At 36.2% G+C, this 144179-nt stretch overlaps 1 protein-coding gene, 1 long non-coding RNA gene and 1 pseudogene across 3 annotated transcripts; 2 read left to right on the forward strand and 1 right to left on the reverse strand.

Annotated features, from left to right (window-relative positions):
- The first annotated feature begins 31757 nt into the window (after positions 1 to 31757).
- EMB (embigin) lies at positions 31758 to 80422 on the forward strand. 2 transcript variants are annotated; one of them, XM_032281112.1, is made up of 9 exons: positions 31758 to 32108; positions 43375 to 43464; positions 63820 to 64006; positions 64234 to 64322; positions 70466 to 70593; positions 72848 to 73124; positions 74272 to 74305; positions 76704 to 76758; positions 77334 to 80422. In XM_032281112.1, the coding sequence occupies exons 1-9, from the start codon at positions 31994 to 31996 to the stop codon at positions 77349 to 77351; spliced, it is 993 nt and encodes a 330-aa protein (XP_032137003.1). In that variant the 5' UTR covers positions 31758 to 31993; the 3' UTR covers positions 77352 to 80422. The 2 variants fall into 2 exon arrangements, with proteins under 2 accessions (XP_032137003.1, XP_032137012.1); XM_032281121.1 differs by lacking the exons at positions 31758 to 32108; positions 43375 to 43464 and adding an exon at positions 57939 to 58423.
- LOC116553668 lies at positions 47100 to 51833 on the forward strand. Its single transcript, XR_004269860.1, has 2 exons — positions 47100 to 49392; positions 49886 to 51833. It is a non-coding gene; the product is annotated as an uncharacterized LOC116553668 (long non-coding RNA).
- On the reverse strand, positions 60528 to 61389 carry LOC116553991 (annotated as a pseudogene).
- Positions 80423 to 144179: the final 63757 nt, after the last annotated feature.

The raw sequence follows: 144179 nt of genomic DNA on the forward strand, positions 1-144179 counted from the left end.
TTTACCTTCTCCAGTTTTCTCTGAGGGCGGGAGAGGGGCATTTGCTCAACAGCATTAAATGAAGGTAGGAACCCCACTTTTTCTAATTGGAACTTCACACAATTTTCTTTATTCTAGCACTGAATATCAGTATTCTTTCCTCCCTGCTCCAATAAGGCAGCTGTGCCTAAATCTAACTTTCCATGGATACCAAGCTCACAACCTTGGTAGTTTTTTCTGCCATTCCAAAATGTAGCTGGTGGCTGAAATCCAGGCAGCTGTTGGTAAGCCATCTTTGATTCTCCTGTGAAAAACAGTGCACTCTGTCAACAGTGGGGTGGGGTCCTTGAATGGTGATCCCAAACTGTAGGTCTAACAGAGCACCTGGAGCTTGCATGCCTCTCTGTGTAATAAATGGAGGTAGTGGGAAACCCATGCCTTACTTTTTGGTGAACATATACCTTGTAAGTTTTGTCAGTAAAAATCTCTTCATTAACCCATTAGAGTGACTTGGTAATGTTTTTCCTGAGCTCCACTTTACCATGAGACACACTCCAAATTGATTCATTTTATACATTTTAGTCAAGGAAAAAATATTACTTTCATATAATCTGTAATAGTAACACCACCAATAAAAATCATTACAACAAATATTCACATATTTTATTTTACAGCTTGTAGCACTGCCAAAACATTTCTTTTGAACTGCACAGCACTGGAAGATTGTATTATTTACCTATTCTACAGGAAAGGACACTCCTGTAAAGTAAGTAAATGGTTAAGGGATTATTCTCAGTTTCACAAAAAGAGTAAGTGATAGTGCTGTCTCAAAACTGCTGCCTCCAAACGTCCCCTTACCAGTGTGAATACGCAAAGCTGTCTCATCTCCAGGCAGAAGTTTTTCTTTTTCATGACATCTTTCTTTTTGCTAATTTTCTTCATTCAGGGAAGCTAATCGTTCTGCCTTTTTCTTTTGGTTATCAGTTTCCGTAAATAACAATGCCTAGGTTTATTACTTAAACACTTTGCTTAGCAATCATTAATTTTCCAGAATAAAAACAAAGCTTCTTTGTATCAGAACCTAGAATAATGTTGCTATTTATTTCTTTATTTTGCCACATCTTCAAGAAGACATATGGAGCGCCTACTATGCTGGTCAAACTAAAGTATGTTTTCTCTGCAAAAGTTAATGAAATAGAAATGAGGATATTAGTAATACTATAAATGGATATATATCTAGTGTTAGAGTGTGTTACTCTATTCTCAGTCTACTAATAAAGACAAACCCAAGACTGGATAATTTATGAAGGAAAGAAGTTTAATGGACTCACAATTCCACATGGCTGGAGGCATCACATCATGGTAGAAGATGAAGGAAGAGCAAAGGGAAGTCTTACACGGTGACAGGCAAGAGAGTGAGTGCAGGGGAATTCCCCTTTACAAAACCATCAGGTTTCCCAAGACTTGTTTACTATCAGAAGAACAGCATGGGAAAGACTTGCCCCAACAATGATTCAATTACCTCCTAGAGGTCCCTCCCATGACACATGGAAATTTTAAGAGCTACAATTCAAAATGAGATTTGGGTGGGGACACAGCCAAACCATATTATTCCATCCTCGACCCCTCCCAAATCTCACGTCCTCACATTTCAAAACCAATCGTGCCTTCCCAACAGTCCTCCAAAGTTTTAATTCATTTCAGCATTAACTCAAAAGTCCATGGTCCAAAGTCTCATCTGAGATAAGGCAAGTTCCTTCCACCTAGGAGCCTGTAGAATCAAAAGTGAGTTAGTTACTTCCTAGATACAATGTGGGTATAGGCACTAGGTAAATATACCCATTCCAAATGGAATAAATTGACAAAAATGAGGGGGCTACAGGCCCCATGCAACTCAAAAAACCAGCAGGACAGTCAAATCTTAAAGCTCCAAAATGATCTCCTTTGACTCCATATCTCACATCCAGGTCACACTGATGCAACAGGTGGGTTTCCACGGTCTTGGGCAACTCTGCCCCTGTGGCTTTGCAAGGTATAGCCCCAGTCCCGGCTGCTTTCAACTGGCATTGAGTGTCTATAGCTTTTCCAAGAACATGGTACAAGCTGTCAGTTGATCTACCATTTTGGGGTCAGGAGGATGGTGGCTGTCTTCTCATAGTTCTACCAGACAATGCCCCTTTGGGGACTCTGTTGGGGCTTCAACCCACATTTTCCTTCTACACTGCCCTAGCAGAGGTTCTCCATGAGGGCGCCTACCTGCAGGAAACTTCTGCCTATAAATCCAGGTGTTTACATGCATCCTGGAATCTAGGTGGACGTTCCCAAACCTCAATTCTTAACATCCGTAACCTGCAGGCTCAACACTACATGGAAGCTGCGAAGGCTTGGGACTTGCACCCTCTGACACCATAGCCCAAGCTGTACCTTGGCCAATTTTAGCCATGGCTGGAGCAGCTGGGATGCAGGATGCCAAGTCCCTAGGCTGCATGCTGCAGGGGGGCCCTTGGCCTGGCTCACAAAACCATTTTTTCCTCCTTGGCCTCCAGTCCTGTGATGAGAGGGGCTGCTAGGATGGTCTCTGACATGCTCTAGAGACATTTTCTCCATTGTCTTGGTGATTAACATTTGGCTTCTCATTACTTATGCAAGTTTTTGGAGCTGGCTTGAAATTCTCCTTAAAAAATGGGTTTTTATTTTCTGCTGCATCAGTAGGCTGCAAATTTTCCAAATTTTTATGGTCTGCTTCCCTTTTAAACTTGTTTCAATTTCCAACCATATCTGTGTGAATACATACAAATGAATGCTTTTAATAATACCCAAGTCACATGGTGAATGCTTTGCTGCTTAGAAATTTCTTCTGCTAGATGCCCTAAATCATCTTTTTCAAGTTCAAAGTTCCACAAAATTTTAGGAAGGGGCAAAATGTCACTAGTCTGTTTGCTAAAGTATAACAAGAGTCACCTATACTCCAGTTCCTAACAAGTTCCTCATCTCCATCAGAGACCACCTCAGCCTTGACTTTATTGCTCATGTCATTATTAGCATTTTTGTCAAAGCTATTCAACAGATCTCTAGAAAGTTCCAAACTTTCTCACATCTTTCTGTCTTCTGTGTCTCGCAAGTCTCTAGGAAGTTCCAAACTTTGCCATTTTCCTGTCTTATTATGAGCCCTCCAAGCTGTTCCAACCTTTTCTTGTTACCCAGTTGCAAAGTTGCTTCCAAATTTTTTGGGTATCTGTACTGCAGCATCCCACTCTACCAGTACCAATTTATTGTATTAGTCTGTTTTCATGCTTCTAATAAAGACATAAGTGAAACTGGGTGATTTATAAAGGAAAGAGTTTTAACGGACCCACGGTTCCACACAGCTGGAGAGGCCTCATAATCGTGGCAGAAGATAAAGAAAGAACAAAGGTGTGTCTTACTTGGCAGCAGGCAAGAGCACATGTGTAGGGAAATTCCCCTTTATAAAACCATCAGATTTCATGAGACTTATTCACTATCATAAGAACAGCATGAGAAGGGCCTGCCCCCATGATTCAATTACCTAACACTGGTCCCTCCTATGACATGTGAGAATTATGGGAGCTACGATTCAAGATGAGATTTGGGTGGCGACACAGTCAAACCATATCATAGAGACTAGTTACTTTTATATAACTTTTTTTTTTTTTTTTTGAGCCAGAGTCTTCAGAGTCTTACTCTGTCACCCAGACTGGTGTGTAGTGGCACAATCTAGGCTCACTGAAACTTCTGCCTCCTGGGTTCAAATGATTCTTGTGCCTCAGCCTCCCAAGTAGCTGGGACTACAGGTGTGCAATATCATTCTTAGCTAATTTTCGTATTTTTCATAGAAACAGGATTTCACCATGTTGGCCAGGTTGGTCTCAAACTCCTGACCTCAGGTGATCCATCCTCTTTGGCCTCCCAAAGTGCTGGGATTACAGTAATGAGCCACCATGGCTGGGCAAGCTTTATATAACTTTTTAAATTTATTCTTTTAAATAATTAAACAGAACAGTTAAACTCCATGTAAAATAATATATTGACTCTATTTGGAGATAAAGCAGCATAAATTCAAACATTGAAATAAAAATTAAGACTTTCACATCATTATTATAAAATATATTGTCTTTCTTCATCCCTTCCCCACTCATCTCATTTATACATGAAATGAAATTTCATGTATAAGGACTTTTACATCTGTGATTTTGCCTTCTATAAATTGCTTTATCTCTGAAATGCACACACAAACTGAATCTTGTGAGATTCAGTCCAGCTATGAAATCTTTACTTCCACCAGGCTAAATAATCAGATTATTTAATTTTCCTTTTCTGTTTGTGTGTTTGGTTAGCCACCCTTCCACATACCTTTAATTAGACATTGTTACTTCTTTGAGGCAATTTGAAATAAGATGTACAGTACAGAATATTTAAAAAATAATACATGAGTAATTTATTTAAATGATTGGATTACTTTATTGCCAAAAATGTAGAAGCAATATGAAATTCTGAAATAAAAGATGGTTTAATTTGAAACGAGGGTGAATCATAATTATTGGACCTAAGTTTGAAAATGCATCAAAGATTCAAAGATAAAAAGAGAATGCAAAATATACTAGAAAAAAAAAACAAGATATCTTTATTTTTAACATTTTGGAAACAAACACATAAGACTTTTTTTTTAAAGACTGGTTAATCTAACAAACAAAATAATTTTTGGTTATAAACAACGTCACAAGACAAAAGGCATATTAGGAAATGTTACTATGGAAAACTAAATAGACAATGGAAATAAATGATCTGAACAGTTAGTTCATTAAAAAGAAAATACGCATGCAATTATGTGCATTTGTTTTATTCTTACATTGGGGAAATTATCTATATTATGTGTTGTGTCTTCCCACCCAGGTAGAACACAATCATGTAACCCAGCCTCTGACAGTCACACAAACACCCATTTAACACCTTGATTCATCAGTTAACATCAAGAGAAAATAGGCTCTGTGCAGATTTTGTAGTTTTGCCAATATAAGTGGTAATAAAGGCCTCTGAATTTTGTGAGTTGCAGTGATTTCAAGGTTTACTTCCTGATATGAAAAGGCATTGGTGCTTGCTGAGGATGATTTTTTTTTCTTTGAGAGGCAGAATCTCGCTTTGTTGCCAGGCTGGAGTAGAGTGGCGCAATCTCGGCTCACTGCAACCTCTGCCTCCCAGGTTCAAGCAATTCTCCTGCCTCAGGAGTGCTGGGACTACAGGTGCGCACCACTAAATAGCTGGGACTGCAGATGTGCACAACCATGTCCCACTAATTTTTGTAATTTTAGTAGATGTGGGGCTTCACCATGTTGGCCACGATGGTCTTGATCTCTTGACCTTATGATTTGCCTGCCTTAGCCTCCCAAAGTGCTGGTATTACAGGCATGAGCCACCACGCCTGCCCAATAATGTTAACATTTTTGGATTCCTGCCATCTTATGTTTGGTGGAGGCAGTGGCTACAGTGGCAATGTACTCTTCAGGTCAGCTTTTTGTTTTTAATGTAGTTTTACAATGTTGATCTTGGCTGCATAGATTTGAGTTTTCTTCTCCAGCCCATGTGATGATTTGTTTCCTTGTCTGGTTAAACTTGCCAGAATGGATTCTTTTCTCTGCTATTAACAATCACAAGTGATATGGTAATATGTAGGTAGTCAAATAAAAAGGACATCCAAAAAATGAAAAAGTGGGATTATTCTGGGGGCATAGTGGAATTTCTTCATCAAAGAGAAAGGCTGGGACAATACAGCTAATGACATTTGAAAGCATGTAATGACCAGGCAACTAATTCAAATGTCATTTAGAATCAAGTGCCGTTGATGGGAAGGCCTTAGGTATCGAGTGCTGCTAAGCAAGAAACTTGCTAAGCTTCAGAATTCAAGGACTGTGAGACTGTCTGCTTATTTCCAACTGTGCTGGAGAGCCCAAAGAAAGAGAATGATCAATGTAAAATTCTGAAATCTTGGCTGAACTCACTGTTAAAAAAAAAAGTTTCTATCTAACGTAAAATAATACTTAGTCATTTGCAGCTTCAAAAGTTGAAGTAACTAAAAATCAAACTAAAATGTTTAACCTTGGAGTTTCTGCATTATAGAGTGTTGAATCTGAATATTCTGTAGATATCTTATATGAAAGGAGATGTATTTACTGGGAGAGTTGTCTGTGAAAATTAGAATGGGGATATATGAGAAGATTCAGATGGCTGAGAGTTCCTAAAATCCTCCAATTTAATGAAATATGTTTACCAGCAGAAGCAGCTCCTATTTCTCTCATAAAAAAGCAGATTCTTACTTGCAAAAAGATCTGGTCACAAAGTTATGTGAGGCACTTAACCCTACAAAAAGAACTTAATCCTCCTCAATCTTCACCCATATCGTACCTAAAACCACAGCTGAATCCCTGCATGACCCCTTCCAAATTGCAAGAATGCGATGATTTATATAGTAACTGCCGGGGAATATGTGTAGGGATGGTCTTTGAGGGAGTAACTATTTGGATCACTGTAGTAGGACATTGCACTAGCTTACTGTATTAATTACATTATACTGATAGAATCTGATGAGCTAAAGCAGTAGGTAATCTAAATGCTGTGGTAAAAGTATTCATACCAGAAGATAGGAGATAAATAACCTCTTCCCTAAATAAAAGTGGCTTCACCTCAGTCCAAGTTTAGGAACTTTATGCCAACCATAGTCTGGGGTATGTTGGGCTTTCTTCATCAAAATGAAAAAAATATGCTACACTGCCATTGCTTTTCACTAAGATACAAACATAAAAATCATTGAGCCTCTTTTCACTTGTGTGACAACACATACACATATAGGTATTCAGTAAACACCAAGTTTACTGAATGAGTGAGGCTGAGCCCATCATGAACAGAGTGTCATCTGAACTAACAAGTAATAAAATCATGCGTGTTCAGCAGCATGCTTTCATGAATTGGAGATACAGTAGACTTGATCAAGCATGAGCTCTCAAGCAAGATGCAAGTGTATTGCATCAGCAAATGACTCACATTTCCAGCATATACCTGCAGAAGCACACCTGAGGGTGGATTCTGAGAATCCTTGATTAGGTATGTGAGTGGGAGAATACAAGGTTGCAAAAGGGAGAGTTTAGGTTGGGAAAGCACTCTTTTGGGACAAAGGATTAAAATCATGTCCCGGGCTCAAGAAGATGGTGCAAATTCACACGCAGGATAGTCCCTAGAAATATGAAATATGCCCCATGCATAAATTGCCATATCCGGTAATGGAAAAAATAAGAAAAGGTGCAGAGGTTTAGTTGTGCTAGAGTAAAATATTAGTAACAGCCAGAAAAACCCACAATTTTTCAAAGCTTCCTTGGCAGGACACAGAGGATACCATTGATGGTAGCTATTAAAATGTGCTGGGGAGAGGAGAATCGGCATCACTAAAATGTTCAGTGGCAGCTCTCCTCCATAACAAAGTAAGAGAGGTTGTTACAGAACTAGACTCATTGATAATAACGGTGGTGCTTTGAAATAATAGAGGATAAATGGGTTATGACACTTAACCAAGAGAAGCTAAATAGACACAATTACCATTGGGTACCAGCCCCAGCCCTGTACGTGGGTGCCCTTAGTCCTGGCAGTGACGAGGGATTGAGAGAAGGAAATAAAGACAGAGACACAAGAGTAGAATTTACAGCATGGGTCCAGGGGACCAGTGCAAGAGTGGGAATCATGGTAGCCCTGAGCTCTGGGCCCCAAACACTTTTATTATGTGTATAATCTCATTGATTTTACAGGCATTGAAGGGGAGGGTGAAGGGGTGGGTAACATAGCCAGAGGGAGAGCACTTGTAATCCTAAAACATGCTAAACTAGTGCTCTGAGCATTTAACAGCATTTGAGATCCTTCTAAGATATGCTAAACTAGTACTCTGAGTGGGCTCAGCATTGAGACAATGCTCATTTGAAATGAATAAACATGGTGGCAGAGATGGAAGCTAAGAATGACTTTAACAACATGATTTTCTGCTTGCCAAGTATATTAGTTTCTTTAATTTGCAACAACAAAGTGCCACCCTTTGAGTGGCTCTCACAACAGAAATATATTATCTCACAGTTCTGAAGGCTTCACATCATCGTTCCCTCTGTTTCTCTGTCTTTCTGTTCATATAGCATTCTTTTTTTTTATAAGGACAGTAGTCATATTGGATTAGGGGCCCACCTTACTCCAGTATAACCTCATCTTAGCTACATCTGCAACAATCCTATTTTTAAAGAAGGCCATATTCAGAGTTACTGAGGATATGACTTATTTTGGCAAGACACAATTTGGCCTACAATGCAAGGATCAACTAGTTTTGGCTGATGCTGCAGTTCCAAATTGTCAACAGCAGAGACCCATGCTGCATTTCTGATGGAGCTAACTAGCTTGATCACTTTGACCCTTTCAATCCTTGGGAAGGACAATAATTCATTTTAATAGAAATAGGTATTTTTGATGGTTTGTCTTTCCAGGTTGCAGAATCTCAGCCTGCATGTCTCCCCCATGGCTAACTACATGCTTGATGCATTGACTCAGAGTCCTGCACAACATTGTGGCAGACCAAGGGATTCCTTTTCTGGCAAAAGAAGTATAAAAGTGGGCACATGACTATGGGGTCCAGGGGTCATATCACATTTTTATCACCTGGAAGTTGTCAGTTTGATGGAGGGACAGAGCTGCCTATGACTGAAGTGGCAATTCAGAAACAGGACTTTGAGAGGATAGAAGGCCATCTTGCAAAACAGTGCATACTTTAAATCAACAAATTTGTATGAACCCAGGAACTAAGCAGTGGAAATTAGAGAATTCATATTTCCTAACCTTGCAACTCAGGCTCCTGTGGAATTAAAGTTCCTCGTTCTCAAGGAGAAAATGCTTCCACTAGAGAAAACAGAGTCTCATTAACATTAAGACATCGCTGCAGGTTGAACACTTTGCCCTCATCATCACAAAGAAATGGAAAGCAGGAAGAGGTGTCAGCATCTTGGCAGGGTTGGCACTCAAATGATCCACACACAGTAAAGGGACTGAAAAGGGCACAGTGACCAGGAGCTGTGGCTCCTCTGGAATGAAGTTCTGTGTTATGCATCCAGTTTAGAAACTGGAGCCAGATAGGTGCCAGCAAGTTGGATAGTAATGTAGATGTGAAGGGAGAACTTTCCCTTTGCCTTTCGAAGTTTTGCTAAAAAATTAATTTATAAAAGCCAGATTACTAGGAAAATGGCATATAATTTATCAGTGTGTACAGGGGAGAATTATAGAGTGATTGACTAATATTTCAATGGAGTAAAGAAGTTTCTCTCCATATATTTTAAGAGGATAGTGAGACAGAGAAGTGTGGATGATTTAAAGGGGTGGAAAAAAATTTTTAGGCCAATTTAATGGGCTTAAAGAACATACAATGACCTGGGACAAAGTCTATTGGGCCCACAGAGCAGAAAATGCTCTGTAACAAAAGTCTGTCCAGATGTGTTGGAGGACTTCAGTCTTTCTTTCTGTGATGTGAATTTAGCTAATGAAAACTCAGGGAAGAAACCAAAAGTAATTGCTTTTGTTTGTTGGTTGGTTGGTTTTTTTTGGCAAGTTCAAACTTCAGGAAGATAAGGGATCTTCAGAGAACAACTTTTTCTTGTGCTTTGGGAAGGAGGATTGAGAGACAAGAGGGCAAGGAAGGTCAGAGAGAACTCGAGAGGTTTCTTTTTTAGTTCAGCATGTCAAAGTGCCACATTCTAGGCTACTGGTTTCTGAGCACCAACAGAAGAAAAGGGAGACTGTAACTGTTGAGTCTGCTGCCAAGACCAGCTGCAGTGTGGCAGGTGCCCTGGTTCTTCCCACTAGCCTTCTGTTTCTGATGCATTCTATTTCACACGATTACCATCATAAAAGAAAAAAATAACTTATGGTGCATTTGTAATTGTATATGTTGTGTTATAAAATATATTCCTGATAGGACAAACTTCAGTTCTGTCTAAATGTTGATGAGAATTGAAACTTCCCCTTAAATGTAACTGATCTGATGATTGGAAGAATTTTCCATAGACCAGGTCCTGGCTCCAGCCATTTGTAACTTGGTATCTCCTGCCACACCATACTTACTTCCGGTGCTAGGTAACACCAGGGTATCAGTTCCTGGTTTATGACACTGCATAAATTCACATTGGAATTCTCAGTCCCGGTGCTGAGTGAGTTACACAGCAGAAGTTCTGTACACCTTGAAGTCATTTATACACTGTGGTGGTTAGCAATAACTTGTCTACACCGAAGTGACTGCAAAGCACAAACCATATTATAAAATATCCCTAACAAATGTACCTTTAACTTCGTCTTAGCACACCATTTGACATTGACTAAGTGTAATGAAAAACTTAAAAGTAGAAATAAATAGTAGTATTAAATAATTTCAGTTACAGTAGTTTATTTCAGCAAACTTTACCAAAAAAATGTGAAATAAAAATATTACTCACTTCTCCCCCAGGATCTTAGAATGCACCTATACAAGTTACAGACATAAGCCACATCCTTTTCTGGAAGACACTGGGAATGTTGCACTGGAAATGGGTGGAATGTATACTATGTTGGGGGAACATCTGCTTTTGTTTCAAAGACCAAGTATGAAGAATGGTTGCCTATCAATAGTGGGGAGCTCTGGAGTGGATATTTTATATGTTCAGGGCTTCTTTTCATATTTTGAAAAACATCTGCATATTAGGGGAAATTCTAACATCATGAATCCTGCCTTTCCCTATCAAAACCAGAAGTCAAATATCCAGCTTCTCTCATGGCTAGCACTCAGGTGACCCAGACTTCGATCAATAGACATACCTCTACGACACTGATTTAGAGATGAGCAAAACAGTGTTCCCATTTTGCTAGTGTAGGTGGCAGCAGAAATTGCAAGGGCAAGTACCTGATCACAGGTAGCATCAATGATGGTGCAACAGAGAATGCAGGAGAATGAATGAATGATACCTGGCATTTCCTGTGTGATGAAAGAGGCACCAGTGGTATCCATGTTAGGCATTTGTTGCATGGAATTTTGTGTTCCCGAAAGTTTATCCTTGAGTTTGTTTCTTCCACAGTCTCAAGTAGTATCTAATTACTTTTAAGATATTATATTTCTGGCTGAACTCGCCAGACTGGATTTTGTGGTTTGCAGCAAGATTTATACATTGCATTTTAATATACAAAAGTGCTCACCTTGGCTTCTAACAAAACAAATCCAAAGTAAACTGTAAATGCCTGCCATTTTTCATCTGTCAGATTGACAAAGATTAAAAATTTGATCTGTAGTCATTAGTATAGGAAAACAGACCCTCTCATTGGTGAGAATGCAAATGAATTACAATGTTGAAGGAAAATGATGTGGCAGTATCTATGAAAATGTATAGCACATTGACAAGAAAATATTGCCACAATTATAGTCTACATATACATTCACAGAAACCAGGAAATAAATGTACAATAATAATTAATAATAATTTTTGAATTATTTGTAAGTAGGGAGTGTCAAAATCCATGTAAATGTAGTCAATTTTGAACTGATTAATACATAGTTGAGCATCCACAGAATGGAGTAATATTTAGCTGTCTAACACAGAATGCTCTATAAGGGAATCAGTAGACATACTGTTAAAGTAGAAAAGCTGGGTATCGGGCAGCGACCCACCACAGAATACTGCCATCTGTGGAAAAGGGAAAGACAAACAGAAATGTAAGCATAGAACTGGAAGATCCTCAGAAGGATAGCTGACAACTGTTATCTCTCGGGAGGGAAGCTTGATGAAAGATACTCCAGGAGATGGTTGCTTTTCAAAGTATACCTGTTTGTAGCTTTTGAATTTCATTCTTTCATTCTGTGTAAGAAATACCTATGGAATGACAGCTGTGTGCCGGATACCGTGGCATATAGGGCACAAAGGTAACCCAGATAGCACCTCAGCATTTGGGGGTTAATTAATAGAGATTAAAAATGATTACAGCATATTGAGTTAAGAGCTGGGATAAGGATGTATGCAAGATGCTGGGAATCCAAAGAAGAAGCTCTTGAAGAGGACAATCAGAGGAGCTTTCCAAAGAGAAGGGTTCACAGGAATTGAACTGAGAACTAGTCATCAGAGCTTTAGACAAAGCTATATCAAACATATAGAAAAGAAGAAGAAAAATAAAATAATCAGAGGTAAAATCAATAAGGCACGTAAGACAGCCAACTTTGGAGGAACTTCAAGTATCTCTGGATAAGTTGAGTTTGGGTGTGGGAAGATGTAAAAGGAAAGTTAAGGAGGTATTTAAGGTCCACAAAATGAGAGGCCTTAGATACTGGATATTATCCTCAAAGCAGAGATGAGCAATTAAAGCTAGAAGGTAAAAAGAGAATTCTGTGTGGAGATTTCAAAGGACGATTTGAAATCTAAGGCATAACACAAGGCTTTATATTTATTTAAATTAAGGCAGGCCACAGAAAGTCCTGGAGAAAATAGAAATGCATTCAATTGTCCATTATTAAAAAGTCCAAATAATAGTGCTGTAACAGGTAATGGTATTATTATTATTGTTTTACAGAAGGACTGGCAGTAAGCATCTCAGGGCTGGTACGCAGTTCAATGATGTCAACAAGGAACCCGGTTCCTCCTTTTCCTTTCACACTCATTCTTGACCTCGTTCAAGTATAGAACCATTTTTTTTAAAAAAAACAGTATAAGTAGAATCATACTCTACTAGTTTTCTATTGCTGTGTAACAAATTGTCACTAACTTTGTGGCTTAAGACAACACGAATTTATGATCTGACAGAGTTTATGAGTAAAGAGTTCAGGCACAGTTACTGGGGTCTTGACTGCAATCAAGGTGTTAGCTCAGGCTGTGATCTCATCTGAGATTTTGGGGCTTCTAAATAATAAAAGCAGAGTTCACTAAAAATACTATATATAAGACTATTTGTAGGTACTAAAAAAGAATTGTAATCTCATTGAGACAGAAGATATACTCTATGCTGATGGCTCCTATGCCAAAAATTTTGAAGGAAAATATTAAGCTGGGCATACTGTTACAATCCAACATAAGCTGTAATAAAAAGGAGATCTCTCCGATTTAATTAAGCCTAATCTGCAGAATTATTTGCCCTCACTGGGGATAGTAAAACAGCAAAAGATAAGACTGTAAATATATATACTGATGCCAGGTATAGTTCTGGAGTATCCATGATTTTATTATATTGTAGAAACAGGGGGGATCCTTAACATCAAATGATATCCTTATGAAAATGGGTCTCAGGTTGCTAATTTCTGCATTATTCCTGCCATCATAAGTACCCAGCATAAAAATTAAAACTCCTACTTACAAAAGAGACCCTGAATATCAGGGAAATCACATGGCTGATTTTCATGCTAAAGCTGCCACCAAAAAACCAAACAAAAACAAAAAAAAAACTTCAAAACTGTCTCAGCTAATAAACTATTCACCTTGAGTGAAATTCATCCAAAAGACATTAAAAAAAAATCAGCACTTACAAGAATGGTAAAAGTATGCCTTAGAAACTGAAAAAAAAAAAAAAGATTAATTCAGAATGTAAAATACTCGAGGGATTCTGGGGAAACCCAGACAGCTGATTAGTACTTCCTGAATCCCTAAAGTTGCCATTCTTCTGAGCTTTTCATTCTTTTACTTATCATGGAATTAATAAAATGATTCAAACCCTGGTAAAGTATTGGTAGGCAGACTTTTCAAAAGGAGCTTAGTAATGTCTATAATCAATTCTTGCTTTATCAAACCCAGAATCCTGGAAAGGTCATAAAAATGGCTCTAGGAATAACTCATTCCACCATCACAACCATTTGATCACTTACAGTTGAACTTCACTTAATGATCTACCTTGAAGTTCTATTTCCAAAAAGGTGGTATAGAAGCAAGCTGACTTCACTTCCCCGACACCAAAAACCAAATCTATAGCACTGAGAAATTGAGATGGACAACCACCTTCCCCACCATCATTGGTTCCCTGGCAGGAGACCTGTCCCATGGGAAGCACTGTGAGTGCCTAAAGGAAGGAATATCCCTGTGGACAAGCAAAGACAAAGTGGGGAAGTGGAACACTGGGACTACCACCCCCAGCCCTGGAAACTCTGCTGTGTGACTCAGCCAAAGGAGATGCCAACTCAGAGTGGTTATTCAGTAGCACAACACCGTAGGAAGTTTGTACCATATGTCCCCTGGGCATTATCCCCTAACTAGCCTTCCTGCATCGCTGCCACATCCCCTTTTGGACCTCTCCCATTAGTAAAGGGCAGCATTCTGATTGTTTATTAGAGCTGAGGTGAACCTGGGATTAAGATGCCACCTATAACCAAAAGAGAGGCAATTACCTGGCAATAAAGAACCTCTAAGCAAATATATCCAGTAAAAACCTAAACAAGTCAGATAGGAAGGACTGGAATACATAACCAATCCTTCAGTGGAAAGAAACAGACAAATATCCACAAGAAACAATAGGAAACAGGGAACCATGATCTCCTCAAATGAGCAAAACAAGGAACCAGTAACTTATTCTAATGAGATAGGAACATGCAAGCATTCTGACCAAGAATTTAGAACAACAGTTTTTTAATTTTTAAAATTAAAAAATTTTTATTATACTTTAAGTTCTGGGGTACATGTGCAGAACAGGCAGGTTTGTTACATAGGTATACACGTGCCATGGTGGTTTGCTGCATCCATCACCCTGTCATCTACATTAGGTATTTCTCCTAATGCTATCCTTCCCCTATCCCCCTAATCCCCCGCTATCCCTCCCCTAGCCCTCCACCGCCTAACAGGACCTGGTGTGTGATGTTCCCCTCCCTGTGTCCATGTGTTCTCATTGTTCAACACCCACTTATGAGTGAGAACATGCGGTGTTTGGTTTTCTGAGGAACAGCAGTTTTAGGAAAACTCAGTGATCTTCAAGATAACACAGAAAAGCAATTCAAACATTTGTCAGAGAAATTTAATAAAGACATAAAATAATTTTTAAAAATCAAACAGAAATCTTGGAACTGGGAAACAAATTTGCTAAACTGAAAAATTCGTTAAAGGCTCTAGAAGGCAGAATGAATTGAGCAAAGGAAAGAATCAGTGAGCTCAAAGACGCTGAAAATATATAGTCAGGGCAAAGGTCTAATATCAAGTCAATAAGGAACTTAAAAAATTTTATGAGAACAATTTATGAGCTGAATGATGAGAATACATGGACACATGGGCTGGGGGACAAGAAAAACACACACTGGGGCCTGTTGGCAGGGGGCGAGGAGAGGGAGAGCAACAGGAAGAACAGCAAATGGATGCTGATATTAATACCTAGGTAATGGGTTGATCTTTGCAGCAACCCACCATGGCACACGTTTACCTATGTAACAAACCTGCACATCCTGCACATATACCCTGGAAGTTAAATAAAAGTTGAAGAAAAAACATAATACACATTCAGAGGAGAAAAAAGAATGAAAAACAATGTAGTCCATCTACAAGATGTAGAAAATAATCTCAAAAGACCAAATCTAAAAATTGCTGGTGTTCAAGAGGGAGCTGAGCAAGAACAAGGGATAGAAAGCTTATTAAAATAAGTAAAACTTAAGAAACATGTAAATATCTAAATACAGTAGAGTCGGAGAACACCAGACACATTTGACTCAAATAAGATTCCAAGTCGTCTAATAATCTAATGGTCAAAACTCAAAGATAAAGAGAGAATGCTAAAAGCAGCAAGTGAAAAGAAGAAATATTATAATGGTGTTCCAATTCATCCAGCAAAAGACTGCTAAATGGAAAGCATACAGGCCAGAAGAAGTGGAAGGACATTTTCAATGTGACCAACGAGATGCTAGTGTAGTAGAAGGGGCAAGTAAATGGGGATCAACTGAAACATCCAAGTACACTCATCGGGACTAATCATAAAAACAACGTGACACATAAAGAATGGAGAAAAGCAATGCAGGACAAAAGCCCACCCTGGAGGGACACAGATCCAGGTCAACCTCCCCTGTCCAGAGAAGGCGTACCGCAAAATCCGAGGTGACTAGAAACTGGAGTGGACTCCCAGCATGCTACAGCAGCCCTATGGAAAACCAGCCAGAATTTTACATGGATGTCTATTCCCATATCTCTTCAATGGACAGTTCTTCCAGGTCTGGGCCTCCAGTCACCCCCTGAAGGGGCTATCGAGCCAGTAGCAGCTCTGTAAAGCCCTGGACAGAGCTCACACTGGGGCAGCTGAAAGCCTGTCTGCAGAGGAATTGCCTTTGCTACCCTCCGACTAATGAAGGAACAAAGAATCTAAGAGCCTTATCCATACCTCCAGCAAGCTGCAGTCTACCTAAGGAAAGGAGGCCAGTTCATCTCCCTAGGTCCCACATATTCCTCAGCCCTCTGCTCATTACAACACAGGGAACCCCAAGATTGGGACCACAGCATGGACCCTCCATTCTGGCCTGATTTCACTGAGTGCCTGCTGATCTGCAACTCTCTGGATGCAGCCCTTAAGAGACAAGCAAAAGACCCTTACAACACGAGAACTTTGCGAACTATGCACAAGTTTTAACAGCCGAATTGATCAAGCAGAAGAAAAGATATCAGAGGTCGAAGACCAACTTCATGAAATAAAATGAAAAGACAAGATTAGAGAAAAAAGGATAAAAAAGAACGAGCAAAGTCTCCAAGAAATATGGGACTCTGTGAAAAGACCTAATCTACGTTTGATAGGTGTACCTGAATGTGACGAAGAGAATCAATCCAAGCTGGAAAATACGCTTCAGGATATTATTCAGGAAAACTTTCCCAACCTAGCAAGGCAGGACAATATTCAACTCCAGGTAATACAGAGAACACCACAGGGCAGCCAGGGAGAAAGGTCAGGTTACCCATAAAGGGAAGCCCATCAGACTCACAGCAGATCTCTCAGCAGAAACCCTACAAGACAGAAGAGAGTGGGGACCAATATTCAACATCCTTAAAGAAAAGAACTTTCAACCCAGAATTTTACATCCAGCCAAACTAAGCTTCATAAGCAAAGGAAAAATAAAATCTTTTGTGAACAAGCAAGCACTCAAGAGATTTCATCACCACCAGGCCTGCTTTACAAGAGCTTCTGAAAGAACCACTACAAATAGAAAGGAAAAACCAGTATCAGCCTTTCTAAAAAATGCCAAAAAATAAAGAACATCAACATAATTAAGAAATTACATCAACTAATGGGCAAAACAGCCAGCTAACATTAAATGACAGTATCAAACTCATATATATTGTTATTAATTCTAAATTTAAATCTACTAAATCCCCCAATTCAAAGACAAAGACAGGCAAAAAAAGCCAAGACCCATTGGTATGCTACATCCAGATCCATCTCACATGCAAGGATACACAAAGACTCAAAACAAAGGGATGGAGAAAAATTTACCAACCAAATGGAGAGCAAAAATAAATAAATAGAAAGCAGGAGTTGCAATTTTTGCTGATACAATAGACTTCAAAGCAATAAAGATCAAAAGAAGCAAAGAAGGTTATTACATAAAGATAAAAGGATCAATCTAACAAGAAGAGCTAAAGATGCTAAATATATATGCACCCAATACAGTAATACCCAGATATATAAGACTTATAAAGAGACTTGAACTCCCACACAATAATAGTGGGAGACTTACAGATCAATGAGACAGAAAGTTAACATCGATATTTAGGACTTGAACTCAGATCCGGAACAAGTAGACTTAATTAACATTCATAGAACTCTCCACTTTAAATACACAAAATATACACTCTTATCAGTACTACATCACACGTATTTACAGGTTTAAATGAAATATTGGTTGGCTGCTTGTTAATTATTTTCTTCCCTCATTTTTTTTTATGTCTCTATTATTAAACACAATTACAGGCATACCCATTTTTAGACTGCATTCTAGCCCGGGCAATAAAGCAACACCCCTGTTCTCTCTCCCTCTTCCTCTTTCTTCCTTTCCTTTATTCTTTTTTTTTTATTTCTTTTTTTTTTTATTCTTTATCTTTCATTCTCTTTCTTCCTCTTAAAAAAAAAAAAAAAGAAAAGAAAAGGAAAAGACCCTTAACCACAACCACTACTAAACTTTCTTCCTCTGCTGAGTCCGAGTTGGGGGAGGAACATACATCCTGAGATCACTGCAGAACTATAGTAGGCAGCCCAGGAGTGCCAAGTTGCAATATACACCCAGCACTGAAGGAGGAGAGAAGCCCATACTTTCAAAACATTGAGAGGGAACATGGTTGTGACTATAAGGAGACAGTGGAGCCACACAATGAGCAAGAGTCTACTAACTGACAAACGTGCCTAAGTGCCACCTACTGGATCACACCCCAAAGCTTCAACAACAAAAATACCTTACTAACATTCCTCACTGTGAAATGAAAGGCAAGAAGTCGACTTCAAACAAAGACCCTGTACAAAGCCTTGGTCCTGTACATCCAGAAAAGAAGTCTATTGACTGTACTCAATCTACGATGCATTTAAAGAAACACCCATATGCAGAGATCAGAAAGAAGCAAAGCAAGAACTCTGGTAATATAAACGGCCAGAGTGTTATATGTCCTCCAAATGACCACATCATTTCTCCAATAAGAGTTCTTAACCAGGCCGAGCTGGCTAAAATGACAGAAATAGAATTCAGAATATGGATAGGAATAAAGACCATCAAGATTCAGGAGAATGCTAAAACCCAATCACAAGGAAACTAAGAATCATAATAAAACTATGTAGGAACTGAAAGACAAAATAGCTGGTATAAAAAAGAACCAAACAGATCTGACAGAGCTGAAAAACATAATATAAGAATCCCACAATGCAATCACAAGTATAAACAGCAAAACAGACCAAGCTGAGGAAAGCATCTCAGAACTTGAAGACTGAGATTCTCTGTTTTGTCTGACTGAAATAGGACAGTCAGACAAAAATAAAGAAAAAAAGAATGAAGAGGAATCAACAAAACCTCTGAGAAGCATGAGATTATGTAAAGAGGACAAATCTACAAGTCACTGGCATCCCTGAAAGGGAAGAGGAGAAAGGGAACAACTTGGAAAACATATTTTATAATATCATCCATGAAAACTTCTCCAACCTTGCTAGCCAGGCCAGTCAGATTCAGGAAACACAGAGAACTCCTGCAAGAGTCTACACAAGAATATCATCCTCAAGGCACATAATCATTACATTTTATAAGGTTGAAATGAAATAAAAAATGTTAAAGGCAGCTAGAGAAAAAGAGCAGGTCATTTACAAAGGGAACTCCATCAGGCTAATAGTAGGCCTCTCAGCTGAAAGCGTATAAGCTAGAAGAGAATGAGGGCCTATATTCAACAGTCTGAAAGAAAAAAAAATTCAAAGAAGAATTTTATACCCAGACAAACTATGAAGGAGATCCCTAATTGAAGGAGAAATTAGATCCTTTCTCAGATAAGCAAATGTTAAGGGAGTTCATTACCACTGCATCTGCCTCACAAGAGATCTTGAAAAGAGGTGGGGAGCTGGGGAGAGATAGCAAGGGGAGAAATGCCAGATGTAGGTGATGGGGAGGAAGGCAGCAAATCACACTGCCACGTGTGTACCTATGTAACAATTTTGCATGTTCTTCACATGTACCCCAAAATCTAAAATGCAATAAAATAAATAAATGGGGAGAAAAAAAAAAGACCACTATCAGCTAATACAAAATACACGTAAATACACAAACCAGTGACACTATAAAGCCCCCTACAAACAAGCCAGCATCTTAACCAGCTGACAACACAATAACAAGATCAAATCCACATATATCAATATTAACCTTGAACATAAACAGGCTAAATTCCCAACTTAAAAGGCACAGAGTGGCAACTTGGATAAAAAAGCAAGATCCAATGGTATGGTGTCTTCAAGAGACCCATCTCACATAATGACACCTATAGCCTCAAATTAAAGGGATGCAGGAAAATCTACCGAGCAAATGAAAAACTGAAAAAAGCAGGGATTGCAATTCTAATTTCAGACAAAACAGACTTTCAACCAACAAAGATTTAAAAAAGACAAAGAAGGGCATTATATAATTGTAAAAGATTCAATTCAACAAGAAGACCTAACTACCCTAAATATATATGCACCCAACACAGGAGCAACTAGATTCATAAGGCAAATTCTTAGAGACCTATAAAGAGATATAGATTCACAAAAAATAACAGAGACTTCAACACTCAACTGACAGGATTAGATAGATCATTGAGGCAGAAAATTAACAAAGATATTTAGGATCTGAACTCAACATTGGAACAAATAGACCTGATAGACCTCTACAGAACTTTCCACCCTAAAAGAACAGAATATACATTCTTTTCATTACCAAATGGTTCATACTCTAAAACTGACCACATAATTGGTCATAAAATAATCCTCAGCAGATGATAAGAAACTATAATGATCCCAAACACACCCTTGAACCACAGCATAACAAAAATATAAGTTAAGGCTAAGCTAATTGCTCCAAACCATGCAATTACATGGAAATTAAACAATATGGTCCTGAATGACTTTTCAGTAAATAAATTAAAGCAAAAATCAGAAAGTTCTTTGACACAAATGAGAACAAAGATACAACATACCAGTATCTCTGGGACACAGCTAAGACAGTGTTAAAAGGGAAATTCATTGCACTAAATGTCCACATCAAAAAAGGCAGAAAGATCTTAAATTAATAATCTAACAACACAACTGTAAGAACTAAAGATGCAAAAACAAATCAACCTCAAAGCCAGCAGAAAACAAGAAATAACCAAAATCAGAGCTGGATTTAAGGAAATAGAGACATGATAAACCTTCATGATCAATGAATGTAGGAGTTAGTTTTTTTTGAAAAGTAATAAGACAGACTTGCCCCCAGCTAGATTAATAAAGAAGAAAAGAGAAAAGATCCAATAAACACAATTAGAAATGATAAAGGGGATGTTACCACTGACCCCACAGAAATAAAAATAACCACCAGAAACTCACTACTACAAACACCACTATGTACACAAACTGCTACAAACAAACACAACACCACTATGTACACAAACTAGAAAACCTAGGAAAGTTTTCCTAGTTTGTGTACATAGTGGTGTTTGTAGCATTTTTTAGAAAAACCTATAAATTCCTGGACGTACATCCTCCCAAAACAGAACCAGAAATAGAAAATATTCCTGAACAGACGAATAACAAGGTCCAAAATTGGATCAGAAATAAATAGTCTACCAACCAAAAAAGCCCAACACCAGATGGATTTACAGCTGAGTTCTACTGGATGTACAAAGAAGAGCTGGTACCATTCCTACCGAAACTATTCCAGAAATTGAGGAGGAGGGGCTCTTCCCCAACGCATCCTATGAAGCATCATTTTGACACCCAAACCAGGCAGAGACACAACAAAAAAAGAAAACCTCAGGCCAATAATATCCTTGATGAATATCTATCCAAAAGTCTTCAAGAAAAAAACAAAAACAAAACAAAACAAAAACACTTGCAAACCAAATCCAGCAGCACATCAAAAGGTATTTCATCATGTTCAAATAGGCTTTATCCCTCAGATGCAAGGTTAGTTTACCATATGCCAATCAATAAATGTGATTAATCACATAAACAGAACTAAAGACAAAAGCCACAGGCTTATCTCAATAGAGGCAGAAAAGGCATTCAATAAAACTCAGCACCCCTTCATGTTAAAAACTCAATAAACTAGGTATAGAAGGAACATATCTCAAAATAATAAGGGCCATCTATGACAAATCCACAGCCAACATCATACTGAATGGGCAAAAGCTGGCAGCATTCCTTTTGAATACTGGCACAGACAAGACTGCCTTCTCTTACCACTCTTATTCAACATATCATTGGAAGTCCTGGCCGGATCAAGCAGGCAAGACAAAGAAATAAAGGACATCCAAATGGAAAGAGAGAAAGTCAAACTATCTCTGTTTGTATGTGACACGATTCTAAATCTAGAAAACCCCATAGTCTCAGCCAGAAAGCTCTTCAGCATGACGCCGGTATAGAAACAGGCACATAGATCAATGGAATGGAACACAGAGCCCAGAAAAAAGGCAGCACACCTATGACCATATGATCTTCCACAAAGCCTAAAAAAACAAGCAATGTATTTACTGAAATTATTCCAAGAAATTGAAAAGAGGGGACTCCTCTTTAAGTCATTCTATGAGACCAGCATCATCTTGATACCAACATCTGGCATAGATACAACTAAAAAGAGAACTTGAAGCCAATATTCTTGATAAACATTGATGCAAAAATTCTCAACAAAATACTTGCAAACCAAATCCAGCAGCATATCAAAAATCTTATACGCCAGAATCAAGTAGGCTTCATCCCTGGGATAATAGGTTGGTTCTACATATGCAAATCAATTAATGTGATTCATCACATACATAAACAGAACTAAAGACTAATGACCACATGACTATCTCAATAGATGCAGAAAAGACCTTTGATAAAATTCAACATCCTTTAATGTAAAAAATTCCCAATAAGCTAAGTATTGAAGAAACATAATGAGGAAATAATGAGAGCCATCTATGACAAACCTATAGCCAGGATCATACTGAATTGGCAAAAGCTGGAAGAACTCCGCTTGAAAACTGGTATAAAACAAGGATGCCCTCTCTCACCACTCCTATTCAACATAGCATTGGAATTTCTGGCCAGGGCTATTAGGCAAGAGAAAGAAATAAAAGGCATTCAAATAGGAAGTCAAACTGTCTCTCATTGTGGATGACATGACCCTATATCTACAAAACCCCATTATCTCAGCCCAAAAGCTTCTTTAGCTGATAAACAACTTCAGCAAAGTCACAGGATACAAAATCAATGTGTAAAAATCACTAGCATTACTATATGTCAACAACAGTCAAGCCAAGAGCCAAATCATGAATGAACTTCCATTCACAATTGCCATGAAAATAATAAAATACCTAGGAATACAGCTAATAAAGCAGTTGAAAGATTTCTATAAGGAGAATGACAAACTGCTGTTCAAAGAAATCTGAGATGACGTGAACAAATGGAAAAGCATTCTGTGCTCATGTATACGAAGAAACAATATCTTGAAAATGGCCAAACTGCTTAAAGCAATTTACAGATTCAATACTATTCCCATTAAACTACCTTTGACATTCTTCACAAAATTAGAGAAAACTATTTTAAAATTCATATGGAACAACAACAAAAAAGTCAAGGCAATTATAAGCAAAATAACAAAATAGGAGGTATCACACTACCCGACTTTATGCTACAGGGATATAGTAACCAAATAGAAAGGTACTGGTATAAGAACAGGTACATAGACTAGTGGAACAGAACAGTTAACTCAGAAATAAAACTGCATACCTATAACTATCTGATCTTTGACAAATCTGACAAAAAACCAATGGGGAAAGGATTCCCTATTCAATAATTGGCTAGCCATATGCAGAAAATTAAAACTAGATCCCCTCCTTTATACCATATACAAAAATTAACTCAAGATGGAGTAAAGACTTAAATGTAAAAACCAAAACCATAAAAACCCTGGAAAACAACCTAGGCAATATCATTCAGGACATTGACATAGGCATAGGCAAAGATTTCATGAAGAAGGCACCAAAACGAAAAACAAAAATTGACAAACGAGACCTAATTAAACTAAATAGCTCCTGGATAGCGAAATAAACTATCAACAGAATAAACAGAAAATCTATAGGATGGGAGAAAATTTTTATAAACTATGCATCCGACAAAGTTCTAATATCAAGCATCTATAGAAACATAAATAAATTTACAAGAAAAAAAAACCCATTAAAAAGTGGGCAAAGGACATGAACAGACACTTCAAAAGAAGACATTTATGTGGGAAACAAACATATTCAAAAAAGCTCAGCATCACTGATTATTAGAGAAATGCAAATCAAAACCATAGTGAGATATCATTTCATACCAGTTAAAATGGTCATTATTACCAAGTCAAAAAATAACAGATGCTGGTGAGGTTATGGAGAAGACTTTTGATGGGAGTGTACATTAGTTCAACCATTGTGGAAGACAGTGTGACAATTCCTTAAAGACAGAAATACCATTTGACCCAGCAATCCCATTACCGAGTATATAGCCATAAGAATATAAATCATTCTGTTATAAAGATACATGCATGTGTATGTTCACTGCAGCACTATTCACAATAGCAAAAACATGAACTCAGCCTAAATGACCACCAACGACAGACTGGATAAATCAAATGTGGTACATATACACCATGGAATACTGTGCAGCCATAAAAAATGAGATCATGTCTTTTGTGGGAATATGGACGTAACTGGAGGCCATTATCCTTACCACACTAATGCAGGAACAGAAAACCAAATACAGCATGGTCTCACTTATAAGTATAGCTAAATGATGAGAACACATGAAGACACAGAGGAGAAACGCGCACTGGGGACTATTGGAGGGTAGAGGGTGGCAGAAGAAAGAAGATCAGGGAAAATAACTAACGGATACGAGCCTTAATACCTAAGGTGATCAAATAAACTGTGTAATAAACCCCCATGACACGTTTACCTATGCAGCAAACCTGCATATCCTGCACATGCACCCTTGAACTTAAAATAAAGGTTAGAAAAAAGCAATATGCACCAAGAAAAAAAAATGTTACGTGAGTCTAACAAGTAATTTTAGAAGAAATGTATAAAACAAAGTTCAAATCAATTTGAAAAAAATCAATGGGGAAACGATTCCTTATTCCATAAATGGTGCTGGGATAACTCGCTAGCCATATGAGACGACCCCTTCCTTATACCATATATAAAGATCAACTCAAGATGGATTAGAGACTTAAATGTAAAACCCCAAACTGTAAATATCCTGGAAGAAAACTTAGACAATATCATCCTGGACATAGGAATAGGTAAATATTTCACAATGAAGGCACTGAAAGCAATTACAACAAAAGTAAAAATTGACAAACAGGATCAAATTAAACTGCATAGCCAAAGAAACTATCAACAGACAACCTACAGAATGGGAGAAAAATTTTGAAAACTATGTATCTGACAAAGGTCTAATATCCAGTATCTACAAGAAACAAATTTACAAGAGAAAACCAAACAATCCCATTAAAAAGTGGGCAAAGAGCATGAACAAATGCTTCTCAAAAGAAGGCACATATGTGGCCAAGAAGTGTCTGAAAAAAAGCTCAATATCACTGATCATTAGAGAAATACAAAACAAAATCAAAACGAGATACCATCTCACACCAGTCAGAATGTCTATTATTAAAAAGTCAAAAATAACAGATGCTGGTGAAGCTGCAAAGCAAAGGTAATGCTTGTGCACTGTTGTGGGAGTATAAATTAGTTCAACCATTGTAAAAAATAGTATGGTGATTCCTTAAAGAGCTAAAAGCAGAACTACCATTTGACCTTGAATCACATTACTGGATATATACCCAGACGAATATAAATTGTTCTACCATAAAGGTACATGTATACAAATGTTCACTGCAACACTATTCATGATAGAAAAGACATGAAATCAACCTAAATGCCCATCAATGACAGACTGGATAAAGAAAATGTGTTACATACATACCAGGGAATACTATGCAGCCATAAAAAACGAGATTATGTCTTTTCTGAGAACATGAATGGAGCTGGAGACTATTATCCATAGTAAACTAACACAGGAACAGAAAACCCAATACTGCATGTTCTCGCTTATAAGTAGGAGCTAAATGATGAGAATTCATGAACACAAAGACGGGAACAACAGACACTGGGGCCTATTGGAGTGTGGAGGGTGGAAAGAGGGAGAGGAGCAGAAAAAATAACTGTTGGATAGTAGGCTTAATACTCGGGTGATTAAATAATTTGTACGAAAAACCCCCGTGACAAGAGTTTACCTATATAACAAATTTTCACATGTATCCGCAAACCTAAAATAAAAGTTAAAAAACAAACCAAACTGTCATTCAAGAATACTGTATTCAGCAAAGTTATTATGAAGAAGAAATAAAATGTTTTCCAGGCAAAGGAAAGCTGAGGGAATTCACCACTACTTGACTCATCTTACAAAGGATGCTAAAGGGAGTTTTTCATTCTGAAAGTAAAAATCACTAATGTGCAAAAACAAAATTGAAGGTGTTAGTAAAATTATGTTCATGAATAAACTCAGAATACTCTAATACTGTAATTGTAGTGTACAATCCATTTATAACTCTAATATGAAGCCCCCAAAAGCAAATCTATCAAAAATAATAATAGCTACAGCAATCTGTTAAGAGATAGGTAATATAAAAATATGTAAAGTAAGTCAATTAAAATCCAAAATAAGAAGGAAATGAAGTTAAAATGTGGAAGTTTTGTTTTTTCTTTGTTTCTATTCTCTGTGATCTAAGATAAATTGTCATCTCTTTTAAATAACTTGTTATATCTATAAGATGTTTTTTGTAAACCTCATAGTAACAACAATCAAAAACCAATAATAGATGCACAAAAATTAAAAAGCAGCAAATTAAAAACATACTACCATAGAAAATCACTTAACCACAAAAGAAGAGAGTAATAAAAAAGAAAGAGAGGAGTTTCAAAACACTAGAAAACAGGAAACAAAATGGCAGTAGTAATTCCTTACTTATCAATGATAACACTGGATTTAAATTGACTCAATTCTCCAATTGAAAGGCATAGGGTGGCTGAATGGCTAAAGAAACAATACCTAACTTCATGCTGCCTATAAGAAACCCACTTCACCTCTAAAGATGTAGATAGGCTGAAAGTGAAGGGGTGAAAAAAGATATTTCATGTAACTAGAAACCAAAAAGAGCAAGAGTAACTATATTTATATTAGCAAAAATAAACTAAAAACCAAAGATTGTAAAAAGAGATAAAGAAGTTTACCTAATGATAAAAACGTCAATTCAGCAAGAAAATATAACAATTATATATCTGTGCACCAACACTGATAGATCTATACAAAGATAACTATAAAAAAACTGATTAAAGTAATTGAACAGAACATTTAAACAGGAATATTTCTATGTCAGGATTGGAAAAGTTAATATTGCTAAAATGACAATACTATCCACAGCAACTTATAGATTTAATGCAATCCTTATTAAAATACCAATGCCATTCTTCACAGAAATAGAACAAATGCTAAAATTTATATGAAACCATGAAGACCCTGAAAACCAAAAGCAATTCTGAGCAAAAAAACAAAAAACAAAAACAAACACAGCTGGAGGCATCACATTACTTGACTTCAAAAATTACTGCAAAGATACAGTAACCAAGTATTCACAATAGTAAAGACATGGAATCAATCCAAATGCCCATCAATGATAGACTGGATAAAGAAAATGTTGTACATATACATCATTAAATATTATGCAGCTATAAAAAGGAATGAGATCATGTCCTTTCCAGGGACATAGATGGAGCTGGAAGCTGTTATCCTTAGCAAACCAACACAGGAAAAGAAAACCAAACACTGCATATTCTCACCTATAAGTGGGAGCTGAATGATAAGACCACATGGACACATACTGGGCCTGCTGGGGGTGGAGTGTTGCAGGAGGGAGAGCATCAGGAAGAACAGCTAATGCATGCTAGGCTTAATACATAGGTGATGGGATGATCTGTGAAGCAAACCACTATGGTACACATTTACCTATGCAACAAACCTGCATATCCTGCACATGTACCCTGGAACTTAAAATGAAAGTTAAAGATTAAAAAAAAAAAGCTATAGTAATCAAATTAGCATAGTACTGGCATGAAAATAGACATATAGACCAATAGAACACAATAGAGAGCCCAGATATAAATCCATGCATTTACAGCCAACTCATCTTCAACGACAGCATCAAGCATACAATGGGAAAAGGACAGTGTGCTTAATAATGGTGCTGGGTAAACTGGGTAATTACACACATAGGAGGATGAAACTAGACCCCTATATCTAACTAAACAGAAAAGTAAAATTAAAATGGTCTAAGGGTTTAAATCTAAGACCTGGAACTGTGAAACAATTAGATGAAAACCTTAAGGAAGTGTTCCAAAACATTAGTCTGAGCAATGATACATTGTGTAAGACTTTTAAAGCCCAAGCAACCAAGCAACAGTAGACAAATGGGATTGAATCGGTCTAAAAAGCTTCTGCACAGCAAAGGAAACAATCAACAATGATTTAAGGTCCTGTGGGGGGGATTTGTTAAAGTATAATTACAATGGAGGCCATGGTTTTTCCTTAGGTCAACGACCCATAGCCACTAAACCAAAACTTAAGCTATCCTGAATTCACTGAAATGCAATCTCTAACCATTAACAAAAGCTAAGGTTGATAAAATTGAACCAAGCTGTTACAGACAAATACCCTTATACGGCTCTACTTGTCCAGAAAGGAATAAGATTTTTATAGCCAGTCACGATAGAGGTCAATGCACCTCCTCATTAATGCTTTAGAAGCTGCACTGTAACTCTCCTGTCAAATTTCTTACTACTTTTGATTTCAAGTCTTCCAGTTCGTGAACTATTCTTTTTTATGTACATAAACCTTCATATTCCGTTTTTACTTAACTTGACTTTATTTTTACGGGATCTTCCATGGAGTTTGGGCTTCTCACAGTGCGGCAGTCTCAGGGTAATATAGTAGTACTATTTACCTGGCAGCTGTCTTCTATGAGCAAGGTTTCCAAGAGGAAGGAAGTGGAAGTTCTTGTGGTCTGGAACAGAAAGCTCACGCAATATCTCTTCAGCAATATTCAGTAGGTTACGGGAGTCACAGAGCCCACTCAACTCAAAGGGAGAAAACATAGACCCCTTATTTCCCCTTAACACAGCTCATCATGGTGAGAGTGTCAAAGTGCTTGTGGCAATATTTATTTCACCATAAAGAGAAAGGTCAATTTGGACCCAAAAGGTCAGAAAAAGCTGAATAGGGAAGGTAGTTGATAAGCCGGTTTTAAAGGATATGAAGCATTTGAAAAAGCAGAGCGTGGATAAGGCTGGAAAAATCAAATATCTAAATATAGAACAGGAACAATGATGAAAAGACTTTTCAAAATGCTTAGCAAAATGAGAATTATATTTCTTTCTCAGCTTGTTTTGCTCTAACAGCAAAAGCAACATTGGGGATCAGCATCTACTTGGGCAAGTCAGTTTTTTCTGGTCATAAACAGGCTGATTCAACTGAAAAAATGTTTCTTTAAGTTCAGCTCATTTGAAGGAGGGTGAATTTGTGTCTAAGGATTTTATGAGACTAACGGGGAAAGGTCAGTCAGAGTTTACCTTGATATGAGAAGTGCTTACTGTACACTATCTAATTACAGGGAAATGTATACAGTTAGTCCTGAGTCCGGATGCCGGGTAGCAAAACAGATGCGTGATGAAGCAACCACTGTTCAGACAATTTGGGTTTACCAAGCCCTGAGAGGGTCACAGTGTGTAAGATTTAGTCCTTGAAGGCATCGTTTAAAGTTTCATTCAAAAGGTTTTAATCATTGTAACCATAGTTGTGTAAGCTAATTTCTGTGTGTTGCAAATGTGCATGCGTGCATGCGTGCATGTGTGCCTATTCAGCCTATTTTGAACGCAATGACTGGCACCTGGTAGATGATACTGTTGAATGAATTGTATCATTCATTTTCTGTCGCTACCAATTTGAGGAATCTACATTCTTTCCCCAAAGTTTTGCGCATATAATACTAAACCAGAAACGGGCATGTTTTAATAATATGTACCAATAAAAAATTAACTATCCTGTCTGGAGTAAGCATAGGTTTTGTTAAATAGTTCAGTTTTCAGAATTTGTATTTTACTTTCTTTCTAATCCTTTTCTTTAAACGCTGTTATATTTTGAATTTAAGAATGTGAAAGCTGAACTCCAAAAAATAAAGGGAGAGGAGACAAAGCTCATGAAAATCTTTAAAATATCTTTTAATGTGTTATAACATCCCGGAGAAAAATCAAATCAATGTATTTCAATGTTATAACGTAGATTTCTCCCTCCACCCTCCCAAACCCCCCAATCCCCCGTAAAGCACTAATTAGTTGTTTTATTTAATTTGGTCCAGAGCACTGAAAATGCCAAGCTACAGCCTTGTGGGTAAGAGATAGCATTATCTTTAACAGTGTTCGAATTTAACAAAGGTCAAAGTCTTTGCGCGGTTTGTCTACTCTCTGTCGCTATTGTTTCTTGAGCTCTAGGTGGCTCCTCAGAAGCTGCTAGGCTTAACAAAAACAAAATCAACCGGATATGGGGCCTTGGGACTCTGAAACCTTCAGTCGGAGAAAATCAGTTAAGCCTTCAGAGACTCGAAGAGAGGGTGTGTGCGATTGGGAGGCAAAGCAAAGAAAGATTAGTTGAAGTTGTCTGACAGCTGGATAGAACCTTACACCTGCGCAAAAATAAGCCTCTGTCATAAGAGAAAAGTGTCTTCTATATTCTCATGCGTCCCATCAAAGTAAATTAGTGAACCCTGCCTCAGGTGAAGCGCAAAGGCCAGTCTGCAGGGAGAGTTTCAACCTCTCCCCAGGAGCCAGGATGGGCATTGTGGTTAACCTACCCCAAGTTAGCCTAACTCCATCTTAGGTGTGAGCCTGAGTATCTCCATCTTAGCTCCCCTTCACTCGCACTCCGGAATGCACTTACTGATAAGGTATCGAGTCAAGCTGTACCCTCTCCACTTAGGAATGTGCCTGCTTATAACATAGAGAGCCCTTCGCCCGGCACCACTTGTGATATTGTGCTGGCCTAGAGCCAGAACCGGAGCAAAACTATTTTATAAAATGCAAAACTGTTTTTAGATAAGTTGAAATGGCTGCCCCATTCTCCTTACAATAACTACTGTCCTTGGCCTCTGTAAATAGAACTGCAGTTTGTTCTTCAAAACTATGTAAAGCTGCTTACCTTTTCTTATCAGTAACTGCTCTCTGTGGCCCTAATATGACAGGCAAGCAGTCCTAACCCATGCCATCTTGGCTCCTGTGGCTTGTAATAAGTAACTAAGGTCTGTGATTTCCACCTTAACCAGATAATGTGTAAACAAATGTTTATCTTGACTTCTGTAAACCACTTAAGTAACAAACGGAATGACAAAAGTCCCCTTGGCCCTTGGAATGTCCGGAGACCCCCACCCTCATCTCTGCCCAGGAGGTAATTTACAGAATCCACTAGCCCTCGGAATGTCTGAAGCCTTTTCATTCCCATCCCTGCCCCTCACCCCCACTCCCAAGGTGGTTTTTCGGGTATAAAAAATCGTGGCACCCTCCTGTTGCCACCACAGGTTGGAGAGACGTGAGTCCTCTGTGGTCGCCGGCATAATAAAAATGACCCTGCAAATCTGGCATACTTTTGTCTTGTGATAACTTTCTACATTCGGTCAAATACAACACACTTATCTCTTAACTTTTGCTTGCTCTGCTTCTGTAAAAATTTGCTTCAGCCAAGCTCTCCTTCCCCTCCTTTAACGCAGGTATAAAAAGAAACAAAGCCCATTCTACGGGTCCAAGAGAATTTTGAGCGTTAGACCAGAGGTCGCTGGCAAATAAAGGACTCCTGACTCAGTCTCAAAATGTGGCGCTTTCCTTCAACTAGCTCAGGTACAGCATCACCTGCCCAAGCTCTCTCCCTAGCAGAGAGTGCGGAGGCCGGAGAGGCCGCCGGGAGGTGGAACGCACATCCGGCCCGCCAGCAGCCGGCTGAGGGCTGCATAATTGATGGCGGGCCGGGCGCCGAGAGAGCGTCTCCGGGGAGTGGGCAAGGCGGCCGGGCCCCTCCCATTCCGCCTTTTCTCCAGCGTCCTGTCCGCGGCACTGGCAGCGGGCGCTGGGCCACCGGCGAGTGTGCGCAGGGACTCCGGGCACCTGCGAGCCGTGGGAGCAGCCTCCACCGGGGCCGAGGCGGAACCCCCGGCGCCATGCGCGCCCTCTCCGGCCGGCTGGGGGCCAGGGCGCCTACACCCCGGCTGCTCTTGCTCCTCCAGTGCCTTCTCGCCACCGCGCGCCCAAGCTCGGCCGACGACAGTGCCCCAGGTGTGATGGGTACAGCGGCGGGGTGTAGAGGGCAAAGGGCGCGCAGAAAGGGGCGCCCTCGGCTCGGGTCCTCGCGGGCGGAGGGCATCGCCGGCGCGCGGGGCAAGGGTGGCGGGGAGAGGCGCGGGGATGGTGGCTAGGGCGGGTGGCTACAGGCGGCGGCGGCGGCCTCCCATTGGCTACGCTGTGTCACCTAAGCTGAACCCTGGAACCAGGGCGATTCGCTCTCCTGCGCTCTTTGGGGCGAGTCTTGAACAAACAGCGCCAGGCTAGTGGGGTGTGTAGGTAATAGGGCAGAGTCTGGTTTTTCCTCGGAAGAGGGCGGTGGGGTGTGTGGGTGGATGCGGGAGCCAGCTAGCGACTTGGCTTGTGCAAATGTGCCATGAATTTTGAAAGCCACTTTTCCGCAAGGCCTACTCCCTTCTCTTGAATGAGAGTAAGGCTAGAGTATCACCTCCTTCCCTCCTCTTGGGCCGTGGGTTGGCTTTGAGGATGTTTTCTTTTAGAGCTGAGAGGGGGAAAAAAGCCATCATAATCAACCAACCAGCCAACTAAAGACCCGCAACTTACAGGATAATGTGTGTGTATCTTCATTTTACACTGTGGTCTTTGCAGGCAAAATTGTGTTTGATTGTTACATGTTTTATTGTTTGTTTAAGACAGTTTGACAGAGGGATTAAATGCAAAACATTACCAAAGCCAACACGAAAGTTGCCATTTTCCCTTCACTTGTTTATAATTACTGTTCATGTTGAAAGGATTCCATCCAACCTATTGCAGATTTCTGTGTCATAAATGTTAGCAGCCAGTAAGGAAAATAAAACGCCACCACCTCTCAAGCTGGTAAATACTGGCCATCAGTAACTAAAATTGGGACATTATTCTGCATAAAGTTTTCGAACTTTCATAGGAATTTATTTTCATGGGCTTATAATATATGGAATTTTTGTTACACACCATAGAGAGGGAAGGATAATCAAAAAGTAAGACAATAAATTTATATAAATACCTTTTAAAAGGTCTAGTTGTTAAGAACTTGGACAGAACATCTTGGGTTGCTTCAGTCCTAAATTTCCGTGCACCACATCTCTTTTTCCATTGTACCATTTATAAAGGATTGTCGGGAATCCCAGCACTTTTGGATGGTGAGGTAGGACGGCTGGAGTCCAGGAGTTCAAGACCATCCTGGGCAACATAGCAAAACCCCTTCTCTATAAAAAATTTTAACAAGTGCGGTTGTGGTTGTGGTGATGTACACCTGTAGTCTCAGGTACTTGGGACGCCGAGGTAGAAAGATTGCTTCTGCCCAAAAGTTTGAGGCTGTAGTGAGGTATGATGGTGATGGTGCCACCCTGACATAGCAAAACTGTCAAAATAAATACCTGAAAGAAAAGAGGGAGAGAGAGAAACAGAATTGTGCAGGACATTTTTTCCCCTTCTGGGTATCCTCAACTCTTCTATCCCTGGTTCACCTCAGAGTATTGCAGTTCTGAGAACAAAAGCATTCTGGATTCATTGTAGAACTGATTCTCCACTTGTCTGTATGTCAGAATCACCAGAGAGCTTGAAAAATCCTGATGCCTGGATCTTGCCCTACAATACTCTGGTTCATTTGGCTTGGGATTCAGTGTGGGCGTTAAGAGTTTTAACACCTCCCCATGTAGCTTTACCCATGGGATTCTAAGCCAGTTGAAAACCACAGCTTTAAAATGATATGGCCTAGAGAGCACACTGTTAGGTAGATACTTATTCCATAGGCATCAGGTTTAAGTTGATTGGCAGAGCAGAGCTCTAAAGAGAAAAAAAAGATAGGAACAAATGAAAGTGGAATAAACGAAGGTGTAAATCAATAAGATGAATGGGGAAGGGTATGTTCCTGTATGTGTATGGTATAACTTCTGTCCTTTTAGCTCCACTTAAGCTAAAATTGTGGAATAATGTACAAGACAAAAGTTATGAAGTTAGCATCGAATTTAAGTCAGAATTAAAAATTGTCTTAAATTTTAGGAAACAAGCTGACAGTGTTTTCTAGATTCTGTATTGATCTCTGTGAAATTCAGTTTTCTCTTTGCCAAAGACTATTGTGAGATTTACTGGATAGTTTTTACCTAGATGCATACAACTACATACTTGGACATAGGTTTTCTGTTAACCTAAGACTTTGAGCCAAATGTTAATAATAAGAATAGTTATAAATAGTATAGTATAGCCCCATGAGTTAGCTTTTTTTAGTCTCAGCTAAAAAAAAAAGAATTGTCAGGATATTTTTCTCCCTTCTCGGTATCCCCAATTCTATCCCTGATTCACCTTTCAACATTTACCTCAGAGTATTGCAGTTCTGAGAACCCCTGCACTCCTGGGGGATTCTCACTCTGTCACTCAGGCTGGAGGGCAGAGGCACATTCATGGCTCACTGCAGCCTTGACCTTCTGGGCTCAAGATGAAGAAATTGAGGCTTAGGTTAAGTAATTGCCCAAGTACACATATTTATTTAAGTAGCAGAGCAGGAAATTTGACATTGGTCAATCCAGTGCCTGTTTTCTTAAACACAGTGCTTAGACACAATATCCAGTTGTCTCTCTGAGCTAATTGGAAATGTCTATGAAAATTGAGAACTACTGACAGAAGAGCATGTGTGTCTAAATGTCTGATTTGCACTGAATGATGTGTTGACACTGCTTGGGTCCTGGAATAAAATTAGGTACAGGGATTCCTTTAAAGTTTTTTGATTAAATAAGAAATATTTATCATTTTAAATGATTCTTTTAACTTCCAGAGGATGTGGCTTTTGCAATCCCTTTATGAACCCCCTTCCCTACTGGCCCCTCACCCCAAACAGCAGCTTTCTAGTAATAAATATTTTTGAAACAAATATTCAAGCACCCACATATGTCTGACATTGGTTAGTCCATATCTCAGTAGAACACACTAGCAGTTTTTATCTTTAATTAATTAATTAATTTATTTATTTGAGACGGAATTTCACTCTTGTTGCCCAGGCTAGAGTGCAATGGCGTGATCTTGGCTCACCACAGCCTCCGCCTCCCAGGTTCAAGCAATTCTCTTGCCTCAGCCTCCCAAGTAGCTCGGATTATACGCATGTGCCACCACGCCTGGCTAATTTTGTATTTTTTAGTAGAGATGGGGTTTCTCCGTGTTGGCTAGGCTGGTTTCCAACTCCCGACCTGAGGTGATCCACCTGCCTCGGCCTCCCAAAGTGCTAGGATAACAGGCATGAGCCATTGCGCCTGGCTGTTTTTACCTTTAAAGACATTTAAACTGGTTAAAGGAAACAGATTAACCATAAGCCTACATTTATTTATTTATTTAACTTTTTGAGACAGGCTCTCACTCTGTCACTCAGGCTGGAGTGAAGAGGCACACTCATAGCTCACTGTAGCCTTGACCTCTGGGCTCAAGGGATCCTCCCACTTCAGCCTTCTGCATGGCTGGGACTACACACTCGGCTAATTTTTGTAATTTTTTTTGTAGAGATGGGGTTTCGTCATGTTGTCTAGGCTGGCCCTGAACTCCTAAGCTCAAGCGATCCTCCTGCCTTGACCTCTCAAGATGCTGGAGCTGCTGTGCCCAGCCTAAGTCTACCTTTCTTAGCAATGTTTCTGAGACATCAGAATTTTTACCTGAAATTTATCATCATGATAAAATTATATATTCAAAACATTTGCTAAGAATTAGGGCAACTTACTGTTTCTCATCTTCTGTCACCCTCACTTCCTTTCTTCCTTCCCCCTCTCATCTTTCCCTCAAATGAGGCAGTATCCGTGTGAATACATGACATTAAATCTCTATCTCTTTATTTATGTCTATATCTATAGGTATATAGATTTAAACAAGTATATGTGTCAATATATGTATGATGAATATATACGCATATCATATACATATATTTATGTGATATACATTATAAGTTGTTTGTGTGTATGAATGTGTGCACATGTATTCTTAGCAGTGATTTCCAGTAGTGATGTATATACTTAGCACACAGAGCTTGGATTCTATATACCATTCTTTACTAAGAGTAACCAAAGCTTCTTGGAGAAATGGCTGATTTCAGGGCCAGAGAGGGAAAGTAGCAGGTAAGCGTAGAACATCTTGTGCGAGAAAGCAATGAAGTTCTCAAAGAATAATGAGTTATGTCAAAAAGATACAGGAGCTGACATGAAGGGGTTTCCCACTGGACAAATCTGGGACAAATTTGAGCATCAAAATAAATAATAATATTAGTGGATTATAACACATTTAATAATATGGGGATTCATGAGTACCAGCCGATGTAAATTAAAAAATGAATCAATGAAAAGTTTGATGAGGTACAAAGTATTAAAGATTGAAAGTAACTCTTCAGAATATGCTTATTAATATCAAGGGAAAGAGAGTAACTTCCTGGTGGAGAAGCTTGGCAGATAGCACTTTGATCAAAGACCAAAAAATGGCGTGCCATAGGAGAGGATCTGGTGAGAAGAGCACAGCATCACCTCTGTGATGTTCCTGCCAAAGGTGCCTGCCTCAAATGTAATCATATTACAGCTGAACTGTTTTGGAATTTAAAAAAGTGTTAAGGTTATGAGAGTCAGAAGAGACTGTAACGGTTTCAGAGTGAAGCCACAGTGGAGAGAAGTGGCAGCCAATGATGGCAATATGTGATTCTGAGCTGGAATCTTTTGTTACCAAGTGTAATATAGGGACTTTTTCTTTTTTGAAACAGATTGGGGATGGTGCTGCATATACATTCATTTCCTGATTTTAATGACTGTATTGGGATGAATGGGGAATGTCCTTTGTAGGAAATAGATGGCAGTGTTTTAAAGGGGCATAAAACATGAGATCAGGCGGGTGGATCACGAGGTCAAGAGATCGAGACCATCCTGGTCACATGGTAAAACCCCGTCTCTACTAAAAATACAAAAATTAGCTGGGCATGGTGGCGCACGCCTGTAGTCCCAGCTACTCGGGAGGCTGAGGCAGGAGAATTGCTTGAACCCAGGAGACGGAGGTTGCGGTGAGCCGAGATCGCGCCATTGCACTCCAGCCTGGGTAACAAGAGCGAAACTCCGTCTCAAAAAAAAAAAAAAAACATGAGATCAGAAACTTACTCTTACGTGGTTCAGAGGAAAAAATGTTCTGTTCTTGAAATGTTTCTGCTACTTTGAGATTGCTTGAAAAGAAATGAAAAAAAAAATAGTTTACCTGAGAAAGCTTTGGTTTACATAGGCATTCAACTAAAACAATAGTTGAGAAATCTGTTAATGTTCTTAGGTATCATTTTCCAAAGGCATATGTCCCCACCAACAGAAACAAATCATATGTGTTGAGGCTATTTGTCCTAGAGTGTAATCTTTTGACATTAGCTTTGTACAGCTGGTTTCATACATTGCACAATATAACGTGAACGTTAGAAATTAACAACTTATGACATACATACCAATGTAGGAGAACAAACTTCACAGCACTTTGCTAAAAATAAACTGTACTCTTAGTAAAAATTGCCACTATTTAAACATAGAATATCTCAAATAATATTAGTACAGAAATAATGAATGTTATCTTTAAGGAGTTGTTATTCTTTTCTTTGAAAATACCATTTTCCTGGCATTTTTGAAGTTACTAAGGTTATCGTACTAATGTGTCCCTAATCCCAAACCAGAAGCTTTTAATAGCCTTACACTTATGTACTTCTGAGAACCTGAAGGGGAATTTAGATACCTCATTTGACTGATTTGGAAGCCCAAAGTGCTTCTGTAACTTAGCCAAGAGCAATGAGATAGCTAATGGGCTTCATGTGGTTTTTCATCATAAAAGGTCCTCAAAATAGGCCCCTCGCATGAGGGTGTTCTTGGGAGGGAAGGGTGGCAAAAAATGCTCACACTTTAAAGTGTCTGCACCTAAACTATGCAGATCAGAAATTTAGGGCCACAGGGCCATTAGAAGATTATTAAGAATCATCATCACATTGAAGAATCAGGGTTGCCAATCTATCTGTTCAAAATCAGGGTTTTTCAACTTTGGCACTATTGACATTTTGGGCTGGATAATTCTTTGTCATGTCAAGCTGTTATTCTAAAATGTTTAGCAGCATCCCTGGCCTCTACATATGTGGTGAGTGAATTGCACACCCCAAAAAGATATGTTTAAGGTCTGATCTTTGGTACCTGTGATAGTGACCTTATTTGGGAGTAGGGTCTTTGCAGATGTAATGAACTAAAATAAGGTCATTCTAGATTAGGGTTAGCCCTAAACCTAATGACCGTGGTCTTTATAAAAGAAATGACAGGGCTATTTGGACATAGAGACAGAGACATACACAGAAGGAAGATGATCATGTGAAGACAGAGGCAGGTGTTGGATTGATACTGCTACCACCAGCCAAGGAATGCCAAGGTTGCCAGCCACTCCCAGATTCGAGGAAGAGGCAAGGAAGGATTCTTCACCAGAGAGTTCGGGGGAGGGTGGCCCTGACAGTACCTTGATTTCCTCTTCTGGCCTCTGGAACTGTGAAAAATACACTTCTGTTGTTTTTGCCACCAAATTTGTAGTCATTTGTTATGGCACCTAATTTGTGGTAATTTGTTATGGAAACTAACTTAACCTACCAAATAAGTGTAGTAATCTTTCCCCAGTTGTGACAAAGCAAAATGCTTTCAGACATTGGCAATTGTCCCCTGTGGGGCAAAACTTTCTGCAGTTGAGAGCCACTGAACGAAATAGAACTGTTATTGACTAGCCCAACGATTGAAACATTTAACAAATTTATATTCTTTAGAAAGAACAGAAATCTTAGTTATTAACTTTTGGGTTTTTATTTTTTAATAAGCTTTTATTTGGCATAGGTTTTACTAAAGTATCTTAGTGACCCATGGAGAGGTGATTGGAAACATGAGAATTTCCACGTTGTCTTTTTTGAAATGTGTATTATTGCCAAAATTATATTTTTGAAAAAATATCAATTTATTTCCATTCTTATACCATCTGGTTTTTAAAATAGTTGTACAGGAATGGTAAAACTGTGCATTGTGCTTGTCAGTAGGCCTCTAAAAAAAACTTGACCATAAAGGCTTCTTGTCTAGTAGTTTCCACACTATGCAGAAAATTTCAAGAGTTCGAGTTCTCTATGTGGACTATTATCTGTCCCTGACTTGGAAAGACTGACTTATAAATGTCCCCATCAGGGGAACTAAATTTTTTTGGCAAGCCTTTTTGTTTTTCTTCTTTTTTGGATGAATCTCTGGAGTATGATTTCCAGGACTCAGAGGTGCCTTATTTCCTTTCTCTTCTTTCTGCTGCATTTATGGACAGGGGATAGGGATACTCTGTTCCTAAAACCCAGAATTCTCCGTATGTTGTATATAATCAGTATTTTACTTAGTAATTAGGTACTTTAAAGCTAAGATTTAACCATATCATTGCTTAAGTGGCCTTTACAATTTGGCATGGGATCACATGGTTATTTATAATATTGCTTCCATGAAGAAATACATTCTTATTTCCAAATCTCTATTTTATAAATAATATAGAATATTCATTCCTAATAGTGCTTTTGTAATTGAGTTGCATATTTATAATGCTGTATATCAGAATGTCAAAATTATGATTTATTATTAAGTACTGCATGTTGATAGCAATCAGTATAGAGATAAGAAAGATAAATAATATTTATTTTAATAGTAGTTGCTTCTTACACTTTTTTTGGAATGAAGTTCAGACCTTTTCAATATTTTAACATACAATAAAGGAATTTGGGGAGCTTTAGAGAGAATGTTTATTTTTAATCAGAGATGTAGTTGCATTTATTTCCAGATTTAAAAAAGCTAATCTTAAGATCCATGAAGTTTTCTGGTGTTACTTATTTTTCTTCCCAATTTACTTCAATTAAATGAAGCCCTCACAATGAAATATGTGAAAATGTTACCTTAATATCTTTAAGTAGAATTGTAACATGTTTATTTCACTTGAAAGTGTTAATGGAATAAATTATAAGCCCTTCTAGCAGCATATATTTTAACATATATGAAAAACATTTAAGTAGAGACAATTTTGCTGTTTCACATAACATTATAACAGGTGAAAAATAAGATGTTACTCAATTCTTTGATGCAATAGTCTCATGCCTCATCTGCCCTGCAAAGGGAGAAAAAAAGCCTTTTAATCTCTGAAGCAGCTATTTGATGTTACTCTTTCATGTTGACATTTTTGCCTCTACCTGTAAAAGAATGCTACATGGATATGTTCCAGTAATGATTAAGGAAGGGTGAGTTTGATAACTTGAGAAATGCATGTTATGATCTTGGCATCATCACTCACATTTATACAACTTTTCTTATCTTCATTTTTTTCCTTATCAGATGAGGTTTACAGTGGAGACATATTTTCAAAGCACTGAGCTGGGCATATGGCATTTGGAAACCCTAAGTAACAAGTCAGTGACAGAACTTGGATTAAGACCCGAAATTCCTTCCTCTCCATTTTATACTTCTTTTTGTGGCTCAGCTAATCCTTTTAGGGAAGTATTCAAACCACATCTGCCTCAGTCTCCAGCCAATTTGTTTTAAACCCCAATGTTAGCTGAATGAATCTCCTGCTAGCTGTCCTCCAACGGAAAGTAATAAGGTTTACATTCTCACTTTTTTGGTTAAAAAATATTTTGTGTAAACAAAGAACTTCTTTTACGGTCCTAATATCTATAGGCTGCCCTGCTTTTCCACTCAAGGTGTTTCTGTATATTGCCTCTTTAAGGGACTTTTCCCAAGGCAAAAACCACACAGCAGTTATACATGTTCTTTTGCACTTGGGGCTTATTCAGTGGAAACTAGAGCTGGATCAAAATTAATGCCCTGAAGGGAATATGAAGTTAAGGCAGGGCTGGTGTTTGGTTTATGGATATCTGATTGTATTTTTAGTATGTGAGCCAGCAAGTGGAAATGGCCTCAACAGCTAGTATATTCTGGAAATACGCAGACTTCTCTACCTCTGGAATCTTGTTTTCTTCCTTTCCTCTTCCTTCAACTGCCATCAGCTTAGACTCTGCCAAAGCCAAACTTAGACTCCTTTTCTCTCCTTGTTCTAACACAGGTCCTGGTTGAGCCCATCCGTGACAAGCGCTAGTGATCAGTAAGGGAGAATAGCCCCAGCCTTGGAGCTCAACTTCCTGGAATTATCTTCACTCTTCTTCCACCTCCAGGCCCAGGCTTCACACTTTAGCTCATGTTCCAATTTGTATAAAATATACTGGCTAGTTATAGTCAATACTGTGCATTAGTGGGTGCTGCTCTGAAATTTTAATAATTCTCAATCTCAAGTTGTGGGCCTAAACCCCGACTATTATGATCCATATGGCCCACGTTTGGCCAGCTTCATATTCCCTCTCAGCATCAAGTGTGCATCAGTTACTGTATATACTCACTTAAGTGGCACAGGAATAAGAATAACATAATTTTTTTTTTTTTTGGTTTATGTCACTCCTATACTGATACTGTAAACAATAATAATAAGTGATGCTGGAAATCTCAAAAAGGTTATGGGCTTGTTTCAGGGATAAAGAGTATAGTAAGACCCCTTAAGATTGTATCCTGCTCTGTAGTGGGGTATGCCTGGAGAGGAAATCAAAGATACCAGAGCTTATGTTTTGCAGACTTCACAGAACAGATGATATAGTAGAATAGCTGTTTCCTTCTCATCCACCGCCTCCTGGCTTCCTGTTTATAAGTGAATAGCATCCGCCTTGATCTTCCTGAAATATTTTGTCATTAATGTAACCCCTAAGTATGCTATCCCCAAGAATGGAAACAAGAAATTTTCATCAGGAAAATAACATTTATGGGAGCCTTTTGTTTAAGCTGTATGTGTGTTGGGCCGGGGTGAAGTGGGCACAGTGGTGGTGGTGAGGGAGTTAGGGACGAGGGAGAAAGAGAAGAGGGGGTGATGAGAGGAGAGGAAGAATGTGAGAATATTAGCTAAATAGGAATGAATGAATGAACGAATGAATGAATATTGGATGTGGGTGGAGGAAAGATTTTGTATACTTGATAACCCAGTGAGAAACTCAGGACATATTTTTCCTATATAATCACTGTCAGAGGGTAGTCTGATTCAAAATGTTATTTAAGAATTTTTTTTATGAGAAAGTGCATTGCAACTTCCAAAGCTGTTTTAGAGGTGATTAAACCATAGAAGAGTTAGGTTCTACTAGATACATTATTCTATTAGGCAATATTGTAAAAGCCATGTTCTAAAGCTAAAGTAACAAAAGTGATCACTAATTTTGATAACATTTTCCATACATATAAGAAAATGAAAGAACTAGAAATCTAATCTTGTACTAGAAATAACTTTCTGAGCAGATTATTTAAAAAACATGCAATAAAAACGACTCAGGTTTCATTTAAATTAAATGGGATTTAATTTAAATAATGCAGCCAAGTTTACAGTAACAAGCCTCATCCCCCGCTTCTCTGACTTGTTTGCTAGAGTTGAGTAGTTTCCTGGGAGGTAAGGTCTGGTACTCTAAAGTAAAAGGACAGTAGGCCTTGTAAAAAAAAAATAAAGTAGCTTCGAAGAGAGTGAGAGAGGTGGAAATAGAAACCTTGCTTCTTTAATGCAAGTTTTCAAAAAAGGAGAGAGAAGTGACAGAGGCAGAGGAAACCGGAATTTAGGTGTCAGAGGGCATGCCTCTTGGTAACCATAGCTGCCTCTTGGTAACCATAGCTGGAAAACAAATAGCAGTCCAAACTTGCCCGTAAGCTATTTTCTCTTCTCTGTCCCCTGGTGCCCAGTGCTATCTCTTTTTTTATTTAATACACTATATTAAGGTTTGCCTGTCACTGTTTCTTCTCTCATCTTCTCTCTCTACCTCTTCATCTCTCATCTTTTCTCTCTACCTTTCCATTTTCTGGTTCTCTCATCTAATTCCTCGATATCTCACTGAATTCCTTGGTATCTTCAGTTTATTTATGTTTTGTAAATAAACTATAATTGTAGTATAAAAATGGAAGATTTTATTTTAAAAAAAAGCCATCTAATGTAAGTCTGTAGGGATTTTTAGGTTGAAAAAGAACAAAAAAATCAGAATTTTTTTCACATTTAATAGCCTAATATAGCTCTAAATTTCTTTGAAGTATATAAGACTGAGCTTCCTGAAAACACTATTTTTCATTAATAGTTCACAACAGTGTTTTAGCTGTTGCAAAGTAGTTTTTTAGATAGTCATTTAGCCTTGGTAAGAGTGTGTGATCATTTGTTCTTTCTCTTATAGATTCAACTTTTACAAGTCCACCTGTCAGAGAAGAAATGTTGGAAAGATATTCTAACTTTTCCTTGGAGAGTCATAACATATCACTGACTGGTAAGTTTATCATGTTTCAAATAATGCAATCCCAAAATAAGGGTTTTAACAATTTTTCTTAAACAAAGCTACTACATTTTGCTTTGTGAAGTGGTAATCACTGTTTACCGCCTGGTGGGAGAAACATAACAGTAGTGTGCTGGGAATCAGTGTGGTGAGGACCTTGTGCACAATGGAGGCCAATGTTCCAGACATGCTGCGGCCAAGAATGGCTTCCCAGAAAACGGATACCTGAGAAAAGGGAGAATCAATTTTGATTTGCAGATACTCTTACGTTTTCATTAATTCCTGCTGGCACATCCATTACATCACTCTAGGTCAAGAAGATAATTTGTGTATCTATTGGAAAACCTTTAGCCAGAGACATTAAAAATGATATCAAATGAGTCAATGTGCTAAGGAAAAGCAAGAAAGGGACTCCAAAATTAAACACAGCCCTGCTTTCTCTGCCTTTTCTTTCACAGTTTTGGTTCCAGTGTTTCCAAAGTAATCTTAGTTTTTTAAAGTCCTAAGAATCATTAATCTGTTTTAGTAACAATATTAAAATTGTATATTTAGAATTTAAAATATCACAGTCCTATCTGTTAAATTAATCATTAATCATTAGATTTTTAAATTAATCATTAGATTTTAAATTAATCATTATATTTTTCCAAATACACCTTCAGTTTTTAACTGTCCTCTAGTCTTGTGAACTGTTTATTTCTGTTTAATATGAATAGAAGGTGTGTGTGTGTGTGTGTGCATGAGTGTGCATGCACCTGTGTGTTTCTCAATCTGATAACAATGGAATGTTTGCATTAAGCTTTTTGGCAGAGCATTTTTGTGTCTTTTTGCAGCTTTTTTTTCCCCAGATGTCCCTATTCCAATGCATGGAGTTCATTCTTGTAAAAAAATAATTAAAACATTCCTCCATTCTTTTACTTTTTGCATGTTCTAGTTGTTGGTTGCCTCTGTTAGGATGAAATGTTTCTTTAAGAGACTCATGTGAGAAAGCAATTTGCACATTCTTTAACCAGCCTGGCAATGTTGTCATCAGGGCACCCCTTACTTAACCAGTACAGCTGGGGCCTGGAAACAAAGGGTCAACGCTCAGGGCAGGAGCAAGAAATAGACTTGTAATTGATTCTAGGCTGGTTATTTACTTAACCTGTTTGGAGGGTTTAACTCCTATTCTTTTATTCTAAATAGTGCTACTTAAAGCAGTATTCCCACTGTTAGAAAGAGACTAATGGTTTGCAATTGGACCCATTACTTATCTCTGCCTTGGCTTGATCAAACTTTAGTCTGGCTTTTTTCTTCCTTACAGATCCCGGAAACGTGGCTTGCCCTAAGGCTGAGCAAACATTAAAATGAAGAACATCTTGATAATTGGCTGACTGCAGCCTGATCATGCTGTCTGTGTACACTTTCTCATTTGCCCAATTTCCCTAAAAAGTTCCTGCTTGTCTGCTTATCCTTCTCTATATTGAAAAGTAGCCTTTTTCTGTTTACTTTTGGGATGCTTGCAGATCTTAAGTTTGGAGCTTTGTCCCTATTGCAGTAGTCTTTTTAAAAATAATGTCTTCTGGATGGGCACGGTGGCTCACGCCTGTAATCTCAGCACTTTGGGAGGCCGAGGAGGGTGGATCACTTGATGTCAGGAGTTAAAGACCAGCCTGGCCAACATGGCAAAACCTGTCTCTACTAAAAATACAAAAATTAGCTGGCATGGTGGTAGATGCCTGTAGTCCCAGCTACTCAGGAGGCTGAGGCAGGAGAATCACTTGAACCCAGGAGATGGAGGTTGCAGTGAGCCAAGGTTGAGCCATTGTGCTCCAGCCTAGGGAACAGAGCAAGACTCTGTCAAATAATAATAATAATAAAAATGTCTTCATTTAAGTTTGGATTTGTTTTTGGCAAAAGGAAATATTTGACATTAAGTTGGAAACATTAGATCTCAGAGTTGGGCACTGAATGGTTAAATTTCCATGTAGGTTATTACTCTAGTTGCCTTCCCATCAAAAAGTTTGGTCTTAGAAACTCCTTTACTGAACTATAGAATTTAAATTTGAAGATATATTAATAATTTTGAGTTTCAAGGTAAAATAAAAATATAGAGATGAATCTCTAAACAAAATGTTTTATTTGGTAGAACAGAATTGCAGTTCAGTGCATACACAGAGAAGGGAATGGTCTTTGGTATGACTGAAAAAAACAAAAAGAAGCTTAGGGGTTTTATTAGAGAGAAATGTTATATATTGTTTTGGAAGAAAACTCTTTCTCACTAGCAAAGTTTTTAGAAGCTGACAAGCTCTGAAGTGCTTGTGGTGGGTAAATTAGTCTTAGAGTCATGGCAGTTTGTTTCAGAACCTGTGAAGTATGATCTTCAAGTCATACCAGGTCATTTCAGCAGCTGGTTTGCATTATTAGCCCTGGGCAGGTGCTTTGCGTTCCAAGTGCTTTTTTGTTTTTGTTTTTGCTTTTCCTTTTTTATTGGGTCTCTGAACTCTTAATTTAGTTAGATATGACAAGATAATTCCAATTCCTGTTTATCCATTTTCACCTTATGAATCATAGATTTTCTTCTTATGGCTGATATTAAGATTTTTAACCTACTATGTGTAAATGGAGTGTTTTCATATTTTCGTAACATTGTTTGATATGTATCAACATTGATTTTATCATTATTTATGTTTGTCTTTAAACAATATTTACGACATTTCTATTTGTTACTTACTGTTTTCTCTTTCTCTCGGGCCATTGTAGAAGTTAATCTCTCTATTAGGATAAAATGTTTCTTGTAGAGAGATTCAAATACAGTATGTTAATTGTAAATTTTGGAATTTGGTCAGGCTCCTGACACACGTACTTACCCAAAGGTTCTTGACACTGGAAAACGTATGGATTCTTGTGCCTAGGAGAATGAAGACATGACTTTTTATTCATAAAAGCTTTGTTGTTTACTTATTTAATATTTTTGAAATATTGCTATTTATTTAACAAACTTATGATGTTGACTGTGTATCATATATGAATTTCTAAATAACTTAATTAATTCTTATAACAGCTCTATGAGGTGGGTACTGTTACTATTTGTAATTTGCAGGTGAGGAAAGAGAGGCAAAAGGGATGAAGTGAACTGATGAGGATCGCAGGCCTTGAGTAGGAGCTTACGGTTTTAAATGTAGGCAGCTTGGTGCCTGGTCTGTGCTACTAACCGTTATGTTTTTCAGCCTTTCTTAATGCCCAGTTACTTATTTCTTTTAACAAAATTATTAAATTAATTGTATTTATTTTAAAAATAATGACATCAGTTTTGAAATGATGTAGTAAAAACCTACAGAAATAAGCTATTTTAATTGCTTTATTACTAAATAGGTTAGTTTTAGAAATTCATTTACTACTTGCAATCCCAGCACTTTGGGAGGCCAAGGCGGGTGGATCACCTGAGAGGAGTTTGAGACCAGCCTGACCAACATAGCGAAACCCCATCTCTACAAAAAACACAAAAATCAGACAGGCATGGTGGCAGGCACCTGCATTTCCATCTATCTGGGAGGCTGTGGCAGGAGAATTGCTTGAGCCTGGGAGGTAGAAGTTGCATTGAACCGAGATTACACCATTGTACTCCAGCCTGGGTGACAGAGCAGGAATCCATCTCCCAAAAAAAAAAAAAAAAAAAAGAAAGAAATTGCATTTTGCTTAATCATAAATTTGTGAAAGTAATTGACTTGACTGAAACTAAAAGTATTTTTTCTGCTTTCTGGTGTTTTAAAACCAACCTTTTGATAATGGACTATTTTTATATCACTGTACTTAATTTTCCAGTGTCCATAGAATTTGGAATTCATTGTATTACCACAATATATTTCTATTTTTGGTTTTTTCCTCTCTGTGTATTAGGGTTTAGTTTCTCAATCAGTGTTATAGTTTAACTTAAGAGATCGAAATAAAAAGAAATAGCCGACAGTTTCCTTGACCAGCCTGTTCACGTTGGAATCACCTCTCCTGTGTTGACCCATGGCACATTTTATTTACATGTTGAGATGTGAGCAGCTGTCCTGCAAGGTTCTTGTGAGCCAAGGAGGTAATATATGCAGACATTAGAGGTAAGGCACAAGGTAAGATTTGGGAAGATTAGTCAACATAAGGAAAGACAACCACATTGCCTGAAGCTAGGCCTGCAAGAGATCTAGGTTAGCACCACTTAGATTTTAGGGGCAGGTGACTGAGAAGATTGAGAAGAAAAGAAGAAAATACTTTATTGCAGAGGAGATTATAGCATGACTCCAGTGAGCTGAAAATGTTATGATATTTTTCAGAGGCACTCATCAAATCTGATATGTAGGCTGTTGATGTACAGAGAAAAAATATTGAGACCTACCTAGCATTCATAGAGAGTCAGAGAAAGAAAAGATGGAAGAGGGATCTACTCATAGCAACACAAGTGGCAATGGCTGTGATAGGCTTTTGTTCTATATCAGGTTTCTTTTATTATTATTATTATTATTAGCAGGGATATTGATGGTTGGGGCTGGATGATGCTTGGTTGTAGAAGGTTGTTTGCAGCATTGTAGGTTATGTAACAGCATTCCTAGCCTTTACTAACTAGATCTGAGTAGCACCTGCTAAGTTGGGACAGCTGGATATGTCTCTAGATATTGCCAAACATTCCCTGGGGGAACAAAATTGTCCCCACTTGAAAATTACCCCTGCTGTTCTATATATTAAAAACGAGAGCCCTGCACATGTTTCCCATCCCCTTATCATGAGAAGACACGTGACTTAATAATCTTGTGATTAATATTTAATAAAGAATCTCACCATGAAGTTACATGATGGTGCTGAATCACAGGCACAGGACCTCACACCCTGTAAGTGGGACCTGTCTCTTCCCTCCCTTCTACTGGTATTCAATAAGAATGGAGCCAAAAGCCACATCTTCAATAAAGCACATAACAGAGAAGCATGTATGTTCCTACTTCTCTGATATGTATTTACTGTTTTCTGTTAATTTTTAATTCTGTAATTAATAATGAGTTCAGTATTAAAAATATTAAAACATTATTTTCAGCATTAGAGTAAATTAGAGAATCTGAAAACCCTCCTGCCATACCTACAAATATCTAAAATATAGTAAACATTCTTTTAACTACATAGCTATGTACACAAAAGTAAAGAGTTTCTATTGACCAAAACTGGTGCTCAGGGCCTGAAACCCATGAAGTGATATTGTGTTAGATTTCCCGTGTTTGTTGCCAAGATCCTTGAGTTTTAAGAGCCACAATAATATAAAAAACAAAGCCTTGAATTCATGCAAGCAGGAGAGTTGGAACTGAAAACCTCCAGAAAACTGATCCTTCCTAGGCTATAAATGTAATGAAAGGTTTGATTTAGGGAAGAAAGTCAGCAGACAGCACCAGATGACAAGTTGGCTTCTTTCTTTTAAAATTTTATTAGGCATTAAAACCAAAAGATTCCCAGCATTACCTTCCAATTAAAAATAATGTTAATAAAAATAATTTTAAAACAAAAAACCTCCAAACCCCCAAAGATTTACCTTATTATTGAAAGACATGGGCCTATACTTAACAGTTTAAATTGTAAGTTTACATTAACTCTATTATACTGTACAGGAGCCTCTGAGCTGAGAAATTACACAAAAATGACCCTGGCAGGTAGTACTTCCACAGGAAAGCAATTAAAAGCCCTCTGTAGAAGAACGCATTGTCCATCTTGGCGACATAATCCCAACTGTTACATGTCTCAACGTGTCACAAGACAAAAATATAAAAAACAAACATGCAGTCCCTAACAGAGCTAAGGAGCAGTAAATTAGACATTCCAGAGCTTCAAATTATAGAAATACCAGGAAAGCCATAAAAGAAGAAATATTAAAAACATGAGAAATGAATATTATATTATTTTTAAAAAAAGACAAAGTAGGTTTTGTAAAGTTTATTCTCTGTAGGTTTAAAAATGAGGAAACTGAAGCCAGCACAAGAAAATTAGATGCCAATTTATTCAGCTCCCGGGCGAGGTTCTGTGGTCCCGGGGAGAGGGGCCAGGAAAGTTGTGCCTGACTCCTCTCAGGAGTGGGGTTTTATAGAGGGGGAAGGTGTTCGATTAGATTTGGAGAAACAGGATGTGGACGGGGTGAGGTGCTATTGGTAGGTAGGTGGGATTTCCGGTGAGTGGGCTAAGTGCTGAGTGCAGAGGGGATTTCCAAGGGTGGGGTTAGGTGCCGAGTGCAGAGGGGATTTCCAAGGCTGGCTAGGTGCTGAGTGCAGAGGGGATTTCCAAGGGTGGGGTTAGGTGCTGAGTGCAGAGGGGATTTCCAAGGTGGAGCTAGATGATGGGCATATTCTGATAATGTAATTTTCCAGCGCGGAGGGAGATGGACGTATTTGAACTCCCGGCCAGGCAACCAGCCTTACAGGTTTCAAAAATATCCAAATATAACTCCAGGAGATGAAATAAAAAACCTGACTGATGAGGTTCAAGTCTCATTGAGTTACCCACCATTTCTATCTCTGTTCTCTCTTTTCCAATGCTAAACTCTGTTCAGTGTGTTCATTTCCCATGCTGTGTGTATGTGTGCATCCATAAAAACTATGTAGTATTGTTTGTATTCTTTAGTGTTAGTGGTATTAGTCCATATATATTGTTCTGAAAATTAATTTTTATCATTCAACATTAGTTTTTGGAGATGTAGCCATATTGCATATGGATCTAGCTTGTTTTTTCTTTTTTCACTTGTATGCACAGTATAAATATACCAGCTTACTTATACATTTTTTTCCTTAGTGGACCATAGTTGGCTTATGTATTTTTTGTTATAAACCATGTTGCAAGGGACTCCCTACGTTTATCTCTCAGCGCATAATTGCGAATGTTTCTCTATGATAAATACCACAAAGTAGAATTTCTGAGTTAGAAATTACGCACATCTTTATTTTAATATATACCTCCATATTGCCCTTTAAAATATCACGACAGTTGGCCCCTTCCCCTGATCCACATATTAGGCTTATATTTTACTTTTTGAAGAGGTAAGCATAAATTTTGGATACTGAATTTTTACTTTTTATAGAAGTTGCAAATATTTTTTCCCACTTGCCTTTAAACTTGTATGCGGTGCTTTTTAGTTGTGAAGAAGTTTTATTATATGTTTTCTCCTATTATTTGTATACTTTTCCACCTTTTGCTTTTTAACCCATATGTGATATAGTTTTATATTTTGTATGTGATAAGGAACTAATTTTGTGGTTATTGTTTTGTACTGTTAGCCAGCATCTCAACACTCTCTAAAAGAATAGTTCTCCTTTTTCTGATAGTTTTGAAATATCACTGTAATTATATTTCGGCTCCCATACTCTGTTCTGTTTCTCTACTCTTTCATTGTTTTACAAAGTTATTAAAGTATTTCCCAAAGCAAGAAGTACATTTTACTTTGTAACCTGATGCACCATTCACGCACATGTGAAACAAAACATTCCTCAAATGACACCCACACCTAATATGCTTATTATATTCTGATAATTTCTTTTATTCCAATCCATTAATAAACAAATCTGGTGATAACTATTAAGTTGATTTCCTGATCCACTAATAGATTTTGGCTTGCAGTCTGAAAAGTTTGACCTGTTAATTCATTAATTTTAATTCATTAATTTCTTGGCATTTTGTGATATTAAGATGTTAGTATTATTTTTAAAACATTGTATCTTTTTATCTCTGTTCTTTTTTAAGAAACAGATTTTCTTTCTTGGAGTTTAATTCTTTCACATACACTTTAAAATTGGGTTTCGTAAAAAGTGCTTTTGGAATTTGACTGATTCTTCACTTACTCTTTAGATTTATTTTGGAGAAAATTAATATTTTTATGCTATTACCATCTACGATTTAGATCTCATTTGATTTAGAGTGTCTATTGCACTTAATTAAACTTAATTGTAATTTATTTTTGAGTTATACATCCCCTGCTGGATTAATACTTTTAAAATCACCTCTGTATCACATATAGCATATAAAAATATTAACAAATTTATTTGAGACAATGAATGAGTCAACTGTGTGAGACAAGAACTTCTTATACATTTCTTGCATATCTCCTAAAGTACTTTCTGCCTAGAATTCCTCATATAATTGATGAGGCAGAATTTTAATATGCTTGAACCTTCAGTCTAAGGCAAGGTGCCTTATCTGTCTACAGATGTGATTCTGCATTGTAAACCCTCTATTCCAGGAGCCAGTTGCATTATTACAACCACTTCAACAAAAATTTATTGAAAGCCCGGTTTACAATGATGAACATGGCAGACTTCCCTTTCTGCCACCCCCCCCCGTGTCATACAGTTTATGTTTTAATGGGGAGAGACAATGAATAAATAAGAAAACAAATTAATATAAAAAATTAATACAAAAGGTAATACCAGACGGTGCCAAATGCCAGGAAGTATATAAAGGAAGTGTGATAGAGTCTGTTGCTAACAGTGTGTCCGGTTAGAGGAGCCTTTTTTGCAGAGGAGGTGTGTGACCTGAAACAGTCAGTCTCTTGGGGTATGTACCAAAATGCATGTACTGACTCCCTGAGTGTCTGCATGGTTAGCACCTTAGAAGTTGGTACCATGAGACATAAATCTCAAGGACTGGCATCGTGGATATAAGACTAAATCTCAAGGACTGGCATCAAGGTGTAGGCACCTGCAGTTTGGAGAAGATCATTACCAAGGTAGCAGGCCATGCTCTCAGTTTACATTAGGTATTTATGAGCCCTCATCTTGATCTGATGTGTCCTGAGGCTGGTGTTTACCTCTTCTTTGACGAAATCCAGTTACCCTTATTTTATTTTTTAAGTGCAGGGGTACATGTGCAGGATATGCAGATTTGTTACATAGATAAACGTTTTCCATGGTGGTTTGCTGCACCTATTAATCCATCACCTAGGCATTGAGCCCAGCACACATTAGCCCTTTTCCCTAATGCTCTGCACCCCCCCACCCTCCCTCAGCAGGCCCCAGTGTATGTTGTTCCTCTCCCTGTGTCCATATGTTCTTATTGTTCAGCTCCCACTTTCAAGTAAGAACATGCAGTGTTTTGGTTTTCTGTTACTGTGTTAGTTTGCTGTAGATAATGGCTTCCAGCGTCATCCATGCCCCTGCAAAGGACATGATCTTGTTCCTTTTTATGGCTGTATAGTATTCCATGGTGTATGTGTACCACATTTTCTTTATCCAGTCTATCACTGATGAGCATTTGGGTTAATTCCATGTCTTTGCTATTGTGAATAGTGCTGCAATGAACATATGTGTGCATGTATCACTTTTAAATCCTTTGTTCCCTGGGATGTAACATGATGGGGAAGGAAGTTGGAAGGATGAAGAGGCCAATCTTGAATGCTTTCCACACCCTTTTCAGTCTTCACTAATTGTAACATTTTTTTTTTACCAGTTTTATATAGTATCTGTGTGTGTGTGTGTATGTTTGTGTGTGTGTGTGTGTGTGTGTGTGTGTGTGTGTATTGGTGGGTGGAGGTTCTGTTTAAGTTTTTCTCTGATTTATTTCTAAAACAGTTCTGGTACTAAAATAATTTTGAAATTAGAATTTGAAACTAGAATTTCAAAATTATCATTAGAATAACCCATCTCAAAATTTAAATGATTTTTGTACTGGGGAATCAAATGATGTGACATTTTCATGTGCTGTCCCTTTCTTCCATTATATTGAAGTGGATATGTGCAAAATGGTTCAAAATAAATGAAACTTTTTATCAGGGTAGAGAAGGCAGAAATTAGATATAAAGATCAACGGCAAATTGTTATGGCATGAGATGATGATTTTGATTTGTAAATATAGAAGAGATGTAGAAAAATACTAAATGTGTGATTTATAGCTCCAAGAACAGGAGGGCAGAACTGGCCATGGAGGGGAGCATACAGGGCCAGGGAATGGCTGTTCTGAGTCCTAGACTGCTACCTCAGCCTGGATCTTGCCCCTGACCTCGGGCATTGCCTTTCAGATGTACTGAACAGGTACTATGATTACCACTTTCCAGAATTTATTCTGAGGACCAAATATTATATGTTCTGGATATTTGTGAGCTGCCAAGTGACATAAGTGCTATGTAATTTTAATCAAATGGACGGAGTGCATAAATGAAGTATCTGGTGTAAATCTTGATAGGCGTATATGGATTAGGTTAATGATCTCAAGCCCAGAAACAGTCTATAGCCAGTTAAGCAGGAAATAATTTATTGAATAAAGGACTTTGGCTAGCAGAATTGATGAGAAGATTGGAAATCAAGTTCTGGCAATGCCAAGGACCTCAGGTGACAGATAGCAAGGATTACTGGAATAGTCTGCTTAAGATATATCTGTTGGCACTGGACTCTTGATGTGAGGGCCTGGCATAAAGGCACATAACATATTTTTAGTAAAATTGTTGAATGAATGGATAAATGAAAAACATGTGGTAAGTGTTCAGTAAATAAGTGTTAAATGAGTGAGTGAAGGAATAATGAGGTACAGTCACTGCTAGACACTTGCCATTGCTATTGTGATTAATTTTTCAGTCCTACCTAGGTCCTTAACTCCCTGCCTCTAATTTTAAAGCCTTGACAAGGAGGTAATAATTAAATTGGCCAAATTCTAGCGCTCAGCTGGGCAGAGAGAAGAAATACCTGTTCTTAAGTTTCTGCAGTGAGTGAGTGCTTTGCCTATCACCAAACCGTATACGGATGGGAAGAGTGTTCAGATTCTGATTGTCTAAAAGTGGGATCAATGACCACTGCTATAGTGTTGGATTAACTTTGTGTTAATTATTTGGAAACAGAGGCAACAAATGTATTTTGTTACTAAAACAGTGTAACCATTTGTTTCCTGTAACGGATGCAAACAATAGATGCAATGTTGTTCACTATGTTGTAGAAAAATATATTTAATTATTATATTATTACCCAATATTATTGCCTCAAATTAAATACTACATTATTGCAACAAGAGACATGCAATTCTGGAATGCAAATAGAATTATTTTCATTTTTCTTTGAAATGATGTTAAATCAGTTTAGAAAGAAGAAAAATAACCATTACGTGATTTAATTGCTGGTACTAACTGAAGTGGAGGAAAACAGTGACTAACAGAAGCTTTGTTTAGTAAAATTCCACCAGCATCTCCTGTTAAATAATTTTAACACATTTTCCAAAATATTGCTAAACCTTTGATGAATTATTTTGGAAAACCTAGCTTCATTTGTGTAGAAGCCATTCACATTTTGTGATATTTCTTTTGAGGATGCCTGTGTTAAAAAAAAGATTCTAAAAGTTTGAAAATAGGCTTGGCTCATTTTTCATAGGTCTTGAGGGAGTCTCTAGGAAGTACTTGGAGATTTTATATACATATAAAAAAGTGTATCAAAGTGTATATATACTACTCTTTACTTAAGTTGGGTTTTTATCATTTCAGGTTTCTCTGTGCACATTGGTGATTTCACATTTTAAGTTTATGGGATTCAGGAAGCACATGTGTTTTAGGCTGTATCACACTGGTATTGCACTAATCAGATAGCATGTAAATAACTTGTTGATAGGATCAGTTAATAAACGATCATGATTCTTCATTCAATATGAGACAATTTGGGAAAGAGGTGAAATTACAAGAATCAGGGAATAGTATTGTGTTTTATAAATTTCAGATATAAAATTTGAGAACTTTATTCTTATTCAGAGGGATTATAAGTGAACTCCCTATGTTTAAGACGTGCAGCATTAATGATATAAACAAGATCCATCACATCATTTTTATATAGGGATGTTGGCCTCATGTTAGTGTGGCCTGTTTCTGTAAGGATTCTGGATGTTTCATTGACATTTTAGGTTGCATCGTGAAGTCTCGTTGACTTTTATGGTGAAATTGTTACAGGGCAGGTGAATCCCAGTGTTGGGGTATAGCCTGAGAAGGTTTGCTCAGGAAAGAATTCAAGAGTGAGCTGGTGGTAGAAAAAAGCAGCTTTACTGAGGCAGGGGTATTACAGCTCTGTGACTTCTCCTTTAGAGCAGGGGTACCCTGGGAAGTGAGTCAAGAGTAGCAGTTCTGCAGTCATGATTATACCACTTTTAATTACATGCAAAATAAGGAGCAGACTATTTAGAAATTTCTAGAAAACAGGAGGTAACTTCTGAGCCATTGCCATGGAAAGGGATGTCAACTTCTGAGTATAGCCACGGCAACGGTAAATTGTCATGGTGTTGGTGGGCATGTCTTATGGAGAGAAGTTTTCGTCACCTCTTCCTTGTTTCTGTCAGTCTTCAGTCTGGTCTAGGCCACCTCCTATCTCATTATGAATAATGAAAAATCAGGCTGATGGGGCTCCATATTTTCCATCTTGGCTTCTATCAGTTGTATATGTCACAGTTCACTTAACTGTTTTTAGTAAGAGTTTTTTGTTTTTAAAGCATGTTTGGAAACACTGTCCTATGCAATAAATTTTAATCGGCTTCCTCCATATTTTCTTTTTTTAATAAAGAACAAAGCAGACTTTTATTTCTAGTGATAATGGTTTAAAAGATTGGTTCCTGAATAGACCCAAGAAGATGTAAATGTCATTTCTCTGAAGACTGCAAATTGCTGAAAGCCCATATACTTTAAAAATGTTATCTATGAAAATACGAAAATATTTAGGTATAAATTACTATATGGTTTTAAGAACAGTCTTAAAAAAATATGTTTCAGAAACAACCAATTTTTATCGTTTTAGAAATGTAGATGTCATAGATGTTTTTGCAGCACTCCAAGGTGGCAAAAATGCATTGCAGTATTAAGTTGTGCAGTGTTAAGGAAACAAACATTGCTGGCTGAGCTCACCTTAGTTATGTCAAAATGTGTTTAATTGGAAATGTGCATTTTTAAAATATTTTGATTGCACTTTTCATTTATCATCACATTCACATTGGTATATAGGTACACTATATACCAATGAAATAGAAGATTTTCTTTTATTTAAAATCTTGATTCAACAGTTTAAAGGTGATTAAGTTAATTCCATTGTCATGAGAATGTAATGTATTTTAGTGTTGGCATATTCTGTTGGTTATCACAATCTGGATTCAGGCATACCTAAATCTGAGATTCAGTGTTGCCTTTGTCTTGATGTGTGATCTTAGACAAGATAGTCAACTTCTCTTTGCTTCATCTCTAAAGTCAGAATTATAACAATGATACTTACCTCATAGAGCTATTATGAAAATTAAATGATTTAATCAACATATAACCTTTAGCATCATATATGGTTGTTTTTATAATATTCCCCAGTGAGATAATGGTGAGAAGAAGTGGGCGTTTATTAATTGCTATATTATACTACTATTGCTTTTCTTATGATAGAACTTTCTACAGTCTCATGAAATACATATTGTCCCACCTTACAAAGAAGGAAACTGATGTCCCATACAAAGATACTTTGATTTACTAATGCAAGGCATAGAATCAAGACAGTTAAACAATTTGAGTTTTGCTTTTAGAAGGACAACTTTGGTTAGGGCAAGAGAAGCTGGCCAAGAGAAATTAGGTAATTTGCCTGGTCTTGGTGAAGGATAATGAAGGCCAGTAATAGGAGGGTTGGATAAAACTGGGCATATTTGATGGACATTTTAGTGATAGAATCAAGTGAATACTACAGCATGTGATTCAGTGATATGGGAATACTAATGGATCTCTCTTGGATATTTTGAGTCTGAAGTTCCCATGGGATATCCAGATTTAGATGCTCCATAGACACCTGGCGCTGTAAACTAAAAAAAGACTTCAGTGGAGGTTCTGATTTTGCAAGTAAAGAGCATTAGAAGTAATAGTTGAATCCACCAAAGGAGTGCCAAATTGAGAAGTAAAGAGATCAGAGAGCAAAATCCTGATGGGCACCAACATTTAAAAGGTAATTGGAATAATTTGTTGTGGCTAGCAAAATGTTTAAAATATACTAGGATAGTGAAATAGAGCACAGTAAAGGGAATTGCAAGGAATAGGTAGTCTCTGGCAATATATGATATTCTAGAGACATCAAATGTTATTTTTCGTTTTGAGCATAAAATTCAATTCAGCAATTTTGCAATTACACAAGCAGTTATTTCAAGCATGTGCTCACAAAGCACTTTGCTTGAGCTGTACTTCACTATCTGTAAACCTTGTACCTGGTCCTTGCTTAAGGAAGCATTTCATCAAGTTTCTTATGTAATTAAAAGTAATAGATTTTTTTTTTTTTTTGGAGACAGGGTACTGCTTCATCACCCAGCCTGGAGTGCAGTGGGGTCACCTTAACACACTGCAGCCGCAACTCTTGGGCTCAAGAGATCCTCCCATCTCTGCTTACAACTAGCTGGAACCACAGGCATGCACTACCAAGCCCAGATAATTTTTTCATTTGTTTTATAGAGATGAGTTCTCACCATGTTGCTCAGGCTGATTTCGAATTCCTGTGCTCAAGCAATCTCACCCACCTCAACCTCCCAAATTGTTAGGATTATAGGCATGAACCACTGCACCTTGCCATTTTGAGTTATGTTATTTTTCTTTCTACATTTTGACTCTACATTCTACATTTAATCATACTATACCATTATTGAGAATGAGAAGAGCTTAAGAAAATTGTGTGATGCACTGCCATTTTCCAAACACAGCTCCTTCTCTTCCTCTTAAGAGTAATTATCACTATTCTGATTTTTATTCAGTCACTTTCTTGCTTTTTTATATTGTTTTATCACTCAGGTATGTGTCCCTAAATATTACAGTTCAGTTTTGCTTTTCTTTTAACGGCTTGTTTTCTTTTAAGCATCTTATGATCTTCGGGTGCCCCAAACATAGCGCCTGACGTTCAATACAAAGACATCTCTCTGCCTTTTAAAATTTATCTATTGAAAAAACCAGACCAGGTACGGTGGTGGCTCATGCCCGTGATCTCAGCACTTTCGGAGGTCGAGGCAGGTAGGTCACCTGCGGTCAGGAACTCGAGACCAGGCTGCCAACATGGTGAAAGCCCGTCTCTACTAAAAATACAAAAAAATTATCCGGGCATGGTGGCGGGCACCTGGAATTCCAGCTACTTGGGAGGCTGAGGAAAGAAACTCCCTCTCAAAAAAGGGAAAGAGAAAGAAAGAGAAAGGAGAACAAAGAAAAGAAGGAAGGAAGGAAGAGAGGGAGGGAGGGAAAGGAAGGAATGAATCTTATTTTTGAGTTTGACAAATTAGTGATATTTTAGTAAAGAGAGAAAGGAAGAATAGAAAGTATCCTTTTTTTTTTTTTTTTTTTTAGTTTGACAACTTTATTGGTATGCTAGTAAAGACATTCATCTCAGTCATTTCTCTCTCCCAGCTTGACCTTAGGTTAATATTTCACTTGGGTCAAGAAAAGAATATGTAGTAGAGGTATGTTATTTTAACAAACAAGAAAATGGATAAAAATGGATAGTTTGCCTACATTAAAGTAAGGCAAAATTCATGTATCCTGATATAATTAAATCATGTAAGAACTAAGAGTTCTACATAAATTTCTATTGTTTTACATGGGACTTATTCCAAACTTAAATGCTAATGAACAGAGTGTTAGGAATTTACACAGGCTCCGTCTCTGGAGTTATTACTGTCTAAAAGAGCTCAGCGGGCAGTTACCACCAATAAAACAGTCTGAAGCTGCCTCCAAATATAATACCGTAGGAGTTTTCAAGGAGATTTTTATACTGTATGTTTCTTTTGTCTGTGACTATGCTTTTAAAGGTGTGTTTAACTGTCACATTAAAAAAAAAGTTCATATATAATACAAAAATACAAAAACAAACACCCTACAATACACAAATCTAACAAAGTATATGTGGTGAGATTCCAAAATATGTTTACAGATGCATTTTCTTTCCTTCTATTTTAGTATCTAAAATGTGATTTTTGAGAGGCCATTGGTCAATATGTATACATTTAAAATAAACCATATAATTTTTCTGGTAAGAAAGCTGATAACTAAGTTCAATTCAAATTATGTTTCACAAGTTAGTAATTTACATCCTTAGACAAAGTTACAGAAAGTGCATCTTCTTGTTTTTCACCTTCATACAAAATTAAAAATTTTTTGTGTGTTCATACCTTTTAAAAAATAAAAACAGCCAAATATATAAACAATATATACATTTAAATTTTTGGTGATGGTTTGTATTTTAAAAGAAACAGCTTCCTTATGATTTGCCTCAAGTTCTGGTGGAAATTCTTACAGGAACTAGCTAATAAAAAACAAGAGAAGCACATTCAAAATACTGATTTACTTTGGTAGCAAATGGTTTTTCTTTGAAGAGTAATGAAGATAGACAAGACCCATTAAGGTGAAGTGGGCTATTTCAAATATTCAACAGTCTACATAAAAAAAAATCCTTTTAAGAGCTAAACATATGTATCCGCTGATAGCAATGCAATACCTAGTTTATGATGACTTGAAACAAAACAAATGCCCATAAGGAATTTTAATTTTATCTAAATTTACTTTCAGTCAATAGTTCAGTAGCATCTTCCTCCCAATACAAGACTCCATCTCTCTGTAAGGCTGTTCCTAGGAGCTAGACAAGTTTAGGTAATAAGGGAGTTAAGAGAGTAACTGCTTGCAGTTTTAAATTGATAATAACTTTTTTTGCTGTTTGTTTGTTTGTTTGAGATAGAGTATTGCTCTGTCGCCAGGTTGGATTGCAGTGGCGCAATCTCGGCTCACTGCAACCTATGCCTCCCAAGTCCAAGTAATTCTCCTGCCTCCGCCCCCCAAGTAGCTGGGACTACAGGCACGCACCACCACACCCAGCTAATTTTTTTGTATTTTTAGTAGAGACGGGGTTTCACTTTGCCTGCCTCAGCCTCCCAAAGTGGGAGCTGATGTTGGTTTATCCCTTCCAATATTCTTCATCTTTATCTTTGCTTCCGGGATTACAGGAGCGAGCCACTGCGCCCAGCCTGGCAATACTTTCTGCTTCTCTCTTAATGTGCTAATGGTTGTGTTTAAAAAAACATTCGATTCTCATAATGGTGCCTTTTCTGATTTCTTTATTATCTGTAACCTTTGGAAACTAATCACATGAAACAACAAAATTAGCAAATGTCTTAAAAATCTGGATATAAAACATAAATTACCTCTAATTTGAAACTCTCATTTATTAGTGTACCACTCAATCTTTAAAAAAAAAATGAAAAAGAAAAAAAAAGCAGCTCCAAAGATAGTCTTATACCGTTCTTTAAAAAAGTAAACTGTTCCTTTTAACTTTACACCACCCCACACCCCAATTTCAAAACATCATTTAATTGTCTGGGTCATGGACATTTCCAAGATGAGATTTTATATTTTGCTTCCATAGCTGCTGGTTATCAGAAAACCCATGCTTTCCTTTATTGAAGGAGTTTGGTCTAGCTGATGTTGGTGTATCCCTTCCTGTATTCTTCATCTTCATCTTTGCTTCTGGAGGCATTTCCTCTGGTTCACTGTCTTCATCTTCATTAAAAGCTGCTGCCACTGAAAGTTTTTGGAGCAAGAGTTGGAACAGTTTAAGGCTTACTTGATCCAAGTTTGATGAATATGTCTGATGCTTTCTTTGTTGTCTGACTACCTATGGGAAATCCACACTTGGAGATCTTTGTAGGCTTTGTTGGGAGGTCTGCAGTTTCTTCAGCTGACTGCGTCTCAGTGCTATGACTGGAACTTTCCCCTTCATTACTGGAAGAAACAGTCTTAGTATTCACAGGTTTTTCTGCTTCTTCTTCAGGTCCTCCAGCGGCTCCAGCTCGCTGTGACTTTTCAGTCCTCTCCTTTCCCTCCTTCTTGTCCTCTATTTTCCCCACCACTACTTCCCTCGTTTTTTTTTGTTTGTTTGTTTGTTTTTTTTTTTGTTGTTGTTGTTGTTGTTTGTTTGTTCGTTTGTTTGAGAAGGAGTTTGCTCTTGTTGCCTAGGCTGGAGTGCAATGGTGCCATCTCGGCCCACTGCAGCCTCCGCCTACAGGGTTCAAGTTATTCTCCTGCCTCAGCTTCCCAAGTAGCTGTGATTACAGGCATGCACCACCACGCCTGGCTAATTTTGTATTTTTAGTAGAGACGGGGTTTCTCCATGTTGGTCAGGCTGGTCTTGAACTCAGGACCTCAGGTGATCGGCCTGCCTCGGCCTCTCAAAGTGCTGGGATTACAGGCGTGAGCCACCCTGCCCTGCCCAGATCATTCATTTTGTAGTTTTCCTACAATCTGGATTTTGTTGATTACTTTCATGAAATATAGTTTAATGTGTTCTTCCATAATCCCTATTTCCTGTAAACTGGGAATTGGATCCAGAGACTTAATCCATTTCAGGAACCTCCTCCAACATCTTTTTTGACAAGATTGTAGCCTAGGTAAGGGCGTAGTCTTCATCAAGAGAGACATAATTCTGTTTTTGAAATTACTGCAGCAGTTGATGGAAAATGACTAGATCCATGATTCACTAGGGGTTGCGGCATCATTGTGGTATATTTATATGACTTCTTTTTTATGCATTTGCTAGAATTTTTCTATAAAGAGAGAGTTTATTTTCTCTTCTCTTTGGTTAGCCAGGTACAGTTAGTGTAGGACAAACAAGGTACATGCTTAATATTTTTTCTTTATTTACTACTGTTGAAAAAACTAAAGTTAGCTTTATATGTTTTCCCAGAGAGAGAGAGAGAGGGAGAGAGCGAGACAATTGTTGGAGAGCCAGTGGTTGGGAACCTGAGGTTTAAACTGAAGAAAGAAAAGGCAAGTAGAGCCTTTATTGCTCTTGCTCTAGTGGACCCTCAGCAGAAATCTGGGATACTGGTTTAAAAAAAAAAAAAAAAAAAAAAAAAGCTTGTACTTGCCTACTGGGTCAGAGGTCCTGAAATAGCAGACTTTGGAATTGGGGTTAGAGTGGAAGGGTGGGGAGTCCTAACCATTCCATCTTTTTCTCTACAATTTCAGGCACAGTGAATTAAATTGACAAAAGATGGATTAGCAAAATAAAAAGCATATTTAATTACATATGGACAGAAGTTAGAAAAACGTAGCTCAAAGGGGCAGTTAAATTTGGGAGCTTATATGCCATCTTAGTTGGGTAAGGGGAAGGACTGCTTATGGAAAAATGAATGAGTTTTTGGAAAGATAAATGAGCAATTTAGATAACAGGTGGAAAATGTGATAGTTTTATGACAGTGTCTGTTTAGGTGTGGTGTGAAGACTTATCATTTTCAGTGATAAGAGTCCATCTTCCTTATTACTCCTAGGGAGGGATTTATGGCAGTGGAGATTTTTTGGAGTTCCTTTGCAAGGCTCTGCTTTTGGTCAGAGAAGAGATTTCAAGAGCTCAAATGCCTTCTGCTCAAAAATAATTTGTGTGCTATCCTGGCATATTCTGGACCCTTCAATGTGTGTGTGTGTGTGTGTTGTTTTCCTTTTTTACTTTTAAGATAAACACCCCATGAATTCATACTGATATTCGAAATTTAGTTAAAATTTAGAACTACAGGATGCTTATTTGAATTCTCTGTCCCGTGCTTATGTCTATATCCAGTCCCTACAGGTCCTTTTTTTTTTTTTTTTTTTTTTTTTTGAGACAGAGTCTTGCTCTGTTGGCCAGGCTGGAGTGCAATGGTGTGATCTCGGCTCACTGCAACCTCTGCCTCCCGGGTCCAAGCAATTCTCTGCCTCAGCCTCCCGAGTAGCTGGGATTAGAGGTGCCCACCACCATGCCTGGCTATTTTTTTATTGTTTGTAGTTTTAGTACAGACTGGGTTTCATCATCTTGGCCAGGCTGGTCTTGAACTCCTGACCTTGTGATCCATTCACCTTAATCTTCCAAAGTGCTGGGATTACAGGCATGAGCCACGGAGCCCAGTCAGGTTCTTAAGAAGACTAGGAATGTTTAGAATATAATATATCACTCTAATCCATGTTACACACAAAACATTCTTGTAATAACTACCAACAACATGATTACTCAAAAGTGTTAAAACAGGCACTCCATTGTCACCCATGAGTGTGTGTTTGTGTTTACAGTTGTGGTGTTTTTACACTGTCAGAGCATAGGGCGCATGTTTTAGGGCACTCTGTACCCTATACCCTGCTCAGTATAGAGCTTAAGGAGATAAATATCACAGCCTTAGGATTTTTTTTGACTGTGTTAATGTTGGATCAAAACTTTTCTTTAGGTGTGCATATAAAAGGGAGTACGAAAGGGAACCAACTATGTTGATAGAGGAATAATTCTTCACATGAATGTTACATTAAGAAATTGTGAATAAAGCACTACTGTTAATAAAGATTTTATATATTAGATTCCTTCAAGTGTAACTTTCATATTTTGTCTTCTTTTGTGCTAATAGAACATTCTAGTATGCCAGTAGAAAAAAATATCACTTTAGAAAGGCCTTCTAACGTAAAACTCACATGCCAGTTCACAACATCTGGGGATCTGAATGCAGTAAATGTGACTTGGAAAAAAGAGGATGAGCTACTTGAGAATAATTATCTTGTCAATGCAACAGGAAGCACCTTGTATACCCAGTACAGGTGAGTATACAAATTTTATCCTACCTTGCTTATCAAAAGTAGCTTAATTCTAAATATTTTTGCTGATGCAGCATTCTTTTCTTTGCATCCACTTGAATGTCATGCTAATGTTTGCATATTTACAGAATTATTTCTATTTTTAAATTTTGATTAATGGTTAAGTCTTTTTATTTTCATTAAGAAGGCTTGAGAACTAAGCCTATACTAATAACTTGAATTATCTTTAGGTTCACCATCATTAATAGCAAACAAATGGGAAGTTATTCTTGTTTCTTTCAAGAGGAGAAAGAACAAAAGGGAACATTTAATTTCAAAGGTCAGTATTAATAACTTGAGGAATAGTTAATAACTTCAGCATTATGTTCTTAGATTTTACAATCCTGTAATTTTTAAATTATTTTTACAAGAATAAACATAAAGTAGCTGAAAGAGCACCAGGCACGGTGGCTCACACCTGTAATCCCAGCACTTTGAGAGGCCGAGGCAGGTGGATCATGAGGTCAAGAGATCGAGACCATCCTGGTCAACATGGTGAAACCCCGTCTCTACTAAAAATACAAAAAATTAGCTGGGCATGGTGGCGCGTGCCTGTAATCCCAGCTACTCAGGAGGCTGAGGCAGGAGAACTGCTTGAACCTAGGAGGTGGAGGTTGCGGTGAGCCAAGATCACGCCATTGCACTCCAGCCTGGGTAACAAGAACAAAACTCTGTCTCAAAAACAAAACAAAACAAAACAAAAAAGTAGGTGAAAGAAAATCATATGCTTTCCAGAGTCACAAGAGGCAACCTTGTAAATAGTCTTGTCTCCCTGCCCAGTCCATTTTTGCCTGCTTCTATGCCTCAATTTACAGCACAGGTTTTAATTCAAAAGGCCAGCCTACCAGATTATTGGTGAATTATATCAGTTGCCTAAATTTCTTTATTTATTTATCCCTCTAAATTCATAGCTTTTGTAATAGTCCTCCAGATTTCTAAGTTATTGTCCTCCCAGCCTCTGAGAATGTGGGTTGGTGTTCTATATCCATAGCTCCAGGACATGGGATTTTAGGATCCATAAAACTGAAAAATAATGCACAAAGGGTTGCAGCTTTTTATCTCACCAAGTAAGGAGGTTTAAAGGTACATAAAAGCCCCAGAATATCATCCACATTTCTCCTCCTTGGAAACAAACAAATTAAAATATTTTACTGGTACTGCCATTAAACCAAAACTCAAGAAGTCCTCAATCTCATAATAAAGACTAGTTGTTTGAGTTAAATAATTATCATTATGAAAAACCCAGTATTTTGTGGTAATTAGTGAACCACAGTATCCATGCTGGTATTTGGGAAATGCAATCTATTGCCATATTGACTATGTTAGACTCTGCTTTGCACTAAAAATTTCCCAGGGAACATGAAGAGTGTTCTCTACGTTTCCTAAACATCCTGAAGTCCGACTGTCTTCTGTGACAGAATGTGGATTCTATCCTCAAGGCTCCGTCAATAGCAGAATGGTTTGCTTCACCATTTCTGTGATCTAATGGTTCACTCTTGTATCCCTCACTGCATCCCTTCTGCACTCACAGACTCATTTTCTTCTTACGGTTTTGTAATTGTTCCAATGTGGTAAATATAATAAATTATTGTATTTATACATCTTGGTTTCTCCAAAAGCAGAAACTAGTATCATTCTTTGATTAGTTTAATCATGTATATTCTTTCTTAACCTTTCCCCCTCCATTTGCCTTTAACTTAGTGAAGGACCAGATAATACCATATACATTTCCTTTTCATTTCATTTTCCTTCTGCATTTCGTTTTTCCCTCCCTGCCCCGTCTGCCCTTCCCCTCCTCTTTCCTGAATGTCTCTTTTCCTTTCTCTGTCTTTTCCTGTCCTTTCTTCTGTCCCACCTTTCGAGTTCATTTCCTTCCCTCCCTTCCTTCCTCCTTCCTTTTTTCCCTCTATTTCTGTTTCTTTTTGCTTTCTTCCCAATGATCAAAAATAATATTAAATATATACACAAAATTTTAGTGAACATATTTTATTGAGTTTTTAAAAAATATATAAGGAAGGCCTACAAATCCTGAGGAAATGCTCACAGAATCTTGTGACTTAAAGTGCTCCCAAGATATTCAACTTTAAACACTGTTTTCATTTTGTTTTTGTTTTTTTTTTTTCTAAGACATTGTGCTCTGGAAATATATACTAGTCATACCTGCTTTAAATATTGAAGATACTACATTTTTCTTTTAAGTTTTCATTATTACTTAAATTATTATGTGGAAGTGATCATTCTTGTGTTTAATGCGAAGATTAATAAGCGTTTTACTTTTCAACATACCAATATGTTGAATGCCAGGTATTGATAGGGAAGGCCTCTTGACAGCTGTTTTGAGATAACTAAGCTTATTTTGGCTGGTGTCAGGAGCATTGACCAAAGGCCTAGGATTTAAATCAAGGCTTTAAGGAAAGCAAAGAATCACTGAATATTTACTTTTTTTCTTTTCTAGTTGTCTTGAAGCAATTTAGGTTAGCTACTTTGTTTTTAATGCCCATTTAACATTAATGTAACTTTTAAGTATGTATTATATCTTGAAAATATTTATAAAATTAGTAAGTTGGGTCCTTTCAAATCATCTTTGGTAAAATAATAATTCTCTATAATTCATCTAAATTGAATATTGCTTGAAGAAATAATTTTACTTGAGTAGAATTTAAAGACATCTGCATATTATATTATAGTTGTTTAATAGGTCTGAAAGGCTTATAACATGATGTTTATTTTTATAAATGTCCTATTATATTATTTCTCCATATGGTTTACTTATGGTTTTTCCTAAGAATAATAATTATCTTTTCTTAGAAGCATTACAGCTGCATGTGGATGAAAAGACTGTTTTATTCTCTATTTTAAATTGAACCAAAGATAAATTTTTCTGCCATTGACTACGTGAGCCACCTATATAGTGCATGAGCCCGAGCCTTCAGAACAATTCATCAGCAAAGTCCCTGCCTCTGTCTTTATGGGAACCAGCTGATTTACTACTTTACTACTATAAGATTGTAAAAGTCACTCAAGATTACTGATTAGTTCAATGCACATGTTTAATTGTTGATACCAGGACAGAAGAAACAGCAAAAGTGTACACTGGAAGCTTGTGACTGCTAATATGTTGCTGATTACTTGTCATTCAAGAAAGAGAAAGTTGAGTGATGGTCTGTAGTGTTTCTCAGTAGTGGGTCAAATATTCTGAGTAGTTGCTGAAAGCTTCCATGATATTTATTAATGTTAAAATCTCTTAGTAGAAAGTATGCAGAAATTTAATTTTTCTTCCAAAAAAGACTTTTTGGAAGTCATGATGAGATTTTGATAGTACCAAATGCAATGAAGCCTACATGACTCAGCTATCTGTCTTTCCCTGGGAACATCTAAAAATTCAAAGTATGGAAAGGTAGCATAATAGAATCAGCTGGGACTTCAGCCCTGAATCCCAGTGTTGAAGTATAGTTAGCTGTCTTTGACTATTTGGAATAATCTTTTTTCCTAATTTGGTGACACCTAAAAGTCTTTGAACCAACATGACATTTAGGCCAATTTGTCCTAGTTCATGAATATACAAATATAGTCTCCAATTTTACAACTCCAGAGAGCTGTTACTTTCGCTGGGTAGATCCAAACCCCATCTTCCTAGACACTGGCCTGAATCAGCAATTTCACCACCTTCAAACCTGGTTTATTCCAACCCTAGCACTCTTATGCATCCTACTATATGCAAAATCTGAGAAGGTCAATAGGGCACATTAGAATACTATCTCACTGTCCTTATATTAATAAATATTTCCAAATATAAGCTGTGGCCCCAAACCCCACAATAGTTCAAACAAGTGTCATGTTCCATGAACATGGTACATTTTATAATTTAAATTCACACTGCTGTTGTTAACCATGTATAGCAGAACAAAAGTATGGTTTAATGGTATTTTAGTCATTTAATCAAGAAAACCGAAGAGATGGCAAGAAAACAGAATTTTGGTCTCAACTTTTCCATGTTGTCAGTAGTCATTGTCAGTTACCTGCAATTTACAGCCTGATCTTAATAATCAGTTGGGATGATTTAATAGCATAGTTATGTGTTCTTCATCAAATCTCGTAAAATGCCCCACTTTCTTGAAAAGCACCTTGCAGCTTCCAAGGCATACATTTTGTATGGAACATTTGTATGTTCCACCAGGTTTTTCCCCAAGATTACCTTTCTTCCACATTTTACTCTTAGCCTGTGGGTACATTTCAGCATTTTGAACCTATTTCAACACATATTTTCCGGCTAATGCATGACTCAACTGCCGGAAAGAAAGATGTAGAGATTGAGAAATAGGATCTCTGAGAGATAAACAACCTGGGAAAGCGGAAACTGTGACCTTAACTACTTAGTGTCCAACACAAGCCTGCACTTCAAAGCAGTGTTTAAGGCTAGTCTAACAGGGTTCTAGACATCATTGCACCAATAATGCAATAATGCTTCTTGTGCCTCTCTTGTGCCTCTTCACCTGGAACTCAGAAGTGTGGCTGCCAGAAGTGCTGTGTCCAGATACATCTCATAAGCAAGGACACACAAAGATTCTGAACAAAAGGTTGGAGGAAGACTCACCAAATGGAGAGAAAAAAAACAAAAAACCAGGAGTTGTAACTTTTGTCTCTGACAAAATGGACTTTAATAGTAACAAAGACTAAAAGAAACAAAGGACATTACATAATGGTAAAAGGATCAAAGTAACAACAGGACTCAATTATCCTAAATATATATGCACCTAGTATAAGAGCACCCAGATACATAAGATAAGCTCTTAAAGACTTATAAAGAGACTTAGACTCCCACACAATAATAATGGGAGACTTCAACATTAATATTAGACAGATCAATGAGACAGAAAATTAACAAGGATATCCAGGACTTGAACTCAGATATGGACCAAGTAAACTTAATAAACATTTATAGAACTCTCCACTTTAAATACACAAAATACACACTCTTATCAGTACTACATCACACCTACTCACAGGTTTAAATGAAATATTGGTTGGCTGCTTGTTTGTTATTTTCTTCCCTCATTTTATTTTTTATTTTTTATTTTTTTTCCTGTTTCCATTATTAAGCATAAGAGAGGTTTTCAATACCCATTTTTAGACTGCATTCTACCCTGGGCAATAAAGCAACATTTGTGTTCTCTCTCCCTCTTCCTCTTCCTCTTTCTTCCTCTCCTTCATTTTTTTTAATCTTTTCTTTCTTTCTCTCTTTTTTTTTAAATTGATTATAAGTATTTATAGTCAGCACACTTATACTAAAACAGTACTACAGAAATTTCCCCTTAAAAAAAAAAAGTGTGGCTGCCCTCCCTCTGAGGCTATAGGGAACCTTGTGGCTTTAGAAAATAATCTCTATTTTAGCCAGGCTCCAATTTCTGCTTACCTTCAGGTCCTTAGCTGACATTATGATTTTACCTATTCTTTTTCCCTACTGGCAAACTAAACATATAAATGAAAAAAGTAAACACACAAACACACACGTGTGTACACACACAGACACACAAAACCAAAAAAGCAAAAACCTGTTAAAATTAGAAAAAGTAAAACAAAAAAAAATCAAAATAATGTTTGTTGATGAGTCTACGTTTTCAGTGTAAGTTTACCTTCTATAATACATCCTTCAGGGTCAGTCAGAAGGATCTGATTGCATCATAGGATTTTCATTATGCTGCTTATGCTCTTATATTTTAATATTCTTTACCAAGTTATTTACATCCTTAGACATAATAAAATAAACTTAAAAAAAGTTCACTTTTTTCTAAATTCAGTGCTCATTTGTATTCTGTTTCTAATGCAATCTACTCCAAACTTCCTTGACTAGAAAATTTATCATAATAGATGTTAGTATATATATTTTTTACAAAACCACATGAAAGTGTTTTTAAATCCTATTTTCTTTCTTACACTGTTCTCTTTCTGTTAATTTTCCTTTGTTCCTTGTTCCCACCTTCTCCAACTCTTTGCTGGCTCCTCATAAATTAGTATCAACTAAAGATTTCCTATCCTGGAAATTTTGTCTTCTCACTCAAATGCTACCTAAGGTTGAAATTTTGAAGAACATAATTATTGTAAGATAGCTTAGTAAGTAGGAAGAAAGAACAGGTTTGAAAACATGAAGCCTCTTTCTTATCCAAAACATGTAACTTATCCCAAAAGTAACAATACTTTTGTTGTTAGGCTCAATAATAGAAGACCTTCCATTTCTGTACATTGGAGACAATTATATTGAATCTATCTACTATTATTACTACTACTAGTTTCATTTATATATAACTTAAAGTGTATAAAATAATGTATTAATGAAAAAATGAAAGGAGACAATATCAACAAATTTAATACATTTCATTTGCCTAAACTCTTTCAGTAGCATACATTTCTCTGTTTTATTCTTAGTCCCTGAACTTCATGGGAAAAACAAGCCACTGATCTCTTATGTCGGGGATTCTACTGTCTTGACATGTAAATGTCAAAATTGTGTTCCTTTAAATTGGACCTGGTACCGTAGTAATGGGAGTCTACAGGTAAGATATTTCCTTGATTTTAAGAAAACAAAAAAAAAAAGCCACTATTTATTTAATAAATAACAAGATTGTAACAGACTCAACCTTCCTAAGATGATTTATATTTTTGCTATCTTCTATTTTAGCATGTGTTCTTAAAGAGCAGTGATCAATGGAGTTGTCATTTGATGGTTTTTGGCATGTTTACATTGTACATATGAAGATACTCTTCACGTTTCATTAGCTGGTACTTTGTTTTTTTAGGTTTAACAAGTTACATTATTTGAAAAGAAGTTACATTTCATGTTTAGTTGTCTAGTTTAGAAATAATGCCATCAGAAAAGATTCTTTTTAAAAATCATTCCATGAACGTAACTAGAAAAAATGCCAGCCACCTTTTTGGGCTTCTGCTCCTGAATTATCTGTGATAGAATGCAAAATAATGGTACTATTTGAGAAAGGAATGAAAACTTTTTAACTTAAACTTACATCTTGGGGTTCTATCAGTAAGTGCAATTTTTTTTTATAGCCTTTAACATACCTGACAGAAGCCAAATACTTTTAATTCCTTTTTTACTAAAAGAAATGGCTATTCAAAGAGTTGATACTAAGAAAAACATGAGTATTTTGTAAATAATTTCTGGTTTCCTGTCTTCTTTCCAAATGGCCTCTAATGGCAGGAAAATTTAGGACATTGTCCTTTAACAGACACCCTTCTTTTGCCCTGGTGCTAATAAGCATTACAATCGAAGTTCCATTAAAGGCGAGCTATAATTCTAGAAGGAACATAGGAGAGAGTGTAGATGTTACAATGAAATATTAAATTCCTTTTTAGACAGAATTGGTGTTATTATAGACTATTGTTGGGTGACAGATAAAGGACTCACAAGGGAATGTGACTGATTCTGTGGCAACAGGTTTAGTTTTTCAATGAAATAGCTTCAACCAAATCCCATAGATGTAGACGTAAGCCATACCTACTCCCGCTTGTCTTCTGGTGGATGTTGAGGAAAGGCAATCATTGTGTATATGTAATTTTTTTAAAGTGTAAATTTGTAAAAACAAATGTCAACTGTGGTATTTGAAATACACAGCTTTATTGATATGCATGTGATACAACAATACGTGAAAAATATTAGCATCCATCTAATTATATCAGATGTTGAAAATGTCATTTTAGATGTACCGGTGCTTCTGTCCATTGCTTTTCTAGTAATTATCCTCTTAATTTGATTCTAAGCATGAGTTGTATTAGGGTGTGAGAAAAGTTCAGGGAATAGGGCATAGGTCAAAACTTTAGCACAAATATAGACCAACCATGTGCATCAAAAGCAGCTGGATACTTATTAAAAATACGGTACTTTGATCGATCAGCTATGATCAGTCAGTACCAAACATCCCAGACAGAGCCGTGAACATGGTGCCAGATCGCTGTAATTTTTTTTGCACAAATAATATAGTCATAGACAGTTCTTCCTTGGATAATCTCTGCGAATATATGGATCCAGATTACTGTTTATTGAGCAGTGCAGTTGAATCATGGAGCACGGAAAGCATCCAATGGCTTGGGAATAAAATTTAATTTAAATAGATTAAATAAAACAGACCTAAATAGCTTACTATGGCACCTTGTGAGGCTGTGGAAAACCCAGGAAATCTTAGAAGCCAGCTTATCTGAGAGACAAAGAAATTCATTTATGTAAAGACAGAAGGTGTGCAGTTCACTTCGGACCCTAGGCCCACAGAGGGTTCCCTCTAGTCTATCTATATCAGCTCCAAAGGCCTGAACATTTCATCTTCATTTCCAGCCTGGGGAAATCCCATTGTCCAGATGAGTGATTTTTCTTTATAGGAATGATCAGAAATAGTAGCTTCGAGGGTGGTAGTTGTTTGAATGTGCCTCTGTGCTTGTGAAGAAAAAAGTACTTTGACTAAGGCACTAGGCAGGGATAGGAATGTGAGACTCAGGTGACTGGGATTTTTCTGTTTTTAATTCTTATGTAATATTTAGCCATGATGACCTACTTGCTTCTTTGTAGTTTTAAACATTCAGTGCTAAATCCTTACAGCAATGTATACATCTTTTCTTTGCTCCCTGGGAGATCAGACTCTGATAAGACTTAAGTCTTTTATAAATAACCTCTCACACATTTTAATATGCCTTTCTCTAGTAAAGAATTTTGTTGGCATTATCTTAGAGCTTTCGCTCAAAAACTACATCATGTATCTTTTACATACTGTGATAGGAATGGATTTTAATGTCTCCTTATATTAGGTTCCTGTTGGTGTTCAAATGAATAAGTATGTGATCAATGACACATATGCTAACGAAACAAAGCTGAAGATAAAACAACTGTTGGAGGAAGATGGGGGATCTTACTGGTGCCGTGCACTCTTCCAATTAGGCGAGAGTGAAGGACATATTGAGCTTGTGGTGCTGAGCTATTTGGTGCCCCTCAAACCATTTTTTGCAATAGTGGCTGAGGTGGTTCTTCTAGTGGCCATCATTCTGCTTTGTGAAAAGTACACACAAAAGAACAAGAAGCATTCAGGTGGGATTTCTTTATTTTAGAAAATATTATCAGTTAATTATAAGTGTCATTTACTTATGATTTGGATTATGATTTGATACATTTCAATGACTTTAGGATTTTTGGGGAAAAATATTAATTTTCTTATGTGGAGCAGTATTGGTGACAGTGAGTTAGGAACATATATCAATGATCTTTCTGTTTCAGTTTCTGTAAAAACTTAGTATTAAAAATGCCTTTTTTTCTTTCTCTCCCCCACCCCACCCTCCCCTTTTTTGGTGCTACTGGTACCTAAGCACCAATTAGGTGACATGTATTCTGGCACTGGAATATTAGAAAAATCTGTGATAGCTTAATATCAAAGATCTCAAAGAAATAATTTTTCTTTCACTTAGATAATCATTTCAAAAAATATTTTATTAACCATTCCAAAGTTCCTAATCAAAGAGAGACTGTCCTGGCTGGGTGCAGTGGATCATGCCTATAATCCCAGCACTTTGGGAGGCTGAGGCAGTTGGATCATGAGGTCAGGAGTTCGAGACCAGCCTGGCCAAGATGGGAAAACCCCGTCTCTACACAAAATACAAAGAAAATTAGCTGGATGTGGTAGTAGGCGCCTGTAATCTCAGCTACTTGGGAGGCTGAGGCAGGAGAATCCCTCCAACCCGGGAGGCAGAGGCTGCACTGAGCCAAGATCGTACCACTCCACTCCAGCCCGGGTGACAGAGCGAAATTGCCTCAAAAGAAAAAAAAAAAAACAACAAACAAACAAAAAAAAACACACCACTGTCCTGCCGTTTCCTATTTTTCTATTTTTGCAGTGTGTGCCTGAAGGGTTACAGGTTGAGAAAGCCATAATCCCTCGAGAAAATTGACCTTACATCCTGTATTCTTTCCTGATTTTGTACTAAATTTTAATAATTTAAATAATGACAAACTAATCAGTCATATTTTTGAAAATACCAGGCCAGTAAACTATGTTTGATTAGAAAAGCAGATGAGGTTGGTAGTGCAGATGAAGGAGCTGTAGCTGTCTAAGGTGTCATGTCTCTCCTTCATTTCAAACAGGAGAAAGAGCACAGTACTTTCTTAGGAAGGAGGTTTAATTGAGCACGTGTTCCATAAAAATGACAAATCAACTTCATAGTAAAATTCTTTTTTTACACAGATGAGGGGAGAGAATTTGAGCAGATTGAACAGCTGTGAGTATTATTCTTTACAGATTATTTTTCACTTGAGTAAAATACAGGGAAATATAAAATTGACTGAAATGTTTGCAGTTGGGGGGAGAAAAGCAGAGGAGAATTTTCTATATACATCGATGTGGTGGTGAAAAGTGGCATTCCGAGTCTAACTGCCTGCATGAGAATCCCTCTTCGTCACTTACTGCCTGCACTGCTCTAGACTTCTGCTTTCTCCGCTACAAAATAGGTTTAATAATATTATTTACCACATGAGACTGTTGGATGGAATGAATACTATATATGTATAAATGCATAGCATAGGTTTTGGTGCACAGAAGGTGTACAGTAACCATTAGGAAGTACTTAATATTATTTCTTTAAAGCAATCATTCTCAACCCAGGCTGCTTTGATCACTTAAGAGTCTTTTTAAAAATAAAGTTGCTCAGAGCTTACTGTATCAGAAGCTTATTGAATCTCCTGGATCAGAAGCTCTTGGGTTCGGCCTATGGCATCTATATTTCTTGAAAACATCTAACATGGTTTTGATCCTCCGTCTGTTGAAAATCACTGGCCTAGAATTCTACTAGTTATTGTTATTCAGAGAACATAAATTGTGCCACAGTTTCTCTTACACAGCCTCCTTTGTTTAGAGTTAAGCATGAGGAGGTCTGGGAATAAAATCACCAGGGATGTAATTTAGTTTGGCAAAGATGGGAGTTCCTAGTTCCTCCAAGCCAGAGAACTGAGTGTGGAGGCCAGTAACAGAGGTGCCTAAGACTGTGATAAAGTCTGAGCAACAGAGCCAAGGGCTGGGGACCAGGAAAACGAGGCTAGATTAAAGTTGCTTTAAAAAACCTGAGAAGTGGAAGGCCTGAGCAACTATTCCCAACACAAAATGGCACTTAGAGTTTATCAGCCAACAGGAGCTCTGTTGAGTGAGTGTTATAGACACAGATAACTGGACTGGTGCACACAGTTGTTATTTAGATGTTTGTAGACATTATTGAAATAATCATGTTTACTCTGTTGATGTAGGCTGGTACCATAAACCAATGTGATATGAGCTTCCAAATTAAGGGTACAAAATAACTATATCAGAAATCCTGTAACCCCAGATAGGAAAAAATAGTGTTGTCTTAGAATCATAGACTCCTATAGTTGGAAGGGAATTATATCTCTTCCAAGACAATCCCTTATCTTTCTGGAGAATATAAACATCTTATTTATGTTGATTTGAACTTTAAATCTTTCTGATTTCCATGTATTGGTCTTTTTCTTATTCTTAGCGTCATATAAAAAACATGACAGTCATTGACATATTCAAAGACAGAACTTAGCTCAGATTCCTCTATTCTTCCAGCTCTGCCTCCCACCGTCTCTAACCATTCCTCTAGCTCACATTTGGTGGTTGTATTCTAATTTAAAACACACTCTGAAAGGATGGTGCCAGAACAGTGTAGAATGGACTATCACTTCTAAACAATGTAAAATTGATTCAATCTATAGTGTAAAAAATGAATTTTTTTCCGAAAGTTGGGATAATGTACATCTTGTGCTCATCATGTACAGCACCATAAAGATCACTGAAGGGGTTTAGTTTTTCTTATCTTTAGGGTATTTCACTATCTTTAGATTGTATACAAATATCAAGGGCACTTGAACTCATTCAGAGCAATGAGTGTTTTGATGCCCCTCAAACCATTTCTTGCAATAGCTGCTGAGGTGGTTTTTTTAGTGGCCATTATTTTGCTTTTGAAGAGTACACACAAAAGAAAAAGAAGGACTCGGTGGGATTTCTTTTTCCTTTTCTTTTTTTTTAGAAAATATTATTAGTTAATTATAAGTAACACTGTCTTATGATATGTGTTATGATTTGATCCTTGAAGCCTGCCCCAATACCTTGAAAGACAAGGTATTCATTATGCATACTGGTTATTTAGTTTTAGTTCATCTTTAGAATCTGAGGCCCACATTTGTAGTGCTGCTCTGATGAACTTTGGGTGGAAAAAGCACCGTGTTTAACCACTAATTCAGTGTAATAAGCATACAAGTATATAGCACCCAAATCACACATGTTGGCTGACCTCCTAATTAGCTGTTACCTTGCACGCTTCCAAACCCACACATCAGTTGTGGTCTTTATGCCCAAGTCCTCACTCATGCTTGGGGAGAAGCAATTCTCCCTATGCATAAAATCAATAAGCCTTTGTCACCATTATCTGTGGTAACAGCTCCTCTTCAAACAATGTCATCAAAATATATTCAACATTGTAAGTAAAACACTTTTAGGAAAAAAGAATTCTGTCTGTATTGACATTTTACATTTTAACCTGATAGTCATGATATCAGTGATGTACTGACTTAATTTTATGTAATATAAACATTTAGTAATTTTCTTTTTTGTTTTCTATTCAGGAAATCAGATGATAGCAATGGTATAGAAAATAATGTTCCTAGGCTCAGAAAAAATGTAAGTTACTTCTGAGTGATATTCCAAATAAAAGGTAAAATTCAATATACATAGGCTATCTATTAATCAGTTACTTTTTTTTTTAGTTCCGTAAAAAACCTGGTCATTTATGATTTGCTTGAATATGCTTGCTCACACTATTGTAGGGGAAAATCTACAGAATAGTTATACAAAAATAAATACTATCTTTTTTCACCAGAAGACACTTAGCCACCAATCCAGAAGTAAATCTTTTGTGCTGGCTGTGTATTTTATTTCATCACCATGAGCTAGTTTCTTTTAGTTTTTCATGTAGCTTTATTTGTTTTCCTCTCAAATTTTCTAGATTTTCTATTATTTTATTCTTATATATTGCCATATATTTGGGGGTGTAAACTTATGCACACTAGCTAACTTTTTTTGCAGATTAGGTTAAAAATTTCTTAGCTCATTAACATTAGAATAGGAGCTCTTTGTTTTGGCCGTAGATTGGATCCCTCACTTCCCAGTACTTTTTGCTTTGCTAAAGCGATAGTAAGTTACTATAGAATAACCAGAACATACTAATTATGTTTCATATGCTTTATTTAACTCAGGAATCTGCGGGCCAGTGAATGCAAAACATCATGTCAAGAATCATGAGACTATAAACAGAGTTCACATTTCAGCTTTGTTTATACTTCCTGTTACGAGCCTCTGAGTTTTTAGTTTTAAAAGGATGAAAAGCTTATGCAACATGCTTAGCAGGAGCTTCATCAATAATATATGCTATCTCAGTTCTAAAGGTATATTTTCATTTTGTAATTATGTTACATAAAAGCAATGCAAATCCGAAAAAATATATTCGATCAGAATAAAATTAATTATATTCTGATCTTCAAAGGACACACAGAAAGGTATCAGCAAAATCACTTAATACTTCATAGAACAGAAATCACTCAAAACTTGTTTATTACCAAAGAATTCGCGAAAAAGAAAGCCTTTGACATTTGTCTTAGAAAGTTATTTTTTTAAGAAAAATCACGCTTATTATAGACTTATGTGTAACAATTTTCATGTAAAGACCCTTTTTCTGTGATAGTGAAAAAGTATGTCTTTACTAAGCTGGAATGAATACTTTCTGCATTTGCTAGTGATAGTTATTCTACAATCTCCACAAGAAAAACGTACCTTTTATCTGGAAATATTGACTTAAGGCAAATAAGTAAAACTGTGTGCTTGCCCTAAAGCTCTGTCACTAAAAAAAGCAAAATTCCCAGTCTTTATTCCACTCATAAATACTGCTTTCCCCACCTGGCTAAAGTGCTTCTTAGTCTTTAAGTAGGGTTTTGAACTCCCTAAGGTACACAATTGTTCGTGTTTTAGGGTGCAGGTCCATATAGTGTAATACATACAGCACTGCTACACTGATGCTTTTGTGACTCATAGTTTCCTGGTGTCTTTGATTTAATACCTGGCTTTCTGGTATCTATGGCTGGTTAAATATCTAAACATGTATTATTAGAGCTTTACAATAATAATTCCTTTGACTGAAATCCAGAAGTACTAAAGTACTTCTTTTATATTGCTGTGAATGCCTTAGACTTATCTTCAAAAATAGGATACTTCGTTTCTATTGCATATATAACTGAAATATTTTATAAACTCACTGTAATCAAATCTTATGAAATCTGAATCGATGTGAAAAGTTGTCAGTGCTTGAAATATTAAAATCATGCCACAGGGTACCAGGTAAATAACCATGATGTGTCCTTGGGGCTTGTGGGTCCAGTGTCCCACTGCTCATGGAGCAACAACTTTAAGAACAGAAGCAAAGAGTGATGGTGAGGAACCCATGATTCTTGGTGACTAGGGGATTTAAAGGTTAGGGAGGAAGAATTCAATGATTTGAAAGAAATACTTTATAAAAACTTATTCCATGTATTGGCTAAGAAAAATATAAAATTTTGGTAATGAAAATTATATAACTAATGTTTACCAATATTGCTACTATGAAGAATACACATAAGGTAGTGACTTGGAAGCTGCTCAATACTTTGTTGCTATAGCAAAATGCAGTATTTTGTTTTAAAGCATATTAACTCAACATATAAGTTTGTTGAACTTGAATACATTCCCGGGTAATGGCAAACTGCTTTTTATTATTGGTCTTAGGGCCATGCATTTATTTTAGTTTAATTCATTATTATTTTAACAACATCATCTTGGGTGATATCCATATAATGGCAGATAACCAATCAGGTTAATTAATCTAAACTATTTGAATTCCGAGAACTATTAGTCAAACCTGCTGTTTGACTAAATACAATTCAAAAAAGTGTATTTGTGACGGGGACTATAGAACACAAGAAAACAAATATGTAGCTCATCTGCAGTATGCATTCTTCCATTTTACTACCACTAACCATTGAAGCTGATACAGTTTTCAAGTAAGAATTGCTTCCTGAAGATAAAATAATTGGAAATATTTCTATAATAAATTGAATTTTAAATTGGCAGTACTATTTAGTTTTTTTCTAGCAAAGAATTTATTTCAGTAACCTTAAGTAGAAAAAGTACTCAAAAATTAAAGTTGATTTTTGGCTTTTAATAGTCTCTCTAGAGGTCTTCTAGAAAATCACCACTGTTGGATTAAAAATGGACTGCTTCCATTAACCAATCTCATAAAGATGATAAATGGATTAACAAAAACTGACCAACCATAAATTGACTACAAATGATAAGCAGCATAAAAGCTGAAGTAGGAAAACGACTCCAAGTTTATGTATTAGGCACATTGGGAAATTCTTTTAATCTTTCCAGCTAACAAGGATTTTCAGCATAATAAGTAGATTTAATGATGGCATAAAATTCATTTATGCCAAAGTGCAGATCTTCTTTTGCAGTCTTTTTGTTATTATCCAAGCATCTAGCTGCTCAGGCCCAGATCTAGAACTCATTGTGATATTTTCTTCTTCTGTATGAATTGTAATACTTACGGGTCAGGAATCCCTGCTCCTTTGACCTTTTTAGTAGCTCATGAATCCACCCCATTGCCTCCCCAAGTCTGCTCACACCAGCTACAACAGTTAATGCCTTGATTTTCCTACCTCAGGCTCCTTTTCTATCAATCCCTCTTTTGCATGGCTGCCCTGAGTCCACTTTCTCAAACACAAACCTCACTATGCAACTTAAAGTGACAGGTACCACGTGGAATCTCTGTAGGCTCACCTTCGCCATTTCTTAATATCACATGCTCCAAATTGCTGTTCTCTATCCAGTCTCTTGGGCTAGACTTGGCACATGGAGATTCCACTTAGAAAGTGCTCTTCATACTTCTACCTGCTTGACTAACCCCAGATTATCTTTTAAGACTTTAATCTGATCTTGTGTCTTGTAGAAGTCCCTGTACCCAGTAGAGAATGTATCATCCTACATTTTTAAATAACTCCACATTTATTTGTGTTTATTACTGTGTTATAAATATACATTTGTTGGTCTCTCTTGGATTATTTTATTTCTTTGTCCTGTAGCTACCACAAAGGATGCAATAGAGATGTCTTGAAATGTGTATTGAATGGATAAATGTATAAATAAAAATTAAATTTTCTAAATTTCTACTTATTCCTAGAAAAACAATCTAAATTATGACAAATCGGAATTGAAGAAATATTCTAATAAAGAAAAATAAACTTTTATAATTTCAGTATTTGCTTCTATTTGAAAAACACATAGAATAAAGTTTCAGTCATATTTTCTTTAATAATGAAATAATGTTTTATGAGCAAAAGGAGTTCTAATTCCTAAACTATTACACAGATTATGTTGCTTTCAACTTATTTAAATTCTTCTTGTTCATCATGTTTCATGGACGGTACAAATGCAAACCTTATTTTTATCCTTTATTCTAATAATATAATGCATTGGTTTTAAACGTAAAGAATTTTAGGCCAGGTGTGGTGGCTCACACCTGTAATCTCAGGACTCTGGGAGGCCAAGGAGGATGGATCGCGTGAGGATAGGAGCTTGAGAACAGCCTGGGCAACGTAGTAAGACCCTGTCTCTATAAAAAATAAAAAAGAAGTTAGCCAGGCATGGTGATTGCCTGTAGTTCCAGCTACTTGGGTGGCTGAGGCAGGAGGATTACTTGAGCCAAGGAGTTTGAGGCTGCACTGAGCCATGATTACCACTGCACTCCAGGCCGGGAGACAGAGGAAGACCCTGTTTCTGTTTCCCTATGAAATTTAGTGATTGTATTCCTTTACATTGTACTGTCGAGAGTTGATGTTTGTGTTCACTCCACTAACTTCATTCCACTCTCCCCGCCAGTATACTTCAGAATATCTCAGATCCAATTCAAAATTTAATCTTAAAAGGTATAAGTTTGTTCAAAGTTTCATAGTTTGGTTTTTATGACTGAAAGCATTTTTTTCATTTTGTCTAATTGAACAAATTTATGCAAAGAATTGGGGACTTATTCCTTATTAGCATTGTTCATCTGTAGGTGGAAATAAGTTCAAGTATGTGTTACAGTATTAATTAAAATGACCTGCTTGTACTATACTCTGAATAAATACTAATTTAATAAGTGAAAATAGAAGAATGACTCAATTATTTTAGAATCTTAAGTTACACAGATTTACATAGTCTATTTTTATTTTTATTAATCAATCATGACTTTATCCTACTCTAATATTGAGAAAAAGAAAACTAGAACTAATGGGCCCTTCTTTTATGTGATACTTACGAATGTATCTGCACTGTATCCAGAAGGTCAGTTACATGCCCTGTTTACCAATTGAATTATGCTTCACTAAGGATAATAATAATAACAACTGACACTGAGTGCATGGCATGTGATGGGCACTGTGCAAAATGCTTTGAGACGTTTTGTTCACTTAATGCACACATGATCCTATGCTATAAAAACAATTAATATCTACTTTTTTATAGGTGAGGAAACTCCAGCTTAGAGAGATTAGGTAAGCTGCCTAAAGTCAACCTGTCCATAAGTATTTAGAGCTGAGATTCACATTCAAGGAGTCCTGAAGAACCTAGGCTTAACCACCATGTTGGACAGTTTTGGCCTGCAAGTTACATGCTTCTTAGAAAATGAGGCTATTATCTATCATCTGTATTTTTTAACATAAATTTTATTCCTTTCAGCTCATCAGTTATATCATAAATTCCATGGAATTTTTATGGAATCCATGCTTTGGCATTCTTGTATCCCTATAGGGGTCCTGGGGAATCAAGACACATTTACATGCTTTAGAACTCTTTCTTTCTTTTTTCTTTTTTTCTAATTTTACTTATAAATTGAGAGGGTGACCATAAAATTTATCATCCAACCACTGAAAACGAAAGAATGTGCTATTTATAATTTCATCAAGACAACAGGGAGAAAATACCTTCTGGTCGCATGTTTAGCCTGCAGAGAGAATTTAAGTGCATTATGGATGGTCTGCCCTAGACACAGCAGTAGCATCGGCAGCAAGTAAATGATAAAAGTCAACTTTCAGGGAAATAGCCGTTTTTAGTAAAGACAGGGAAATAGCCATCCATTTTAAGTAAATGTCAGGTGAGTGTCACTATAAAGTGCCTATAATGAGACAGTTTAGTAAGCTTCAAGTTTTATTAATTTTCAAAATCATCTAATATGGTTAAGATTTATTGTAGTTCAAAAGTATGATTGACAAATTGTAAGAGAAGCTGGCAAAGAAAGTCATGTTTTTGCTGGCCTGTGGAATGCACTGGAGAATTCGCTGGACTTGCATATCTTCTGATTCATGTGTCATAATAATAATGTCTATGTGATCCTCAGTGAATCATGAATGCGTGATTATGCTTTTACAATAAAATTTGCTTATGAAGTCAGTGAAAATAATTGATGAATAAAATTGTCAAAATTACTTTTAATCACATGTTAACCTGCAACATTTTTCTTATCTGTTTTTCATTTCCTCGATGGGAAAACACTAGGGACATTGTTCAGGGTGTTGGTTAAAATCTGTATATTATTTTTTTATTTATTATAAAAATGCTTGCAAAGATTTTATGTTTAAAATCTTTGTTTATAAAAACTGATTTTGCTATTTAATTTTTAATTTACTTTAGAAAATAATGTAGCACAAATTCTTATTTTTTCTAAAGTTTTGATAAATAAATGAAAATGTTAAATTTGTTACGTATGTAACTATAATACTATTTAATGCTGCAAAAACATGGCACAAAATGTTTATAACTACAGCATTATATTAACCCTGTACTTTTAAAGATAGAAATACAGTCATAATCTTTACTTTTATTTAAATCAAGGATCATGGATTTATTATGACATACTTTCTAATAATTATAATATTTTCCTTTTTAAGCATATGTGCCTAAATTCTCAAGGCCTTTCTGTACTGTGTAAATAGAACATAAAATGTCTATATAGGAATGTTTAAAAAATATTTTCTGTTGCATGTAACTCAAAAGATATATCTAATATGCAATTAAATTGAATAAAATAGTACTTTGTGCATTAAAAATTTAAGTATTGGAAAACATTGTCATGCTTTTTATTTTTAATAGTTGTTTAAAAGTAAGAATAAAGGGACTAAACAGAAAACACTATTTTTTTAAATTTGTGCACACTCATAAGTAATTTAAATCATGTTGAACAATGTATCCTTCTCAAGCCCAATGAAAAAGTGTACCTAGAGCTGGGACTCTATTTTAACACATCAAACCAGAAGTCTTTCACAAAGGAATTTTCAAAGTGTCCCAAATATATTTGAACAATATAAAAGGCAATTAGGAACTTCATAAAAATAGATATTTTAAGGCTACATGATGCATAGAACACATTTTCTTGTTGTAAGTAATTTTTTTAAAAACTTTGCCACGTTAGTTTAGATTGATTCAGGAAAAAATGCTTGCAAAATATTTCAAAATGTATATTCTATGAAAATCTCTACTACTACAAAAGAGAATCAGTATTCCAAATAGAGCATTTTGATTTAACAGTTAACAGGAAAAAAATACTAGGGAAAATATAGAATATTTCACTATTTTATTTGACTCTAATTTGAAATAAATATATGCTAAAATGATTAATGACTAGTAAATAAGTATTTGTGTTCTAAAGCATGTGAGGCCAATTTAAAGGAAGTGAATAATTGTATTTGTTGGTGACTTGATTAGAAAACAATGATTAGGAGATCAACTTCTGGAAAGATGGAGTAGATGTACTTTCCCCCACTCCTCCTGGTAAGTATAGCTAACAACATTAGGTCTTATAAAACAAACAGTAAAAGATTCTGACTTTAGACAACACAGCTGCTATGGCCCCACCTCCACCTCCAGCAGCAAAGGCTCCACAAGTAGGAGCTGGGAGCTGGGAGCCAAGACTGTCACCTGAACTGGTGATGAGGAATCCCTTTCCATTCCTAGTAAGAAGCGTAAACTCCCACTCTGGATGTTCAGATACACCTCTTCTCCTGGATTTTTTTTTTTTTTTTTGACATGGAATCTCACTCAGGCTGGAGTGCAGTGGTACAATCTCAACTCACTGCAACCTCCACCTCCGGGTTCAGGCGATTCTCCTGCCTCAGCCTCCTGAGTAGCTGGGATTACAGGTACGCACCACCACACCCAGCTAATTCTTTTATTATTAGTAGACAAGAGGTTTCACCATGTTGGTCAGGCTAGTCTTGAGTTCCTGACCTCATGATCCGCCCACCTGGGCCTCCCAAAGTGCTGGAATTACAGGCGTGAGCCACTGCACCCACCCGCCCTGGATTTTTAATAGAGGCAGAATGAGGAACTTAGATTTCTAACTCTGACAGGAATAGGTGAAGTGAGTACTTCTTTCCCCATCAACGTGGTGTCAGAGGAGGTCTACTAAACCAATTTAGATAAGGTCTAGAATTTCATAATACCTAAAATAAGTTTCAGTAAAAAAAAAAATAACAAGAGTCATGAGATTCTCAACTTGTTTAAGAAAAAACAATAGATGCCAACACCAAAGTGAAACAAATGTTAAAATTATCTAGGAATTATTTAAAGCAGCCATCATCAAAATGCTTCATGAGCAATTAGCAACAAATGAAAACCTCAGCAAATAGAATGTGGCAGAAAATAAACATGATATAAAAATAATTAAAGAAAATAAAGATTATCCATTCTGAATAACAGAGCTAATTTAGACTGAAAAGAAATGCATAGAACCTCAGGCTCTGTGAGACTTAAATGATAATAATATTTCTATCATTGGTGTTGCAGAAGGAGAGGAGAAAAGGTTGGGCTGAAAAGGTATTCAAAGTAATAACAATTGAAAATTTCCCCAACTTTAACAAATGCCATTAACCTACACATTCAAGAAACTGAGCAAACCCTAAACAGAATAAACGGAATGAAATCAGGGTCAAAACACATCATAATGAAAATTATGAAAACTAAAGACATAGAATCTTAAAAGCAGAGCTGGAGAAACAACACCTGACCTACTGGGGAAAACCAAATGAATGACAGTGGATTTCACATCGGAAACTACAGAAGACAAAAGAAGTGTCACATTTTCAAATGCTCATAGAATAGTAGTGTAGTCAGTCCAAAGGTCTGTATCTGATGAAAGAATGCCTGAGTAATGAAATAGAAATCAAGACATCCTCAATGAAAAATGAACAGGAAACTGGCTGACCAACCTTAAAAGAATGGTTAAAGACATTTCTTTAATGAGACAGGGAATCATGAAGGAATTTTAGAACATCAGAAAGGGAGAAATAATTTTTTGATAGAGTAGAAGCATCAAATACAATAGACATTCTTCCCTTCTTGATTTTTCTCTATTATTTTTAACTATTAAAAATTACAACATTGATCTGGTTCTCAATGTAATGTAAATGTGAAGGACATATTGGAGATACTTATAAAGGTGTGTGATAAAGGGACATAAAAGTAGGTAAGATTTTTAAACTTAAATTGGTAAAATTTCAATACCAGTGAATTGTAGCAAATCATATTTAAAGTTATGTAATTAGTTATATTATACCTAGAACAACCACTAACAAAGCTATAAAAGAAATATAATGAAATCACTATGGATAAATCAAAATGGAACTCTTAAAAAAAAGCTTTAGTAACAGGAATTCGGGGAAAATACAGGAAGGAAAAACAAAAGAAATGGAAAATAAAAATAATGGTGGACTTAGGTTCTAGTAAATCAAGAATTACCCTAAATCTAAATAGGCTTCTTATACCAATAAGACATTGATTGGGTAGAGTGGATGAAAAAACTATATGCTGCCTACAAGAAACTCAATTCAAATGGAACAATAAAGGTAGGTTGAATGTAAAATGATGGAAATACATTTGCCATATAAGCTTTAATCAAAAGCAAGCAAGAATGACTATATATCTGATAAAATGGATGTTAGAGCAAAGAAAATTACCAGGAACAAAAAGGGACATTAAATAATAATAAAAGAACCCACCAAGAAAATATAGACTAGTAATAGAGTTGCAAAATATGTGGTAGACTATCAGCAAAAACTGATAGAACTGAAAGAATAAATGGGCAAATCTACAATTATGTTCAGACAAATAACAACCCTCTCCCAACAACTGTTAGAACAGCTAAGCAGGAACACAGCAAGTATATGAAATAACACCATCAATGAACAACATCTGATTTATATATATGTTTAGAATACTAACTCAAACAGTGGAATACACACATACCTATAGAACATATAACCAGATAGACTATATCCTGGACTTTTAAAACTAACATCAACAAATATAAAAGAATTGAAATCATAGAGTATGTTTTCTCATAAAAAATGGAATCAAACTAGACATTAGTAATAGAGATAACAGAAATATCTCCACACATGGGTGTTAAAAGATACACCTGGAAATAACTCTTGAGTCGAAGAGGAAGTCTTAGGGGAAATTTTAAAAGTAAATGGGACAGAAAGTAAGTGAAAATATAACACATCAAAAATTTGGGCATGCAGCTAAAGCAGTGCTGACATTTATAGTGTTAAAGTCTTATGTTATAAAAAGAAAGAGCCTCAAATCAACCTAAGCTCCCACACCAAGAAACTAGAAAATGAAGAACAAAAATCCAAAGCAAGCTAAAGGAAGAGGATTATGAATATAAGAGCAGAACTCAATGAAATTAAATACACAAACAGTAGAGAAAATCAATGAAACAAAAAGATGGTTTTTGGAAATAATGATAAAGTTGGCAAAGCTCCAACAAAACTGACAGAGGGAAAAAAAAAAAGAGAGAGAGAGAGAAGAGAAAGAGACAAATTACCAATACCAGAAATGAAACAGGCAATAAAATTCTAGATATCAAAAGGATAATAAAGAAATGGTATGCACAACTCTACACACATAATTTTCACAATTTAGATGAAATGGGCTGTACAACTACCATGTGAATTATCAAGGATTATTCAATATGCAAAACATAATTGCATAGCTCCACAACTATTAAGAAAATTAAATTTATCATTTAAAAACTACCAAAAAAGAAATATCTAAGGCCAGATTGGTTCACAGAATACCATAAACATTTAAAAAAGAAATATGCTGGGCTCACACCTGTAATTCCAGCACTTTGGGCAGAAGAGGTGAGTGGATCACCTGAGGTCAGGAGTTCAAGACCAGCTTGGTCAACATGGTGAAACCCTATCTCTACTAAATATATAAAAATTAGCCAGGCGTGGTGGTGGGCACCTGTAATCCCAGCTACTTGGGAGGCTGAGGCAGGAGAATCACTTGAACCCAGGAGGGGGAAGTTGCAGTGAGCCCAGATGGCACCATTGCCCTCCAGCCTGGGTGACAGAGCAAAGCTCCATTTCAAAAAAAAAAAAAAAAGGAATAACACAAGATCTACATGACTTCTTCCAGAAAATGAAAGAGGGAGGAACATGAAACCAATATTACTTTTATACCCAAATTAAAGATAATACAAAATGAAGAAAACTATAAACCAATATATCTCATGAAGATTGAGCAAAAATCCTTTATGAATTGTTGACAAATAGCATTCAGCAATATATAAAATGAGTTATACATAATGGCAATTTGGAGTTTATCCTAGAGATGTAAAATTGGTCCAATATTTCAAAACAATCATTGAAATTCACCATGTTACCAATGTAAAGGAGATAAATCAAATTATCATATCAATTGAGGCAAATTAAGAAAATGACAGAATTTGACACTCATTTATTTGATAAAAGCTCAGAAAGTAAGGAAAAGAAACACCCCCAACTTGATGAAGAATATTTACAAAAATCTTATAGCTAACATCTTACTTAGTGGTGAAAGTAGAAAGCTTTCCTCATAAGATGAGAACGATGCAATGGTGTCTCTCAATCCCACTGCTAGTCAACATATTACAAGATGTTCTAGGAAGCTCAATAAGGCAAGGAAAGGAAATAAAAGGCATCAATTATGAAGGAAGATACAAAGCTGTTCCTACTTGCAAATGACACAATGGTCTATATAAAAAATAAAAGATCTATAAAAATAGTCCTAGAACTGATGAGTTCAGCAATGCCAAAAGTTCCAAGTAAAACATATAAAAATTAATTGTATTCCTACATGAAAGCAATGGTCCTGTGAAAACAAAAATTAAGAATACAATACCATGTATAAGCTCTTTTAAAAAATTAAGCACTTATGTAGAAATCTAAAAAACATGTACAGGATTCCTATGATGTAAACTACAAAACACTGATGAAAGAAAGATGGTTTAAACAGATATCCAGTGTTCATGGACTGGAATACTCAACAGAGTAAAGATCTCAGTTCTCCCCAAGGTAAAACAAACATGCTACCCTATTATTATAAAAACCTTAGCAAGATTTTTTTAAGACAAAACTGAAGTTATTCAAAAATTTATTTGGAAAGGAAAAGGAAACAGAAGAGCGGAAACAATTTTGAAAAATAGAAATGAACTTGGAGAAATCACTTCATCTTATTTTAAGAGTTGTTATATAACTACCTTCAGCAAGACTGTGTGGTACTAGCTAACGGATAGAAAAACTTATCAATGAAATAGAAAAAGAAACCAGAAATACTTCCACACAAGTATTCCCAAAGAGCCTTTTCAACGAATGTTGCTGGAAAAATTGCATATCCAGAAAGATGACCCACACCTTAAATCTCACACGTTACACAAAAATTATCTCAAACTAGATTATAGATTTAATTATAAAGCAAACTACCAACCTGTCCTACCCATGTTTATAGAAGCACTACTCACAAAGCCAAGAGGTGGAAGCAATGCAAATGTCCAAATGTCATTGACAGATGAGTGGATAAGCAAAATGTGGTATATTCATACAATGGAACATTATTCATTCTTTAAAGTGGAGGAAATCCTATCACATGCTATAATATGAATGAACCTGAAGGGCACTATGCTAAGTGAAATAAGCCAGCCACAGAAAACATCTGTATGATTCCACTTATATGGGGTATCTAAAGTCATCCAATTCATAGAAATACAAAGGAGAATAAAGTTTACCAGGGGAAGGAGAAGGAGGAAGAGGAATTGGTTAATGGGTGTAGAGCTTAAGTTCTACAAGAAAATGTTCTGGAGATCTGTTTCACAACAATGTGAATATGCTTAACACTATTAAACTGTATACTTAAAAATAGTTCATCTTAACCATGGCAACATAGATGGTTTTTAAAATTATAACTCAAAAAGTGATAGGATAAAAAATCGTATAAATTTTTTAGAAGAAAAATAAAAGAAAATATTTAAGACCTAGAGCTTGATAAATAGTACACGACATCAAAAGAACAAGCCATAAAAATAAAACTGGTAAATTACACTTCATCAAAATTTAAAACTTTTACCCTGAAGGACCCTGTTAAGAGGATGAAAAGATAATCTACAGACTGGGGGAAAACATTTGGAAACCATGTATCTTACACAGGATTCATTTAGAATATTTAGAGAACTCTCAAAACGACAATAACAACAAAACAAAAAATCTAGCTAGAAAATGATTAAAAGACATGAACAGGCCAAAGAGGATATATAGATGGCAAATAAGCAGATGGAAAGATGTTCATCACTAGTGATTAAAAATTGCAAATGAAGGCCGCAATGAATATCACTACATACATATGAGAATAGCTTAAATTAAAAATACTGACAATACCAAATGTTGGTAAGCATACACAGAAATTATATCTCTCATATATTGTTTATGGAAATGTACAGACACTTTGAAAAGTAGTGCAGCAGTTTCTTTCTTTTCTTTTTTTGTTTTTTAAATTTATTTTTGAGATGCAGTCTCACTGTGTCACCAAGGCTAGAGTGCAGTGGCATGATCTCTGCTCACTGCAACCTCTGCCTCCTTGGTTAAAGCAATTCTCTTACCTCAACCTCCCGAGTAGCTGGGATCACAGGTGTCCACCACCATGCCCAGCTAATTTTGTATTTGTAGAGATGGGTTTCTCCATGTTGGCCAGGCTAGTCTCGAACTCCTGACCTCAGGTGATCCACCCACCTCAGCCTCCCAAAATGCTGGATTACAGGCTTGAGCCACTCTGCTTGGCTCTAACAGTTTCTTAGAAGAATAAACTTATATTTATATGGCCAATAAATCTCACTCCTGGAAATTTACCTCAGAGGAATGAAAACTTATGTCCACACAAAGAATTGTTCATGATTGTTCATAACAGCTTTAGTTATAAAATCTTAAAACTATAAGTAAACAAAATGTCTTAAAGTAGAAGGATATTTAAACAAACTGTGGTACATCCCTATCATGAAATATGCTCCAGAATAAAGAGGAATGAACTATTGATGCATGCAACAACTTGGATGGACTTCAAGGATGTTATGCTAAGTGGAAAAAAAAAGCCCATATCAAAAGATATGAGTCCATTGATATGACATCCTTGAAAGGATAAAATTACTGAGATGGACAACAAATTAGTGGTTACCATGAGTTAGGAATGCTGAGGGGAGGGGAAGTGGGAGTAGATGGGATTATAAAGAGGTAATAATAAGGAGATCTTCGTGGGAACAGGTTAGTTTTGTATCTTGGTGGTTATGTCAATCTGCATATGTAATAAAAGACATAGAACTATACATATCCATTAAAACCAATGTCAATTTCCTTCTTTTGATATAGTAGTATTATTACTTAAGATATAAGCATGGGGAGAAATTGAATTAGGTGAAAATGGAACTTCTGTAATATCTTTGCAACTTTCTATGAATCTGTAATATATTTCAAAACAAAATATTTAAAAATATTTGAGACAATTCATTAATCTAAGCATTAAATGATTAATATTAGAAAAGAAATTTTTTTAACTTCTTTATTACTGGTTTAGGTAGAAAATCAACCTAAACTATCAGCTCAAACTATTGGCACAAAAGCGAAGTACAGAGCCAGTTACAAGCCCATGTGCTCAAATTATAATCTTACCAGATAGTCCTTGCAAAAAAAAAAAAATCTATTTCTTATTTCTATTTAAATGACAATACAGATTTTAAAATGTTGTTTCATCATTGAATGATTGATAATATTTATGTATAAACTCGATAAAGATCATTTAAGAAGAATCCTTATTTTGTGTTACTGTAGCTACATAAGAGAAGGAAATTATATATATTAAATCTCTCATTGTACCTAGCCATAGCTACAATAGCCACTTTATAGTGAAAAAAATGTTTTATTTTGGAAATAAGTACATTAACAAGTTTGAATCAAAACCTTGCACATGTACTAAAATATATCTGTACACACAAAACACCAGAGTAGATATTCATATTTATGTAATCTCCCTATAATAACTACATTTACTCATATGTTTCTTTCTTTGAATAGGCATTCTGGAGCCATTATAGTAGCTCAAATGTAGTGCAGGAGATAAGAGTGTTTAATAAAGGTACACAATGATTTGCAGTAGCAGAAGACAGTTTATGGCTAGAGATAGCATTCAGCAGCACATGCTTATGAGTGAGATAGATACCTGACTGATAGTATCATGAGCCAGCCTATATGATTTCCTAAGGCAGGTAGTGCTGAAAGCATTAAAATTCTATGCAATGAAAAAATTTTATGCTTTTAAAACTTATGAGATTATGAAAACAATTATCAAATGATACTTCTAATTCTGCTTTAAGTTATGTTCTGAAGTTTCCTGAATTGGCACAAACAAAAACCTTTAGCCTGAATATAAAATATGGTAATTTAAAACAAAAACAAAGTATGCTTATCTAAAGAGAAACCAAAATTTGTTTTAAATGTTTAGTTATTCTTTATTGTGGTAGAAGTGTTAAACTTGAGTTTTACCTTCTTAACAAAGTTGTAAGTGCACAATACAGTGTCAAGTATAGGCACAATGTTGTATGGCAAATCTCTAGGATTCTATTCTTTTTTTTTTTTTTCTTTTTTGAGACAGGGTCTTTCTCTGTTGCCCAGGCTGGAGTGCAGTGGAGTGAACACAACTCACTGCAGGTTCAATCAAGCAATCCTCCCACTTCAGCCTCCTGAGTAGTTTGGACCACAGCTGCATGCCACCACATCTGGCTAATTTTTACATTATTTTGTAGAGACGGAGTCTCACCTTACATAACTGAGACTTTATACTCTTTTGTCAACAACCTCCCATTTCCCCCTCCCCCAGCTCCCGGCGACCACCATTTTACTTTCTATTTCTATGAGATTGACTTACATTAGATGCCTCATATAAATGGCATCATACACAGCATTTGTTCTGGCTATCTCACTTAGCACAATATCCTCAGGGTCATCCAGGTTCTTACACATGGCAGGATTTTTTTAAGAGCTAAATAATATTTCACTGTATGCATATATCATATTTTCTTTATCCATTTGTTTATTGAGGGACCTTCAGATTGTTTTGAAATCTTGGCTGTTGGGAATAATGCTGCAGTAAATATGAGAACGCAGAAATTCCTTTGAGCTCCTGATTTCAATTCTATTGGATATGTACCCAGAAATGGGACTGCTGGATCACATAGATGTTCTATTTTTACTTTTGTGAGCAACCTCCATACTGGTTTTCATAAGGGCTGCATCAAGTATTTCCATCAAGTGTATAAGAGTTCCAACTTTTCCATATCCTCAGGAACACTTATTTTAAGAGTCATCCTAAAGGTGTGAAGTGATTGACATTTCCCTGATGACTAGTGATGTTGAATTTTATTTATTTATTTATTTTTTGAGACAGGGTCTCACTGTGCCACTCAGGCTGGAGTACAGTGGTGCAAACACAGCTTGCTGCAGCCTCGACCTCCTGGACTCAAGCGATCCTCTTGTCTCAGCCTCCTGGGTAGCTGGGACTACAGGCATGTACCACCATGCTTGGCTAATTTTTAAGTGCTTTGTAGAGATAGGTTCTCACTATGTTGCCCAGACTGGTCTCAAACTCCTGGGATCAAGTGATACTCTCACTTCAGCCTCCAGATTGTTGGGATTATAGGCATGAGCCATTGAGCCCAGTTTGAATGCTTTTTAAGTGTATCTGTTGGTCATTTGTATGTTATCTTTGGAGAAATGTCTCTTCAAATCCTTTTCCCATTAAAATCCTTTTCCCATTAACAATATTTTGATAATGAGTTGTAGAAGTTTCTTATATATTTGGAGATTAACCCATTATTGGATATGTGGTTTGCAAATATTTTATCCCATGCTATTGGCTGCCTTTTCATTCTTGACTTGTTCCTTTGCTATACAGAAACTATTTAGTCTAAAGTAGTTTCACTTCTTCATTTTTGTTGTTATTGCCTGTGCTTTGGTCATATATAGGAAGTCATTGTCAAGACCAACATCCAGAAGCTTTCCCCCTATGTGTACTGAGTTTTACAGTTTGAGGTCTTACATTTAAGTATTTCTTTTGATGTGATTTTTATATATGATGTAAGACGAGAGTCCAATTTATTCTTCTACGTGTGAGTATCTAGTTTTCCTAACACTATTTGTGGAAAAGACTATTTTCCCCCATTGTGTATTTTTGGCACCATTGTTGAAGATTGGCTGGCTGCATATGCATGGTTTTATATCTGGGCTCTCCATTCTGTTTCATTGATCTATATTTCTGTTTTTATTCAGTAAAGAAATATAATTAATTCAGTTAGAATTTTGATAGGGATTGCATTGAATCTGTTGAACACTTTGGGTAGTATGGACAAGTTAACACTATTAATTCTTCCAACTCATGAACATTAGATAACTTCATTTTTTGTGTGTGTCCTGTTCATCTTCTTACTGTTTTGTATTTCATAGTTTGATTTCATGGTGCTCAGAAACGATACTTGCTTTAACCTCATCCTTCTTAAGTTTGTTAAAGCTTGTTTTGTGACTTAATATGTGATATATTTTGTAGAATATTCCCTGTTTACTTGAGAAGAATGTATATTCTGCCACTAGTGAGTGGAATGTTTATACACATCTGTTAGGTTCACTTGGCCTGTGGCGTTGTTCATGTCTATTGTTTTCTTATCTTTCAGTTCACTAATTCTTTCTTCTGAATACTTACATTGAATATTTTAGTTCAGTTATATTCTTCAGCTCCAGAATTTTTGTTTGGTTCTTTTAAAAAATTATTTCTATTTTTTTGTTTACATTCTTATTTTGCTTTATTATTTTTGAGAATTTGTTTAGTTGTCTGTGTTCTCTTGCAACTCCTGAGCCTCTTGAAGATGACTATCTTGAATTCTTTGTCAGATAGTTTTTATACCTCCATTTCTTTAGAGATTTGTTTTCTTTATTTGATTGTGTTATGCTTTCCTGATTTTTTCCTGTTTTTTGTAGCTTCTCATTGATCTCCATACATTTGAAGAAACAGCTAACTCTTCTAGCAATTCTCCACAGACTGACTTTGACAGAAAAAAAATTACTCATCAGACTGTCTAGAGATTCCAGGCCTGTGTTCGTAGCTGTCCAGGGATTCAGTCTTTTTTATTTCAAAGCCCATAGTTTCTTTTTCCTGGTGGTGTTAGACTATGTCAGTTCCTTTTGTGCTCACTGTAAGGCACGATAGGTACTGACTAGTGTGCTGAAAGGTCAGGGACATTGGAGTCATGCTTCCCTCAACTTCTTTCCTGAGGGAGAAGTCTCAGTTCTGTACTATTTCCAATCTTGCAGATCTGTGCTAGCTGTAGGGAGGTGCCCACCCCTTTTTCTTTGTTCCAAGCTGTTCCAGTCATCTGAGCTATGCTGGTTCCTTCAGCACTTTGTATAAGGTGACACTGAAACTAGCCACTTGTGGAGGATATTGCAAAGCTGGGAAGCGAGGCTTATGGGTCACTCTCTCTTTACCCACTTTGTAGAAGTCTTGGGCTCAGGTGATCTCTCTGTGCTGAGCTATGCCAGTTTTTGGGAAAGGCTGGTGTGGATAAAGTGAAATTACTCTTATCCATTTCAGTGTGGCTTTTCTTGGTTTTGTGCTCACGTGGTGTGCTGCAACTCTTTACCTACATTCTAGACTTCTCATAAAGGTATTTTGGTGCATATATTATTGTTTGCCATTTCTCTGGGGAAATAAAGGCTGGGACTTCCTATTCTTTCACCTTGTGGGCATCATTCTTTCAAAGTTCATTTTTTAATGTTATTAAAGTATACAGAGATGACAGAAACTGTACATCTATTTATATAGAGGAAATCTCACTTAAGAAAATTAATCCTTAGCAATGAAACTTCAATTTCTGTTCTTACACTTATTAAGTAGTGCCTTACTATTTTCTGTTATTCTCAGCTTAATAATTCCTAAGGAAGTACAATTTGAGCTCAGGTCCCAAAACCTGTTCATTAAAATTGGTTGTAGAAAGAAACAATGATGTTTCCTTATATAACGGGAACAGGCATTACTTCATTTTTGGCTATTAATCTGACTCTAAAGCATGTGAAATTCATCTGTCATTCTTACTTTTCTGTTTTAATCATATCAGCTTGCCAAAGTACTTAATGTTTATGTCTGTGTACCCTTTTGTACACAGAATAAATGGCCAATTAAATAATAATATGTTTTAGAAAAGCAATCAGTATCCATAAGATTAAGCTTAGGCTGGAAGCTTCTAAGTCTAAATGATTGCTGTTAAGTCTAAATGACGGGAGCTGAATGTCCTTGCATTGGGCTGACTTAAGAAAGAAGGATGCCAAACAAATGAACTATGACACAATTGAATTTTTGCAAATTTCTGAGAACTGTGGCAAAATATTTTCCTTTCATAACCTTTGAACTGCTAAGATCATAAATAAGAATTTAGATGTTTGTTTTCTACCTATTTTCCTTTTTTACTATAAACAATAGAATATGGCAGCATTTAGTACTTTTTATCTGCCAGGACTGTTGCTAACTAGTATCTAGTGAGGGATTGGGCATCAGCCACCATGTTCATTTGCTTTAGCTTTAGAAATACTAAGAATTGATTGGGTGGGGTGCCTCATGCTTGCAATCCCAGCACTTTTGGAGGCTGAGGCAGGTGGATCACCTGAGGTCAGGAGTTCAAAAGCAGCCTGGGTAATGTGGTGAAACCCCATCTCTACTAAAGATGGAAAAATTAGCTGGGCATGGTGACGTGTGGTTGTAATCTCAGCTACTTGGGAGGCTGAGGCAGGAGAATCACTTGAGCTCGGAAGGCAGAGGTTGCAGTGATCCAAGACTGTGCCATTGCACTCCAGCCTGGTGACAAACCAAGACTTCGTCTCAAAAAAAAAAAAAAAAAAAAAAAAAAAAAAGAGAAGAAAGAAAGAAATACCAAGAACTTATGTTTGAGGAAGGAAGGAAGTTGAAGTATTTAGAGAGATCATAATTTAGATCTAGCTTGTTTTCTTAGAATTAGGTCACAGTTGGATTGAGAGAAAAATGCCTTTTTATTCTCATGTTTCTTCCCCAGGCTTTTCTTGCTTTGTGATTTTTGAAAGACAGAATAGGAATCGTAAAACTGTGAAGAAGAAAATTATTGAATTTCAATGAGATAGAGCATTATTTTCATATCATTTAACCTCTTATTCTATAACAATGCACAAGTGTTTTTGAATAAAGGTATTCTAAAATATTCCTTGCTCATTTTTTATTTTAAGTTTTTATTTGTACAAGGTCCTTGGCACAATTTAAGGTTCAATTAACATTATTAAGACACATATTTTTTATATGTTATTTCATTCAAATCAAGGGAATGACTGTATATGCTATTTAAAAGATTTGTTTCAGCCTTCTGCAAATATTTATGAAGGGTTCACTTTGCTTAGCAGTGTGCTAGTTACTGGAAATACATGGATAAATGAGGCAATTCTTGTCTTTAAGGAATGTACGGGCTAGTGCTGGGTAAAAAGATAAGCAACAATTTTCAGTATAATGTGAAAAATGTTTTTTTTTTTTAATGAATGATCTCTGGTATATAAATAGAAAAGAACATATAAAGGAGATTTTACCTAGGTAGACTTCTTTAAAATGGAATGATCTCCCACAGGCTTTAGTGCAGAAATGAACACTTTTTTTCTCAAATTCTCAAGTTTAATAATTTCTAAATTTTCTTGAGAGTTCTGGCTCATAAGCATCAGGTCCTTCTGATTTGCCCCTCCAATTTTGTTATTATTCTATGGCACTGCTGTCTCAGCTATTCACTTGGGTTAATTGCCACTATTTTGGGCATATCCATACCCAGGGTGAGACCAGCTCTCTGAATTTTGGAAAGGGACTCTACTTTCTCTCTGACTGCTTTATCCTAATAGGTAGAATAGTCCCTTTCCCTTAATTCTATGTGACACAGAGAACATTTATCAAGATTTTACTGAAGGCTTGACCACACTACAAGAAAATACAGCATAGAAAATAATTCACAATTATTACACAGTGCAGCCTTTACTGCAGAGTTTTTATCAGCCCCACTTCCTGTTTACATCCAGGTTGCCTCCACCAATGTGAGAACCACTGGTGTCTCACTGAATCTAGGTCAACTGTCCAAAACATTTAGAGAAAATGAAAGATGTTCACACTTCTGAGGCTGTGGTGCACCTCTCGAGGCTCTTGGGGAATTCTCTTCCCCAGGATTGACAATTTGTCCAGTATAACTGGCTGTGGGAATATTCATTGAGGGAAAGTTCAACTCCCATCCATAACACACTTATATCCAAACAATCCCATAGTAGTGTGAAATCAGTATATTTCCAGAATTTTGAATTATATAATGTTAGATAATATCATGTTGAGTCAAAAATTGTCCAGGTCAGGTTATGTAATAATAAAGTCACTGCATTTATATTCTACTCTTTTCTCATTAAAAAACTGAATTTAGAGTCTAATCTCAGCAAGTTTCTTCCTGTTTTCTGTATATAAAACTGACAGAACAACATAAGAATTCACCAAGTAACACTCTGAAGGTTCTTCAGGGGTCCTTTAACAAACAGACCATCCGAATGATGATCAGTGCCTTATCAGTTTACCAGCCTAACTGTATCCTGGGTGTCCTGGGTATAGTACATAGGATATATATTTCATGATACTATAAGAATAGTATAAGAACATTTTGTGGGTAAGTAGATGTATAATCAATTACTTCTGCATTTATACAGCCAATAAATATATACTGGGCAACTGTAGCTGGAACAGCCATTAGTCTAGGAGATAGCATGGTAAACACACTGAAGTGCCTACCCTCATGGAATTACCTTCTAATGGAGAAAACAGGCAAAGTAAAAGACAAATAAAATATACAATGTATTAGCTTAGATTAATAAGTACTACAAAAAAGTATTGCAGGCAAAGAAAGACTAACGTGCTTTTATTTAATATATGGTGATTAGAAGGCTTTTCTGGAAAAGATCCAAGCAGAGATGAGACTAAAGTTATGTATCTGGGGAAAGAGTATTGCAGTCGGAAGGTTAGAAAGGACATAGACCTTATGGTGTGGTATGCTCTCAGGAGCAGCAAGAAGTTTAGCATAGCTTCACTAGAGTGAATGGGGATGAAGGTTAGGAAATGACAGAGAAAGCTAAGGATTGGGTCATACAGGAACATGGCAGCCATGAAGAGGATTTTAAATTTCCCTCTCAGTTTTGTGAAAAGTTAAAATTAGGCATCACTGTCAGTAATGACATATATATACAAACACACATACACACACACACACACACACACACACACACACATGAAAGTGAATGAATCTTCTATCTTTCAATGAGTATCTCATTAGAGTAGGGGGTACAGAAAAATATTTCTATATTTTTTATTGACTGTGTTTTTTGGAGTAAATATTAAGTGAATAATCAGGAAATAAAACTTGAGGAAGTAGTATTAGTAACTGATATTTGGCCAGTTCCAAAGTAAACCTTGTAACTACACATATATTAAAACATTGCTAAGATGACCTTAATAGAATTTAGACTATCATCATAGACTTCTGGCTGGTCTTCCTTCTTTAACTCTAGACTCCTGTTCTTCACATAGCAATCCAAGGGATCCTTTCATAATGTAAATCAGTTCGTGTCATACTTGTGCCTAACACCACTCAATGGCTTCTTATGTCAGAGCCTACTCACATTCCACCAATGCCTACTTGCTATTTTTTTTGGGAAATTTGACCCCTGATGTATTCACAAATGATTAGAATAAAAACTACATTTTCTACTTTATCTAGGAGATAGAGTTAGCCACGACATTAATTCTACTTAATGGAATGGAAGCAGAGCGTAAGCAGAAATCCATTCAATGGAATGTAAACAGAAGCACTAGAATATGTATAAATTTATATATGTATATTTGATATATATTCTCTCTCTCTTTCTCTCTCTCTCTCTTTCTCTCTCTCTCTTCGAAAGATAAAGATCCATTCACTTTCATATAAAGACATCAAGATATAGGCATCCTGTTCAACTCATAAAGTTGTCAGGGACCTACGTTCCTCTCTCTCTTGTTGTTCGATCATATTCAGATTATGAATTCTGCTTCAGGGACTGAAATGGCTGAATGAGTGCCAGCCATCACCTCTGTATTTCAACAACCATAACATACAAAGGAGAAAAGAAAACGCCTCTGTCTATAAAGTTATGTCCCAGAAAGTGTTTAAGACACTTCTGATTCCATTCCATTGAATAGAATTTCATTTCATCTCATGGCTACCACTAGGTCTGAGATAAAGAAGAAAATGTAGTTTTTATTCTAATCATTTGTGAATACATCATGGGTCCAATTACCCAAAGAAATGGCAAGTAGGCATTGGTGGAATGTGAGTAGGCTCTGACATAAGAAGCCATTGGGTAGTGATGATCATAAGCATGACACAAACTGATTTATATTATGAAAGGATCCCTTGAACTGCTATGTGAAGAATGGTGGAGTCTAGAGTCAAAGCAGCGAGACCAGTTTAAAGTCTATGATGGTAATCTAAATTCTATTAAGGTCATCTTAGTAATGGTTCAATAGATTTATAGTTATAAAGTTTACCTTGGAACTAGCCAAATATCAGTTACAGACATTACTTCTTCAAGTTTTTATTTCCTTGATTATTCATGTAATAATTCAAAAACACAGTCAATAAAAAATACAGAAATTTTTTTCTGTACCCCTATTTCAATGAGATGCTCATCAATTGTTTTTGAAAAATATATCTATAGTATATTAAATATAACATGTGCAAAACTTATGACAAAACAAATTAATTCATGTTTGGTATATTAGCAGTGGATAGACAAATCATTGAAATCAATGTTTTTCACTACAGAGAGCAATCTCATGACAAAACATTTCTTCACATTCTTTTGCTAGCCCAGATGAATTAGACTTTGAAATACAATTTACACTTAATATAAATATTTCTTCAGTGAGAAACCAGACTATGAGAGAGAGAGAGATAGGACAGAGAGAGAGAGACAGAGGGAGGAAAAGGAAGAAAGGAAGGTAAGAAAGAAAGTAGGAAGGAAGGAAGGAAGGGAGGGAGGAAGGAAGGAAGGGAGGAAGAAGGAAGGAAGAAAGGAAGGAAGGGAAAGGAAGGAGAGAGGAAAGAAGGAAGGAAGCAAAGAAGGAAGGAAGGAAGGGAGGGAGGGAGGAAGAAAGGGATGGAGGGAGGGAGTGAGGGAGAAAGGAAAGAAGGAAGGAAGGGAAAGAAAGGAACATAAGAAAGAAGAAAGGAAAAGTCACAGTCATCCTTATGGGAGGAGCCATGGCTAAAAGCAACAGGAAAGATAACCTTGAAAAATTAAGAATTGTGACTGCTTCACTGTAGTTTTTCATATTAATCAGTTCTACCAAATGTTCTTATTAATGTATGGCTTTTTTTCATCAAAGAGAAAATATTAAGCTTGTTTTCTGAACAGAATTATCTTCCAACCTGACTAAGAAAATCCAATTTGTGTTGTGCATGCTTGAGGGCAAAGTAGAGAGACAGAAAAATACAAGAAGGAAAGGAAGCCAGAAAGAAGCCACTACTTTTTCATCAGCCAAAAAGCATTAAATTTGATTTCCAAAATGACTTGATGTATTTGGTATCTTGATATTAAGGCCAGCTATCTGTGCAGTGGTCTGATAAGGTGTATTAGGAAAATTCCATTGATTAGAAATATTTCCTCCATTCCTTCAGTGAAATTATTCATTTGGGAAAACACCACTTAGAGGGTCATGGGCACACAAAGGGAAGGACGCCAAATGTCAATTTTCTAAGAGGTAGTAAGGTGGATAATAAGGTATTTGCCTATATATATAGCCTATGAGGAATATATTTCAATATTTCTTTATTTAATTTTATTGTTCCTCTAAGTTTAGCAGAATTATTTCAGTAATAAATTCCTCAGTAGGCAAAACGTGCCCAAATCTGCAACAAACTTAGAATATCAAGTTGGATCTACAAGGGATTCATAAATTTAGTTTACCTAGAGTAGGCCAGTCCCCATGGTATAAGAAAGGTTAGGAACTTAAAGGTAATAGATGCTTCAGAAGTTCTTGATAAGGTCTTCATTGGTTGTCAGTGAATTAGACTTTCCCAAAGTTTCATTTCCTTCATATTTTGCTATAGATGTTTAGACATAATTCAAAGCCCACTCTAGTTTATGAAGAAAAGTGATGTTGGAAGTCAACACCCGCAGTTATAAATTGGAAAATATCAAATTGCCTTTTTTTGTACAAAGATATCTTCTTTTTACAATGTAAAATTGACATCCAGCCTCCTAACTGTCTCATGTAATGGTTAATGAAGGATAGCAAATATTCATGCTGTGAAAAATTCACCTTTAATTATTTAAAACTTCTGATGTTTTAAAAACGTCTCTTTGGGAGAATACGAAGTATCACAGGAATTGAAATTGGATAATCACAATGTTTACCAAGGAAAATGTTACCATATGTTACAAAAATGCTAAGTGGGAGTTCAATTTTAATGAATCATAAATGATTGATTTAGTTGAATTTGTTCCTTTCTTCAAAATTAGTTTTTGAAGAGAGAAAAAGATTCTCTTGCTTAAATGTTGCATCTAGTCATCCCACCCCATGGTACCAATCTCAAGAGGGGGAAATAACTCCTGATTTAATTTCTCTTCATATAATCATAGAGTAAAAATTTAATTAAACCTAAGGCGAAAGGGCAGAAACCCAGTAAACAAATAATACTTTTAACTGGCGAATAAATTTATAGAGGACATTTTTAGGGGAGGAACGAGCACAGCAGAAGTATAGAGATGAGAAATACATGGCAAAATTAAGGAATGTTAAAAACTGTGGCACAGAGGATTAAAACAGAAGATAGACCTGCAGGGCTAGGAGTAAGATTCGGCTGATGAAGCTGCAAAAGTAAGTTTAAGCCGTATTGTGAAGAATTTTGAATAAAATCTAAAGAAGTTTATGCAATAATTAAGAGTTTATAGATGAAACACAACTTTTTTTTTAAGTGCTGTATCCATTCTCCCTGCTAATAAAGACATACCTGAGACTGGGTAATTTATACAGAAAAGAGAGTTAGTTGGCTCACAGTTCAGCATGACTCGGGAGGCCACAGGACACTTAACATGCATGGCGGAAGGGGAAGCAAACACACCCTTCTTCACAGGGTGTCAGCCAGGAGAAGTGCCAAGCAAAAGAAAGAAAAGCCCCTTATAAAACCATCAGATTTTGTGAGAACTCACTCACTATCATGAGGGTAACCACCCCGTGATTCAATCACCTCCCACCAGGTCCCTCCCATGGCACGTCGGAACTGTGGGAATTACAATTCAAGATGAGATTTGGGTGGAGACATAGCCAAACCATATCAAGTACATTCATGGACTTGGAATAGCCAAAGTAATGGTGGCCACCTCAATTAAAATCTCCCAACACACTTCAAAACAATTCAACACGAACAACAACAGAGAAATCCCCAAATCTCAAGTTAAAAACAGAAAACACCATTGTTTCAAATTACCTGTAAATAGCAATGTAAACATCACTTTCATAGAGTTGTTTGCTGAGCTTCCACCGACCTTTGCAGAGAGTAAGGGTAGGCCTCTTGAAAACCCAAGAGGAAGATAGGAGAAAAGAAAGGAGGACCTATGACTGAGAAAACATTACCACTAGAAAAAAGGAAGTCTATGTTAAGTGCTAAAATACTGAAAAAGAGCCTTGTATATCAGTACATTGACTACAGATAAGGGACTTAAAAATGATGAAGTCTTGGAAAGTTATTTCTTCTGAGGAGAGTAAGAGAAGAAAGAAGAGAGAGGCAGACTTTGAAAATTGTGCAGTGAAGAGAAAAAAAGAGCAATTAGGGAGAGATTTAAAATACTGAAAGACAAAAGAAAAGACAAAAATCACAGAGCATAACCTGCCTGGACAACAAAGCTAGACTGTTTCTACATATTCTTTTTTTTTTTTTTTTTTTTTTAAAGTTAGCCAGGCGTAGTGATGTTTGCCTGTAGTCCCAACTGCTCAGGAGGCTGAGTTGGTAGGACTGCTTGAACCCAGGAGTTCAAGGCTGTAGTGAGCTACAGTTGCACCACTGCCCTCCAGCCTGTGCTATAGAGCAAGATGCTGTCTCTAATAAATAAATAAAATAAAATAACAGAGCACAAGACACAAAACCTGTCCTCTAAATGCCATCAATTAAAGGAATTGCACTTTCTCACCCTGACAAAGAGTGGGGTAGGCCTTCTTTAAGAATGTTTTAAACCACCCTAAATCAAGGATCTTGTCCATGAAATTCATGACAAAATAAATTTTGACTTCCACAAAGATACTGTCATAGAAAAGTAAAAACAAGAATCAAACTATTCTAGCTTATGAAAGCTTCCCCCTCCCACCACATACAGCAGAAAGAAAATGTAACCAACATTGTGAAATAAATTATATATTCTCAAACATTTGCTAATATTAAAAAAGACAATAATCTTAGGTTAGAAATTTTAGAAAGGACAGAAATGTACCCAAACCGTAAAGAAAGAAAATGGTACTTAATTGATCTTAGGAAAGATATAGAAGAAAAAGAGAAAATTGTATAATAATAAGATTAAATTACAAGATGCCTGAAAAACAAAAGTAGGAAAACATCAAAGAGAATAAAAATTGAGATGAGAAATAATTAAATTGGGTCAGAGAAACAGTGGTTGAAATATAAAGAATATCCATATTAGCATAATTTAAAGTTACTGAAGAAGAAAAACAAAACACAGAAACAAAACTAGTATTTATATTTATAAGACAGGAACAATTTCCAGAAATAAAATGGACATTAATCAGCAGGGCTTCCCCATTACCTGTGAAGATCAATTCAGAAGAATCAAACTATAGATGTATTTTAATAAAACTATTAAAGTTTAAAATAAAAGAATTACCAAGGCCCTCTGGACCTCACCACTAAATGAATAAATAGGAAAACAAACAAATAAATGCATTTCATGAAAATTAGACTACCAGCCTTCTCAAAAGCAGCATATTAATAAAGACAAAAATGAGTAACATTTTCAGGACACTCAAGGAAAGAATGTCTGAACAAAGCTTTTTTACCTAGGTAAGCCATCCTTCAAGTGTCAAGGCTATAAATAAACATTTTAAAACATTCAATATATTCAGGCTTATTTCTTGAGCATTCTAAGAGAAGATAAGCTTTATCCAGTCAAATGGTAACTGAGGAAATTTCGGGAAAAAAACCCTGCTGCTAAGTATTTAGTATTTTAAATTAATGAACTAAAACTAAAACAAGGGTGGAGATGAGTATTAAAATATATTATACTAATATACCTTTGGACAGAAGAAACAATACAGCTAAAAATGGGACAAGGGAGTGGAAACGAGGCAAGTAGAATAAATTCATTATTTTTTTGTATAGAGAATAGGTCTAGTCAAATTATAGCATCACAAACTGACCAGCCAGTAAAAGGTTAGATAAGAAAATGAGAACAAAGGGGCACTTTAAAGGTGTAAAGATAACCATTAGGACAAAAAATAAAATGTTATTTCAGTTTTAAAATAAACAAGTAAAGAAAACATATTACATAGAAAAAGTAAGTAGAACAGACATTGTAATTATAACTTAAATAATTTGGCAGGGTAGAGACGAAGAATACCAGTCATTTTAATAAATGTGTATGGGCTTAACTTACATATTGAAAAGAAGAGATTCTCAGTTTAACACAAAGCAAGACTCAACTGCATAATGTATATAAGAACAAACCTAAACAAAGAGATTTGGAAAGGTTCAAAACAAAGAGATGGACAAAGGAATTACAGACAAATGGAAATAATAAGGAAATTTAGGTTGCAATTCTGTTATCAGACAAGTAGAATTCAAGTCAAAAGTTATTATTCGGGACGAAGAAAGGCACATTCATTTCAAAATAAAAATATAATAGTTAAGATTACTGATGCACCAAATAACTATTCTTATAAAGCAAGCACTATAGGCAATGTAAGAGGTCATTGATAGAAACGTATTGAATATTGGAGGCTTTTATATATCTCTCCGATATTAAGATAACAAGTAAGTATATAGAGCTGAACAACAAAATCAACTAGATACATCTTATAGCTAGATATTGATCTCTAAGCCCTGACCAAAGAGAATAGACTGCTAACATTTTCTAACTATGCAATGAAACTATAAACTAGTTACAAGATATAAAAATCAAAAGGGTATTTCCAACAGGAATACAAATCTTCTATTGATCAACTCTTTCACTGTTTTAAAATATAAGTTTTATTGTTATTTAGGTATGGCAAGTCAAAGTGAGAGAGAGAGGACTGTCAATGGAAAGATAGTTTGTTATACACACAGAACAGAACCCAAGATGAGGGGCCATGCCTTACCATGGGAAGGCCACACAAGGAAGTACCAGAGTGATCAGGATGCAGATGGAGTAGGAAAATGTGGGCAAGATATTTTATTGTGGTTTCTGTAGAAAGGGACAGGTAAGGCAAGGTAAGCAGGTTTAGGATGGGCTAATTTGAATAATTCTAGTGGGCTCTGGGACATAGGGACTGCACTAAGTTGTTTGGATTGTGGCCCTAGTATAATAAGTGCAGGTGGATAGTGGCCTAAAGTGTAAAAGTCCAATGAAGGAGGTGGTTTGGGGCTACGAGGGTCATGGGAATTGGTTGGTTTGCACATGACAGGTGTGTTCAGAAGACAGTTGTATGCCTTGTCTAGGAATTAGCCCTGAGGGCGCAGTTCCTCCAGGTTCAGCAAGGCCCTAAGATGTCAAAGTATCAAAAATATGGAATAAAAAGACATTATTAATACATGGGTGAAAGGAGATGTACAATTGAAGTAATAATAATGAAAACACCCACAGCCAGTGCAATAAGGTAAGAAAAGGAATTTAAATGTTTATAGGTGAAAAGGAAAATTAAAATTATACCTGTTTACAGATGACATGATTGTTTACGTAAAACCTTTCAAGAATCTACAAAAAGAGGTTGTTGGATCTAACAAGTACAGTCAGGTCATTCAGGTTGCAGGATTCAAGCTCAACAGACAAAAATGTATTCATATACAAAAAATGAAACTGAGATAAAAATACAAAACCATTTACATTAGTGCCAACGAAAATGAAATTCCTAAATATAAATCTAAAAACATTAACAATATATGTTTGGTAAAAATTCCAAAATGCTGATGAAAAAAATTAAACAAGACCTAAATAACTGAAGAGGCATATGATGTTCATTGTTTTGAAACCTTCTTATAGTAAAAAAAAGGTTAATTCTCCCCAAACTGGTCTGTATGTATAATGCAATTCCTATAAGAAATCCCAGGTAGGTAGCTTTTTTGTTGACATAAACATATTCTAAAATTCATATACAAATGCATTGGAGCTGAAATAGCCAATAGAATTTTGGAAAAATGAAGCGTAAAGTGGAAGGAATAATCCTATTTTATACTAAGGTTTTCTGTATAGCTAGAGTAACCAAAATTGTGTGGTGTTGGTAGAGTTGGTGGAAGACATAGCAACTTCTGTAGAAGAAACAGAGAAAAGTATTTAGGAGATGTTTCGCACAAAAGCACTATTGTCAGATATTTTCACAGGAAAATTCCCCCAAACCTTTCAAAACTAGATGGTCTCAATGCTACATGAATTGTCTCAGCACATAGAAAATAATGGGATATTTCTTAATTCTTTTTTAGAAGGTAGTATAACAATTGTACTAACAATAAAAGAAAATTACAGAACAATATCATTTATAAATATTATGGCTCTTATAAAAAAATAAAATATTAATAAAAAGAATCCAATACCACTTTAGTGAAATAATGTGTTATACACAAATAGGATTTATTTCAGGAGTTCAAAATGGACTCAATATTTTTAACAATCTAGTAGTATAAAATACCTAGTAATCCTCTTCTAGAAATTAACTCTGAAGATATAGTTCTCAGAACACAAAAACCTACATGCTTAAGTTTATTAAATGCAACATCATTTGTAATTGTAAAATATTAGGAACAGCTTAAAATACTGTAACATAGGTAATTAGCTGAGTAATCTGTAAGACGTCCACCAATGGAGAACTATGCAACTGTATAAAAAAAATGAGCAAACTTTCTATGAACTGATAAGATTGCCACAATATATGCTTAACTTTAAAAAAGTTTAAAAATGTTCATTATAGTTAACCTTCGTGTAAGAAAATGAAGAAATAAGAAGACAAGCAGGGATGTGTTTCACATTACAAAAATGAAGCACAGAGAGAAATTCCAGAAAAGAGTAAGCTTGGTTACCTACAGGGAATTAATGGGATCAGGTTGGAGGAACAGAGAGCATGCAGATGAGTAAAAGACACAGGGGACAGGAGTAATAGTTCCCTGAGTATATATTTTGGATAAGTTTCACTTTCAGAAGTATTAACATTTCAATTCAAGTTGAATGAATGAGTGAGGGAATGAATAAAATCAACAGAGATTGAAGGTAAAAACCTAAAATGCAATACAAACAGAAACTAGTCAATATAAAAAGTGTATTTCGAATGAATACCATAAACACACTGAAGGGAGGAAAAAGAAATAACACAATTGACCTTTAAACACAATATATTTACTATATACCTTGAGACTAAAAAGACAGCCAAACCAATACTCAACTCTAGTTATAGTTTTCCTTCTCCAACCTTCCCAGTGGGGTGGGTTGACAATTTTTAAACTATTTATGTATGGTATGCTCTAGCATTGAACAAATAAGTAAATCTATTGATAGTGATCAGAGTCAAATATCTGTGTTAAAGAGACGAGTCATAATGAATTCTGTCTAAAATCTCCCATTCCCTGTTTGGTTCCATTGGTCTATATCTCTGTTTTGGTACCGGTACCAAGCTGTTTTGATTACTGTAGCCTTTAGTATAGTTTGAAGTCAGGTAGCATGATGCCTCCAGCTTCGTTCTTTTTGATTAGAATTGTCTTGGCTATGTGGGCTCTCTTTTTGTTCCATACTAAGTTTAAGGTGTTTTTTTCCAGTTTTGTGAAGAGGGTCATAGGTAGCTTGTTGGGGATAGCCTTGAATCTATAAATTACTTTGGGCAGCATGGCCGTTTTCACAATATTGATTCTTCCTAACCATGAGTATGGAATGTTTTTCCATCTGTTTGTGTCCTCTCTTATTTCCTTGAGCAGTGGTTCATAGTTCTCCCCGAAGAGGTCCTTTACATCCTTTGTTAGTTGTATTCCTAGGTATTTTATTCTCTTTGTATCAATTGTGAATGGGAGTTCACTCTTGAGTTGGTTCTCTTTAAGTCTGTTATTGGTGTATAGGAATGCTTGTGATTTCTGCACATTGATTTTGTAACCTGAGACTTTGCTGAAGTTGCTTATCAGTTTCAGGAGATTTTGGGCTGAGACAATTGGGTCTTCTAAATATGCAATCATGTCATCTGCAAATAGAGATAATTTGACTTCCTCCTTTCCTAATTGAATACCCTTTATTTTATTTTTCTTGCCTGATTGCTCTGGCTAGAACTTCTAATACTATATTGAATAGGAGTGTGAGAGGGTCATCCTTGTCTAGTGCCAGATTTCAAAGGGAATTCTTCCATTTTTGCCCATTCAGTATGATATTGGCTGTGGGTTTGTCATTAAAAAAAAAATAGAAGAAAACCTAGGCAAAACCATTCAGGACATAGGCATAGGCAAGGACTTCATGACTAAATCACCAAAAACATTGGAAACACAAGCCAAAATAGAACTAAAACAGATTCACAGAAAAAAAAGAAACAAACCCATTCAAAAATGGGCAAAAGACATAAACAGACACTTTTCAAAAGAAGACATATATGAGGCCAACAAACATATGAAAAAATGCTCATCATCACTGGTCATTAGAGAAATGCAATCAAAACCACATTGAGATAACATCTCATGCCAGTTAGAATGGCGGTCATTAAAAAAATCTGGAGACAACAGATGCTGGAGACGATGTGGAGAAATAGAAACACTTTTACACTGTTGGTAGGAGTGTAAATTAGTTCAATCATTGCGGAAGGCAGTGTGGCTATTCCTCAAGGACCTAGAAATAGAAATTCCATTTGACCCAACAATCCTATACAAAGGATCCAAACAGATTGTACATCGCTCAATTATAAAGACACATGCAAAGACCTGGAACTAACCCAAATGCCCATCGATGATAGACTGGACAGGAAAAATGTGGCTCATATACACCAAGGAATACTATGCAGCCATAAAAAACTATGAATTTGTGTCCTTTGCAGGGGCATGGATGAATCTGGAAACCATCATTCTCAACAAACTGACACAAGAACAGATAATCAAACACCTCATGTTCTCATTCATAGGCAGATTGTTGAACAATGAGAACACAAGGACACATGGAGGAGAGCATCACACACTGGGGTCTGTTGGGGGGGAATTAGGGGAGGGACAGTGGTGGGTAGGGAGGTTGGGGAGGGATAACATGGGGAGAAATACCAGATATAGGTGATGGGGAATGGAGGCAGCAAACCACATTGCCATGTATGTACCTATGCAACAATTCTGCATGATCTGCACATGTACTCCAGAATCTAAAGTACAATTATATATATAAATATATATAATTTTATTATATATATATAATATATATAATTGTACTTTATAATTACTATATATAATTATACTATATATTACTATATATATACTATATATTATATTATAATTATATATTATATTATAATTACTATATATAATTATATATAATTACTATATAATATATAATATATATAATTTATATATATATTTTATATATATATATATAAAATAAAATCCCCAATTCCCTTTAAGACTTAAGGAATTTTTCTTGTGATTGCTGAGAATGCTGCAGGCTGACAGCTCTGAGCTGTCAGCAATCCATGAGAATTTTATGCTTGTCTAAATAGAGTTGCATAGTTTGTTGCAGAATGTGTGATCAAATGATACAGCATACCACAGCTTGATAGAAATATTTGGTTCTTAGGTTAGACAATACACAGGAAAACTAATGTTAAATCAGGAATTTAAAATCTATAATTTGTGGGTCAAATTCAGACTGTCTGATTTTGTCTGTAAAATTTTATTGGATCACAAGCATGCCCCATTGTTTATATATTGCTTATGGCTGCTTTCCATCTGTTTAGCCAGTGTTGAATAGTTGCAACAGAGACCATAAAACTCACAAAATTGGAAATATTTACTATCTGTTTCTTTACAAGAAAAGCTCATCTATTCTCTAAACTAGAAAATTATACATTTAGTTGGTGTAAAATATAAATCAAGGTAAAAGGACTTATAGGACTTAAATCAACTAAATGTTATCATGTGCTCTATAATGAACAACCACCACCACAATTATCACAAGGAACTGATTCAACTGACACTCTGTTGATCAGTGAAGTCAGAAGTTTCTAACATTTCATGCATGAAATATTTATCTCTGTGGATTTTTTAAAAAAAGATTCTGTAGTTAAATAATTTTGAAACACAACATGCAACATCTTCCCCTCCTACAAATCTCATACCCATTGCTCTAATAAAGGAATTATTAAAGCCATAAGCAGCCAGAATTTTCAGTTTCTTTGTGTGTGTAAAATAAAAAAATAAAACCTGTGTCTATGAGTTGTCCTTTTAAAAAATCACATAGCACAAATGAAAAGCAATTACATCCTTGAATCTCACTGTACAAAAATATTAGTAGAATTAAAAAAATATAAACAATTATAAAACGATACACATATACAGAAAGGGAACCAACCCATATGAAAAATTAGGAGTTAAAAACATTAAAAATCTTTCTCCATTTTCTCTCATTCTGCTTCTTTAGGATAATCTTTAATTTGTTTTTTTCTGAATTCTTCCAGTTTCTTAAAAAAGAAGGAAAAAGGAAATAGTGTTGTATCTACCTACATGTTCTTTTAGTTGTTTTACAGAAAATAAATCATGTTACATACATTGTTTTGACTTTGAATTTTACATTTGAGCCTGTACTTTGGAGAGCTTTTAAAATACTATGTTTGCTTTTATTTTCCGTGGTGGTTATTTTTCTTTCTTTCTTTCTTTTTCTTTTCTTTTTTTTTTTTGGTGGTATTTCCAAACTCATTTATCCAGTCCCCTGTAGATGAAACAGGTGGTTTTAGTATTTGCTGTTTTGTTGTTGCTGTTTATTTTTTTTTTTGAAACTACAAAAATGCTGAAATGAAATTCTTCTACTCATATTTTCATACAATTATGTCTATTTGTAAAGTAAAATTCTGACAGTGGGAGTTCTAGATAAATTTAAAATATATTTAAATCATTTTCTATAAAAGTTTCACTATGTGTGCAACAAGTAGGGTGTCTTTTTTCCTCATTGCTACTAACAATGAAAACGCTTTTATTAGGGAAATATCTTTAAATGTCACACATTTAAAGGTAAATATTGAGGAAGTGTAGTCCACCAATATAATTGCTCTTCCTTTTATCATTGTTATTATACTCTTTAGAAATAAGCACACAGATATTGCTTCTTTATATATTTATAAGGTCAAAATTTATAAAAATTTTGAGTTCATGATTGCGTAAGGCACACAGCATTAAAGAAGGAAATATTACAGCTGATTATTGAGCAAAGTGACATTTATGTGATTATCAAACTCATCAACAATAACTCTTATAATTCCCTTTCTAAAATTAAATGACTCAAATAACAGAGAAAGTATATTGGTATCCTGGAGATGTTTTTGAGACGGAGTCTCGTTCTGTCACCCAGGCTGGAATGTATTGGCCTGATTACGGCTCATTGCAGCCTCAACCACTTGGCCTCAAGCAACCCTTACAACTCAGCCTCCCTAGTAGCTGGTACCACATGTGTGTCACCGAGCCCAGATAATTTTATTATTATTATTTTTCATAGAGATGAGCTATCCCTATGTTGCCCAGGCTGATCTTATTTTTATAATTGCGTGTATTTGTTTGTGAGAGTCAAATGGCCAGGGATTTGAAACTTATCTAAAAGAACTCAATGTGTTTTCCGGTTTGTCCCTATTGTTAGGTAATAATTCTGTTGGGTATTTTAGATTTCTCTCAGGAATATCAAGTTTACATTAACCACAGGCTAACAATGAGAGGTTAAAGCAGTGGAAAGAGTTAGGTGTTAGGAGTATAGTTATTTTCACAAAGAATCTTTGTCTTGTAATTTCAAGCTTTAGGTCTCAGATTCAATTAGTCTCTTACAAAATTAAGGTTCTTAGTGGTTTTGAATCAACAAAATGCATTTACATATGAATACTGAATGTAATAACACAATGAATAATTGACATTTAAAACAGATTGTAAAATGTTGTTATAGCCATTAAAAAGTTGGTTTCTTGTCTATTTGGAAAGTTGAGGGATTCTCTTAACTAAGGGTGGTAAGAACCAGATATGTTCTTACTGTTCCTTCCCTTCCGTGATTCTATGATTTTGTGATATAATTGGTGTTACTGGCAACAGCTACTTCTATTTGTCAAAATTAATTCCTTCTGATATTTCAGAGACCCAGAGTTAACAATTGACTTGAAATGGATGGTAAATTTTATATTTCCAACTGTTAAAAGAGTAAAGCAAAAGGTTTCTTTTTTGTCAATCTCTTTTTAAAAAGGTTGTATTGGTAAGGTCAAGTTTTTTTCTTTTCTTTTTGTGGTTCAGAGAAAATGCTTGTTAATTAGAATAATATGCATTGATATCAGTCCTTAGGAGGGAAATACTATGTACCAGTTACCAGCTTCAGGGGAAGGCTCTAAATACCTCACTAATTTTTGCCAAGGTTCTTAGATCTAGCAGGAAGTTTTGTACTAAGCCAGCTGCCAGAGTATGACTTATGTAGTTATGTGAGACAAGATATTTGCACAACTAAGGCAAAACAACTTTATTACTCATAAGTAAGTAGCAAGAATCAACAGAAGCCTCAGATCTATAGACAAACTGTTCGCCTAAGGCTCAGGAAAGGTGCCCAGGGTTGAAGGAGTCTCATCTGCATGTGCCCCACTTCACATCACATCCATGAGACCCTCCAAGACTCTGCTGTAGGTTTTATATTCCAGGGTAACTGAGTTGTGTTGCAGGATATGTTATTCTAAAAGGAACAAGAACAAAGCTTAAGGTGTTCTGAACAGTTTCTGCTTATCTGAGAACATTACATTCTTGGTACATTCTGTTTGAAAATCGCATGCCAGAGAGGGAAGAGCTGGATTTGCCAAGATCATTCAAGGACTTGCCCTCCTGCAATGCTGTGCTTATTCCTGACCTTTTTCTGGTCCTCCTACCTTTCCCCTAGTTGAAAGACAGTCTTTTCTCCTTCTTCTTATTCTAGGGATATTCATACTTAAAAGCCCAGCTACACTCTACTCCTAGAAGTGTTCCCTAATACTTCGGAATTTATTGTCAGATTCTCTCATGAATTTCTGTGTTATTTACTTTGAAAAACGCTTTATTTTATTTGATTCCACAAATGAATATGAGATAGGCCAAAAACTTAGACATCTACTTATTTTATGGATGATAATTATGAGGCTTCTAGGCCAAATAATTTGTGCAAAATTGGCCAACTGGCAAGAGATGAGCTTAACATCTTACTGACTCTAATTGGGTTAATTGTCGAACATTGCACAGATCATTGAGGACAAAAGACGGTATAAAGTTATTAGCTCAATAAATCTGGGTAAAATTAATCCCACCCAGACTTCATAGCTGAGAATGAGAAAGAGTACTTTGGGCCACAGAAAGAAGAAGTAAGTATTAGGGAGTAAATGAACAAATGTAGAGGTCTCCACGTATTCTGGTGCTCTTTTACCTCTTGCTACTTAATTGTTTTTAAGATTTATTTTCTGTAATCATTTATTGAGCATATGCAATGTGCTTAAAAATCTATTTTGCACTGAAGGAGGATATAAAAGACGTAAGATGTATCCTGAGCTTCTCATGTATTATGATCTATTTGGATAAAAAGAAACACATATGAGATAATTAAGGAATAATGTGAATTAAAGGAATATAGAGAGAGGGAAGACAAATATGATTCAGAAAGGTCAAAAGTCAGCTCTAAGGTAAGGCCCACAAGATTGACAGAGTATAATTTTTTCAGCAAAAATCAAGAAAAAAAGTGCTGAAGATGAGAGTTGTTTTTGAAAAATATCTTACCTGGAGTTGTAGGCAATGTTAGGAAATAGGGTAAAATGTCTGTTAGAAACCTAGAATTGGATGTAAAGGACATTTGCTCATTTATTCCTTAATACTTACTTCTTTCTGTTTCCCAAAGTACTCTTTCTCATTCTCAGCTACGAAGTCTGGGTGGGATTAACATTACCCAGATTTATTGAGCTAATAAGTTTATACCATCTTCTGTCCTCAATGATTTGCATAATGTTGGGCAAATAACCCAATTAGAGTCAGTAAGATGTTAAGATATATTTGTTGGCATTGTAGGGAATGGGAAATATATCTTTCTTTTATAGGAAGTGAGGTTTACAACGTCAATAACCATTCCTATAATAAGGGCAGAGCTTAGACATTCCAGAGACAAGTAGGTAAAGCCTGAGGATCAGGATAGGATCTCAAAAGACAGGAGGAAGAGAAAGGAATAAGCTTGTATTGTTATTATAATTATATCTAGATCAAGACTTGTCTGAATATATCCTTGCTCCTTTTACACAAAACAGTGGATCTCACTTTTTGTTTAAATCACTTTGAATTATATATTGTATACAATCTTATATGTATAATTTGCTATGTAATAGGTATCTTTACAGCAGCACCCCACTCTACTGGTACCAATTAACTGTATTAATCTGTTTTCACATTGCTGATAAAGACATATCTGAGACTGGGTAATTTAAAAAGAAAAAGAGGTTTAATGGACTCACAGTTCCACATGGCTGGGGACTCACAGTCATGGCAGAAGGTGAAAGGTACATCTTACATCATGGCAGACAACAGAGAATGATCCAAGCAAAAGGAGTTTCCTCTTATGAAAGTGTCAGATCTCATAAGACTTATTCACTACCATGAGAATAGTATGGGGGAAACTGCCCCCATGATTCAATTATCTCCCACCAGGTCCTTCCCACAACATGTGGGAATTATGGGAGCTCCAATTCAAGATGAGACTTGGATGGGGACACAGCCAAACCATATCAAGCCCTAATGTAAACACTAACAGAAAGATTCAAGTTGGAAGTAGAAACCTGAAATTAAACTTGTGGCAAGTTTAATTGAAGTCATAAACTGAATCTGTTTCTGAAGGATTCCATGATATGACTTTGTTTAATGTCTACTCCCAAGTGGCAGGAGGTATAAGAGGAGCCACTATAGGAGTTAGGGTGGTAGACAAAAAGCAGTTCATATAATAAAAGTAAAGAGAGGACAAAAATTTCTAGGACAGTTGGGTGTCAATGCTAAGTCTTCAGTTTTCAAGCTTTTCACCAGCCAGGAAAAGAAGCTCCTGGAGGCTACAGATTTGAGATCTGTTATCACCCCAGTCAGATGAGACAAGTCCTCTGGCCATTGATCCCAGTGTCCATTGTCTTCGGGGACCTTGCTCTGCACACTGGGGAATGTGGACAAGCACAGGCATTACAGACATGCAAAGCCTTGATTCCTATGCTCGAGTTACTAATTTAAAGTTTGCATCTTAATGAGTCACCCAGATGAATGAATCTGGAGCCTCAGTTTGTTATTTATTATCCCTACATCCAAGAGTGATAGTATCAGCCTGAACACTTATCCTTTACTATATAACTGTTTCTAAAATGTTCTCTTTCCCCTTCTTCCTGAATTAGTCATTAATTACATTAATTCTCCCATTTTGAGAAGCGGGACTACTGTTGGGAAAAACGGCAAAGGAGAAAAGACATACAGAGTGCCTGTATAAACTGGTTATGAGTAACACATAAACAAGGAACAACAAACTGTGGAAGTCTGCAGGAGATCTCTGAGGAGGAAGTCCTCTCCATGCCTCATGTTCCAGTGCAGGGTGACCTATGCTCTGTTACCATAAACATTGTGCTCAAGGACATAAAACCCTTTTGCAGCTCTATGAGATAGCCAGACTTGTAGGCTCCTTGTAAGGTCCAGTGTTCCACCAGCTGTACATAGATAATAAGCTAAAGATAACCACAAGTTCTTGTTTTGTGAAACTCCCAAACTGCCACTGCTATCAATCCTTAGGATGACACACCAGTTCCAGCTCACTGATTCACTGCCGGCTCACTGATTCACTCCCCCAACACTCCACCCCTACCCTATAGATCAAAGTGATTGTAATCAATAAATAGTGTGGATGATCAGAGCTTGGGGCCTTCACTGTCTCCTCCAAAGTAATAAAGTGATGGCCCCCGGTCCCACTTTCTCTCTTAATCTGCCTTTTTCTCATTCCTCTGTCCCACTGAACAAATGGGACAGAGGAATGATGTAGGGCTGGTTCCCTACAGACTACCTCTAGCTTTTTAATTTCTTTCTAGTTTATTAAGGTTATAAATTGGCAAACAAAAATTATATATATTTAAGGTATAAACCATTATATTCTGATATACATAAACATTGTGAAATGATTATCACAATTAAGCTGAATAACATGTCCATCACCTTATGGTTACTTTTTTTTCTGGTGATAACTTTTTTTTTTTGTACTTTAGGTTATGGGGTACATGTGCAGATCATGCAGGATTGTTGCATAAGTACACACATGGCAATGTGGTTTTCTGCCCCCATGCCCCCGTCACCTACATACATCTGGCATTTCTTCCCATGTTATCCCTCCCTTACCTCCCACCCCTTGCTGTCCCTCCCTTGCACCCCCCTCAACAGACCCCAGTGTGTGATGCTCCCCTCCCTGTGTCCATTTCTTCTCAGTGTTCAACACCCGCCTATGAGTGAGAACATGTCGTGTTTGATTTTCTGTTCTTGTGTCAGTTTGCTAAGAATGATGGTTTCCATATTCCATATCCCTGCAAAGGACACAGACTCATCGTTTTGTATGCCTGCATAGTATTCCATGGTGTATATGTGCCACATTTTTCTTGTCCAGTCTATCATCAATGGTCATTTGGGTTTGTTCCAGATCTTTGCTATTGTAAACAATGCTGCAATGAACATACGTGTGCATGTGTGTTTATAATAGAACAATTTATAATCCTTTGCATCTATACCCAGTAATGGGATTGATGGGTCAAATGGAAGTTCTATTTCTAGGTCTTTGAGGAATTGCCACACTGTCTTCCAAAATGGTTGAACTAATTTACATTCTCACCAACAGTGTAAAAGTGTTCCTATTTCTCCACATCATCTCCAGCATTTGTTGTCTCTAGGTTTTTTTTTAAATGATTGCCATTCTAACTGGCAAAAGATATAGACCAATGGAACAGGACAGAGGCTTCAGAGGCAATGCCACATATCTAAAACCATCTGATTTTTGACAAATCTGACAGGTTTGTCAGAGAATAGGGAAAGGATCCCCTGTTTAATAAATGGTGTTGGGAAAACTGCCTAGCTGTGTGCAGAAAACAGAAGCTGGACCCCTTCCTGGTACCTTACACTAAAATTAACTCCAGATGGATTAAAGACTTCAACATAAGACCTAACACCATAAAAACCCTAGAAGAAAATCTAGGCAAAACCATTCAGGACATAGGCGTAGGCAAGGACTTCATGACCAAATCACCAAAAGCATTGGCAACAAAAGCCAAAATAGACAAATGGGACCTAATCAAACTCCACAGCTTCTGCACAGCAAAAGAAACAGTCATTAGAGTGAATTGGCAACCAACAGAATGGTAAAAAATTTTTGCTGTTTACCCATCTGACAAAAGGCTGATATCCAGAATCTACAAAGAAATAAAACAGATTTACAAGAAAAAAACAAACAAGCCCATTCAAAAGTCAGTGAATGATATGAACAGATACTTTACAAAAGAAGACATACATGAGGCCAACAAACATATGAAAAAATGCCCATCATCACTGGTCATTAGAGAAATGCAAATCAAAACTACATTGAGATACCATCTCATGCCAGTTAGAATGGCGATCATTAAAAAATCTGGAGACAACAGATGCTGGAGAGGAGGTAGAGAAATAGGAACACTTTTACATTGTTGGTGGGAGTGTAAATTAGCTCACCATTGTGGAAGACAGTGTGGCGATTCCTCAAGGACCTAGAAATAGAAATTCCATTTGACCCAGAAATGCCATTACTGGGTATATATCCAAAGGATTATAAATTGTTCTACTATAAGGGCACATGCACACAAATGTTCATTGCAGCAGTGTTTACAATAGCAAAGACCTGGAACCAACCCAAATGCCCATCGATGATAGGCTGGACAGGGAAAATGTGGCACATATACACCCTGGAATACTATGCAGCCATCAAAAACGATGAGTTCGTGTCCTTTGTAGGGATATGGATGAACCTGGAAACCATCATTCTTGGCAAACTGACACAAGAACAGAAAATCAAACACCGCATATTCTCACTTATAGGTGGGTGTTGAACAATGAGAACACATGGACACAGGGAGGGGAGCATCACACACTGGGGTCTGTTGAGGGGAAAAAAGGAAGGGACAGCAGGGGGTGGGGAGTTGGGGAGAGACAGCATGGGGGGAAATGCCAGATATAGGTTGAAGGGGAGGAAGGCAGCAAATCACACTGCCATGTGTGCACCTATGCAACAATCTTACATGTTCTTCACATGTACCCAAAACCTAAAATGCAATAATAAAAAAAGGAACAAACAAACCCATTCAAAAGCGGGAGAAGGATATGAACAGACACTTTTCAAAAGAACACATTTTTGCAGCCATCATCACTGCTCATCAGAGAAATTCAAATCAAAACCACATTGAGATACCATCTCACTTAGTCATTTCCTTAAAAAATGGGGAAAAGAAAAAGAAAACCAATTTAGTGAACTGTTAATAAAACTATATTTATTAAATGTAAAGTATTGCCTTTTATTCTGATATTATGTCTTTCCTAAATTTTGCTGTTACTATATATTTTGTTTTATGAAATGATGACTACAAAAGATATTTGCTTTGAAAATGTTGTACATGGCCAAATAAAAAGTTTCCACCCCTAAGGCTGTGTGTGTGTGTGTGTCTGTGTGTGTGTGTGTGTGTGTGTGTGTGTGTGTGTAAACTTGGAAGTTGTTGTGGGGTCTGAAAGATGTGAAGTATCCTTTTCGTTGATATTGATATAAAGAATTGTTTTTTCCCTATCAAGACCCTGTGTAAACTACATGCTGCCTACAACAATAATGTAAATTAAATGGCAAACATTTGCAGTTAATGACACAGCAGACTCCAGCAATGGCATTTCTTATGTGGTGGGCAGTAAGTATTTCAGATGACAAGAAAATCTCCCAATGTTACAGTTTTTAGATGTAGGCAGTAATTACAAGACTTACGGATAACTAGAGTTATAGAAATACCATTATTAACACAGTAATTACTAAGTAGTTGCAAACAAAGCCTGAGTTTTAGGTATAAGCAGTAATTACAAGACCATGGATAACAAGAGTTATAGAAATACTACTGTTAACATAGTAATTATTAAGTCGTTGCAAATCCTGAGTAGAGATTTATTCTTCAAAAGGCCAACATGGACTCATAATCACTAAGTGCATAGTTCTGGAACAATGTGAAGAAAGACATCTCCCGTTTCTTTGTTATAACTCGTGTGGGCTTTTAAAATTTGTTTTCAATTTCTTGCTTAGGACAGATTGGAAGCTAACCTTAGAACATTTAGGATGACTCAGGAGGCATTCTGGGATCTCAGAATGCCTTCAGGTCATCATTATGGACATTTGTTATCATGGTACTGATCTTGTCTAGCTGCAAAACACTATCCTTATCACACTGAGTTTGGACAAGTAATTTATTAAAGTAGATTCCCAGAATGTTAGAACTGGAAAGGACTTGGAGAACTTATAATTCATTGTCCTCATTTTAAGGATAAGAAAATGGGGAGTCAGAAAATTTAAGAAATTTTCCTGTGGCTATAGGTCTAGAAAATGGAAAAACTGGGACAGGAATTTAGGCCTTCTGAATCTAGTATAAATATTTTTAAAATTATACTTCACCAGTTAAATGTTAAATGACAAAAGAACTTTTCAATCTACACGATAATACATACAATATCCTCAATGATAAATGATCTAGCAATTAATTGCTAGTAAATTTACAATTGCTAGTAAAATTAGATTCATTAAATTTGTAAATGGAAGCATCATGATAATATGTTGCCCTCCATTAAGTACATAAAGTAGAATTTATCATTCAATAATTCAACAAATATTTACTAAGGGCCTATTAACTGTCACAAAGATAAAGTTAATATCAAGAATTTCATAGTATGAAGTTAGATCTCAATCAAAAAGAATTATCGATTAAAATAATACTTTAAAAGTAGCATTTTAATTATCTTCATTGTCCAATAATTAATCCTTTCAACAAATATTTTCTAAAAATACAGTACTCTAGGCACTGTTCTAGGTTTCATTATAAGTACTAAATACACAACAGTGAAAAAAATGGATAAATCTTACTGCCCTCCTATGATTTACTTTCCAATTGAGGAGACAGAAAATAAACATAAAAATGTGCGTGGAAAGTTAGAAAGTAATGAGTGCTATGGGAAATTATATTGCATGGTAAAAAAGGTGGTTTGGAAGTGCTAGGGGGTTTGTAATTTCAAGTAGGATAATTACAGTGAGCATCAGTGAGACATGATACTTGAGTGAATATTTGAAGGAGGCAAAGAGCTGCATAAAGATTTTTCAAAAAAAAATTTTTTTTCAGGTGAAGAAAACTGTCAGTACATAGTAAAAAAGGAGAAAAAAGCCAGTGTAGCTTTTTTCTCCTTTTTTACTATGTACTGACAGTTTTCTGTAATAGTAGTGAGCAAGGAGGAGAGCAGACAGAGATTAAAACAGAGAGGTCACAGGATAAAATTAATAAAAATCAGTGATAAAGCGAAGAATTTCCAATGCCTCCAAATTTCCAGTTACATACAAAGAAATAAAAATAACGATGATGGTGATTTCTTGTAGATAACCACACAAGCAAGATTATAAAATATTCAAGAAAGAAAAAAATGTTTATAGGAAATAGGAGAGGATGGAATGTTTCCCAACTCATTCTATAAAGCAAACATTACCTAATACCAAAACTTGGCAAGGATATTACAAAGAAAACTCCAATAGACTAAAACCCCTCCTTAATAGAGATGCAAAAATACTTACCAAAATTTTAACAAATAAAAGCCAACAATAAAGTAAAAGGATCATATGGCATAACTAAATGGAGTATAAATTAAGAATGCAAGGTTTAACATTCAAAACTCAATCAATATAATCTTCTTAATAACAAACTAATAATGAAAAGTTTCTGATCATCTAAATAGATGCAAGAAAATCACGTAAAAACCCAACAACCATCCCTAATAAAAACCCTCTTGAAACTAAAAACAGAAGAAAACTTTCATAACTTAATAAAAGGTTAAGATATGTCTACATAGAAAGTCATATGGAAGCTAAGAAAAAAAAAAAAACCTACCAAATAACCTCAGGAAAATGAATTCATGAGTTTAGCAAGTTTGCAGGATACAAGATTAGCATGCAAAATTAATTGTATTTCTTCATGCCATCAAAACCTACTAGGAACACATTGAGTTGATTACTCATTGTATATTACTACACAGTATATTACCATAAAAAAGTAATACACTCATATTAGCCTGGAGAGAAAGTTATTGGATATCTTGTTGTTCACCCAATGAATTTGCTTCTTTCTTTGCTTAGACAAAATTTTGAAGTGGACTCGTTTTGTCACACATCATCGTGGTTGCAGTGTGACCTTGGTGGTGTTCTGTGAGATAGTTTATAACCAACCCGACAAAACCACCACCTATGTGTGAGCACCAGGGCAGCTTCTTAAACCACCATGGCCTAGTTTTGTCAGGTTGGTTCTTTATGTCAGGACCTACTTTTTTCTTTCTAATGTATCTCTACCAAGGTCAAGTTTCTGAAAGACGAAGGAAGAGTGGAGGTAGGCGTTGGGGTAATCCGGCGGGGCTTCTTCACTGGTTCTCTCTCACAGAATTTAACACAGTAGCTGCAAGTTGAGCTACTTTATGGTTGAACATCTTCATAAAATTTCTTCTGTTTCTTAAAAAACTTGAAAGCCATGCTTGTGTGTGTGTGTGTGGGGGGGGGGGGGTGTGGCCTTCGCTAATAGATCGTGAACTGAGGCAAAGATGTGTAATGTGGAGGTGGAATTACCTTCGCTCTGATCTTGCAAAGAATAGGTGAAGCCAGGAAAATGTTCAGATCTTCAGAAAATCAGCACTGCTAGCACTCTTTTCATCACATTGTGTTATAATTTTGTTTTTTCTTTTTTCAATAAGTAGAACTCTAGGCAGCAATTTTCAGGTAACGACACCTCACTGTGTAGCAATGCCACCTCACTGGTTTCTCCTATTGATCAATCGATTAAGCATGTCTAACATTAAAATCATAATTATATTAATATGTAGAAATGGAGAAACAAATGAAACTCATATCTTCATTTAAATTTAATTTTTATTAATAAAGTCTTCCTTGAATATTTCTTCTGAAAGCCGTCTTTATCTTTGGCCTCTATTCTTGCAATAATCCGTTTCTGCTTTGCATTAGTAATGTCTGTCTACATCTCATCTCCACCAGCAAATGGTATTATCCAGTGCAAGAAGTGAGACAATTGTATCTCATTCTTTCTTATGCTTCTCAGTGATTCACACAAATGAATATCCAGTGAATATTTTTCCATTGGGAAACATTTGGAATCCCAACACAAATCAATATTATATATAGCTCTGCTTGAGAATTTAAATACATTTAATATTAGCTTTAAATGCCCCAAACATTCATCTTGAACATTACCTTCAACCTCTGATGTAAAAGACTCTCTTATTTGTAAATAAAGTTTCTATTTATGAAGATATTAATTTCAATACAATTTCAAGTCAAGTAAAATTGGAAACAGTGAGAACTTAAGCAAAAAGAGGATGATTAATTAAATTAGGATAAGCTCAAAGTATTCATGAAAAATACAGATGATAATGATTATGTGAAAAAAATGAAAACATCCTACATAGATAGTGATAAGCACAGGATCAAAATGCTGATACAGATTTTAATGATTGCCCCTCAGGGAAGTTGAGAATAGCATATAGAAACTGGTAGAAAATATTCCTGGATGGGAGTATAATTTCTATTTGCATGATGGGGCAAATAGAAGAAAAATTCATAGAAGCAAACTAGAATGGTAAGTACTAGGGTGAAAAAAGTGGGGGAAATGGGGAGATGTCGGTCAAACTGTACAAAGTTTCAGTTACGTAAGGTGATTATGTTTTAGAGGTCTAGTGTAGAACATGGGAACTATAATTAATAATACCCTTTTGTATCCTTGAAATTTGCTAAGAGAGTAGACCATAACTGTTTTCACTCCATACCACAAAAGGTAACTATGTGAAGAGATGGTTATATTAATTAGCTTGGTTGTAGTCACAAGTTCACTATGTATATGTCTATCAAAACATCGTGTTGTATGCCTTAAATGTATACAATTTTTTTTGAAAAAATCAATTTGGGGTCTGGTGTGGTGGTTCATGCTTGTAATCTCACCACTTTGGGAGGCCCAAGTGGGTGGATCATTTGAGCCCAGGAGTTTAAGACCAACCTGGTCAACATGGTGAGACTCTTGTCTCTATAAGAAATACAAAAAAAAATTAGTCAGGTATGCTAGTGCAGATGTTGAAGTAAGCCAAGATCCTGCCACTGCACTCCCCATCCTGGGTGACAGAGTGAGACCCTGCCTCAGAAAAAAAAATCAATTTGGGAAGGTTGTTAAGTGCCCATCAATTGATGATTGAATAAAGAAAATATGGGATATATACATGGAAATACTATGTAGCCATAAAATAGAATGACATTGTGTCTTTTATAGCAATATAGATTAAAGTGTTAGCTATTATCTAAAGTGAAACGACTCAAAAGCAGAAAGCAAATACAATACATTTTCAGTTCTGAGTGGGAACTAAATAATGAGTACTCATGGACACAGTGTGGAATAGTAGTCACTGGAGACTTGGAAAGGTGGAGGGTGGGACTGGGGTGGGTGATGGGAAATCACTTAATGGGTACAATGTACGTTATTTGGGAGTTTGACACACTAAAAGCCCACTCTTCATCACCGAGCAATATATCTATGTAACAAAATTGCACTTGTACTTCTTAAATTTATATGAGAAAAAAATAAATTTGGCTAGGTCACCATATTACTATACAAGAAAAATTGTAAGCATAATTATATTTAAACCTTGTTTAAAATGTTGTATTATCGCTTAAAGTAGTGTTAAATAATTTGAGGTTTAAATCTGTTTCTTAAAACTTCTGTTTAAAATATAGATCCATCATTTAACTGTATCAAAAAACATAAAATTATTAAAAAATTTATTAAGGAAATTAGAAACTGAAATGACTACAAAAAGATCACTAATGATTTCTAACCTCACGCAGCAGCACTAAGATCCAATTCAACTTGTTTTGTAAATTGAAATTAAAATTTGTTTCTAATTAGTAAAAATTGTGCAAGTTTATAGACAGCCAGCAGGTGGCAGACATACACTATCTTATGCAATATTAAACTTCATAAGGCAAGTAGCTGGAGTTTTGTGACTTTTTTGGGGAGATATTCAATAACGTAAATTGAATATAAGAAGAACATACAGTACTTTCTTAGAGATTGCAGTAAGAACATTTAAAATGTGCTTCTAGATAAGAACTATTTATCCACTGATTGTGAAATAGTCTGAAAAATAGGTTATTATTCTTAGTGAGATAAAAAAATTCATACTGTTTGAATTTAAGAAATGAGTCAAACAATTATGCATAAAATATGAAAATTATTTTATAAACTTTAGTCAACTTGAAAAGAGTAGCAAACAGCTTATGTTTATACATTTTTATACACAGGCATATATATATATATTTCTATACAGGCATACTTTGGAGATATTGCAATTTTGGTACCAGACCACATTAACAAAATGAATGTCACAATGAAGTTAGCCACATGAATTTTTTTGACTGTCCAATGCATATAAAAGTTATGTTTACACTGTACTGAGGTCTATTAAGTGCACAACAGCATTATGTCTAACAACCAATTTTATGGCTTAATTGAAAAATGCTTTATTGCTAAGAATGCTAATAATCATCTGAGCCTTTAGCAAATTGTAATCTTTTTGCTGGTGGGAGGCCTTATCTTGATGTTGATGGCTGCTGACGGATCAGGGTGGTGGCTGCTAACAGTTGGGGTAGGTGGCAATTTCTTAAATTGAGGCAACAATGAAGTTTGCCTCATTAATTAACTTTTCCTTTATTGAAAGATTTCTTTGTAGCATGTGAGGCTGATTGACAGCATTTTACCCACAGCAGAATTTATTTCAAAATTGCAGTCAATTCTCATAAACTGCCACTGCTGCATCCTTAATATTCAAAATATTTTATTGTTATTTCAACAATGTACACAGCATCTTCACCAGGAGTAGACATTTCAAGAAACCACTTTCTTTGCTCCTCCTTTAGAAGCAACTCCTCATTCATTCAAGTTGAATCATGAGATTGCAGCAGTTCTGTCACGTCTGCAGGCTCTACCTTCAATTCTCTCTTTTGCTATTTCCATCATATCTGTAGTAACCTTCTCCGCTGAAATCTTAAACCCCTCAAGGTGACTCATAAAGTTGGAATCAACTTCAACATTCCTGTTAATGTTGATATTTTGACTTTTTTCCATGAATAATGAATTTTTATTTTTTGAGGCCGAGTCTCACTCTATCACCCAGGTGATCTTGGTGCACTGCAACTTCTGCCTCCTGGGTCCAGGTGATTCTCCTGACTCAGCCTCCCAAGTAGCTGGGATTACAGGAACACACCACCATGCCTGGCTAAGTTTTTGTATTTTTAGTAGGGAGGGATTTCACCATGCTGGCCATGCTGGTCTCGAACTTCTGATCTTGTGATCCGCCCACCTCGGCCTCCCAAAGTGCTGGGATTACAGGAGTGAGCCACTGTGGCTGGCTGAATAATGAATGTTATTGCTGGCACCTAGAATGGTGAATCTTTCCAGAAAGTTTTCTGTTTTGTTTTTTTGCCCAGTTCCATCAGAAGCATCACTATCTATGGCGGTTACGGCTTTATGAAATATATTTCTTAAATAGGAAGACTTGAAAGTCAAATTTACTCCTTGATCTATGGACTGCAGAATGGATATTGTATCATGGAAACATAGGTCTCCTTGTACATCTGCATCAGCGTTCTTGGGTGACTAGATGCATTGTCACGAGCAGTACTATTTTGCAAGGAATCTTTTTTTTTTGTTTGTTCTGAGGAGTTACTCGCAACAGTGTGTTCAAATATCAGTAAACCATCCTGTAAACAGGCGTGCTGTCACCCAAGCTTTGCTTTTCCATTTATGGAAGGCGTGCTGTCACCCAAGCTTTGCTTTTCCATTTATGGAGCACAGCAAGTGTAGATTTAGCATAGTTCTCAGGGTCTTAGGATTTTTAGAATGGTAAATGATCATTGGCTTCCATTCACTAGCTGCATTAGCTCCTAGCCAAAGAGTCAGCCTGCCCTTCAAAGCTGTGAGGACAGACATTCACTTCTCTCCAGCTATGAAACTCCTGGATGGCATCTTCTTCCAATATGAGGTTGTTTCATCTACACTGAAAAGCTTTTGTTTTGCGTAGACACCTCCATCAATGATCTTCTCCATATCTGGTGGATGACTTGCTGCAGCTTCTCCGTCAGCACTTGCTGCTTCACCTTGCACTTTTATGTTATGGAGATGGCTTCTTTTAAAAAAATCTAATGAACCAACCTCTCAAATATTGTTTCTGCAGTCCTCACCTCTCCCAGTCTTCAAAGAATTGAGGAGAATTGAGGCCTTGCTCTAGATTACGCTTTGGCTAAAGGGAATGCTGTGGCTGTTTAATATTTAATCTTCTATTCAGACCACTCAAACTTGCCCTATCTCGGCAGTAGGACTGCTTTGCTTTCTGATTATTTGTGTGCTCCTTGGAGTAGCACTATTAATTTCCCTCAATAACTTTTTGTTTGCATTCACAACTTGGCAAACTGTTTTGTCCAAAAGGCCTAGTGTTCAGCCTATCCTGACTTTCGACATGCCTGCCTCATAGGCATATTCCCTCTCTAAAGAAATTTGAATAAAAAACAGAGCAAAATCAACAACAACAACAAAGACATGCGAAGCTTGAATATGGCCAGGTAGAATTAAGGTTATGAAAGAAAATAAAAAGAAAAACTATTAATATCTCAAAAATATTTTTCAACATATTGTAAAATATTTAAAAGGAAAAATTAAAATTTAAAGGTCAAATGTATACTTATTCAAGGAATGCAATTTTTAATAGATTTCGTATTGCCTTATTAACTCAGCCCTGAACTGAGTTCTAAAATTAATGGGAATAATTTTATTTGCACATAGATGAATGGTAGCCACAACAAGACCAACATTTTTTGAGTTTCTCTTTTCTCTTTCTTTGTTTCATGAAAGATGAGAGGAAGAGAAGGAAAGGATGATAACTCCAGAGTCATGAATCTTTCTCCTGCTGCTGCTATTTCCCAGCTCTCCACTGTCGGGAGCCATTGCTTTATACTTCAGTGGCTCTCTCTGCTGAGTTTTATTTGTTTAATGTGTGTAGGCTCTTAAAAAATACTTGTATCTTCTTAGCGGCTTATCAGATATGCATTTCCACTCCCATTAGCACGTGTGTTCTGGGTGGAATTATGATTTAGGATATGCAAGTATAAACTGCGTCAGCCTCTGTGTATGGCTTCCCCTTGCTGATGCTAAGCTGTTAAGATCACTACTGAAAGTATTTAAGAACTCGTCATCTGTGAAATGTTATCCAGCTTGAAGCTTAGGCAATACTTCTTAATTATCTATTGATTCACATCACTAGACTTCGTGTGGAAATCAATATAGGTATTTACAAACAAGGTTTTGTTGTGGTTCTCGTTCATTTGCTTGCTTGTTTTTCGAAGTGAGCTGGCCAGATATGTTCAGTACACTCTGGGATGAAAGGTAATTTCACTCTGTGTTACTATAGATGTGCAAGCCTGTCATGCTAACCTGTTTCATGCTACAGGAGGCTTCCATATCTGCTGAGATGAGGATATGTGGCTATGCATAGCACAGCGTTCTAGAATGTAGCTCCCTAATGAGGTGTATGAAGAGTACTGATTTTGGAATTAACAAGACCAATTTCTTTTATAGGGGAAACCATGGATAAAAGTACTGTCTACTCTCCATGCCTTCCAGAAATATTTGTCTAACAAAGGGTAATTTGCATATTCCCTAAAAGAAAAATTTTGACACAAAGTGTTGTAATTGCTGCCATTACTGACTCAACGTCTTAGAATACGTTTATCTTATAAATAAAACTCTGAAAAGAGCTGGCCACTTAATAAAAAATGTAATTTAAAATGAATCATAATTGTGAAATCATATAGAAAGGCTTCTAATCGAATATTTTCAGTTCTGAACACCAAAGTCTATTCAAGTGGCCATCAGTTGTCTAGACATATGTTTTTTAGCCTCCCACAAATGCATGTAAATTGTACAAACTTTATATTAAAAATTCATTAAATATTTGAAAGCATTTTCCATTTTCTTTTAAAAGAGCTGGGATTTTTTTTGCAAGTTTTGTTGCTTTCCATGAAGATTAATTTTTTCCCTTTGCAATTTTAATCATTTAACTAATTTGAAGATAACCAAAAAAATTCTAAATTACTTAAAAGTTATTTCAAGTATTTAAAATTTACCTAAAATTATAAACCAGTAATACTTTATGATTTTTTGTTACAGTGTATTTTGTCCAAAAGCTTTTGGTAGCAAATAGCTCCACATAAAAATTAAGTTTTAATAATTGTCAATAATAAAAAGCAAAGCAAAACAAAAGAAAATGAAAATATATATGTACCAAGAGTTGGAAATCAGCCAATATTGAATGAAGGAAGCAAAAAAGACGATAAGGGAAGGGACATATTTGTTTCATGAAGGTTAACCAAACCTGTCAAGCCAAGGTTTCAAAGTTCTCATGAAACTGAGCAGACCAAATGGACCCTTGAGTCTCTAGGTCCTACATGAAAAGGAGCTCAAGTGTGAAGTCATCTGTGGGAACATACCAGGGTGTATAACAACAGGCCAGGTCCATATATTATGAGGCATGGAAGGCAGATTCCATGAAGATTTTCATATAGCCCATTCTTCCATTTTTCTGACCCCATGACCAAACAATTATCAATGTTAAATGACTATATATCCTAGTTCCATACTTAGTCGTTCCTTTCTTTTCTTTCTTTTTTTGTCGAGTGGGACTTGTTGGGTGGTGATAGCAGAAATACCCTTATTTTTCAGAGAAATAACTTACCAAGCAACTAATATCCTCAACACATGCAAAACACATGTTCTTTCTCTAGGGAACCTATCTTATGGATTTCACTAATGTCCCATTTTCAAAAATTTTTCTTAAACTGCCGAATGAACATGAAATATCTTTGTATAACTCATTATCACTAGAGAACATCTGAATGATCTTGAATTCATAAACTAAAAAGGGTTGATTTGTGTCACTGTAACTGTCCCTAAAAACATATCATGTAATCCTATATTTTAACCCCCCAATCCACTGAATATACAGTGTGACCTACCAAACAATTGATAGAAATCTCTTTTCTGTGACACAGCCTTTAAGCAAGCTCACAATAATTGTTTTGAGACTCAAAGATTAATGGTTTGGCATTGCTGTGTGAATTCAAAGAATCTGCTCTTCATTAGTATGTATCTGTAATTATCTGATTCTCCCACCTTTCTTGTTTTACTCTACTCAAGAGCCCATTTCTGAAATGTTTAGAGGCTTCTCTAGCGTGAACAAGTTGTTAACAACTTGACTATGTCCATTTCTCTAAGATCTGTGTATCTCGAACCCATTTTTGGCTTTTCTCGTTTTATTTCCTAACTTTCTGCAATGTAACCACCATGCTTCATGTTCTTATCTTCTATTGTGAATTGGATGTCAGTTTGTGAAGTACTTGTTAGAATGAGAAGTAAGTTTTCATTTATATACCCAAATGATTCCTCCACAGGTTACTCTCCAGTAATAATAACACACAGCTACTCGTTTCTCTATTTCTTCCATTCTTTTTTTTTTTTAACTTTTGTTTTAGGTTCTGGGTTACATGTGCCAGTTGGTTATGTGGGTAAATTGTATGCCACGGAGGTTTGGTGTACACATTATTTCATCACCCAGATAATAAGCATCGTATTGATAGGGAGTTTTTTTATCTCCCCCCTCCCATCCTCTATGCTCAAGTAGGCCCTGGTGTCTGTTGTTCCTTCCTTTGTGCCCATGAGTTCTCTTAGGATAATGGCCTCCAGCCATGCTGCTGCAAAGGACATAATATTGATCTTTTGTAATGGCTGTGAAGTGGTCCATGGGGTATATGTACTGTATTTTCTTTATCCAGTCTACCATTGATAGGCATTTAGGTTGATTCTATGTCTTTGTTATTTTGAATAGCACTATCAGAATCTGTAAGGAGCTTAAATTAATAGGCCAAAAACAAACAACTCCATTAAAACATGGGCAAAGACATGAAGAGACAATTTTTGACAGAAGACATATATGTGGCCAACGAGCATATGAAACAACGCCCAGCGTCACTAATCATTAGACAAATGAAATCAAAGCCAAGGTAAGATAACATCTAACACCAGTCAGGATGGCGACTATTAAAAAGTAAAAAATAACAGATGCTGGAGAGGTTGCAGAGAAAGGGGAACACTTACACACTGCTGGTGGGAATGTAAATTAGTTCTTCCTTCCATTCTTTTGATTTTTCTCATCTTTACAGTTTGGCCAGATGGAATCAGGGACACACTCAATAAACATGTCCTTTGAGAGCAAAGACTCACCCTGTCTAAGCACTGATTTTTCCTTACATTGTGACCCCAGGCCTGGCCTGTTATAAGCACTTAGTAAATGATTGGCTGAATGACTACCTACAAATTCTGTATGAGGATAAAAATAAGCTAATTGGTCCATGAGGGAATTAAACTTGTAACCTTAGCTTCATTAGTATAAGACTTTATTCAAATATAATTGTTTGGATCCTATGTATTTCATAAAGAAGATTTGAGCACCAACAGTTTGAATGTCATATTTCTCAAATATCACATTTTTTTTTCCTTTTTACCACTTGGAATATCAAAATGTAGAAACATTTTAAAATAAAAATTGAACTTAGACAAGAGGAACTAACTGTCCTTGTCAGGCTGCTGACTCAAGTCTCTGCATAAAGTCTGACCCAGCAAGTGCTCTCTTGGGCCCTGAAGTTGTTGAAGGAGATGAATTGCAACTTAAGCATACAGTCTTCTGGGGAGAAAGCCAGCCACAGACAGTGTCATGCTAGGAAGGGACACCCCTTGTCACTGAGGGAGGCATCAGAGTGAACTAAGCTGGTCAAAGCCTCTGTTTTGCTCAATTTTAAGCTACAAAGTATGTGAGAGTCTTGTCTGTATTGCCTTGCCTGTTCCTCATTCAGAGTTCCCTCTTTCACTGAGCATCAACAATGAAAAAATCCCCAGTCTGGGATCCAAATGGTTTCCAGTTCCTGAAGTTACCATGATCTAGAAAAAAATATTCTAAATATAGTGTTTTATTTCTTACTATAGTAAAATCACAAATTTCTCAGTAACACCTCCTTTCCAGGACAGTAATAATGCTGAGAGAATGTGACATTTAGATAACAGTATCTTATTGTTTACCACACCTAGAAAGAATAAACTACATAAATAAATGCATGGGCATTTAAACATTTTTGATTATTTGTGATGGGTTCTTCCAGTTTTAACATTTTGCAATTCTAAAAGTAGGATATTCTTTAATGGTTAAAATAATAATAGTCATCAATGTTTAATGACCATTTGTACATGCCAGACACTCTAAGAAACATGCCTTATTTCATGTTACTTTCAGAAAACATCTAGTAAAAATATTTGCTATTATGCCTCATTGGCAATTTGCAAAGTGAAGTGTCATGAGGTAGTGCTTTGCCCACGTTTTCAGATGGGAAAGGTACAACTGGGCTTTGAATTCAGACAATTTGACTCAAGGGCTCGAGCTCAGTCACTCTGTACTACAACCACAGTGTTGAAAGCTTGTGTTTGTTTCTACAAGATTTCACCTGAAATGATTTCATTTATCAAGTTGTGTAGATTCAATAGAAATTCTAAAGATAGTATTTTGGGTATAAGAAAGCAGATTTTAACTTCTTCATGGGCTCCACTTTGGCTTCCGAAACTAAAAAATGTGAGCAAATGGAAAAAGGGGAAAGAAAGAACTAACTCAGTAAATTTTCTAATACATCTACACAGGGTAAAGAGCAGAAATTAATTTAAAACGGCAGCAAACAAACAAAGAAAAGCAAAGCAAAACTGACGGTAAAAAAGAAAACATATATTTCCAAGCAGAACAGAAAAGCACAGCCTGATGCTGTCCCTCACCCTACTCTCAAGTCCACAAACCCTCTTAGTGTGAGGAGAATTTCCACTAATATCCCCAAACCTGGTGCAAAATAAAGTGTTGATCCTTCTTCCTCTCAGCTTCTGAAGAAGCAGAGTGGAGACCTCTAGTAAGATAAATGCAAGTAAAAAAGACTGATAGGCCTTTGGAATTGAAACTCTAGTGATACCTCAAATTGAGATGATCGATAGTTTAATGCTATTTCTCCCACCAGTGGTCTACCCTTCCTCCCTACTTTCATTCCAAACTCAATGGAGTAAAAAGTTGCCAGACTAAATATTTATTAATAATAACAATTACACACTGTTATCTGAAATTTCAAGTTAACTAGATATCTTGTTGCAAATAAAAATACAAGGCACCCAGATAAATTTGAATTTCAGACAATGAATATTATTTTAGTATATCTCAAATATTGCCTGGGGCATACTTATACTAAAATAAAATTAGGGCTTATCTAAAGTTCTAATTTAACTGCGTATACTGCATTTTTATTTGCTAGACCTGACAACCTTAGTGAGATAGGATCCCTAGAATAGGTCTAATAACAATATTTCAGGATTATAAACAAACAAATGAACAACAAAAATAAGGCCATGTAGTCTAATAAAGACTAGTTGAAATATTGAAACCATTGAAACACAGGACTCATACTGAGCAAAATGGTAATAATGGACCTATAACAGAAAATGATGCCTGTGATATAGTATAAACCTCAGATATATTAATATGGTAGTATAGCTAATACAAATGTTTGAGGTGCTTGAGGGAAGGAAGATGAGAAGACAGGGGAGAATGTTAAAATCCTCTACCCTTCAAAGCAAGGGGTCAGTAGAAATAGATACATGTAGTTCAAACTAGTCCAAAGTATAAATGCTTTGATTTTTTTTTTCATTTAAACCTTCATGAGATAGTTTAGGAAATAATATTTTGCATAGTAAAGAATAATTCAAGGTTCAAATTTTTTAAGTTTTATTCCTTATAAATAAATATAAATAAAATGTTTGGAATGTTTTCCTTTTTATTCTGATTTATTTTAATAAAAATATTACTAGCATCTATCTTCATTCCATCTACTTAGTTTATCCACCAGTCTCCCTTGTACATTTTCACTTGCTATCTCTATTTATTCCAATAAGTTAGAATGACAGTTACTTAATGGTAATGATGATAATTTCTCAGTGGTTGTTTTGGGGTGAGTTCTTAGTGTTTGCTTTTGTACATCTTGTATTGTTTGATTCCTTATAATGAGTGTGTGTAATTCCCATGGAAATGAGAGAATGAATAAAAAAGATAAAGTGATCTAAAATGACAAGATGTGAAGGGTGGTTAAATTTGAATGAGGAGTAATTTTTTTTCTAGGTACTGTATTATTTTTTAATAAGCTCGAAGTTTATTTTTTCTCCTGTATCATTTAGAACGAAGAAGTTGAAAGAAATGGAAAAAAAACTTACAAAGTAGGGGTAATTATTTTATTTTCCCCTAAGAAATGAATCTCCTTTTTTATAAAGAAAGAGAAGGGCCGGGTGCGGTGGCTCAAGCCTGTAATCTCAGCACTTTGGGAGGCCGAGGCGGGTGGATCACGAGGTTAAGAGATCGAGACCATCCTGGTCAACATGGTGAAACCCCATCTCTACTGAGAATACAAAAAATTAGCTGGGCATGGTGGCACGTGCCTGTAATCCCAGCTACTCAGGAGGCTGAGGCAGGAGAATTGCCTGAACCCGGGAGGCGGAGGTTGCGGTGAGCCGAGATCGTGCCATTGCACTCCAGCCTGGAAAAAAAGAAAAAAACTCCGTCTCAAAAAAAAAAAAAAAAAAAAAAAAAAGAAAGAGACAAAGATATACATGTTGGACACAGAAGGAAAAAAAAAATGCAGGAAGAGGTAATTAAAAAAAAGATAAGGGGAGAGAAGAGATCAAATACTTCTCTGAAGTAAATCTTAAACATTTTGTAGAAAGCCAGACTTGCGTTATAAAATTATTTCATGAAACAATCCTCAGTTGCTGCCTGATAAGGGACTAGTTTCATGAAACAATCCTCAGTTGCTGCCTGATAAGGGACTAGTATCACTCCAGGGAAGACTGTTAAGTTTCCATCTGATAATCCTTTCTCCTGAAATTTGTTTGCAGGGAGAGTTAGCAGTTTTCCATACCAATTTTCCACATTCCTTAACATCTGTGAATGTTCTACCCAGAGTGAGACATGAATAGACTTGTTCCCCAGGGGCTGACAAACAGAGGTGATTGATGACTTGCTCTGTGTAGACATCCCTTCCTCAATTGTTAGGATATTTCTCTTAACTGCCTTTCCTAAATCTTGAACTATGATCAAATGTCTCATTCTAAAGTATTGGTTATATTTTCTGAGCTGTAATTAATCTAAGTGCCTAACTAGATTATTAAATTAAATTTTAATAGATGAACTATCGAAAAAAAGCAACTGAAATGACTTGAGTTAGCTTCTTTTTTTGTTACTCTTACTTCTAGAGTCAATTGTACAGAAACGTTTTGGGCTGGTAGAAAAAATAGGGGTGATAAGATATTGAGTAATCACTGGCATTATTTTGCACTACTTTTGCCAAATTACTTCAGACATATGCGTCTCAGTCTTCCCTTTTGACAAACTAAATAATACCAGTGCTTTGGAAGGCCAAGCCAAGAGAATCACTTGAGGCCAGGAATTCATGACCAGCCTGGGCACCATAGCTAGAGCTCATTTTTACAAGAAAAATAAAAAATAAAAAGATGATCTGGGCATGGTGGCTCACATCTATATTCCTAGCTGTTACTGGGAAGTACCCACGTAGGTCCTTGGCCTCTCTAACCCGGAAAAATCGGACAAGGGGCCCTGGAGGTGTGGTCAGTTTACCGTCTGAATAAAATTGTGGACCCAAAGAGTTTTGCAGAAAAGCAATTTATTAGAGAGCGAGAGAGATAGGGAGAGAGAAATGACAGCTCCCACGCTGCTGTGGGAGGGAAAGCCAGAGAGGGAAATCCACTCAGGGAGGAGCAGCTGAAGTTTTAACCATTCATATTTCCTCCCCATTCATATTCTTGTCCAATGAGAGGAGTTCTTTCAAACTTCCTTTGTAGTGATTGATCTTTGACTCCGATACTGGATTGGCTACTTGTTTTACAACCCTGAGTCACAGAGCCCCCTCATCGATGAGGGGTGGTGGGAATTCAGGGGACAAAAGCCCTACCTGGCTTTCCCTGGGAGGGAGGAAAGATTAGACAAATAATTTTACCTGGCGCCTGGAAGAAGTGCTCTAAAGAGCCCCAGCTGCCACCTGAGGCGGGGAACCAGGAAATTCCTGCATTTGAAACCCCTCCCCTAGCGGACCCAGGAAGAGAAACTTCTTTAACACAGTCCCTCATAGCCACTGGAGAGGCTGAGGGAGAAGGATTGCTTGAGCCCAGGATTTCAAGGCTGCAGTGAGCATGATTGCACCACTGCACTCCAACCTAGAGTCCCTCATGTCTCTTCCTGCTGTGTGAGTCCCAGAATTCCTTTGACTGAACCATAGTAAACATATTCACACGTATTTTTAATTTCTAAAATTCCCTTTTCCCACAGGAAAGTTAAGTTTCTAATGTGAAATCACATATCCCATTGTGTTTCATTTCACTTGTTCAATAAACCAAATGATGGGCCTGTCTTAGGCCAGTTTGATCCACGGAGTATTCCATTTTTCTCAAATACAACCCAATCATAATTTAATTCATGCAAGACTCTGTCACTCAACGGTGTCACAATTTAACTGATACAAGGCTTTCTAGAAGTGAATATTGTAATCTTTAATATGTTTGGAAAATTTAGTTAGCCACTGACTTACTGCTAAGGTGTTACACAAATGCTAGGCAAAGTTCCAGGAGGGAGTTTCCCTTGATCTCTTGTGATACCAAATCTTTTTTCCAGAGGATAGTAAAATTCATTTCATTATATTTTGAATCAGTAGATTGAGAATAAGGAAGCTAGCATGTTAACAATTTTAACTACAAACACAATCTAAGGGACAAAACCATTTGACCATCAACACTCTCTGGAAAACGTGGTATTGACATACAGAAATAGTACCAAGTGATTTGAGGGCATAGGCCAGTGGGGATTGTGGGTCTTATGTAGTCCAAACATTTGTATGTGTAAAGGTTTCTGAGCTCAAGAAATGGAATTCAACAAAAATGTAATAAGTGACTATAATGCACTTGACTTCCACATATTTTGGGACTACAGGATGAATCTATAGCAGTTTGTGTAGGCTCACACAAAAGTTTCCAGTTTCTGCTCAGGGTTTTGAAGGTTATCTAAAAAAATTAAATAACTATAAGATGAAGTTCTGTACTCAGCTTAACTCTCAGAATCCTGAGCAAGACATTTTAGAAACAGAAGTTACATACACTTTGAGAAGTGAAATAAACAAAGTTCTCTTTTCTACAATGTAAGAGTTGGAGTAAAAGTAACGGTTTTAAATAAATGTAATAAAAATTTTTATTTTTAAAATAAAATTTTAAAAAATACTTTTTTTTAAAAAAAGTAATGTTTTGAAAAAAACAATATTCTTTAGAGAACCACCTCTTTAATAGCAAGGACATATTTATAAACATCTAAAGAGGTGGTTCTCTAAAGATGTTTATAAATGTATGTGAATATGTTTACCATGGTTCAGCCAAAGGAATTCTGGGCTCACACAGCAGAAAGAGACACGAGGGATCATTGAAATCTGGAGTCTTCAAATCTCTACAGGCTCATCAGGAAGACATTCTGGCCTTCTACAACAAATCAGCTGGGAGTTTGTGTTATCCTCACCATAGGAGTGACCACTGTCATTACTTAGTAATCCATTAGTAAGGCTCTAAACTTAACCATCTTTAGCATTCCTGCGTTAGTATAGCAATAGGGGTTTCCAACAGGATAATGGCTAAATACAAGAAGAGAGTGCCACCACCTCAAACATTCTGCATAGAAATAAAATCTAGCTATTAAAGGAAAGACAGTTTTGCATGGTATGTGTGTATACAAGTGTGTGTTGGCAATAGGTATGAAGGAGGTAGTAGTTGAGAAGCAGAGATGTAATTAGCAGTTTTTTTCGTATCATGTTTGGATGCTCACATTTTCCTTTGATTGTAGGAAGTCTCCAAACTTCTTTAAGAAAATACTCTCTATTGCTATCTTCCTTAAAACAATTAAGGACAAGATAATTCCAAGATATACAAATCATGTAGATGAAGTTAACTTTTATTTCTTTTCCTTTAATCTAGGTTGTCTACTGGTAAATTAAAAGAAAGAATACTTAAATAAATTGTTTCTAATGATAACCATACGGCTCCCACAAAAATATCAGGGAAGAGATAGGGGTTGTGAGCCAGCTATATGTTTTGGAAAGCCTCTTCTTTTCATGATCCTATATATGGCTACACAATATTTAAAATATTGTTTTAAAACCATGATTATTTTTATGTGAAGTATTTGTTTATTACTCTTTCAGTCATTGTTTATAGCTATTTGTCATAAAGTGAAGTGGAAAAGCTTTTTATCTTTCATGTAAATGAAAGACATGCTGTTTACATTGTGATTTATGTATCTTGTGATCTTTAGAGCTCATAGGAAAGTGAAGAGTATAGTCAAAATAGAGTAATGTTCTGGGAAATGGAAGTCTGAGTTTCAATTCTTCATTCTTATAGTCTGGGACTATAAGAGTTTTAGGGACATTGCAATTTCTTGACCTCTGTCCTTGTTTGGTTGATTTTCATTTGTTTATTGGCTCAATGAGTCAGTTGTGATTTCTGATGCTTACAATTGAAAAACATAACAGATATACCATGGAATTCCATGGTTATGATTTTTAGTTTAGAAAATTGACAAACCAAAAAATAAAAATTGAAATATTTTGAAAGGACAAAAATCAGAGATTGATTGAGTTGTATCAATGTTTAATAGTTATGTTTTCAGAACCAGATTCACTGTAGGGTCTTTTACTTACCCAAAGGCTACGAGAAAATTGAACTCCTTGATTTATAGTCTTACTAAAGCTGTATCCAAAGGGAAAAGGTTTTTTTTTTTTTTTTTTTTTTTTTTTTTTTTTTTTTGCACAACAGATATATTGTGACCAGAGAAGAGGGATAGATCCTGGACAGACAACAAAAGAGATTTCCAAAGGGTAGGTAGTGATTAGTTTCCTAATAGCTTTAGCTTCTTTTAACATTCTACCTTCTGCTATATAATTGATTACCATTTCTCATTTAGAAGTTGCTAGAAACTTCTTTAAGTTAAAATCTTTTACATGAAAATAAACAAGTCATTTTTCTTAATTGGGACAAAGTTTACTACATTTGTGATGTACATTTTTTCCCCTTTAATGCATCATTAACCAACTGAAGAAGCAGTGAGGTGGAAAAGGAATAAGTATTATGTCCAGGAATACATCAAAACTATGTAACTATGCAACATGTTAAGAGTAAACTTATGAAACTATGTAACATGGTAAGAGTAAAAAATGCTAGATTAGGTCTATGTGAATTTTGATATGATGGTAAGGAAAGAAGTCTAAATGAAATCTTCAGTGATCTCATCCTCTGCCATGTTTTTTATTCTACCTATATAATAATGAATTCTACATCTGTATCTAGGGGAGATCCCTCTTTGTGAGCTTTGAGCCCACTTGGCCTACTGCTTCCTTTTCATCCTCATCTACATATCTTTCTTCCCCAACTTGTTTCTTTTCTGGTTAGGTTGGTGAAAAAAATAATTCTGGGTTTTGCTATTGAAATTCCACACTTAACGTTGCATTATTTACATGCAAATGGGGAACTTCACTTTCCCCATTTTAATCTAAAATATTAATCTCTCTTTTTCCACCACGTTTGTTTTCCAAAATGGAAGGAGTCCATGTCTCCAAATGACTGTCATGAATAGAGTTGAACTATATAGGACAGTGATGTGAGTGAGAGGTATGTGTGTGTGCACGCACATGTGTGCACTTAGCAGACAACAGTGTTTATCATGAATTATGCAAACAGAGAAAAATATTTTATCTTAAGGCTGAAGCAAGGAATGTTCGCAATTCTTTCCAAATTTGAGAGTAAAAGAAGAAAGAAGAAAGCTATAATAATGTCAAGGTAAAATTATGTTTAGAAAGAACATTTTTGTGGTGGTGGGAGTTTAGAGAAGAGATTTAGCAGAGAAGTTGATATTGGATACGTAACATTAACTATAATCTCAGGAAAGGCTGGGTATTGTAAGGAGCCTTATTTGTCATTGCAAAGCAGTAAAGCCACTTTTTCTTCACGTTAAGACAAAAGTCTCAAAGGTAAAGTTTAATGAAAAAAGGTGCAGGTAAAAATAAAAGGCAATCAACTTGTGGCCGTTTATACCCTATAGATGCTATTTTCTTGATGAAGCAATAATCAAATTAATCCAAGTGTGAAGGGAGAAGGGTTAAGGGGTGCTGGGTATTTTAAAATTCATCTTAGTATTTGATAAATTCCACATTCAAGGGAACTATTGGATTTATAAATAACAGAAATAAGTTAATACTTTTATAATTTTATAAAATATATTTATTGAAGAAAATCTAACCCACCATATTAGATTACATTCCTTACATTGATGTGACCTGGACCAATCTACTCATGGAACATCTTTTGTCAGTTCAATTACTTTATTACTTTATTGGGGTGCATACATGCAGAGCATCAACTTCATTCTCTTAATTGAATACCTCAACCAAATAACAGAGTTTAGCTAGGAGTGGAAAGGATGGGATTTTAATTTTTTGCCTTCTTCTAGATGATGAGTGAAATTTCACAATCACATCTACCTTAGCCTTATAGGGTGCTATCCCTAAAGAAACTTATCATCTCCCAAAAAGTCCTGGTGAGTCAATAGAAATTGCTCAGAGCAACTGCTTCTTCTTATTCCCTAAGGGAAAAGCAACTAACAATGAGTCAGACACCATACCTGTCTTTGCACAGCTGGTGCAGCATGTCAGTTAGTAGCTTATATTCGATTTGTCTGCACAGTGCTCAGTAAAGCTTAGCATTAAAAAATGTTGCATTAACTTAGCAAGATCACTTATAAAGTAGACCTAAAAAAGTAAATTCTATTTGAATTTCTACCCGAGCTTCTGAAATGCTGATCTACCAGCAGGCACTTTTATGAACACTTGAAATTGTTCTTTGACACCATCTTGGACTAAAATAAACCTTTCTTTGGGTTTTGCTAACTGCATGGGAAACTGCAGAATGTAAGGAGGTGCCAGACGCAAAGATCAGCAAGGCTATAAAAGGACAAACAGCCCAATGTACCAAATGTTTTTTCTCTGGTTGGAAATTTTGCAGTGTCTGAACAATGAAAATGAGATCAGGAATGAGCATGGACTGCATAGAAAAAACACTTGCAAACTTTTTAAATAAAAAGGAAATGTGAATTTTACAATATTTTCTCATGTTTTTATTGACTTCTTCTAGACACTCTACCTGACAAATTATCATGTAGTCCTTAAGAAAATGACATTATTATTGAAGGGTTTTTGAAGAAAATGTTCTGTCTTAATGTGGTTGGAAAAGTCTGTTGAAATAAAATGTTAAAAATATTTAAGAGTATATATTGAAAACATTTTGGTTGCTAACATTTCTTCCAGATATTTGTGTTAATTAATTAATTGCTTTTTAACATATTCATTTTACTTTAAATTCTGGGATACATGTGCAGAACGTGCAGGTTTGCTGCATAAGCATACATGTGCCATGGTGATTTGCTGCACCCATCAATCCATCATCTAGCTTTTAATCCCTGCATGCATTAGGTATTTGTCCTAATGCTCTCCCTCACCTTATGCCCCACTCATCAACAGGCTGCAGTGTGTGATGTTCCCCTCCCTGTGTCCAAGTGTTCTCATTGTTCAACTCCCACTTATGAGTGAGAGTGTGGGGTTTTTGGTTTTATCTTCCTGTGTTAGTTTGCTAAGAATGATGGTTTCCAGCTTCATCCATGCCCCTGCATAGGACATGAACTCATTCTTTTTATGGCTGCATAATATTCCACAGTGTATATGTAGCACATTTTCTTTATCCAGTTTATCATCGATGGGCATTTGGGTTGGTTCCAAGTCTTTGTTATTGTAAACAGCGCTGCAGGAAACATAGTGTGCATTTATGTGGCCAACAAACATGAAAAAAAGCTCATCATCACTGGTCATTAGAGAAATGCAAATCAAAACCACAACGAGATACCATCTCACACCAGTTAGAATGGCAATCATTAAAAAGTCAGGAAACAACAAATGCTGGTGAGGCTGTGGAGAAACAGGAGTATTTTTACACTGTTGGGAGTGTAAATTAGTTCAAACATTGTGGAAGACAGTGTGGTGATTCCTTAAGGATCTAGAATCAAACATACCATTTGACCCAGCAATCTCATTATTAAGTTATAGCCAAAGGATTCCATATCATTCTACTATAAATTTATTTTTTTTTAAAAGCAATAATTTCTCTACATGTACTTTCACGGAAACTTGTTTTTCAGGTATTTTTAAGGTTCTTGATATAAAATAAATTTAAGCCTATCCAAGATACAATCTTTTCTTTTTCCCATTTATTTATTTTATTGCATTTTAGGTTTGGGGGTGCACGTGAAGAACATGCAAGATTGTTGCATAGGTACACACGTGACAGTGTAATTTGCTGCCTTCCTCCCCATTACCTACATCTGGCATCTCTCCCCTTGCTATCTCTCCCCAGCTCCCCACCCCCCACCGTCCCTCCCCTATTTCCCCCCAACTGACCTCAGTGTATAGTGCTCCCCTCCCTGTGTCCATGTGTTCTCATTGTTCAACACCCACCTATGAGTGAGAACATGTGGTGTTTGATCTTCTGCTCTTCTGTCAGTTTGCTGAGAATGATGGTTTCCAGGTTCATCCATGTCCCTACAAAGGACCCAAACTCATTGTTTTTGATGGCTGCATAATATTCCATGGCCAAGATACAATCTTTATAGTACATGCTAGATATATTAGAACACTTGTGATAAGGATTTGAAAAGATTGTTTTAATTAGAGAATAGGATTATATTCTCAAAGAGCAGTAGTCTTTTTACACAATTCCACATATTATTTGGGAAAACAAGCAAGAAAATTCCAGCTCTTATTCTTAAATAGCAGAGCAGATAGTTGTTTATGTGGTTTGCTTACTTTTGGGGGAGTAGGCCTCTGCTCTAGTCCATAATGGTGAATCCTGGTTTATTGACTTAATCAAGGCATTCTCTCAGTCTTTCACCAGCGTTAGGTTTAGTGGTGGGAAAGTGACCCAGTACTGGTAAATGAAAGGGAAGGAGAAGACTGTTGGAAGGGAGTGGTCTTCTGGAAAGGCTTTGGTTTCCCGCTAAGAAGGGCAAATATAGCTTTCTTCTTAAACCTTTCCCTACAGCTTTAAGCAAGATCTTCATCCCAGAAGCTGTGGTGGCCATATTCTGATCAGGTAATAAGTCTGGGGATGAAAAGTCAACAAGCTAAGGAGACCAAACTGAAATACAACTGCCTGTGAAGCCAAATAGCATTCTTGAGCAGCTAATCACACAAAGAGCTACCCTTTTCTGTGCTTCTTGGCCATGAAAAGAAACCAAATTTGATTAAGTCAATGTTAGTTTTAAGCTTCCTATTTTTTTGAGGCTGAGAACATATGTAATACAAAAAGCATCCATTCATCTCATATGTATTTTTAATTTTTAACTAACGTGCTGAGATTAACTTTTTGTTGTACAGTTCTATAAATTTTAAAAGCTGTAGAGATTCATGTAACTACTACCACAATCAGAGTATAGAACACCTCCATTAAAATCCCCCTCCTGCTATCAGTTTGAAGTATCATGCTCCACTACTTCT

The sequence above is a fragment of the Sapajus apella genome, unplaced genomic scaffold, assembly GCF_009761245.1.
Source record: "Sapajus apella isolate SASKATOON/1434 unplaced genomic scaffold, GSC_monkey_1.0 scaffold1, whole genome shotgun sequence".
Lineage (NCBI taxonomy): Eukaryota > Metazoa > Chordata > Mammalia > Primates > Cebidae > Sapajus > Sapajus apella.

Bases quoted from the DNA above. Each gene is read 5' to 3' on its own strand.
- EMB (XM_032281112.1), top strand. From the start codon at position 31,994: ATGCGCGCCCTCTCCGGCCGGCTGGGGGCCAGGGCGCCTACACCCCGG. The intron at 64,323-70,465 runs GTCAGTATTAAT...TTTTATTCTTAG, and splicing joins GGGAACATTTAATTTCAAAG to TCCCTGAACTTCATGGGAAA. The intron at 73,125-74,271 runs GTGGGATTTCTT...TTTTTTACACAG, and splicing joins AAAGAACAAGAAGCATTCAG to ATGAGGGGAGAGAATTTGAG.